The 109490-nt window shown below is 39.8% G+C and overlaps 6 protein-coding genes across 7 annotated transcripts; 2 read left to right on the forward strand and 4 right to left on the reverse strand.

Annotated features, from left to right (window-relative positions):
* Window positions 1-5179: 5179 nt before the first annotated feature.
* LOC134677676 (uncharacterized) lies at window positions 5180-5887 on the reverse strand. Its single transcript, XM_063536137.1, has one exon. The coding sequence runs from the start codon at window positions 5753-5755 to the stop codon at window positions 5225-5227; it is 531 nt and encodes a 176-aa protein (XP_063392207.1). The 5' UTR covers window positions 5756-5887; the 3' UTR covers window positions 5180-5224.
* Window positions 5888-19851: 13964 nt separating this feature from the next.
* Window positions 19852-21764, reverse strand: LOC134677659 (uncharacterized). Its single transcript, XM_063536119.1, has 2 exons — window positions 21042-21764; window positions 19852-20991 (listed from the first exon to the last, which is right to left on the reverse strand). The coding sequence occupies exons 1-2, from the start codon at window positions 21762-21764 to the stop codon at window positions 19852-19854; spliced, it is 1863 nt and encodes a 620-aa protein (XP_063392189.1).
* A 3553-nt stretch (window positions 21765-25317) lies between these two features.
* LOC134677660 (uncharacterized) lies at window positions 25318-28409 on the forward strand. Its single transcript, XM_063536120.1, has 2 exons — window positions 25318-25562; window positions 27142-28409. The coding sequence occupies exons 1-2, from the start codon at window positions 25388-25390 to the stop codon at window positions 28407-28409; spliced, it is 1443 nt and encodes a 480-aa protein (XP_063392190.1). The 5' UTR covers window positions 25318-25387.
* An 8782-nt stretch (window positions 28410-37191) lies between these two features.
* Window positions 37192-51551, reverse strand: LOC134677661 (uncharacterized). The gene is made up of 10 exons (XM_063536121.1): window positions 51359-51551; window positions 49073-49207; window positions 48110-48202; window positions 46326-46418; window positions 43461-43700; window positions 42895-43029; window positions 40841-41506; window positions 40567-40676; window positions 39057-39155; window positions 37192-37288 (listed from the first exon to the last, which is right to left on the reverse strand). The coding sequence occupies exons 1-10, from the start codon at window positions 51464-51466 to the stop codon at window positions 37192-37194; spliced, it is 1776 nt and encodes a 591-aa protein (XP_063392191.1). The 5' UTR covers window positions 51467-51551.
* Window positions 51552-52161: 610 nt separating this feature from the next.
* LOC134677662 (zinc finger protein 345-like) lies at window positions 52162-73600 on the forward strand. Its single transcript, XM_063536123.1, has 9 exons — window positions 52162-52347; window positions 52425-52535; window positions 53344-53988; window positions 54707-54921; window positions 55984-56088; window positions 70302-70508; window positions 71404-71515; window positions 71703-71804; window positions 73451-73600. Exons 1-9 carry the CDS (start codon window positions 52237-52239, stop codon window positions 73598-73600), a joined length of 1758 nt encoding a protein of 585 aa, XP_063392193.1. The 5' UTR covers window positions 52162-52236.
* Window positions 73601-75944: 2344 nt separating this feature from the next.
* On the reverse strand, window positions 75945-83186 carry LOC134677628 (zinc finger protein 479-like). Of its 2 annotated transcripts, none has more exons than XM_063536089.1 (7): window positions 83016-83186; window positions 81735-81839; window positions 80649-80795; window positions 79374-79492; window positions 78777-78875; window positions 77646-77802; window positions 75945-76399 (listed from the first exon to the last, which is right to left on the reverse strand). In XM_063536089.1, exons 1-7 carry the CDS (start codon window positions 83136-83138, stop codon window positions 76226-76228), a joined length of 924 nt encoding a protein of 307 aa, XP_063392159.1. In that variant the 5' UTR covers window positions 83139-83186; the 3' UTR covers window positions 75945-76225. The 2 variants fall into 2 exon arrangements, with proteins under 2 accessions (XP_063392159.1, XP_063392160.1); XM_063536090.1 differs by having other exon boundaries at window positions 80649-80779; window positions 81728-81839.
* Window positions 83187-109490: the final 26304 nt, after the last annotated feature.

Raw genomic sequence — 109490 nt, forward strand, 5'->3', positions numbered from 1 at the left:
AAATGCTTTTTAAAAATCAGTAACTATTACTTATGAAAGCAGTAGGAATAAAAATGATCGTATTAGATTCATATTTGTTACATATTTGCCGTAATTTATTTTTAAAATGTGTTTTTCAATTAAAAGACACATCAACATTGTTTACCTTATTTCTAATGCTAAAAAAAAGAACTATTGTAATAATATTAGTTCAATGGTAACCTGCCGAGTGCGTGTCGAACCACGCGCAATGAAGGGTTCCTTACCTTCACATAATTAAGTGTCAAGTCCATTTATGTAACTTGTCAAAATGATAGTGCATCTTCTGGATAGGCGTACAGATGTAGGTGCATAATTGTTTTCCATCGTATTTTCTCGGAAACGTTCGTATTTGTCATGCTACGTCAGTCAACCTCAGTTTTGTACCGAAACTGACTGAAATAGCATGACACGTTCGTACGTTTCCGTGAAAATACGATGGAAAATAATTATGCACTACATCTGTAATTATATCTTCGATCAGAGGAACAAATCGTCGGGTGACAAGCAAAAGTCACTAAGTACTATCAAAAAATTAAAGTAACAATGCACTTTATTACACTTGTAACGCGGTTTATTGTCCAATAATTTCAATGGTGTTAGTTAGGGACTTTTGCTTGTCACCCGACGAAATATGGAAATCATTATGTAACTGGCCGCCCTATACTAAAAATGTATTCCATTCACCTATAAATAGAATTCATTTTAGTATATTGAAATCTTATACTAAAATGAATTCTGTTTATAGGTGAATAGAATTCATTTTTGGTATGGGGTGGCCAGTTACTGGCGAATTACCGTCCGCTAGGCGTAATAAATAAATAAAAATCATTTATTTCAGACTAAAGGTCCATACATGGTTAGAAATACATGTATTCAAAATATTTTTCCATTACTAGTGGTTCACTCTTTGCCCCAAGACTCACGGCCTAAGTCGGGTCTGGCCTTTATCCCATCCGGGAACTATGGCGTTTATTTATTTTTGATGCAGGGAACTAGGCTCGTATTACAAATACCTTATAAACTAACACGCACACAAATCTAAACGCTATTTATGCTCCAGGACGGCGTCTCGATCGGAGTATTAAATCGTCTGATTTTGATAACCCCTTTTTTGGATAGAAATCTAAGCCTTTGGTTTCCTAGATTCTTTTCCGTGGTCTAAGTTGCAGGTTGCATCTGGTCTGCGGGCTATAGCTTGAAAACCCTTGTACTAGTTCATCTTGATACTAGGGGCTACTATCAGCCTTGCCAGCGGCAGGCATCGTGTCATTTCGTTCGTGTTTTCCCTGGACATGTCTAACATGTCCAGACATGTCCTAGCCGGGCATGCATTTCCGTTATCCTGTCCTTTCCAAATATTCTTCTTAGTGAAGTATGTGGAATGAGATACCTCCTGGGGTATTTCCTTCACACTACAACATGGGGTTTTTCAAGAAGCGGGTATTTTACCCCAGTGTTGTACCTTAAAAATAGGGTTCTTAAGTCGGCAACGCTTAAGTGGCTCTTTCGCTTATGTCCATGGGTGGCGATGACCGCTTTCCTTCAGGCGGCACGTCGGCTCGATTGCTGACTATTATTATTATTATGAGCCTGTTGTGTCCCACTGCTGGGCAAAGGCCTCCCCCCTCTTCCACTCGTCCCGGTTTTGAGCTACATCTGGCCAGTCTCTCAAAGGAGTCCAAGTTATCCCACTACTATCACATAAAAAAACTCCTTTCTTATTATTTTCCTTAGTGCTTTTCGCACGCAAAGATTTAAGGGTGACCTGTTCAGAATCTTTACTCAGTCGGTCCAACGCATCGTGGGGCGAAATCTCGGTGGTGGGTACCATCCACTATGCCCTGAACAAGCCTCCCCATGGCGTCGTATTCCTTGCGCGTAACGTGGCCGGGTATTGCGAATATTATAGTATAGTCTTTGGACATCACCCATTATTGGATTTCAGATATTTTTCCCGTCTGATCTTTAATTTGTTCAGACTATGATCCTGATTTAGACTGTTAAGTACTTATATTTTTTCCTGTACTATCCGTTTGTTCAGGAAAGTCAGGCTTTAAGGCCAAAAATAATTCTTTCCTCCTGACTTCTTTGATCCTTTAGAAGTAAGAGTCAGATCTTTGTCGGTCCCTCATTACTGAGGATTATGATTTGGGGTTTTGTCTCCATCGGCCTCGATCTCCCGGTGCCTTCCGCTTGATGGAGTTTGCCTAAGGTGGCCTTGGGCCTCAGACAGTCAAAAGTCACGCGATTTTTGAAGAAGTCTTTACGGTGATGATGGTTTAATATCGAACTATTCCTTGTTCGGAGCTAGATAGATTTTCTGCTCTGGATAGAGCGCGATGAGAATACGTCATGTATTTTACAGGTGATATTTCCTGGATTGCTGGATGTTTCACTTGGTGTAAACAAAGTTTTCAATAGAAGACTGACTCCGGGTACGGTTATTTCTTATTCCGTGATTTATCACATTAATTTCAAAATCAGTTTTAAAATACTGATAAGAAAGCGTTTTCGGCCTAAGGCCAAGGCCTACGACTTTTACTATTGGGTCGTGTTTAAGTTCTAACATCCCTCAGGTGACTCTTCGGCCCTACGCTGAGCTCTGCCTTCGGCCTTTACCAGCCTTCGGCCCCCCGGCTTCGTTTAACAAGACAGTTGACGAGCTGCGTCGGCCTTACAAATTACGATATTAAGACTCTGGCTGTACATTTTTCTCTAATTGTTATGGGAAAAACTTCGTTGAGAAGAGTACAGTGTTATTGTCGATTCCCTTCCTTATGGTAGGTTAATTGAAACTAAAATATTACTTTGCTAATCCACGTAAAGATAACGTGCTAGTCAATCAGCACTCTCCGCGGATTAGCAAAGTAATATTTTGGTTTTAATAAATATGGATTTTCGCAACGAACGCCTGATTCTATTCATTATTATGGAAGGTTCCCAGGATGTTTGTCGTTAGATCTTGGGTCGTCCCATTCGTTTTTCGTCAAGTTCTTAAATTAGTCCTTTTCTGCTTTCGTCACTCATTCTATATTGAAAGCCACCGACGATTGTGACGAATGTAGAATGAGTGACGAAAGCAGAATAGGACTAATTTAAGAACTTGACGAAAAACGAATGGGACGTCCCAAGACGATACCGCGATCCTGCATTTTTCCGTTGACCGCTGGCGTCAACATACTAAGTTAGCATTCTTATTGAATGCAAGCGTCCATTGGCTATGGACAATGTTCGCTTTCATTTCGGCGGACCATACGCTTATTTACCACCGTCGTGGTATATAAAAAAACTTCGGCATTTCGGCACTTTAGATCAAGATTAACTAAATTGCGTCTAAGTTAATTGTGCACTGGGTTTGATAGAATGGTATCGTCTTGAGTCGTCCCATTCGTTTTTCGTCTAGTTCTTAAATTAGTCCTATTCTGCTTTCGTCACTAATTCTACATTCATCACAATCGTCGGTGGCTTTCAATGTAGAATGAATGACGAAAGCAGAATAGGACTAATTTAAGAACTTGACGAAAAACGAATGGGACGACCCAAGACGATACCGATAGAATTAGGTTTCACCGGAACTTAAAGCTCTTGGTGGGACATGATGATTCCTTTTTTGAATACAGGTGACTGTACTTGATGGTTAGTGAAGGTAGGTCTAAGTTATATCATTATTATCCAGAGATGCACTATCACATCATAATTTGCCAAAGTGGCAATCTATATCGGTATTAGTGTCCGACCGAAGGTTCGGTTTCGGTTTCGGCCAGTTTCGGCCAAAGTCATGTTTCGGCTGTAGTTTCGGTTTCGGCCAAAAAACGGCCGAACCTTTCGGCCGGGCCGAAACTTACGAAATGGTACTTCGGAATAAGACCAAAAGTTGGAGAATGAGTACGAGTAGGACAACAATATTAACACCTATGACATATTATACTGATTCATGTATAGGTACAGAAATTATTTGCTTTATTATAAAACACAATTCCACTAATGAGGGCGCCACTGGACGCTCGACGCAGTCTTAAGAGACTGTCAATACCTATAACGCGCACACTGTCTAATTGTTTCGGAGTGAATGAGTGATTTTACCTCAATTTACTATTGGTTTGTGTTCCACATGTCCTCTACTTCAGCTTAGCCTTTGGCCTCGCTGCGCCATGCTCGGCCTGCGGTCTCGCTTTTTAATATATACAATGGACATTGGTTGGAGTCTGTGCTCAACTACTAGTCCTGAAGCCTGAAGCACGGCTTTGACTTCGCATGAAAGTTCGCCTCACTGGGGCACTTCGGACTTTTAGGCCCAGGTGAAGATTGGCACCCGGCCTTGCGATATTGTCAACAAAAAATTTCGCGCTTGCGTTTTTGGTTGGTTTTTTGGTTGACCCTGTATCTACATGTTAATAACTTGACTGGTGAATGAATAGAGTTAGACCAAGAAAATTCTGCAATGATTTTGATCGCATACGCAGTGCAACTAGTGCAAATGTTATTTATACGTCATAATTTCATAGAAGTTTTGACGTTTAAAATAACACTTGAGCGTGGGTTATCAAAATCGTTGCAGAATTATCTTGGTTTAACTCTAGTAATTTTCTTAACAAACTGCTTAAGTAACATCAATTTCAAGGATATTGGGTGTTGACAGCCCCATAATATGTGTATAAAAGGGGTTTTATGACATTTTTTCAACGATTTTAACAAGTCTACAAAAGTTTCGGTTTCGGTTTCGGCCGAAACTAGAGCCAAAGCCGAACATTCGGTTTCGGCAAAAAAACATGTTTCGGTCAGACACTAATCGGTATACATAGAACTATACATGTATTCTTTTCGCATTGTCAAAGTCAAATATAACGTGTATTTTGAGGTAATATTAAAAATACACGCTGTATACTTTATTGATGTAAGTCTAGCAACAAGCACTTATGAACGTTGTACATAATATATCTTATGCTAATTATTCGAGCAATTGAAGGGATGTTTACAAAAACAACATAACTGCTTAGAGCGGTTGACACTTTTTTAAAAACATTGTTAATCGTTTCAGGTGTCAACCAGTGTTGTCAGTTATGTTGTTTTTGTAAACATCCCTTCAATTTATTGATGTTAATATTATTCCATAGTAATAAACTATTGACGAGATTGCTGATAAATAAAAAACTGAATGATAAAAACGTCTCTTATATCCACAAAACAGCACAATGACAGGACATCACTTTACCCTCCGCTTTACCCGTATCCTCCCCGCATACTCTTCTTCCGCAAACTTTCTATACCGAAGCTCGGGTGACCTCTTTATCTCCAATTCTAACCTTCGAAGAAGTTTGGTCTCGTCTAGATTTGCTTCCTTTAACATCTTCATAGAGGCTGTGGCAGTCTTGGTCACCCAAGCGTCGTAATAAGGCCTCGTATGTGGATCAACCGACTCCGGTACCCACTTCGCTATCTCTGTAGGCATCGATTCCGCGCTTTTAAAAATCGGCGAAGGATACCGCACTGTCTTACGAAACCGCTTTGTGCTTTGAGGCGTTTTACTATTTTTTACAATCATAGGTATTTTGGACTTCGGTTTAGGGTACTTTGGTATTTTTGCGTCCAGCGGTTTTCGAGCGTGCAGATCGACGAAGTTGACCGCTTTGTGTACGCGCGTGTCCAATTTCGACGTAAGAGTTTTTATCGACGGCTTAGATTTTCTAGTGTAATTTTTCTCTGTTTCTGTATGCGATTTCCTGCGCTCCGACATATTGTCGAGTTTGGGCGAGCGTTTCAATTTTATAGCGCTCACGGCTCTATGCACTGAAGTTCTGTCTAACTTTTTGGCATCTCGAGAATCTTTGGATTTTTGTTTTTCGACATACTGAAAATGATGCTTCGACGGATCTGTAAAAAACACCAAATAAGATAAACACTATTTCATCACACCAACACGAAGAAAATATTAACTGTAAGATATCAAACCAAACCAAATTGAAATGAATGTGTGAGTAATTTCACTAGATTCAAGTGACTTCTCTGAGGAAGTTAACTCATTAAGGCCCCCCCACATCTGGCGTCTTTCGAGCGTCGGCGTCTGTCGGCGTCGGTCCAGCGCTATGGAAAATGACGTCGCTGCGCAGTTGCGTCGACGCTGCGTCGACGTCGGCCATAGAATTGTAGACGCCGACGCTCGAAAGACGCCAGATGTGGGGGGGCCTTACCCTAATATACAGAGCCATAGGTATATGCAACTCTATTGATAGCTATTTAACCTCCTGGGGTTCAAAGTGATAATACTAGGACAAAATCAGTTTGCAGTGAAAGCCCAAGTATTTAAACAGAGACTTGGAGCAATGACCCACTGTGATAGTACTAGAACAAAATATTTACTGGCACCTGGTATTTTTATATTACGCGCCATGTCATCTCTACGTTGTCGGTTAGTCTGTGGATATATTTGGCATTGAGGCAGCACTGCTTAAAGTGAGCAGGGAGGGGTATCTTCGGTTTTCTGTCACGATACGTCGCACCAATGACACGTGAAACGAGAAGAGGTTAGTTCAACTTATAGCAAGGTAGGGCTATGAGTGGATCAGAAGGTTTTAGGTAGAAGAGAAACGCTCGTTGTTATGTACAAGAATGGAAAATAGTCGGTGCGCGGGCGCGGGCGCAAGCGAGAGGGCGCGCGCGTGCCACTGCGCAGGCGCGGCGCGTGCCGCGCTGTAATAAAACTGAGTTCGCCGGCGGCGCGTGTCCTTTCGCTCGCCGGCCGCCGTGGAGTCAACATCGTGTCGTCGGATCGCCGTGCCTCGCTCCGCTGCTACGTGCTCGCTGGTTGAAGACACGACGAGATCGACGAGGATGCTGCGGGCTCCGGATATTACACTGTCCTTCTCAGGACAATATAAAAGTGCTCTTTTCTGAGCACGCAACTGCCCTTATCAGGGCAACGTAAAATGCTCTTCTCTGTCGTGTATAAAAAATGATGTTGTGTATAGGAAATAATAAGGTTTTTAAAATGTTTAAATAATTAATGGAAATAGTGCCTCGGATAAGATCCGCAGTGAAACATTGGACTATTGGAGTGCAAGGGTCCTCTTGTTACTCTAACCTGGTTAATGGGAACTTGATAGGATATTGAAAAGATAATAGCAGAAGTTCTAAGGTCCTGTTTTCTAAGGGGACCTTGCATTTTGGAGACAAAGCAAACCGCTTGGAACAGGTGTTTCTGGGGGTGATCTGAGCCGATTAAGCCCGGTTGCCAAGAGGTTCCACCCAGCAGGTGGGCAGGGGAGGGGGGGCAAATGTGGCTCCGGCGCGCCTCACTCTAAGCTATATATCTGCATACATCTAGCAACTATATCAAGTTTGGTGTCTTTTTCGTGTAATTCGAGGATGAAGAATTCATTTCTGTGACTAAATTTTCACTCTTCCATACAAAAAAATCGAGAAATAAAAAATTCCAAAAAAATCTTTTCACTTCTTTTTTCGAAAATCTTCTACAAAATTAAAACTATAAGGATTTGCTCTAGAAAAAAAAATACCTGTGAATAGCCCAGTTATCCTACTATATAGAATAGTAAACTTGTTAAACATTTTTTTTTTCATAACTCTGATAAAAAAAAAGTTTTGTGTCGCGCGGCGTACCTGCATTGTAAGAGCGGTATGCAGCGTTTAGGATTTTTAAGTATGTTTCGATGGTTTCTGATAAGTTGTTATTCTTCTGGTTGTAGAAAATTACTTCTGGACGTGATATATATACAAATATAAATTAAACGTATAAATATAGATGTTGGGAAAACTTTCGCCAATAGAGTTATTATAAATGTGATAAAATTAACAAAGCAGATGTTTGATTAAAATGCGGGTTAAAATACGAGTAAGATATATATTGTTCGCAATTGCCACTACATGCCCATGGGTCCGTGCATTTTAGTTTTTTCTTAACGCAGTTGCACCTCCCTGCCCATTTTGTTTTGCAGCGGCAACGAATAAGCTCTAAACAAGCAGCAGCCGCCGCAGGTAGGCTTGTACATATGGGCTCCCAATAACCATTTTGTTTGGACCAGCTCCAGTCAGCAGGACATGGAAGCTGTTGCTGAGGGGCTATAATCTGTCCCCAAACATAGCCTCCTTGGTAAACTGCACGGAGAAATATGTTTACGTGGGTAGGGCATCTTCCATTGGATGCAGATTCTCTAACTGAAGATTTTTTTTTGTAAAAAGTACTTTTCGGCACTCTTTTGCACTCGTACTTGTACCTGATGTACTCGTAAAATCAGTAACAAAATACTATGCATTTTGTTAAAATAACGTCTAGGGGCCAATTCACACCTCGTAATTCAAATCTGTCCATACTTACTATTGTAAGACTCTTACTTGCCATACAAGACAATAACAATTTTTATCAATATTGGCAATGCCTGCTCAATATTGCCTTGTTTGCCGTATTTAAACCCCTCCGTTACGGCAGGATATGCGCTCCAAGCTTGAAATACGCTTTTTTCCCTGTCCATACAAAAAAGAAACAGTGTCGCAACCTGAAAAGGTGTGGAAGAATGACAAGACTTCTGACCTTTCTGGTCCTGTAAAATAAATTATATATCTATGCGTTACAAATAAAATCATATATTTAAAGAAAGTTTGCAGCACTTGACCAATTGCCCTGGTGAGCTGTCTCGTATACTGCGGTGACATATTTATTTTATTTACAATTAATGGAGGGTTGGCACAGGAAAGAATCACCTGTTCCTCTCGTGCCATGCTATTGCATTTTCTTAAGCTAACGTTTGTAGTTCTTCCATTAATTGTAAATAAAATAAATAAATATGTCACCGCAATAAGAGACAGGTCAACTGGGCTAATAATGGTCACGTGCTGCTAACTTTCTTTAAATATATGATTTTATTTTTAACTCATAGATATATGATTTATTTTACAGGACCAGAAAGGATAGTAGTCTTGCCATTCTTCCACGCCTTTTCAGGTTACAACACAGTTTCTTTTGTGTGTGGAAAGGGAAAAAAAAGCGTATTTCAAGCTTAAAGCGCATATCCTGCTGTAACGGAGGGCCTTCTTCTTCGTTACACTCTTGATAGAGTGGTCGTGGCCATTATGAAAACTTTTGAGCGACTCATTTAACGACACGTCGCCATTCCTCCCGTAGAGCTGCTTTCCGTAAGCATTCGCTTACTGTGACCGACACACTGATTTGGTTTGGTCAGTACATCTCATTAGAGATCTTCCCCTAGCCCTGTCACTTCCTACTCTTTCTTGCACAACTAGACGTTCTGTAGAGGTTCCGTCTCGACGAGACACGTATCGAAAGAAGTTGAGTACCGAGTTTTGCCCGTAGAAAGCAACCGCTCTTTAATGCCAAGCTCCTCAATAATTGATGCTCAGTCCATGATATGCCCAGCATTCGTCTCCAGCACCACATCTCTAGTGCATTCACTTTCTGTTTTTCGGATGCCCTTAGTGTCCATGTGAGACATACAGCATACAGAAAAGTGGGAAATATGAGGGATCTGACAATCCTGGTTTTAGTGGTCCTTGTAATGTTCCGGAGGGATTTAAATACGGTAAACAAAACAACATTGAGCAGCCAATTTTGGAAAAAAATGTTATTGTCTTGTATGACAAGTAAGAGTCTTACAATATTAAATCTGAACAGATTTGAATTACGAGATGTGAATTGGTCCTTAGACATTATTTTGATACTATGCATTGTGTTACAGTGTTCGGATCAGGTACAAGTACAAGTGTAAAAGAGTGCCGAAAAGTACTTTTTACAAAAAATAATCTTCAGTTAGAGAATCTGCCTCCAATGGAAGATGCGCTACCTACGTAAACATATTCTCCGTGCAGTTTACCAAGGAGGCTATGTTTGGGGACAGATTATAGCCCCTCAGCAACAGCTTCCATGTCCTGCTGACTGGAGCTGGTCCAAACAAAATGGTTATTGGGAGCCCATATGTACAAGCCTACATACCTGCGGCGGCTGCTGCTTGTTTAGAGCTTATTCGTTGCCGCTGCAAAACAAAATGCGCAGGGAGGTGCAACTGCGTTAAGAAAAAACTAAAATGCACGGACCCATGGGCATATAGTGGCAATTGCGAACAATATATATCTTACTCGTATTTTAACCCGCATTTTAATCAAATATCTGCTTTGTTAATTTTATCACATTTATAATAACTCTATTGGCGAAAGTTTTCCCAACATCTATATTTATACATTTAATTTATATTTGTATATATATCACGTCCAGAAGTAATTTTCTACAACCAGAAGAATAACAACTTATCAGAAACCATCGAAACATACTTAAAAATCCTAAACGCTGCATACCGCTCTTACAATGCAGGTACGCCGCGCGACACAAAACATTTTTTTATCAGAGTTATGAAAAAAAAATGTTTAACAAGTTTACTATTCTATATAGTAGGATAACTGGGCTATTCACAGGTATTTTTTTTCTAGAGCAAATCCTCATAGTTTTAATTTTGTAGAGGATTTTCGAAAAAAAAAGTGAAAAGATTTTTTTGGAATTTTTAATTTCTCGATTTTTTTGTATGGAAGAGTGAAAATTTAGTCACAGAAATGAATTTTTCATCCTCGAATTACACGAAAAAGACACCAAACTTGATATACTTGCTAGATGTATGCAGATATATAGCTTAGAGTGAGGCGCGCCGGAGCCACTTTTGCCCCCCCTCCCCTGCCCACCTGCTGGGTGGAACCTCTTGGCAACCGGGCTTAATCGGCTCAGATCATCCCCAGGAACACCTGTTCCAAGCGGTTTGCTTTGTCTCCAAAATGCAAGGTGGTGGACCTTAGAACCCCAGCTATAAAACCAAATATATGACATGCAATTTAATATAATTCGCTAACTACTACAATGCACTCCGCTTTAGGGCGGGCGCTGCTCAGAATACAATCGGTTTCTCTAAACTGTCGGCGGTTATGGGATGACACTATAGTAAACCTTAATCTACGATCGCGAGATGAACGAGACGCGGGGTTTTGGCCAAAACCTGGGATAAAAGTCTAGTGCACTCACGGGTACCGAACGTAGCTATCATCCACAGGCCCGCTGGTATTTAACGCAGCAGGCGGATCGCTGACGGTGGGCGGCGGGCGTTCCTCAAGCTCCGGCTTTGGCAAGCCCGAGCGAGAACAACCCGCGGCGCTCAGGAGTTCCACAAGGAGGACCCGCGCGATGAGACCTTGGGGTCGTCGGACCGCGGCAAGGCTGTCCGACACACGGCTCGCGGGTCAAGGCCGTGCCCTACAGCTTGATGGTGGCGCCAACGTGATGCGCCTCGGAGCCGATAGGCCACGCAAGTGAAGGGGAAGCCTGTGTGAAGCACCTCGGGATCGCCAGGCGGCACGCAGTCCACAGGCCTTGGAAACTGCGCCCTGCGGTGAAAACCAGCGTCCCCACGACGCTCAGCACATCAGGGAGCGCGCAACGGCGCTCGGAGCAACACGACCGTCGGCCATGCTTGCGCTCGCCGGCGGCACGGAAAGCACTCGGTGGGCTACGCCCTTTTCGCGCACAACACATACACACACGGCGCACTTTACATATATCCCAATCTTCCACCGGCCAGGGCAGGCGGCGGAAGGGGGCGAGGCGGTTTATTTCGATGTTCAATTAGGAACTGTATAAATGCTAGCGTGCCCCAGTACCAACTACCCATCCATTGTCGATTCTAGCAAAATCCCCAGCCCTCCGTTTCGATCCATATCGACGCATCAAACGTCAAACCAACTTAAACCTTTTCCAAATCATATGACTCTCGAAAAAATATCAATGCTCATTAATACTTGTAATATTTTAAGTGGTTAATAATAATTACTAATAATTATATTTCTATCGTACGTTTCCTACCTTGTTTCATTCAGAATACCTTCTTTCCGATGCGGTAACTAAACGCATAGTCTACTCTCTGACAGTTCTCCTGTCAAAATTTCAACCTTTTCACACCTTCATATTCACTATTTATGTTTCATAAAAATTCCGAAAATGATTCTAAAATACTAATTAAATTAGGAAGTGACCTATTTGAGCAGTTGGGGTAGACCAGGGGGATCATTTTGATATGCATGAAGCCAGGTTTGGTTCACCAATCTCCGCGCAATCTGGGTGACAAGTTCCGTTCAAGTGGCATACTCTTTAGCCTTGTTTCTTCGAAACCAGTTAACCAGGAGGCAGGATATGCCAACCAACCTACAGCTGAGAAGGTACATTATAGTTTTACATAAGTGTCATACTCTGGTGTATGTTATTTTGTTGGAAATGCGACAGTCATGTTGTACCGGTTATCTTGTATGGAAAAGCATGTATTTACCCTAGGCAAATACGTAGCATCGCTACAATATCCCCTCTCTCGGCAAAGAGGTTAAGCGCCGCTTAACCGAGGCAGCCGGGGTAACCGGAGAAAAAAAAATCTTTTCCCAAAAAATCATCTGGTCCAGTAGGACGTTAACTATACATGCGGACATATACATGCGCTCCATATTTATTATCGTTTGACACTAAACCTATATTTATTTGTTTCGTATGCTACTTAATATTTATCTTTAATTTACCTATATTATGTTCTAGAACTATAACGTAGACGTATACCTCTTAACACTATGCTGTGGTCAGATCATGACTATCACATGTTTCACATTAGAAATCACAGCGTGTGGCCACCACACTGTGGTTTCTGCTACTCAACTAAAAAATATAACCTAGATTTCCTTTGAAATAGTCTTAAGTTGTATAATGTAGTCGCTATAGTTAATAATGAGCTAACTCTCATTTTGAGGCTAATTGATATCTTTTAATGCTAACAAAAATATTAGTTATCTTTGATTAGGCTAATTTATTCTAATTAATTAGTATATTACATGTATTTCTATTCCTAATGTAATGCTACCTATTGATATACTAATAGTTATGTTTTACTATAGCATGCTCTGCTATGCCTATATTCCTACAAATACAAAGCCACTAGTACCCTAATATAATGTGGTTACTAGTTGGTAGTTTTTATTTGTTACTTATACTAGTGATAGTGGAAGTTACTTGTAACCCGCACTTAAATCAAACTCCAATATGCAGCCAATGGGCTTGCATTAATTGAAAAAGAAAAAACTTGGTTTCCTTTTCCATGTCCTACTTAGTGTATTATATCCACCATAATTGAGTCACCCTGGGCCCTTAGGGTATGTAGTTACTTATAAAATTTGATTTCCTAGGAAATGTTTGGAACAAATGTTGACCAGTTGGGTCAAAGAAGCATGTATGCTTGAAAAAAAAATAATGGGCTAAATCTTAGTATGCCCTAATAATATAAAATAAATTGTTACGTGTGACATACACCTTGTGGGACTTTAATTATGTCCTTGACATGATACTTTCCAATTTTACCCGTGTCTATCTCCTGAAGATCATATACGACATCCGAATGCTTCTTAATGACTTTGCATTTCAGGAAGCGCGGTGCCAATTTTGCGGAGAAGAAGTGTGCTGCATTTGACTGTACAAAATTACGCCTCCATACGATATCGCCTACGCTTAGCCGCAGTTCCTTACGGCGCAGGTTATATCGTACCGCGTTTTGTTTGTACGCTTTGGTCAAAGCATCAGTGACGCGCTGGAAGATATCTGCCATCTCGTTGAGAGCAGTTGCTCTGTCGGACCGGTTGGAAATTTGGAGGTCGTCTAACGAATTTGGAATACCGCCCCTAATGGAATGCAGCATGCCATCCGTCATCATCTCTCGCCCCTTTGCCAACAAGAATGGTGTATGCCCCGTTACAATATTAATAGTGCTATTCAAAGATAGCTGGATTTGCGGTAGGTACTTGGACCAGTTCCTTTGGTCTTGTCCTACTAAAATAGCTAGGCAGGTCTCAATAGTTTGATTAAAGCGTTCTACTGTATTAGATTGAGGTGCGTAATATGCGTTATAAAATATCCTTGGTATTGAGTGTGTGGCACAAAAATCTTTAAATTGTTTACTTTGGAATATTGTTGCGTTGTCGCAGATTAAAACACATGGGATTCCCTCTTTATTTAAAATTTCTGATTCTATAAATGTAGTTACTGTTTTAGTTGTTGCAGTTCTAAGTGGGTGAATCCAACAATATTTTGTAAATACATCAACTATAGATAGTATGTAGACGTGACCAGAATATGATTGTACTAAAGGACCTATTAGGTCGATAGATAGAGTGTGTATAGGTTTATTAACCTTTTTCTGGTTTGTCATGTGCCCATGTGGAGGCTGATTTGAGTGTTTGTATGCTTTACACTTCTCACACGTGGCCACATAATTTTTCACGTCTGCATACATGCCTTTCCAAAAATAGTTTTCTTTAATTTTTGAGAAAGTTTTAAATGTGCCAGGATGTACTGTTAGTTTTTCATGATTTTCTTTAATGCATTCTGGTATTAATTCTCTAGGCAAAACTATTTTCCAATTATTTTCGGTCTGTAAATTTGATATTGGTTTTGAATATCTAAATAGTACTTTATTTTTTATTTGATAGTTTTTATGAAATACTGGGTTTGTTTCTACATTTTTAAATAATTTATTATACCAATTATCTTTAGAACTGCAACCTCCTTCGAATATTACTGCCTCAATACGTGACAAAACGTCTGGTACTACGTGCATGGAGCCTTTTTTATGTCTAATTTCAAAGTCAAAACAAGATAACTGCATTGCCCATCGCGCCAAACGACCTGAAGGGTTGTTTAGCGTTTTGAGCCATTTTAGCGACATATGGTCGGTGACCACCACAAAGCGGCTACCTTCTATGTACGGTCTAAAATGGTTTATTGAGTCCACTAATGCTAGGAGTTCACGTTCGGTTGTGCTGTAATTTCGTTCGGTTTTCGTAAGCAACCTAGAATAAAAAGCTACAGGGTGTTCTATACCGCTCAATTCCTGAATAAGTACGCTCCCGATGCCGACGCTTGATGCATCTGAATGGATCTGGAATGGTTTGGAAAAATCAGGGCAGGCGAGCACCGGAGCCTGGGTGAGGGCTTCTTTAAGCGCTAGGAATGACCTCTCTGCTTCCACTGTCCAGTCTACGGTGTCTCTACCCTTCTTCTTGCCAATTAAAGCTGTCATCGGGGCTATGATAGTTGAAAAATTTGCCACGAATCGTCGGTAATAAGAACAGAGCCCTATAAATGCGCGTAGTTGCTTAGCGGTTGTTGGGCGCGGGAAGTTTTTAATGCTATCTAGCTTTTGTGGATCTGTTAGTAGACCTTGTGAACCGACTATGTATCCAAGGTACCTAAGCTCTGATTTACAAAATTCGCACTTACTAAAATTTATAGTTAGACCTGCCTTGCTTAAAGCTTGAAAAACGTCATTTAAAATAACGATATGCTCTTCAAACGAATTGGTGGCTATGAGAAGGTCGTCACAATATGCGAATATCTTCTCGCCGTATTTATGGTGAAAAAGAGAGTCTACCAAACGTTGTAATTCACAGCCCGCGTTCGAGATACCGAACGGGACGCGTTTAAATTCAAATAGTCCGCGGTTTGGTACCACAAATGCACATTTTTGACATGACGTGCCGGAGCCGTCGACGTTGTCGGAGTCACATAAAGAAATTTGCCAGTAAGCCGCCGACAAGTCGATTGAGCTTAAATAACGTGTGCCACGTAAATTATCTAAAATTGAATTAATGTATGGTACAGGATATGAGTCCTTGACTGTGACGTCGTTAAGTTTCCTGGCGTCTAAACAAAATCTCCAGGAACCGTCTTTTTTTGGGGTCATAACAACGGGGTTAGACCATGGTGATTTAGATGGTGCTATCACGCCCAGCTGAAGCATCCGGTCTACTTCGTCATTTAAAGCCTTCAGTTTAACCGGTGAAAGCGGATAATATCGTTGTTTTATTGGTGGCCCCGTTGTTGTGATCTTGTGCTCTACTAGAGATGTTTTACCCAGACCTCGCTCCTCTGTACTGATTGACTTAAATTCATTTATTACTTTGTCCAATTGAATTGATTCGAGAGGGGAGAGATCATGTTTTGGCACTATGGCACATAATGTTTTTAGTGACTCCGGCCTAAGTGATGTTTTCCTTTTTAGAAGGTGAATATCTTTTAATTTAAAAATATCTATTAATTCTAGTGTTAATATAGAATCCATGCCAAAAATGAAGTCATCAGATACTTCTGGGATTACCATAAACATGATATTATAAAGCATCCCTCTGAAATTGATTGGTAATAGGATTTTACCTATGACCTCAACGACAGAGCGGTTTGCACAAGTCGCAGTTGTAGTGTAATTTATTAAATTAAATCCTAAGTTTAAGAAATGTTTATGGTAATTGTTCCCTATTATACTTAAATTTGCTCCTGAGTCCATTAGACCTGTATATACTCGTTCTCGTACCTCAAAATCAATGTAAATTCGGTTATCTCCTTCAACCGCCTTTACACCAGGAGTCACCGCACCTAAATATAGTGTGTTTGATATTGTTTTGATGGCTCCTGGTCTATCTAGTTTTTTTGGACATTGTCTGCTTCCGGCGCTGGTCTGCCCTTAGCAGAGTTGCATTTGTGGCAGGTGCTTGTAAGCACATTTTTCTGACCGCACTGAAAACAAACAATGCCTGGAATAGTGCGGCATTGTTGGTATGAATGTCCCGATTTTTTACATTTTTTACAAGTAAGTTGGTTGTTTTTATTATTTACCTGTCTTTGTGTATTATTGCTCTTGAAATTTCTCTGATTATAAGTTTTAATTTCGTTAATTTGTTTTATTTGTTTTGTTGTTTTGGGATTATTTGTAGACCCAGGTAAGCCTGAATAAGCTTCAAAACGTTTGCCTATAGCAATAAGATTTTGGATGCTATTCGAGTCGTCGACAGCCAACAGGTGCCCATATGATGGCAAAATGTTATGTTTAATTATCTGCAGTAAGGTTGTTTCTGATAATTTTGTTGTCAGCCGCGCATTCATAGTTTGCATCTCCAATATGTAAAAATGTAATGATTGGCCTGGTGATTGTCGGTGTTCTCGAATAGTTTTTTCTAAAGTATAATCATTGTCTATTGATGTAAAAAACGATCTGAAAAGATCTTGCAATTCCGACAACGAGGAGACTCCGTCGCGTATGTGCCTATAGTAATCTAAGGCTTTACCGCTTAGTAAATCTGCAAAACATTTAAGCACTTTGTGCTCCGGGGTGTCTCGGCTACGTCTGTAGTCATCAATCCTAAGGAAGAAGTCGGTGACATCTGAGTCACCTGAAAATTTCAAATTCCACGACCGCAAATGGTCCTCGCGCAATACATGCACGATGCGTTCTGTACTGCCTGTAGTCCCCGTCGTAGGGGTTGTAGTGACTGCCCCTGTTAAGGTTGAGTTGGTTTGACGGACAAGGCCCGGAGCCCCCAAATATGGTAAAATAGACTCTAGTGGTTTTGGCGTGGATGGGCCGGGTGGGTGGGCGTCTGCAGCAGCACCCCGCGGTCGTGTATTGACATACGAAGGATTGAATCCTGTTAATTCACGAGTAGTGGTGGGGGGTTTGCCTTCCCTCTCACCTGTGTCATGGAATTCGTCCCCTTCCTCCTCCGACATGTCGGTAAGATTGCTGCTTTACTTGTGTCAGGGTGTGCACCTAAGTATTATAAGCTAATAACACTTCGGTAGATATATGAAGTATTGAAGTAAACTACCACTATGCTCTCGACTGGAGCGTGGTAGAAAAAATAATTTGTGGCTAAGCGCTATGCTAACTATTCATAGTGTAGCCTAATAATAATTACAATAAATAATAAATTTGCTACTCTGTCACAAGTAAAGTTACAAATTAAATGATATTGTATTTTTTAAGACCTATAATTGCATTTAATTCTTTTTTTAACTGATACTAGTTTTATACATTTATCTTATCGCTCTCCCAAGCTCACAGCAACCAGGTTGATATTTAAAACTTTTTTTCGGGCGCCATTGTCGTATATAAAAAATGATGTTGTGTATAGGAAATAATAAGGTTTTTAAAATGTTTAAATAATTAATGGAAATAGTGCCTCGGATAAGATCCGCAGTGAAACATTGGACTATTGGAGTGCAAGGGTCCTCTTGTTACTCTAACCTGGTTAATGGGAACTTGATAGGATATTGAAAAGATAAAACCAAATATATGACATGCAATTTAATATAATTCGCTAACTACTACAATGCACTCCGCTTTAGGGCGGGCGCTGCTCAGAATACAATCGGTTTCTCTAAACTGTCGGCGGTTATGGGATGACACTATAGTAAACCTTAATCTACGATCGCGAGATGAACGAGACGCGGGGTTTTGGCCAAAACCTGGGATAAAAGTCTAGTGCACTCACGGGTACCGAACGTAGCTATCATCCACAGGCCCGCTGGTATTTAACGCAGCAGGCGGATCGCTGACGGTGGGCGGCGGGCGTTCCTCAAGCTCCGGCTTTGGCAAGCCCGAGCGAGAACAACCCGCGGCGCTCAGGAGTTCCACAAGGAGGACCCGCGCGATGAGACCTTGGGGTCGTCGGACCGCGGCAAGGCTGTCCGACACACGGCTCGCGGGTCAAGGCCGTGCCCTACAGCTTGATGGTGGCGCCAACGTGATGCGCCTCGGAGCCGATAGGCCACGCAAGTGAAGGGGAAGCCTGTGTGAAGCACCTCGGGATCGCCAGGCGGCACGCAGTCCACAGGCCTTGGAAACTGCGCCCTGCGGTGAAAACCAGCGTCCCCACGACGCTCAGCACATCAGGGAGCGCGCAACGGCGCTCGGAGCAACACGACCGTCGGCCATGCTTGCGCTCGCCGGCGGCACGGAAAGCACTCGGTGGGCTACGCCCTTTTCGCGCACAACACATACACACACGGCGCACTTTACATATATCCCAATCTTCCACCGGCCAGGGCAGGCGGCGGAAGGGGGCGAGGCGGTTTATTTCGATGTTCAATTAGGAACTGTATAAATGCTAGCGTGCCCCAGTACCAACTACCCATCCATTGTCGATTCTAGCAAAATCCCCAGCCCTCCGTTTCGATCCATATCGACGCATCAAACGTCAAACCAACTTAAACCTTTTCCAAATCATATGACTCTCGAAAAAATATCAATGCTCATTAATACTTGTAATATTTTAAGTGGTTAATAATAATTACTAATAATTATATTTCTATCGTACGTTTCCTACCTTGTTTCATTCAGAATACCTTCTTTCCGATGCGGTAACTAAACGCATAGTCTACTCTCTGACAGTTCTCCTGTCAAAATTTCAACCTTTTCACACCTTCATATTCACTATTTATGTTTCATAAAAATTCCGAAAATGATTCTAAAATACTAATTAAATTAGGAAGTGACCTATTTGAGCAGTTGGGGTAGACCAGGGGGATCATTTTGATATGCATGAAGCCAGGTTTGGTTCACCAATCTCCGCGCAATCTGGGTGACAAGTTCCGTTCAAGTGGCATACTCTTTAGCCTTGTTTCTTCGAAACCAGTTAACCAGGAGGCAGGATATGCCAACCAACCTACAGCTGAGAAGGTACATTATAGTTTTACATAAGTGTCATACTCTGGTGTATGTTATTTTGTTGGAAATGCGACAGTCATGTTGTACCGGTTATCTTGTATGGAAAAGCATGTATTTACCCTAGGCAAATACGTAGCATCGCTACATCTCAGAGCAACATAAAACTGCCCTTGTCAGGGCACGTCATGTTTCTCTGTTTAATCGCAGAGTGTCAGTCGATCGCAAACTGTTCTTTTCAGAACAATTCCGTGTTTCTGCCAAAACACATGATGTCAGTCGAGTGTTCCCACAGGGTTCCCCCTCAAGCGAAGCGTACCGGCAGGCGAATAGTGCGGCCTCGGCGTGTCGTGCTCGCGCTTGTAGGAACTTGCGTGGTTGTGGTTGTGTCTGGTTCATTTCTTCGTTTCAGGATGCCTTTTTTCTGTTGTTGGTAGGCGCGGTTGAGGTCCAAGGTGGAGAATATTTGTTTGCCCTCGAGTTGGTAGGTAAAATCACGTATGCGTGGGATTGGGTAGCGGTCGGGCTTAGTGATTGCGTTAAGCCGTCGGTAATCGCCACACACACGTAATTCGCCATTCTTCTTCGGTACGACGTGAAGAGGTGATGCCCAAGGGCTTTTGCTTGGTCTGCATAGGCCCTGTTCCATCATGTTGGCGAATTCCTTCTTCACGAGTTCGTAGCGGTGCGGTGCAATCGGACGTGGTCTGCAGTGAAGTGGTGGTCCGGTTGTTTCGATGAAATGTTCGACGTTGTGTTTCGGGCTGAGCTTCATGGAGGTGAGGCGAGTTGTACCAGGGTAGTCGGCAAGTATGTTGTGGTACGACTGTTGCACGTCTATACTGCGCACGGTAGGTATGTTTGCAGTACAGAGTTGTGCGTTCGTGTATAGTAGGGTTTTGCCGTCGATCAGTCGCCTTTTGGTGATGTCGACTATGATGTGGTGGTAGTCCAGGAAGTCTGCACCGATGATTGGCTTCGACACTGCAGCGATGATGAACTTCCACCGGAATGGTCTGCGTAGGTTGAGATCGAGCTCCAGCGTCTTCTCGCCGTAGGTGGGAATGACGGTATTGTTGGCGGCGTACAGTTGAAAGGGTAGGGGTTGCGCCTTCGTGCCGGGTGTTCTTGGCAGGACGGAGATGTTGGCTCCCGTGTCAACCAAGAAAACGAGTTTGCTGGTTCGGTCACGTACGAAGAGGCGGTGTGATCTTGTTGTAACGCCGGTTTCCGCCGCAGCCAGCGTTACGTCTAGTTTTCCGCTGGTGATGGAGTTGCCGGTATTGGTTTGAAACTGCACGGCTGTGCACATTTCTGGGCGTCCATACCGAATCGACGATGGTAATGACAATACGGCATCGGCGAGCTTCTGCGGCTGCGTGGGCTTCGGTCTTGCGATTGCGAATGGTTTCGCGATCGCGATGGGAAACGGCGGTGAGAGCGGCTGTAGCGTTGATTATAGCTTTCGCGTGGTCTCGAACGGAGCTCGGCGACTTCGAGTGATAATCTTCTAATTTCGCCGATGAGGTACTGGGTGTCGAGAGCTGACGTGGACGGTGGAGGTGTTGGAAGCGAAGCTGGTAAGACTGATGCGGGAGTGGAAACTGCGGCGATTTGGTGCGACGCTGATGTTGGCGTGTGCTCCAACATTTTGTCGGCGAGCAGCGCGAGGTCCTCTAGCGTCGTTTTAATTTTAAACGCTTCGCTGACGGTGAGCACGGAGCGTACGTGTGGCGGGAGATGGTCAAGCCACATCATCTGTATCGTAGACTCAGGAAACTTCTCCTTGTTCAGCGTCTTCATCCGTCGTAGCAGCTGACTGGGTTTCTGCTCCCCGAGCTCGACTTGGGACAACAGCTTCTTGGTCTGCGCGCTGTTGCTCTCCTCGTACACCGAGATGAGTCTGTTTTTGATGACGGTGTAGTAATTTTCTTCAGGCGGGGAGTAGATGAGGTCGCTGATATTTTGAATATCTTGTTTTTCTAGCTGCGCGATAACCATCTGAGCGAGCTGCGCCTGGCTTCTCTTCAGCTCTGCCGTTGCCGCCTCGAAACTGCAGAACCAGAGTATTGGCTGGTCTCGCCAGAACGGTGGGACGCGCAGTGAGAGGGATATTGCCGCCACGTCGTGAGATAGGAGTGCTGCTGCCGGAGATGGGCTGGTGACGCTACTGGTTTCTTCCGGGGCATCGTTTTTCTTCTCATCTTCAGGAAGCATCTTCTTGATTGTGAGTCTTCTTGTCTTGTCCAGAGTCGGTGGTCACCACTATAGCAAGGTAGGGCTATGAGTGGATCAGAAGGTTTTAGGTAGAAGAGAAACGCTCGTTGTTATGTACAAGAATGGAAAATAGTCGGTGCGCGGGCGCGGGCGCAAGCGAGAGGGCGCGCGCGTGCCACTGCGCAGGCGCGGCGCGTGCCGCGCTGTAATAAAACTGAGTTCGCCGGCGGCGCGTGTCCTTTCGCTCGCCGGCCGCCGTGGAGTCAACATCGTGTCGTCGGATCGCCGTGCCTCGCTCCGCTGCTACGTGCTCGCTGGTTGAAGACACGACGAGATCGACGAGGATGCTGCGGGCTCCGGATATTACACTGTCCTTCTCAGGACAATATAAAAGTGCTCTTTTCTGAGCACGCAACTGCCCTTATCAGGGCAACGTAAAATGCTCTTCTCAGAGCAACATAAAACTGCCCTTGTCAGGGCACGTCATGTTTCTCTGTTTAATCGCAGAGTGTCAGTCGATCGCAAACTGTTCTTTTCAGAACAATTCCGTGTTTCTGCCAAAACACATGATGTCAGTCGAGTGTTCCCACAAACTTATTAATATCTTTGAAATCTTTATTTGTAACTTACTGTGTTTTGTATTGTTTTTGAGAAAAACTAATAACGTTTGTGTAAATATGGTTATTTCACCGTAATGTCGTCATTTTCGATATGTATTTTTGACGATAATTTATTTGTACTAGTATGCTGGGCGGGTATACTATAAGTTGCTTTTTATTAATGGTTTGGCATCTTGCTCATTCAAATCTGTTTTTGCATGCGTGTGATAGAGAAACAAAGAATACGATATTTACAATATAATTTGTCATAGTTTTAGGCCGTTCGGCTCATACGTTTTCTTTTTTTTTTACAGCTTTGAAAGATAGTCAAGTTCTTGACCTTCTTCAACAGTCCGATTTCGAGGACGACGACGACGATCCCTTCGGAGAAGGTGATATAGAAGATGAGTATCTTCCACCCAGAACCAGAGCTGGCGAAATTGACAGCGACAGCAGTACTAGTTCAGAATCGGAGCCTGCGAACCCAACACCAGTCTCGCGACGTGGTCGAGGACGAGGTCGATTGAGTGCAGTATCCCGTGGTCGATCATAATAGATAAAGCTGAAAGCTATTTTTGTTGATCTCTACTAGTATTAAGTTTTTAAACACAACCTTTTTATAAGATTTTGAAGACTGTTCGATTCCGTGTAGATTATATGTGACAGCCCAATGTGCTGAATAAAGAACAAAAGATATTGGTGTTTTTTCTTTTTGTCTGTCAAGCCTAAATCAATATTATAACACCCCTAAAATATGACAGCTGTATATGTTGCGGTTAAATAGATAAGATCAATTTTTGGTCTGGGCGTTCAGTACTTTATTAATTAGTTCTAATATTAGGACGTTGGGTCTTCCTCGGAAGTACCCTCTTCGAAACTGGGTCGTAGGAGGTTAAAGTTCAAATTAAAACAAATATTTTTATTATATGCAGTAAGGTGTTAAAAATAGGGCTCTCTTTCTAGTAAATTCATACTGATTGATATACCTACCTACTCTGGGAAGTACGTTAGTCTCTTCTATACCAAGTAGCACCACAGAATAAGTAATAGTACTACAGTACAGAAAGTACACTTCCTACAAAACCGAAGTTTGACAGCGATTCAGGGTCGAATCATGATAATATCCCTTTCTAATTGATCGCACTAACCCTTTTGGCTATTTAGGGTCACCAAAATTCATGTCATTATCTGTGGACGTGCACGTAAAGGGACGTCAAGTTGTGTCAACTGTAATAATTGCTCGGAGCAATGCTGACCCGAACGGAGCCAAGTTTGCCCGAAGTCAGGAGTGTCTCCACTGCCACATTTAGACTTACCATATTTGTCCACTCGTATTCCACAATTAGATTGACTAGTATCTTCGTTCTTCAACACCTGATGGCGCTTAAACGTGTAACGGTCCTTAACTCTCTTCCGAAAATTCAAAGTTTCCTCCACACTCACATTTTCGCTTATCGTTCGCTTCTCAGTAATAAGGGGCAGAGACTCCGCAAACGTGTTCGTCGAACGAGACACAAGATCCGTTTGCATACTCTCTGCTTTCGTTGGTTTAAACCGTTGTTTAGATACTTTCTTGGGACATTTCTTGACGTCGCCCCGATCGCGAGGTGCGGTCGAGTGAAGCTCCTTTCTGTTTCGTCGCATCATGTCACCTCGGTCTTTGTGTTGGATTTTTCTGTGATTTTTTTGCGTATTCATAGTTTAGCATTTGTTCACTGTAATTTTAATAAGGGCTAGGTTTTTACTTGAAATTTTCATTGTGTTTAACTGTCTTACTGACGTTGTGAACTGATCCATCTAGATTTATGGTGTTATTTAAAAAAATAGTTATATTAACTTTTTTCTGCACAACATAATTGTGGAGAGGGTCAAAAAAGCTCCAGTCTGGCAAACATAACTTGTCAATCAGTAAGAACCAGGATAATTTTATTATACTCATCCCTTTCTGTTGGGTGCTAGTACTATAGCGTAAGACAAAGACGGTATGATTATCTCTGTCTGTTTGAAATGAGACAGTCCTGGGCCAAACTATAGGTACTAACCTCTTTCCTCATAAAATATTCGCTTAGTCACAGATTATATAATAGTTCTTACGAACAGATACTTATCTCTCAAACAAACCGCAAATACCTACCGTTTTGATACCTACACAAAAATACAATGGAGTGGCCTTCAGCGCGCCGCTCCCCGCACCGCGCGCACCGGCACAACGCTAGGGTTGCTGACGCTTAGAAATGATAAATAAATACCTACGTAAACAGCGGAGTGAAATAAAAGGAAAGCTAAATCATAAATTATACCTAATATTCCAATTATGCGTTAGTGTTTGCGAAATAGTCTTTTTAAAAGGTCATATGTCCCTGTAGTAACCGCAGTGTTTACGCCGTTTTATAAGCCGCGCAATAATCCCAGTAAGAATTAGTTTTAAAACTTCGTGTAATATAAAACCAGATAGAGATTAATGTTATACTATAAAGAAAAATAATAGAAACCCCATCAATACAGGTAATTAATTATAAGTTAACCAGAGCAAAAATGAGTAGGCACTTTCCGGTGTAAAGTTAACTTACTGTCGTTAAAATAAACATTTACCAAAAGAAATTAAAAAAAATCTACCTATTTCAAATAGATAGATATCTAAAACTATACATTTGTCATACATAATAAACACTACATGTTTAATTAGAGAAATTCAATAGTAGGTAGGCACCTACTACGTAGCTTGTAACTATCGTAAAAATTGACAGTGACGTGCGTACGTGAGCGCGTGTGGCAACCAACTGGCTTGGCTTGCCTATCTACCGTGAACGGGAGCCGATTCGTAGGTATTAATCCGAGCTCGCGCGGAGAGTTCCATAGGCCTGGCTTAGTTTAAAATTACAAACCTTTTTAAAAATATTCTATGTAATTTTTTGACACTTACTCATTGTCTCTCTCGTGTCATTGACATAACAAAAAAATCAAAATGCGAGTGAAAAAATGATAAAAAAATATATAATTACGCCGTAAAGATTCATCGAAACTATGGAAGTATCAGAAGGGGCGTTGTTGAGATCTAAGTCTTCGAACAGAGCCATACCAAGTGCCGCCACGAAAGCTAAAAATTTGAGTACCGGTGACGTGGGGCACAAAATGGAAAATAAAAAGAGGCGCGGGGTCTACGTTGAGAAGTGGGCGAACCGGGAATTGCCCGCTGAAGGTACATATTTTGAATATACAATTTTTCCCCGGGTATGTCCTTAAACTACGTCCAAGACCACCGGTGGACGGGCAGCAGCGTCCCTCAAATTCGGTGTACTCGACTGCGATCGCCAACCCGCCTGCCAAGCGTGGCGATTATGGCATTCACCCCCCATAACAAGGGGGAGGCCTATGTTCAGCAGTGGACGTCTTATTTATTTATTAGTCAAATAAGTAACACAGCATTACAGTAAAACCAAAGGCACTGTGAAACTACAAAATAAAATACAATAAGTACAAAGAAACTACAAATAAAAACCAAAGACAAATTAAACATTAGATTTGGGCGACGACGTAACAGCGTGGCTCCGTTGCGTCGTCTGACTTGGTATAGGATTCGGCAGGTTGCCTCGGTACCGCCTTATGGCTGAGCTGATGATGATGATGAATTTTTTTACATACATACCTTACCTACATAATCACGCCTGTTTCCCGGAGGGGTAGGCAGAGACCACGGATTTTCACATGCTACGATCCTGACTTATAGTTCGTTTTTTTTAGCATTAGAAAGAACTTGCAAGAAGGTAAGCGATCTTGACATGTCTTTTAATTGAATAACGCTTTTTAAAAACAAAAAACTATTATGAAAGCAGAAGAATATAAATGGTCGTATTAGATTCATAATTGTTACATATTTGCCGTAACTTATTTTTAAAATGTGTTTTTCAACTAAAAGACACATCAAGATTGTTTACCTTTTATCTAATGCTAAAAAAAGAGGTATGGTACCTCTTTCGCTTCCTTCACTTTAATAACATTCCTGATACACGCTCGTCGGTTTTAGGATTTTTTTTAAGATTAAAGATTAACATTAATCCTAAACGTAGCCATAGGTACAGTCACGTACCACCACAGAATAAATAATAGTACTAGGTACAGCTAGAAGACTCACTCTCTAACATAACGTGTCTGTTACGATCAGTACAGATATGGCCGCTAGGTGGCGACAGCGCCACGCGCGGCTTATGGCAAACCCCAAAATCGGGGTCGAACGGATGTACTTTTAGCTACCTGTAGCAAAGCGACGAAATCGCGGAGTGAGCCTGGTACCACACGGGGTTGTTATGCCATTTAGGGTTCTTGCTAAATTGGAAATTGTAGCGTAAGTAATGAACATCCAATTAGCTAAGACCCTAAATGGCGCAACAATCGCGGACGTGATAGTACCATCAAAGGTACTTACGTTTTCTATGTTAACTTCAATGCAGTTTATCCTGTCCACAGGAAAAACGCCCGTTTTCCGATAGGTTTTTGACCCAGATTATAAGACAATACCTATAATTTTCCTGACACCAAAACATATATTATTATATATATAAATTAGAGTTGATATTTAGTAGACGCCACTTAAACAAATCATTGTAGGTATTTTAATACCTACTGCCTACTGCGTTCATCTGCTGCACAGAAAAGTAGTACCTACCTAACAAGTCGGAATTTTCCAGAATTACTTTAATGAACATAATTATTCATTCTGTAAGTGTAGGTTACATATATATAGATTCACATAGATAGTACAAAATTCTAACTATTTCCAGAAAACAAAAGATATAAATCGAAAGCACAGCAAATACCTCGGCCACAAACAAACAAATTGCTTACAACTGCCCCGAGGGAATCCAAAATCTCAACCTACACTCGCCTCCTGGGCACCCGAGACCCCTCGGTCCAGTTTATAAAACGTAAAAAGAAGACCCTTCCCGAAGACCTAACAGAACAGAGCTCTAAAACATCAAAACTGTCAAAACACGAGAATACACAAAGGAATATTGTGGAAGAGAATAAAACTATGGACAAGTTCAGACACAATCACGCCAAAGATGCGAAATTTATCACGAGAAAGGATCGAAGAGAAAGGGTGGAAGGAGGGAGGGATCTACAAACGCCATCCACATCTTCGAAAATAAACCGAGTCATGTCTTTCGATACTAACTGGTCAACCATCTTCCCCAACAGAGAGAACAGAGATAAAACTAATAAATTACAACAGTATATCTACAATGACTGTAAACCAAAGGAGAAAAATAAATTAAAAACTACAGAGAGTAAAGACGAAAAGATCTATACATTTTTCAAAGAACTCATCGAGTCAGTTTACGAAGAAGAGAAAAACAAACAGGATATACAGAGCGGCAAATCTTCTGATATCAAACTTGAGATAGACGACCCCGTAGCGCAGAAACTGCAAGAATATAATTCCAAGCAATACACTATCGAAGACAATAATCTATTGTACGAACAAAGTCGTGAGTTGGCGGATTATTACAACAATAATTCACGGATAACACCGCAGAAAAAAGTGAAGCGAAGAAAGAAAAACGTAAAATACAATTTTACAGATAAGTCTGCATACTCAAAAGGAGACAGGTATAGAAAGTCTAATCTTCTAACCATTTTGAAACAAGAACTGGCAATAGATTTGTACCAGCAGGAGCCAGAAAGCATGTTCGAAGCGCTTATGAACATAGCGAAAAATAAACGGAAGCGTAAACAAATACATTTCGAGATAACCAAAGAACCTAGCGATCTAGAGAGGGTATGCAGATTTAAACGGCTTAATTTGATTTCACCAAGCACGAGAATGCCGAAAAGGGTGAAACAGACGAGCAGGCGTGATAAAATTATGGGTGGAAAGCGAAGCGAGTCGTCTACTTCGACAGAGTTTGAATCTCACCATTCCTTGGAAGTGCAGGGGTTTGATTATGTTACGGAACCGTTGGAAGTCGGTACAAGGATCAGTAGTATCAGGCCAATCACGAAATTGAATGAAGGCATAGTAACTGTCACGCATCATTGGAAACATTGAAAATATGTTGCCAGGTAATTGCCCGTAATTATGTAGGTACAGCTTGGCAAAATAAGAGTAGAAATTAAAAAGTGGCAACACTGTAGTGTCGTCCCCTTTCAAATCAATTTATATAAAGCCCCACATTCACACTCCTACCTTGTAGGCCGCCTCGTTGGGTAGGATTGTGTATGGGGGTTGCGGACTACGAGCCGTCCTACAAACCGTCCGCCGACTCGTCTGCCGTCGTATGCTGAGCCCGTTCCTTTTGCCGCACAATTTTCATTTTTAGTTATTATATTTGTAACCTGTATGCTTTGTGTGTTGCAATAAATGGTTTCTTATTCTTATTCTACAAACGGCTAAACGGTAGGACGGCTCGTAGTCCGCAACCCCATGCATCCTACCCAACGAGGCGGACTACGAGGCGGCCTACAAGGTAGGAGTGTGAATGCGGGGCTTAAGACGAGACGACAATATAGTGTTGCCACTTTTTAATTTCTACTCTTTTTTACCAAACTGTAAGTCAGACAGAACAAAGCGAAAAAGAGTTAAATGCCGCAAAATACCCAACTAAAGTCTGTCAAGCCATTTCCGTCAGTAGAAAAAAGCGCCAAATTTAAACAATATCTTATTAACAAATCTTTTCTACTGACAAAGTTGTTTGACCGGCTACTTATAGAGTTAGACCAAAGTCTGCAACGATTTTGATAGCAAACGCAGTACAGGGCTATAACCGCGAAAATCGAAGTTCGCAAATTGCGGGGATTTTTCTCCGTCACTCTAATTACGCCTTCATTGGAGTAAAAGAGAAAGATCCCCGCAATTTGCGAATTTCGGTTTTCGTGGTAGCCGCTCAGGTGTGATTTATTCGTAGAAGTTGATAGAAGTTTGACGTTTACAATAACACTTGCACTGCGATTGCTATCAAAATCGTTGCAGACTTTTCTTGGTCTCTTTATTTTTTTGGTGTTGCAAGAGCTATTTATACATTCCATGAAAACTTTGTTGCTTCAGAACTGCGACTTCAAATAAAATTCACACCTTATCGAAGACATTCGACTTAGTTTTGTACCATCTATAGTCTGTATCTTTAGGTATTTAAATAAGGTAAACAAACAATTTGTACGTTTTCGGGTAGTTATAACATGTATTGGTTAACCGACCAATTACAAACCACCTGGATCAGTCACTGGACGACCTGACTTTACCCTACATTATTTGGTCGTGTAATGTTTTAACCTTTTAACCGCCAGCAATTTTTGATCGAGCGTGCTCTTGTCGCCACCGACAGTAATTGTACCACGCAGAGTAAGGTTGGCATAGTTACGCGAGTTATAAATGTGCTGTAAAAACCAAATCAGATCTTTGTCTTATTTATCAGACTGTGGCGAAATGAGCTGGATATGTAATGTCTTATATATCAGACTCTGGCGGTTAAAGGGTTAATCTACCGTCAACTGGCATGAGGAGCTATTTGAGGGTAGATTTTGTTGACTTTTATTTAAATACCTAAAGATACACCTTTTGGTCTATAGTTAGGTGGTTCGTGGTATCGAATTTTGATCAGCAGAAATGTATGAAACAGTTTTTTTTCCACGACGTCGCTTTTGTAGTTCCATAGTAAATTTTCTGTATGACTTTAGCTTTGTAATGTATGGCCAAAAGTAAAAAAAAAGTATCAAAGTGATTTCACAATTTTTTTATAAATAAAACTACAGTGCAACTTTGTAACACTTTTATTCACAGTTAATGTGAAACTCTCCTTATATGCTAGCACAACTTGACTTACAACTAAGGGCCAAACCGACTGCAATTTGTTATTCAAGTTGCAGTCCGTCTATACCGGCCTTAAAACATTGACTTTTCACCTCTTTTGGTCATGGCGCGAACCTTAGCTCACTTCGATTTAAGGTTCAATTTAGGATTCCTAGTGAGCGAAAGAGAAGAGTCGTAGAACGTATTGGTTCCCATATAAACCACAAATCTTCTGTCCGCACAGACTCTAGAAAATAATCTTTTATTAAAGTTAGCTGACATACTCCGAGGCTGACATTATACTTCGTTTTTTTAGGGTTCCGTACCCAAAGGGTAAAACGGGACCCTATTACTAAGACTTCGCTGTCCGTCCGTCCGTCCGTCCGTCCGTCTGTCACCAAGCTGTATCTCACGAACCGTGATAGCTAGACAGTTGAAATTTTCACAGATGATGTATTTCTGTTGCCGCTATAACAACAAATACTAAAAACATTATAAAATAAAGATTTAAGTGGGACTCCCATACAACAGTGATTTTTGACCAAAGTTAAGCAGCGTCGGGCGCGGTCAGTACTTGGATGGGTGATCGTTTTTTTTTTGCATTTTTTCCGTTTTTTTTTTGCATTATGGTACGGAACCCTTCGTGCGCGAGTCCGACTTGCCCGGTTTTTTAGCATTAGAAAAATGGTAATCAATTTTGTCGTCTTTGAAATGAAAACTTCTCATATTTTAATAAGAATCGAAATTTTCAATAATATGGGGCATTATCTATGAAAAGGGACCTTATTGTCGATGGCGCTTACGCCGCACAGCGTCGCGCGGCATTGTATTTATATCGGAGCATCGTTAATAATGGCGTAAGCGCCATCGACAATAAGGTCCCTTTTCATAGATAACGTCTCATATGAATAAAAATTCGACAAGAGCGGTAAGATGTAGGTATAAAAAAATTCTTACATTATAACGGACAGTTACAAACAATCTACACTTAGATACTAAATTATGCACTTAGTCTATATTTACATTTAATGAAAAGCCCAAAATTTGCTGCTCTGAAATTTCAACCCACAGTTTATAGAATAGGGTTGATTTTTTGTTGTTTGAAAAATGAATGCAACTCTATTGTAATGGAATAAGATTCAAATTTCAACTTGACAAGTACTTATAGCTGGGACGGAGAATTCTGATCCTTGGGAGGGTAAGTGAGTGTACTTAACCCCCCGCCGGCTTCGAAGCTAGTAAATTTATTTAGATAGAAATTCACCACTCTCTCATTTTCCACTTGCGTTCGCTCTTTTATCATCTGCATCTTGCGTAGGTCACCGACAGTTTGCGTTCGCCTGCGTGGCCCTTGCGTTTGTGTTTGTGTTCTTGGGACGCCGTTCGTGTGCGTGTCAGGTGCAACTTGCGTGCGCGATTGTGTCCCTTGCGTTTCTTCGTGTGTTCCTAGCGTGTGCGTGTCCGAGTCGGGCGCAAGTTGCTTGCGTGGCCCTTGCGTTCGCTTGCGTGTCCCTTGCACGCCGTTCGGGTGCGTGTCGGTTTTGCGTGCTAGTTGCACGCGCGATTGTGTCCCTTGCGTTTCTTCTTGTGTTCCTAGCACGTTCGTGTGCGTGTCCGAGTCAGTCGCAAGTTGCTTGCGTCGTTGTGTCCAATGCATTCGCTTGCGTGTTCTTTGCACGCCGTTCGTGTGCGTGTCGGAATTGCGTGCTAGTTGCACGTGCGATTGTTCTTGTGTTCCTTGCACGTTTGTGTGCGCTCCTGAATCGATCGCAAGTTGCTTGCGCGGCTGTGACACTTGTGTTCTCTTTCGTATCCATTGGACGCTCGTGTGCGTGTCCGAGTCCGCAAGCTGCTCGCGTGGCCGTGTCCCTTGCGTTCGCTTGAGTGTCCCTTGTGTTTGCTTGCGTGTCCATTGCAAGTTCGTCTGTGTGTCCGAGTTGCGTGCAAGTCGCTTGCGTCGTTTTGTCCAAGGATGTCTCTTTCTCTTTCTTTTTACGCGTCTATTACTGAGCGCGGCTGTGTCTGGAGTAGCCGTGTCTAAAGCGTTCCGAGATACCGGCGTCTTTTCTGTGGACAACACAACAGTTAATCCCAAAAACGTAATTTCAAATTGAAATACATATACGATACGTCATATCTTAGTGAGACAAAAAACTTACTTAAAAACAAGTGCGAGTCGGACTCGCGCACGTGGGTTCCGTACCATAAAGCAAAAAATAACGGAAAAAAATGCAAAAAGAAAACGGTCACCCATCCAAGTACTGACCACGCCCGACGTTGCTTAACTTTGGTCAAAAATCATGTTTGCTGTATGGAAGCCCCACTTAAATCTTTATTTTATTCTGTTTTTAGTATTTGCTGTTATAGTGGCAACAGAAATACATCATCTGTGAAAATTTCAACTGTCTAGCTATCACGGTTCGTGAGATACAGCCTGGTGACAGACAGACGGACGGACGGACGGACAGCGAAGTCTTAGTAATAGGGTCCCGTTTTACCCTTTGGGTACGGAACCCTAAAAAAATATATAATAATGTGATTTGTACCCTATGTGTGTAGGTGTACGAAATTTCATGATTTTTTAAGAATTAGTTATATGGACCTACCTTTGATTACCTTATTTTTTATACAAATCAATAAATATTATGGCGACGAAACAAAACAGAAATATCAAAATAACGGATGAAAACTTTGAACGTGGAAGTTTTTCACCTACCTGTATCGGTTTGCTTGCGTGCGCGCTTGCGTGTCCCTTGCGCTTGCGCGTGCGCGTGCTCCTGACTGTGCGCCTGTGCGTGCGCGTGCGCGAGCACGTGCGCGGCGGCGTGCCGGCGCATCGCGCGCTCGCTGTGGAAGGTGGCCGCGCATATTGGACACGCTGCCTGGGCATAAAATAAATAAATATTTGGGGTTAATCTTCCACAGATCGACCTATACTCTGTATCTTTAGGTTAAACCCTTTAACCGCCAGAGTCTAATATATAAGACAACATATCCAGCTCATTTCGCCACGGTCTGATAAATAAGACAAAGCTCTGATTTGGTTTTCACAGTACATTTATAACTCCCGTAACTATGCCAACCTTACTCTGCGTGGTACAATTACTGTTGGTGGCGACACGAGCACGCTCGATCAAAAATTGCTGGCGGTTAAAAGGTTAAATAAAAGTAAACAGAATCTACCCTCAAATGGCTCCTGAAGCCAGTTGAGGGTAGACGAAAACATTACATGATCAAATAATGTAGGTTAAAGTCAGGTCGTTCAGTGACTGATCCAGGCGGTCTTGTATTTGGTTGGTTAATCAATAAACACAAATAAATGCGCTTACCGGGATTCGAACCCAAGATCAACGCCTTCATAGACAGGCATTACCCACTAGGCCAGACCTTACAAAATAATATCTCCCGTCGCGTCTGTCTGTTTGTGTGTATGTATGTTAGCGATAAACTCAAATACTACTGAACGGATTTTCATGCGGTTTTCACCTTTTTTTTTTAAATTATAGATAGACTGATTCTTGAGGAAGGTTTACGTGTATTTGTTAAGGTTTTGTGTAACCCGTGCGAAGCCGCGGCGGGTCGCTAGTTTATAATAAAATATACCTTTGCTAAGTGTTCTCTCTCGATGTGCTCGGCTACCTGCGTCTTGTCTAAGAATTTTCTCTTGCAAGTGTCACATTGGAACCTGAAAAAAAATTCTGAACTAAGATGCGTTTTTATATTCTTAATCTAATACTGTCCTAAGGATAACCCATACCACAGAATAAATAATAGTACTAGGTACAGAAGACTCACTCTCTAACAAAACGCGTCTGTTACGATCAGCACAGATATGGCCGCTAGGTGGCGACAGCGCCACGCGCGGCTTATGGCAAACCCCAAAATTGGGAGCGGATGGACTTTTAGCTACCTGTAGCAAAGCGACGAAATCGCGGAGTGAGCCACGCCTGCCCATACAAGAAAAAAGATGACGGTGGAATTTGAACATAAACTTATTGTTAGTATAAGAAATAGAATTGTATTTCTTGGTTTGAAAAATTTACTATACAAAAGAAATGGAACTTAAGTATATGTACTTATAAGTTCAAATTATATAATACGTAAGCCCGCGAACCTTATGAGGATGTATAGTTCGTTTTTTTTAGCATTAGAAAGAACTCCACAGAAGCAAGCGTGCAGTTTTTATCAGGCTCTTTAATTGTTAATAATTATTGAATTATCTAATGTAGCATGGTCAATACATATAATTTACTTCAAATTATTACCGCTAAAAGTGCCGGATTTGGAACCACAAGCTTACTTCTGCGAAGTTCATTCTAATGCTAAAAAAACGGACTATAGGTATATCTTAAAACCTAAATTACATCCACTTCCTAGCATTTTGCTAACGAATATGCTCAAACTAGATGTAAAGGCCAGTAAAAAGTGTACTTGTAGGTCAGTCGTAGTCGAGACCCCGTACCTTGAGTCACTGACATACACGCTAACGTCTATGTCATTTACTTTCTATACATCTCGCTCGCTAATATGCGAGTACGAGCGAGATGCATAGAAAGTAATTTACGTTCTTGATAGCGTTTATATGAGTGCCGTTCAATTCTTTCGTGGCAGCCTACCTAATCCAGTAACTTTGTCGAATTTTGTAACCTGGCTATTTTGCGTCAAATCCGGTAGTTCTGATTTTTTGCAGGCTTGTTTATGATGTCGGCCCAATGAATAATCCAAGTTTGTGACCTCGAGCGCCGAACGCAACTTTGTCAAAAATCGAATAAACCGCAATTTTTTTTAGATTTGGGCGATTATAACTTCCTAGGGCGTTTTTAAAGTAGACTAAATTTGCTACAATAAGACACTATGCTACAATAAAAAAAAAATTTTCAAAATAGGCACTCATACATTTTTTATGGAATATAAATATTTTGTAGAACGTGGCGGCGATGAATTCCATATAAATTACCTACCTAACCCTTATATTATAGTTAAGAACGGATGTAAAATTATAAAATTATGAAAGGCTTTATCTCGGAAAATATTAAATGTACAGAGACAATTCTAGTGTCTTATTGTAGCAAATTTAGTCTACTTTAAAAACGCCCTTTAAAGGAAGTTACTATCAAAAACTAGTACTTTAGGGTTATAATCGCCCAAATCTAAAAAAAATTGCGGTTTATTCGATTTTTGACAAAGTTGCGTTCGGCGCTCGAGGTCACAAACTTGGATTATTCATTGGGCCAACATCATAAACAAGCCTGCAAATAATCAGAACTACCGGATTTGACGCAAACGCAAAATGTATAATTTTACTGTATTAACCGTGCTCGGCGCGAACCTTGTCGGACGGAATTCACGAAGGTGGCAGGTTGAAGGTAGTAGTCGCACGCGTCACTTGACGTCTTTGGTGATAAAGGCCTGTGCACACCGACTGCGTCTGCGTGACGTGCATCTGTGCGTGCGGCGTTGTAGTACACAGATCCTTACGAGAGACGGCACACCGCTTGCGTGACGTGTGCGTGTGGCTCCAACATTTTAGCGCACGCACGCGCACGTCACGCACACGCAAGCCGGTGTGCACAGGCCTTAAAAGGGGATAGAAATTGGATAATAATATGTGACCTCCACTGGCTCCGCAGCTTGTGCCTGAGCGTGGCGACGTGCAGCGCCATCTGGGTCTTGTTGCGGCAGTCTATGCCGCACTCCGCGCAGTTGTACTGCGACTTCTGTGGCTCTGGTACATCTGGAACCTGTACGGACATACATACGGACACTGTCATTGACATATATGATTGCTTATACTGAAAATTGTAATTCAAGACCAAAAAGTAAGACAGTGTTGCCACTTTTTACTAGCGCGTCTTGTATTTATGTAAAAATAAGTAAATAAAAGTACTTTTTTAAATCGTAGGAGTAATATTACCAATAAATAAATTATCTTAGCGTGTTTATTTATAAAAAGGAATTTACTATCTTACAAACAAATTATTGCAGTGGCAACATTGTCTTACTTTTTTGGTCTTGAATTACGATTTTCAGTTTAGATATATGTCAAGGTCGCTATGCATTATGAAATTTGTACGAAATCAGCGTCGGTCTGAAAGAGAACTTATAACTAACTAAAGTAGTACGATTTATTTTGTTATATTACAATATACAGAGTGTCCCAGAATTCGAAGTCAAGCCGTAAACGGATGATAGACCAAGTCATAACAGTTATCATAAAAATACAAAAAAAAATCCAACTCATGTTCTTTAAAAATTATGGTCACTTTAAAAATTCACTAAAAAACCCACACCCTGTAATTATTCAAGATTACACAATGATAAAAAAATTAGAATAAATTATGGAATTTGTAGTAACAAGAGTTAAAGAACCATTACAGGGTGTGGATTTTTTAGTGAATTTTTAAAGTGACCATAATTTTTAAAGAACATGAGTTGGATTTTTTTTTGTATTTTTATGATAACTGTTATGACTTGGTCTATCATCCGTTTACGGCTTGACGTCGAATTCTGGGACACCCTGTATTTACATACACAGCATTACAGTTCGCACGAAAGCGCTGGCAAATGTATACATGCAAATAGCAAAAATAGTACATAATTATTGATATATAATTTATAGTTAAATTGTTTATACGACAACGGTTTCACTCGAATTTTGTGTGCCCGACGGGCCCGAAACATGTCGCCAATAGCGACTAATAATTCAAGTGAGTGAAACCGTTGTCGTATAAACAATTTAAAATATGTCTCACGAAAGTTTAATATCGATAATTTATAGTTCGTTTTTTTTAGTATTAGAAAGAACTTGAAAGAAGCGATATTGACATGTTTATTAATTGAAAAACGCTTTTCAGAAAATCATTAACTATTACTTATGAAAGCAAAAAATATAAATGATCGTATTAGATTCATAACTGTTTCATATTTACCGTAACTTATTTTAATGTGTTTTTTAATTAAAAGACACATCAAGATTGTTTACCTTATTTCTAATGCACGCACTTTAGTCATGCAAATCGAAAATACGATAGGATAAAGCGGCCATTCAAGATGTAAGTTTAACCTGTAATAGTCGCCTGGTGTTGCCATTTTTCATCATTGTACCATTACAGCACTCCTTGCGGCATATATCCACGTGCTCTCTGAAATATACGACAATTATAAGTTAACACATTCAGGGCCGAGAACCCGACTGTCGGGTACACTGTTCGTAGCGACTACGCGCTGCATACGGCGAAACCGTGGCCACGCGTTACGAGCGTAACCCGTAGCACTTAGTAGCAATGAATGTGTTAATAAAGCTGTAATCTGAGCGTATCTTTTATTTTTTGCCATTTTTATTATATGTATATTGTGACCTTTTTTGCCACTTTTGTGTTATTTCTATTCAGAATCACAAAATCACGAGCTGTCTCGATCCTAATGGGATCAAAAAAATGTGTTTTTTTCCTATTGTGTTACCAATTTACCATTTTCCCATATACTTTCTATGGCGGTCTTCTGTCTGTTACCTCTTCACGCTTAAGCCACTGAACCGATTTAGTTGAAATTTGATATACTTCGAGATAGTTTGAGCCCCGGGCAAGGACATAGGATAGTATTTATGCCGGAAATCATCCCTGAAGAGAGTTGAATTGAAAGAGTTAATGAATTGCCTAATAATTGAAGTAAGCAATGCGCGAATTGAATGATTGCTATTAGCATTATCCAGGCCAAGCCAAATCTAACCTACTTTAAGATCTCACATTTTTTAAAAATAACAGCAATTGTTATAGGTATCGAATAAAGCAAAGAAATAGAGTTTAATACTTGTTGATAATGTTATTTTGTTCCTATAAATACATATTTGGATTTTGCATAGAACTTGGCACTCATTTAGATCTCCATTCTTTTTGCGGCGAACCCCACAGCCAAGCATAATTTTTGTATTGAACTTGGCTCTCCTTTTTTACATTTATGTTTTTGATGGGATATCAATACTTTTTGTAAAGAAAACTAGGCAGGTATTGAGATTTAATGTTTTTTCTTGTGTTTCCGCTGCATGTTTTTTACATCTGTTCTTTGTATTAATTATGTGGTGCCGCGCGCCGCCAACGACACACCGTTGGCCGGTTGTTTAGCGCGTATTACAGGTTTTTTGTATGGGGACCCCCCCTATTTTTTAATTTTTTTAATTTTGAGATTTTTTCCTACGCTTACACACAATTACCGAGCTGGATTCCAAATTTCATCCTTCTAGGTCATCTGGAAGTAGGTTAGGTTTAGGTACTATATGTCAGTCACAATAAAAAAGAAATTTGTATGGGGACCCCCCCTATTTATAAACTTTTTTTTGTTTTTAGATTTTTTCTTACGCTTACACACAATAACCGAGCTGGATTCCAAATTTCATCCTTCTAGGTCATCTGGAAGTAGGTTAGGTTTAGGTACTTATATGTCAGTCACAATAAAAAATGTTTTTTTTGTATGGGGACCCCCCCTATTTTATAACTTTTTTATATTTTTAGATTTTTTCCTACGCTTTCACACAATAACTGAGCTGGATTCCAAATTTCATCCTTCTAGGTCATCTGGAAGTAGGTTAGGTTAGGTACTATAAGTCTGTCAGTCAGTCTTAAAATTTACGACTTTTTGACCTTCATATCTTTATAACCGTTTGAGGTAGCTTCATGAAATTTGGGCTTCTAGATGTCCTTATGGATATAATTGAACACACGTAGTTTTATGTGTTTACGCTAAAGATGTTTTGAGTTATAGAAGGGTCAAAAGTGGCACCAAGTGGTTCGTGTAATATTACACTTGGCGCTGGCTAGCCAGTTCCTTTGCTTGAACTTGGCTTGACACGCTGCCGCGTGTCTAGATACCATGGTCGCGGGCAAAAGCTAGTATGCATATAGATTGGCAACTTACCTTTCATAGTGTTCCCATAGAGCGTAGAGTGAGACGAACGTCTTTTCACACAGCTTACACTCCTTTCGGCGCCGCTTGCCGCTCCGCTTCACATTTGACCTATAACAAAAACGTTTTCATATAATAAACTACAGTAGCGATTCGGTTCGGTAGGGGTTCGTATCCAAAGTAAAATAAATTTAAGAATTATTATTTTTTGTTTATGGTCTATTTGTGAAATCCTTAGTATTAAATTCGGCGTTCTTTAACCGATACCGATAACCGATACCGATAGGACGCCGCCCGGTTGGTCGACCTAGGTATCGATGGGCGGATGTGGTGGACGCTGATCTGCGCGAGCTCCGGGTTGAGAACTGGCGAGACACGGCACAGGACCGGGATCAGTGGCGAGCAGTCGTGTTGGAGGCCAAGACACACTTTGGGTCGCTGCGCCAGAGGAGTAAGTAAGTTAGTATTAAATTAATAAATAAATGATTTTTATTTATTTAAATTTGATCTGTATAATAAGTTGTAGTATACAGACTCTTATGAGAGACGGCACACCGCTTGCGTGACGTGTGCGTGTGCGGCTCCAACATTTTAGTGCACGCGCACATGAACGTCACGCACACGCAGCCGGTGTAAGGCCTTTATTGTTGGTGATCCATTTAGGATACTAACTAACCCGGTGTCTTCATACGCAATTACATCAGAGTCGCTGCTGTGACCCTCGCTGTGTGTGTGGCCGTGACAGCTGTCCCCTGTACACGGCCACTCGCTAGGCGGGTTCAAAACCTGTACAGAACGGATCCATTTAGGATACTAACCCGGTGTCTCCATCCGCAATTACATCAGAGTCGCTGCTGTGACCCTCGCTGTGTGTGTGGCCGTGACAGCTGTCTGTACACGGCCACTCGCTAGGCGGGTTCAAAACCTGTACAGAACGGATCCATTTAGGATACTAACCCGGTGTCTTCATCCGCAATTACATCAGAGTCGCTGCTGTGACCCTCGCTGTGTGTGTGGCCGTGACAGCTGTCCCCTGTACACGGCCACTCGCTAGGCGGGTTCAAAACCTGTACAGGACGGATCCATTTAGGATACTAACCCGGTGTCTCCATCCGCAATTACATCAGAGTCGCTGCTGTGACCCTCGCTGTGTGTGTGGCCGTGACAGCTGTCCCCTGTACACGGCCACTCGCTAGGCGGGTTCTAAACCTGTACAGAACGGATCCATTTAGGATACTAACCCGGTGTCTCCATCCGCAATTACATCAGAGTCGCTGCTGTGACCCTCGCTGTGTGTGTGGCCGTGACAGCTGTCTGTACACGGCCACTCGCTAGGCGGGTTCAAAACCTGTACAGAACGGATCCATTTAGGATACTAACCCGGTGTCTTCATCCGCAATTACATCAGAGTCGCTGCTGTGACCCTCGCTGTGTGTGTGGCCGTGACAGCTGTCCCCTGTACACGGCCACTCGCTAGGCGGGTTCAAAACCTGTACAGAACGGATCCATTTAGGATACTAACCCGGTGTCTTCATCCGCAATTACATCAGAGTCGCTGCTGTGACCCTCGCTGTGTGTGTGGCCGTGACAGCTGTCCCCTGTACACGGCCACTCGCTGGGCGGGTTCAAAACCTGTACAGAATCACAGAATAAATAAATCTATTAGTAGAATTTAAACGCCTAGTAGTGGAGATGTTATTTAAAGAAATACACGAAATCTAGTGGTCGAAATTCAATGAAATTTTAATTTTAATATAAATGAAAATTAGTCATCGAGCCTATTGTAAGTTACTTACGAGGTGGGCTTTTTTCTGTACGCCCTCCGACACCGCACTACCCTCCGACACCCCACTGCCCTCCGCGACCCCTCTGCCATCCGCAACTCCACTGAACGCCTTGGCCAGCATGATGTTGGGGAAGTGTTCTGCGTCCTCGTAATCCGACTCGCAGCTGACGGTCGACTCCGAGTCGGGATCCGACGACTCTAAGACGTGATGTGACGACGAGTCGAGATCTGGCGACTTTGTGTCATGGTGTGCCGACTTTGAGTGGTGATAGATCGAGTTTGTTTTGAGATCTGGCGACTTTGGGTCGTGATGGAGCGAGTTTATTTCGAGATACGACGCCGACTTTGAGTGGTGATGGAGCGAGTTTGTTTCGAGATCTGGCGAGTTTGTTTCGAGATCTGGCGACTTTGGGTCGTGATGAAGCGAGTTTGTTTCTTGTGCCGACTTTAAATCGTGATGGAGCGAGTTTTTTTCGAGATATGACGACTTTGAGTCGTGGTTTGGTGAGTCGTGAAGCGATTTTGCGTTGTGTTGTGGCGACTTTAAGTCGTGTTGTGGCGACTTTAAGTCGTCATGTGGCGAAGTTAAGTCGTGATGAGACTCGATATTGTGGTCAAAGTCGGACTCGGATTCGGGCTCGTATTGGGCGATGTCGAAGTCTGATATGGAGCGTGACTGAAATAGGAAATATATTTAATACGTCAAAAGATTATATTAGACTGTCATTTAAAAAAGTTCCATTTCTGTTTAATTTGTAGTCTTAGTATATAAGATAGTTTATAGGTATTTATTGTAATGTGACTTGAGATGTATTTTGATGTGTTTCGATATGAATAAAAGTTATATTGTTTTGTTTAAAAAATAAGTCTTAGAGGATATAACCAAACGAAGTAGGTAGCCATTAACAGGAGTTCCCCTCTGTCGAAAATAGCTGGCCAATGGCCAGTGTATGGATTAACGGATATCTGGCTATTTTTACGTTACGTATACAATTGACGTGCCCCTCCCTCAAAAAAATCGGCAGACTGTTTTGTACCGAAAATTATAGACATGGCGTCTCCATTTGGTTATATCCTCTAAGATAAAAGTACATAAACGCATTAAAGGCCTGAGCACACCGGCTTGCGTGTGCGTGACGTGCACGCGCGCGTGCGCTAAAATGTTGGAGCCGCACACGCATACGTCACGCAAGCGGTGGGATCTGTATTAGGGATGTACCGACTAGTCGCCTACACTATCCGGCCACATTTGTAGTCGGCGATTAGTCGGCGACTAGTCGGCAAAAATGGCCGATTAGTCGGCACTTTATTAGTGAAAGAAAAACAGAAAAAAATCAATATTTACCATATGTTTTATGTTTATTTTACTAATTTTAGTAAAATTTACCTATTCAGGGTGCATACCTACGAAAACTTTTGTTCATAATTGACCGTTTGATCGTTACCGTATGTTGGTGGACTGATGTTTTCCTCTACAGGTCGATCTCAACTGATTCTCGTGTAACTTCATGTGCCAGTTCGATAGTAAAAATTTTTTAATTCAGTTTTTGTTTTTTTAATGGTGGAGCCATGAGGAACTATTAATGTTATTGCAAAATTTAGAGACTTAGTCAGGGCACGTTGCTCGTAAAGAAGCTGACCACAGGGGATACGTTCTTAACTGACGACTGCGTACGGGGAATAGAGCCTTGGAAATACCTCCTACAAATTGTACTGACCGTATGCTCAGGATCGCAAAGTAAAAGAACTAAAGACAGAAATTGAACGAAGATTCTTGTGATAGGTCTTTGAACCTTTTAGAGAAGTAGAACACCTTTCAGCCAAACTAAATTATGATGAATAACGCAACCAAAGCAGCAAAACTATTGTTTTTCACCTGAACTTATACGAAACTAATGATCTGGCCGACTAGCCGACTAGTCGGCCGACTAATCGGCCATTCGAGCGCCGATTAGTCGGCTAGTCGGCCAAATCAATAGTCGGTACATCACTAATCTGTATACTACAACGCTGCACGCGCACGTCACGCACACGCAGCCGGTGTGCACAGGCCTTAAATCTCACCTCCAGCGCAAGTTTGATCGCTTGATATAATTGTCGGTTAAGTTTCGTTTTTTTAACTTCACTCGATTCATTCGTGTTGGTGGAATCTATTTTGTCTCTGGTATTGTTTATAGGGACTAGTACTGCCATATCATTCTGAAAAAAAAAAGTGTAGTTTTCTTGAGAATGTGGAGCGGGCTTTATGAGCCCATCAACGTGCACACTAGCGCCACTGCTAAATAATCGTGATAATTTAAATTTAATGAAAGATTATCAAACTGCACAACGGGACTTAATCGCGTATTTGCGTATGATACGTTGTGCGAGGTAGCCGCCAGCTCTTCTCTTCGGTCACCAGTTACATCAACCAGACGCTTCGCGATTTCTGCGAACAACTTATGCGCGCTGGGACCCCATGGACCTAGAGTTTCAACCCCAAAGGGTACAAAATGGTACTCTCTACCGAGGCTAGCTAGATACTACTAGGCTAGGCTACACTATACTCCTGAGATATTGTTTGTCTTTACGTCCCACCTCACATGCGACCTTGCCATGATGTGTGAAGTGTCATTATATTTGAAACATACCTTATTATTAAAGTAATCATGGTCCATCTGCGACTTAGCCACCAGCCGCTCATACCCCGGCTCGGTGTCCAGATTTCCCGAAAAATAGCAATCCGAGTCACCGGACAGCGTCGTGTCCAAATCTTCCACACTCTCGGCATTCTCGGCTTTCCTTTGCCTTTTTCTTTTTATAGGTGTTTTTTTGGTCTCAGACCGGCGCTTCCTAAGTTTCGAGGGCGGAGGCGATAGTTTTTTGGGTAACTGGAAATATTTTTTTCAATTTTCATTTATTTAAGGACCAACTCAGATCATTTTAAGGGTTCTGTGCCCAAAGGGTAAAAACGGGACCCTATTACTAAGACTCCGCTATCCGTTGGTCTGTCACCAGGGTGTAACTCATAAACCATGATAGCTAGACAGTTGAAATTTTCAAAGATGATGTATTTCTGTTGTTGCTATAACAACAAATACTAAAAACAAAACAAAATAAATATTTAAGTGGGGCTCCCATACAATAAACGGGATTTTTACCGTTTTTTGCGTAATGGTACGGAACCCTTCGTGCGCGAGTCCCACTCGCACTTGGCCGGTTTTTGTTACTACTTACGAGTATGACATAAAATATGGTTAGTATTACACTCAATACACTATACAATGTAATTCTGTGTTATAAATGTTATAATCATTTATAAAAAAAATTAATTGAAATTAAATCAAAATAACATATAGTAATAACAATTTGATTGAATGAAAATAAATATTACAACATAAAATAAAATTAATAATGTTAATTAATAAAAAAAATCATATTTTTTTATAAAATATCATAATTCATAATGTCATAGGCTTTGAGTTCGTCTAAGCTAAGTGTAGTGTGCACCATATATGACACGCACAGTCGCACACTCTCTTATTTGCATATATACCCTAGCATAAGTATCATATTATATCAGAATAAACCTATACTCCTGAGATAGTGTTTGTCTTTACGTCCGACCTCACATGGCGACCTTGCCATGATGTGTAATGGCTCCTCTACACCAGTGTTTTTCAAACTGTGGGTCGCGACCCCCAGGGGGGTCGCGGCACTTGTCCAGGGGGGTCGCGAAGCTCGGCTTTGAAAGCAGACTTCATTTTATTTAACTTAGAAATAATCCAATCCTTTAAACTTCATACACACATATCAATAAAACAAAACATTATTAGGTAGATAGGTAAACTGTATTTATTAAACAGTTAAATAAATTAAGATCTGTTAGGCCAGTCAAATTAGATTTTTTCCAGGAATTAATTCCCAGCAAGCTGGAAATCGTCTTAATACCTTCATTTAGTTCTAATAAATTAGTAATTAGTGTAATCCGAGTTTGCTCCATTCCAGGAGTACCTAGTAGAAAATTTTTTGCTCTTTTTCAGTTTTTTGTTTGTAGTTCAAAAACGGTACATCCGACGGATCATTTGCACTAATCGTGATGAAAATTGCTATCTGAAGATTCGAAAAGTACCTTAATATGAATTAGTAGTCAGACATTGTAAAAAATGGCCGCCACATGAATGTTTTTTTTTTGGTAAAATCGCGTTAAAATCCGATTTTTTTCCCAGTGTCTGATCTACAACCTTGCTGGTACTGTGACATTAAATTTGACGGTGGGTTCCTTCTACATCGAGTGGTTTGTCAATCCAAGGCAAAACGTATCTCCCAAGGCTTCCAAAATTTATCCACACCTCCTGGGAGAGAGCAAACTCAGATTATTCGCATTTAGGATCAAATGAAGGTATTAAAATGATTTCCAGCTTGCTGGGAATTAATTCCTCAAAACGCTTTTTTGGACCTCACCGTGACAGTTGAAATTTTCACAGATGATGAATTTTCAAAACATTTTCCATCACCAACCAGTGTTTCATTTGAGAAATAATTTAAAAGTTTTTTTTAACTTTGCTAGCTCTCCACTATAGCAGGAATATGAATTTCCACGTTCACGGAGTTATCTGATGATAACTATACCTTGAATTATTTTAACCATACAAAGGACAGAATCAAACTGCATAGGTACTGTGTAAAGCTGATGTTGTCCACAACTCAATTTTTGCTAAGAATCCATTACTTTTATTTACTTAATAATATGTCAGTAAATATAAATGTTGCGAGAATCAGAGATGAAAGATGGACTGAGAGAGTATTGCACTGGCACCCTCGCGAGGTGACAAGACCAAGACGCCGCCCAAAACGAAGATGGGTAGATGATATAGCGAAGATAGCTGGAAACACATGGACTCGACAAGCAAAAGACAGAGACCATTGGAAGGGCTTGGAGGAGGCCTTTGCCCAAAAATGGGTACCTCACCTTTAATAATATGTGTATTGTGTAAAACCACCCAAAATTTGTAATATTTGTGAGAATAAAAGGCTTAAATAAATAAATAAAGTAAATATAGAGTGCGTTCCAAAATGCTTATGTAACTGAGTGAATGATAGAAAGGTGCGTTCCAAACACTGACCTGCGGTTCCAAATTTGTTAAGAGTCTGTGCGGAAAGAGAGGAGCCGTAGAATGTATAGGATCCCATACATTTCACGACTCTTCTCTTTCCGCACAGACTCTATATACATAGATAGAAAAGCGTAGAGACGGGGTAGGGGGGTCGCGAAAAATATTTAGTGGTCATAAAGGGCCGTGACCCCATAAAGTTTGAAAAACACTGCTCTACACGATGGACCAGCGCCGGCCACTCCAAGGGACGCAGTCATGCGGTAGAATGAGATAGCAATATCACTTGCTCCCTCTAACGCATGGCTGCGTCCCTTGTAGTGGCCGGCGCTGGCCCATCGTGTAGAGGAGCCATAAAGTGTCATTATAAACGTCAACCGAAAATTCGATGAATATACTCACATTACGTTTTGAAGGTTTTGATAATTCACTCACACGGACAACTGTCTTTTTGTTTTTATAATTTCCTCCTGACGAGTCTTCGGCTTCCACCGGCTGATCAATGTGAAAGTGAAGAGAAATATTAAAATCACAATAACAGATTAACCCCCTTATTCATAAAACTTTACTGGCGTGATTTAGTTAAATTATGCTTTATCCCTTTCTTACTAATACATAAGTCAAAATGACAGATAAGGACAAACGATTATTAGCTAATTGAGGTTAGTAGTGCGTTTATGAATAAGGGGGTAAGTACATATGTGTCGCTTAACTTCAAACTCGGGTAAATCCATTGGACCCTCTCAGCAAATATCTACCCTATTACGTTTTCTTACTACCAAAATCGCATAATCTGACAGATGGATTTACCCGAGTTTGAAGTTAAGCGACTCATATAGTCTGTATCTTTAGGGGTTTAAATAAAAGTAAAAAAAATGAAAATTTTCGGGTAGTTATAACATTTATTGGTTAACGAACCAAATACAAAACCGCCTGGATGAGTCACTGAACGACCTGGCCCCTGTTTCACCAACGTGACAGGTGCGACGAATTGTAAAATCACTGTTGCTGACGTCACAGGCATCCATGGGCTACGTTTACCGCTTACCATCAGGCAGGCCGTATTCCTGTTTGCCACCATCATTGTATTATTAAAAAAAACTTTATGATATCGGAAAAAAACAGATATTTCTCTTGCTAAGTTTATGACAATTGTCACAAGAAACACTACAATTGTCACGAAATTCCGACATATAACTCATTACCTGTCAAGAATTACCTACAATTCTTCTAAATCTTTGACAATTGTCAGAAACTTCGCAGGAAAAATATCTGTTTTTTTCCGATATAATAAAGTTTTTTAAAATAATACAATGATGGTGGCAAACAGGAATACGGCCCGCCCGATGGTAAGTGGTAATCGTAGCCCATGGATGCCTGTGACGTCAGCAACAGTGATTTTACAATTCGCCGCACCTGTCACCGATGTGAAATTGGGGCCTGACTTTAACCTACATTCATTGATCATGTAATGTTTTCACCTACCCTCAACTGGATTAAGGAGCCATTTGAAGGTAGATTTTGTTTACTTTTATTTAAATACCTAAAGATATTACAGAGTAAAGATATAGGATTTTCTGTAGATGGGCCATACGCATGGGACGTTAGGGTCTGTCTGTACATTAATATGCAATGCGACGAAATTAAAAACACAGTTTAATGTTCCTGATAACATACAGTCATATCAGAGCGGCCGAAGTGCTCAAAAATATCTGAACGCGCACACTAACACCTTGACTTTAGAGGTGTGTACAGATATTTGTGAGCACCTTGACCGCTCCGCGATATCTGATGGCAATTGTACAAAAATGGATCCAATGTGATTGGCCTAGAAGGACATAGTTTATATAGTATGGACTATGACGGGCAAAGTTGAGGGCCAGAGGACTCTCGGCAGACCACCCGCTAGATGGAGCGCACAAGTCACTACACCGTTGCATCTACATCTGCAGGAAGCCGTACATATGGCGGGTGACAGAAGCCTATGGAAGAGACTGGTCAGCAACATTAGGGCATGATGTCACGATCCTCAGCATTGAGGGAACGACTGATGATGATAGTATGGAAATCATCAAAGTCTTAGGCAGGGCAGACCATCGCCCACACTCTTAACTGCCCATTGGTGGACCTTAAGCCCTTAGTAATAAGGTCCACCGATGGACAGTCGTGTTGTTGTTTGTACTTACAATACTATTTGTAGTGAGGACGTACTCCTCATTGACCACTGGTAACAGAAGGTCGGTGTGCGCGCTGATGACTTCTGGCAGGTTGTGGTATATCTGCGAAAATATTTTTTTTTTATTTAAACTTTATTGCCAATCCAGGTAGAGAGGAGGAAAGGAGGAGGCCTCTGTACAAGTGCGGGACACTAAACTAGGCTATAAAAAAAATTTATTGCACTAAATACAAAAAAAGTACAAATGTAAAAATTATTATTAACTGATGTAAGCAATTATGCTTATTAAATTGATTGCTATTACACTTTATCCAGGCGCTATACATTAGCTATTGTTACTGATTCAAACAAAGTCGCGGGCAAATGCTAGTTTTAAATAAATAGAACTTACCATCTTGGAACGCTTGTGGAGAGCGACCAGATTCATGACTCTCTTGACCAATCTGCTGGAGCAGCTGGTTTCCCAGCATAGCTGCACACGGCAGGATCTTAAACCAAGCTTGGGGCTCCTGTGAATGGAGTCACTGCACTTACCATCTTGGAACGTTTGTGGCGCTCTCTACAAACGTTCATGACTCCCTTGACCAGTCTGCTGGAGCAGCTGGTTCCCCGGCATAGCTGCACACGGCAGGATCTTAAACCAAGCTTGGGGCTCCTATGAATGGAGTCACTGCACTTACCATCTTGGAACGTTTGTGGCGCTCTCCACAAACGTTCATGACTCCCTTGACCAGTCTGCTGGAGCAGCTGGTTCCCCGGCATAGCTGCACACGGCAGGATCTTAAACCAAGCTTGGGGCTCCTATGAATGGAGTCACTGCACTTACCATCTTGGAACGTTTGTGGCGCTCTCCACAAACGTTCATGACTCCCTTGACCAGTCTGCTGGAGCAGCTGGTTTCCCGGCATACGGCAGGATCTTAAACAAGCTTAGGGCTCCTATCGCAAACAGGCTGTGGTGCCATAGAACTTACCATCTTGGAACGTTTTTGGAGTGCGACCAGATTCATGACTCCCTTGACCACGGTCTGCTGGAACTTCAGCATGGTGCCGAGCACCTGGTTGCAGTCCCGGCATAGCAGGATACGGCAGGATTTTAGACCCTCCTTCTGCAGGATGTCATAGCAACATAGGATTATCATTAAATTATTTTTATTTCTATTAAATATGATACTTAATAACAAAACTTCCGCTAGGGATAGACATAATTATATGTATTAAAACAGGGTCACTCATTTTAAGTCAAAATTACTCAACATGTCTAAAATATCGCGTGATCCGTTTTAAATTTTGATATAATATTCGTAGTAAGTATTTTTATTTTTACACATGCCTTATTTTGTTGGTACATACTTAAATGATACCATTTACGACATCTGTATTGACTTTTGTAAAACCAGGATTCATTTATAATTATAGTTACTACCACTATCAACAATGCTAAACAGGACCAGGACAAAGACAAAAGGTGGACTATCCAAACAACCAAATGGAAAGGCACACTGGGCAAAGAAACTTAGGAAAACAAAGAAAACGTTGGGTTGACGACATCATAGCAATTGCAGGAAAGACTTGGGAGAATAATGCTACAGACAAAGAGAAATGGAAAAAGATGGAGGAGGCTTTTACGCTTAAGGGATCACACATCGTGAAAACATAAAAGAACAGTCAAATTTTTTTTAGAACAGATGTGCGAGAAATAAAGCTGTAATAATAATTGTTTTCTTAAATTTTATTTTATGTCCTATAACTAAATTAGGAGTTAGAAGGCTGATTGTTCCAAATTGTCAGACAAATCTGTCATTTTAGTACAAAACTGGTACAAAAGCAGAATGTTTGGCTAGTATCAAAGTTCATAGTCTCAAAGAATATTTGACTCAAATATTCTTCGATGCTGAACATGTTTATAAGTTATAAATATAGATAATTGTAATTGGTAAGCTAATTGTATACTTGTATAGTAATAATGTCGCAATAATTGATGAATTTATGAATTATTGTTATATTTATGTATCTTTTTGTTATATTTAACCTTGAACCTTAAATTGATATTCGTCATGTAAGCCTAACCTGTAATTTATATTATCAGTATGTGTCTGAGATATAAAAAAACAAATGTAAACAAACAAATCCATGTGACTACATATGTGGTCTATCTGTGTTTTATATCTCAGATACTTACTCATACTCATGGTTTATTAATTAAAGGTAAATATACAATATTCATCATAAGTTTAATGTTGACTGTTTACTTTCTGTGCATATTGATTGTTTACCTTTTCTTAATACCAAAAAGCACAACATTCAGTAAAATTAAATGTGATCATCAACTTATGTTTTGCACAATAATTCAGTCTAATGCGAGGCGTAGATTGGCAACAACTTGCTTGATTTTACTTTACATTGCCGACTTCTACGGCAAACTGTATTCAAATGTTTGATCAAATACTGCAATGTAACGGAAATTCTACGTCTAAACCTCGCTTTAGAAGGAAGCCTGTGTTGATGTACAGTTTTTCAATCACATATATAAAGTAAACAAATATGACCGATTCTGTTAGCATTTCATTCATATTTTTTTAAACATGCAGATTATTGCAGATACTGCAAGTGATATTCCAAATTTTATATTAAAGGAAAAATGGAAGTAAACAAATTAAATAGCAATGGTTTTAATCCTGCAGAGCAAAGATGTGGATTACAACTGATGCCATTTCTTGACTTCCGCATGTCTCCTCTAAACTCTGCCCACCTCCGTCTCATTGGTAGGTTACCAACTTATTGTAAATGTAACAAAAGTATATCCCGACTGATGCAATTACTCTTCTGCTTAGGATGCTGATCATTTATCTAAGTAGAGCCACTTACCAGCTTGCATAGTATTGAATCAAACGGGCTAAATAAGCCAGTACAGTTGAGCTACAAAGGTACAGTTTAAATGAAGGCATAGACCCTCTTTGACTGGAGTACATTTAGCTTTCAAGGTATTCATACCCTACATATAGCAATTGTTGTAACCGATGTCAGAACACGCCTTAAAATAACAAGATAGTGTGCATATTCAGATATTTTTGAACACTGTGTACAATATACCTAGACATGACACTGTACTATATACTATAGGTGAAATTTATGATGACGATGTATCTTATGACATAAAGTAACATCTATTTACGATAATCTACAATATATACAAAAATACCAATGCTACAACATAAATAATAACAAGAGTAGGTGTATAAATACAAAAATATACTTACAAATTCTATATATGGAGATACCATCGCCTCGAAAAGACGACGGCATTTGGGGTTTAAATCCAATAGAGTTTCGGTATTGATCATACATATTGCGCAAAAGTAATACATCTCGAAAAACTTAAAGCATTGCAATATTTTGTTTAACGACAAACATCACAAACAGCTTTTCTAAAAGTGACATTAGTGTCAGTGTTACCACAGATTAATAAGCAGCGTACGGTACGTTCTGAATGCTATTTTTTTCTACAAAAAAAAGAATGTATAATATTGTTCATTTTGTTCAAAAATAGAAAAGTTCTTTTTTTTCTACTATGATGTTACAGTATTTTCACTTTTGCATAGGATTGATGTAGCTCGCTCATGTTGAGGCGTGGCCAACAACTTTACATCTTCACTTGCGTGGCGTACTTTCACAAGCTGCATGAACATGATATTTGTTTACTTAGTTTGTTTTAGTAGCAAGTTTTAGTGTGCACCTTTTCTTGCTACGGCAAAATAAACTATGGTTTTGGAATTGGAACGTACCTCTGGGAAAATCCTCAGATAAGGCGTTCTGAAACAACAAATCACAATGATCTTAGGTATCAATCGTTTCAAGTTTTAAGTAAAAAATTTAGCACAATAAATAATTTTTAAAACTTAATTAAACATCAAACTTTTAAATTACTAAATATTTTATCGACACATGTTTACAAGTTTTTAATTTACCTGACTAACATCCCTGAGGTGTTAAAATGTGTATAATATATTATGATCTCTGAACAACATACTTTGGAACTGTCAAAATATAATTTGTAATCAAATCAATGTTTTAACATAGCTAATTCTTATTTATTTATAAATCTGCGAATTTGGTGATAGTTTTAATGATTTGAAACATGAGCAACAAATTAATTATATGCCACGCATGTCTAAGCACAGAGAGAACACTGTTCCCCATTAAAAAATTACAAGATTTACTAACAAATGTGGACTTGTTTGACTTGAATGTTTGTATACAAACTAATAAGAGTGTTTTTTCTAACTAAATTAAATGTACTAAACAAAACTTTTAAAATGATTTCAGCTGAGTAATGAAGGGGGCGTATGCTGGGAATGTAAAAGAATTTTCTTGAAGTTTTCGAGGTTCAAAAGGCAAATTGAATTAGCTCAAGAATCTTTACAGCAAGTGGAAAGGGTATGTCATTTCATTAACATACTTAACGATATTACTTAGTCCCACTTGCATCATCCCACTAACCCAGGGTTAAGCGGTTAAACCGTTAACCCAGTATCAAACTGTACTGGTAACCATGGTAACTCCAGGTTTAACCGGGTAACTACGGGTTACTGGGATGGTGCAAGTGGCGCTTAAAGTAATATCTACTCTAAATACTAGAGTTAGCCTAAGTTAAGTTGGCAGAGATTTTGAAAGCCCAGACCCAGCCAGACTGTGCAAGTGTTATTTTAAATGTCATACTTACTATGAAAATATCATACTTACTATATAAAATCACTGCCAACTTAGCTTGGTCTAAATTTAAACACTTGGAGTTTAATGCTAAGTGGTTATATAGTTTTGTAGTGTACTATAAAGTATTATTTTATAGTGTTTAAATTACTCATTATCTATAAAAAAATAGTATCGGAATCTGGGATTCCCAGTTCTCGCCATAAAAACTTTGGTGTTAGCCAAAGCCATAAAATTTTGTGTCATTGTGTAAATAACTTGGACTTAGAAATACTTATTAAATATTTCCAGCATAATAATAATATTATGAGCAGGTAAGGGTGGTATTTCATCTGTCCAATAACTTGATCCAATGTGATTGCGTCTCACTCTGGCATTAAGCAAAATGTGAGACAAAATTCACATTGGACAAAGAAATTTGACGGTGGAATATCACCCTAACCAATACACTCTTTGTGAAATTGCAATTCAATTTCAGACTTTAAATTAAAGCACTTGAATACTAACCTAAATCATTCTCTTGAAAAATTTTCAGCTCCAGGGCCTGCAATGCCTGAGTACATTATCATGCACAGTTTCTACTACCCCCAGTTATTCTATATCACACAATGAACCAGTAAACCCTGAAACCATAGACAACCAACCTAAAATAAAACTAGAAGTTGATGATGCATACAACATTTCAGATCATAATGATGATGTGCAAAACTTACTTGAATCTGATATTGAAATAGAAATTAAAAAAGAAGTTAACCCGACAGAACACACACGAGACAAAGAAACAAGGAAAGAAAGAAAAGAAATTAACCAACACATGCAAGGGACAGAAGTAAGAAATGGAAGAAAAAAAATTAAAGAACATATACAAGGGAAAGAAATAAAAGAAAGAAATAGAGTTAAAAAGAAAGTTAAAACCCTACCAACTACTAAAAAGAAAGTTAAAAAACTAACAATTGCAAAGAAGAAAAAGAAAATAATAGCAGATGATAAAGTTGATTTTGATGATATTAAGGATAAGTTCATAGAAGTAGAGTTCACAGAAGAGGAGATGGTAAAGAGCAGAGAAGAGAAGAGAAGCCACCCGAACTTTAAGAAACTTCCATACAATTGCTATACATGTGTGCTGGGGTTTACAAGGAAGGAGAATCATGAAATGCATATGGAAAAGAAACATAATGCGGTAAAGGCTTTTATTCTAAAAACATATGAAACAAACAAAAATTTAAAACAAAAATATTTGAATTAGGCATTTTAGGACAAGTTATATACAAAAAAAATGCCATAAAATAAATCACATTTTGGATTGTTGCGCTTTTAAAGCCAGTCCAGACGGAACAATTTTTTAGCCAATTTGTTTAAATTGTCTGTTCAAATCAGGTGGTGCGAACGGTCTATATTGTTTCCCATAAAATTTTAAGTCATAATGTATTGTTTGTCTGCATTTTCGTTAGTCATAATTTGTTTTCCTGAGAAACGCGTAACTTTTCAGATTTGCCATAAAACAAATGTAACCTATCTATAGGATAACCTTACGAAAGCCCTGAAAAGTTAACGGTTGCAGAATTATGATTAATGACCATGCTGACAATCATTACATTATGAAGTTTAATAATTATGTCAAACAAAGGGTGTCAAAAAATCTGGTGTGCACTGCCTACATAAACTTAGAGACAAATCACTGGCCCAATATTGCAGGGTTCTATGTTTTAACTTTTATTGAATTGAAATTTGAACATATGTCACAGTGACATTAAGTCGAATTTCAACTATCTTGAAAATGTAACATAGAACCCTGTAATATTGGACCAGCGAAATAATGGTTTATAATTATACATTTAGTATAGTTACTTAAAAATTAAAGCTACAGAGTAAATGTTTTATTTACTTTTTTCATTCAGAGTATCGGTCCTCATATCTGCCCAGTATGCCAAGTGTGCTTTTCCAGCGCTGCAACTCTAACCAAACACGTCCGGAAGCACTACCACAGCTACCGCTGCAAACTGTGCTCGTACGAGACCACGGAGCTCTGGTCAGCGCTCAGCCACAGTCAGGCCAAGCACAGCGGGGACGAGGAGGGCAGTATACATTGCAAGAAGTGTAGCTATGTTGCCAAGTAAGTGAAGACTTAAAAAATTATGTTTATAGCCCAAACACGTCCGGAAGCAGTACCACAGCTACCGCTGCAAACTGTGCTCGTATGAGACCACGGAGCTCTGGTCAGCGCTCAGCCACAGTCAGGCCAAACACAGCAAGGACGAGGAGGGCAGTATACATTGCAAGAAGTGTAGCTATGTTGCCAAGTAAGTGAAGACTTAAACAATTATGATTATAGCCCAAACACGTTCGGAAGCACTACCACAGCTACCGCTGCAAACTGTGCTCGTACGAGACCAGGGAGCTCTGGTCAGCGCTCAGCCACAGTCAGGCCAAACACAGCAAGGACGAGGAGGGCAGTATACATTGCAAGAAGTGTAGCTATGTTGCCAAGTAAGTGAAGACTTAAACAATTATGATTATAGCCCAAACACGTTCGGAAGCACTACCACAGCTACCGCTGCAAACTGTGCTCGTACGAGACCAGGGAGCTCTGGTCAGCGCTCAGCCACAGTCAGGGCAAGCACAGCAAGGACGAGGAGGGCAGTATACATTGCAAGAAGTGTAGCTATGTTGCCAAGTAAGTGAACTTAAACTATAGTACAAGGTACAAGTGTCTAAATAGGAAGGCCGAAAGCTGAGCTCCGTGTAGGGCCGAATGCCCGAAGCGTCCTAGAAAGGTCTGGGACGTCCGATACGTGCACGCTTCCTGCAACTTACACAACTATTTTAATAGCGAAGGCAGAGCTCCGCGTAGGGCCGAAGGCTCAAAGCTCCGGGAGAGGAGCATTTACGCGAGGCCAAAGGCTGAGCTGGAGGTTAGTGCCTGAGGTATGGAAACCCTAAAGGCGTTTACGAAATACGTCATTTTCTTTTGATCTATGACTTCCATGACGCATTTCCTGGTTGTATGTGAGGTTTTCCAATAATCTTTGAATAGTATTTTATTTCTAAAATCGGCTACTAAAATTTTTTTTTGAGAGTTGAACTAAGATAGGAGATTCCTCCTGTGTCTATTGCAATGACGCCCCGGGGGAAAGGCTACTAAACTCTTTTCTTTATGTTATTTTTTATTGAACAGGTGTCGCGAGGAGCTGGAGGCTCACACGAACTCCCAACATTACCTCATTTGCAAAGAGTGCGGGGAGAAGTTTAAAGGGTCCCACACGCTCAAAACGCATAAACGGTAACTATTGTTTATTTCTATCCATATTTAATAGGGTATTTTCCCACTAGTCAAATCAGTTACTTTTTTAGAACTGTCAAAACGATTTGTTAATATAGAATTTATATGAAACATTACATCGTGACGTCACGGTCAACTCGCCTACTATTTATACTTCTATCCGATTTATTAAATAGAACTTGTGTTTAAAAATAACTACTATCTGTGTTTTTCTAATAACAATCTGGTGCTTTATTTCATGCATAGTGTAAAATAATTTATTTTAAATACAGTATAATACCCTATTGTTCTATTAGATTACAAAAGTTGTCTCATCTCTGGTATCCAAATAATAAATATGAATAATAAGTTTTTGGCAAAAAATTCATTATGGTACAAGCTTTTGTCGTAGACTGTACTTTTTTCCACAGATAACTAATACTCATCGAGACAATTCTAAAAACCCTATTGGATCGCGTTCTCGCGTTGTTTTATTACAATGTTCCTATCTGTCTCCATGATATAAATTCTTCTGAAATATAGATTTTAAAAGTATATGATAGACTTGGTTTCATATTTGTCTATTGCAAAACTTATCTAGCGACGTATGTACAATCAACTGTAAAAATATGGGTGTAGCCAAGTTATTCAAAAATATGTCCCATAGTTCTTAATTCACTGACATAAGAGCTATGGGACATATTTTTGAGATGATATGTGCACCCATATTTTTACAGTTGACTGTACCACCACCACAGAATAAATAATAGTACTAGGTACAGAAGACTCACTCTCTAACAAAACGCGTCTGTCACGATCAGCACAGATATGGCCGCTAGGTGGCGACAGCGCCACGCGCGGCTTATGGCAAACCCCAAAATTGGGGTCGAACGGATGTACTTTTAGCTACCTGTAGCAAAGCGACGAGATCGCGGAGTGAGCCACGCCTGCCACCACGCTCCGCGATTGTTGCGCCATTTAGGGTCCTCGCTAAATTGGTTGTTCAATACTTACAACAGAATTTTCAATTGTTTTATTAGAACCCTAAATGGCACAACAATCCCGTTACTGGAATCAGTTACGTATCGCTGCCATACATGACCCAAAAATTTTTATTAAGCTATGAGCTTTATCACATCTGATATTTGAGTAATTCTAAGCATTTCTAGCCTGGGGTGGGGGGAGGGTGGGGTACAAAGACGCCCGCCACCCGTCATCTTTAAAAAAAAATCTATTCTGATCCTGGTGGGTACTAGGGCAAGTTTGGTATCATTTTCGTATAAACCAAAGACGTAGAATTCATTGCTGATATTTGTTTTTTTCAGTTTCATAGTAATTTTACAAGAAAAACGTAAAAAGGTGAAAAATTTGGTTGGATATTTTTGCTACGCGGAGCCGAAACTACAAAAGATAGAAAGTTGAAATTTGCACACTAGATTACATTTATAAAGTGTACAAGAGATACAAATACAAATACAAATACTTTATTAATAACGCCAAGTTACATGTCAGGTAAGAAGCGATTTTGAGAAATTCAACCCCTAAGGGGGTTAAAAAGGGGATGAAAGTTTGTATGGGGTTCAAGTTTTATTTTAAGCTAGGAATTTGAAACTTCGTAAAACGATATATTGTTAAGATACAAGAAAACTAATTTCAGCGTTTTTGAAAATTCATCCCCTAAGGTGGTGAAAAAGGGGTTGAAAGTTTGTATGGATATCAAAAAAATTTTCGAACGCGGGACTTGAATCTTTGTATATTATTAAAAGACAGGAAAAGTAATTTCAGCGTTTTGTAAAATTCATCCCTTAACAGGGTTAAAAAGGGGTTGAAAGTTTGAATCCATTACAAATCCGATCAGACACACATTTATTATTGCCTCCCAGGCTTGAAATGCTTAGAATTACTCAAGGAACATATGTGATGAAGCTCATAGCTTAATAAAAAAAATTTGGGTCAACTTTATAACTGCTTCCGCTACGTGTAGTGACTGTATGTGTACATACATTACTATCAAGTGACTGTATGTGTTCATACATTACTGTCAAGTGACTGTATGTGTACATACATTACTATCAAGTGACTGTGTGTGTTCATACATTACTGTCAAGTGACTGTATGTGTTCATACATTACTGTCAAGTGACTGTATGTGTACATACATTACTGTCAAGTGACTGTATGTGTTCATACATTACTGTCAAGTGACTGTATGTGTACATACATTACTGTCAAGTGACTGTATGTGTACATACATTACTGTCAAGTGACTGTATGTGTACATACATTACTATCAAGTGACTGTATGTGTACGTACATTACTATCAAGTGACTGTATGTGTTCATACATTACTATCAAGTGACTGTATGTGTACATACATTACTATCAAGTGACTGTATGTGTTCATACATTACTGTCAAGTGACTGTATGTGTACATACATTACTATCAAGTGACTGTGTGTGTACATACATTACTATCAAGTGACTGTGTGTGTTCATACATTACTGTCAAGTGACTGTATGTGTTCATACATTACTATCAAGTGACTGTATGTGTACGTACATACATTACTATCAAGTGACTGTATGTGTACATACATTACTATCAAGTGACTGTATGTGTTCATACATTACTGTCAAGTGACTGTATGTGTACGTACATACATTACTATCAAGTGACTGTGTGTGTTCATACATTACTATCAAGTGACTGTATGTGTACATACATTACTATCAAGTGACTGTATGTGTACATACATTACTATCAAGTGACTGTATGTGTTCATACATTACTGTCAAGTGACTGTATGTGTACGTACATACATTACTATCAAGTGACTGTATGTGTACATACATTACTATCAAGTGACTGTGTGTGTACATACATTACTATCAAGTGACTGTATGTGTACATACATTACTATCAAGTGACTGTGTGTGTACATACATTACTATCAAGTGACTGTATGTGTACATACATTACTATCAAGTGACTGTGTGTGTACATACATTACTATCAAGTGACTGTATGTGTTCATACATTACTATCAAGTGACTGTATGTGTACATACATTACTATCAAGTGACTGTATGTGTTCATACATTACTGTCAAGTGACTGTATGTGTACATACATTACTATCAAGTGACTGTGTGTGTTCATACATTACTGTCAAGTGACTGTATGTGTTCATACATTACTATCAAGTGACTGTATGTGTACATACATTACTATCAAGTGACTGTGTGTGTTCATACATTACTGTCAAGTGACTGTATGTGTTCATACATTACTATCAAGTGACTGTATGTGTACGTACATACATTACTATCAAGTGACTGTGTGTGTTCATACATTACTGTCAAGTGACTGTATGTGTTCATACATTACTGTCAAGTGACTGTATGTGTACATACATTACTATCAAGTGACTGTATGTGTTCATACATTACTGTCAAGTGACTGTATGTGTTCATACATTACTATCAAGTGACTGTATGTGTTCATACATTACTATCAAGTGACTGTATGTGTACATACATTACTATCAAGTGACTGTATGTGTTCATACATTACTGTCAAGTGACTGTGTGTGTACATACATTACTATCAAGTGACTGTATGTGTTCATACATTACTATCAAGTGACTGTATGTGTACATACATTACTATCAAGTGACTGTATGTGTTCATACATTACTGTCAAGTGACTGTATGTGTACATACATTACTATCAAGTGACTGTGTGTGTACATACATTACTATCAAGTGACTGTGTGTGTTCATACATTACTGTCAAGTGACTGTATGTGTTCATACATTACTATCAAGTGACTGTATGTGTACGTACATACATTACTATCAAGTGACTGTGTGTGTTCATACATTACTGTCAAGTGACTGTATGTGTTCATACATTACTGTCAAGTGACTGTATGTGTACATACATTACTATCAAGTGACTGTGTGTGTTCATACTAAACGGCGAGATCCATCGATCGAGGCGTCATCCATCGGTGTTTGACATCACTACGATAACCGACAATGTCACATCACTAGAGGTGGTCGTCCATCTTAGATTGGTTTTACGCGAGAGCGTCTTGGCATATTATTTTCAGATCTATACTCTCATATATGTGATTCCCTAATAAATCTTGTTATAAAGTGGTGCCTGGTGTTTTTACTCTTACAGCTTCAGAAGTGCGATAGTGATTCCTCGCCTACTATGATATGATTTGTCGGAAAAGTCATTCCTTGTTTCATTGTTGTGAACGTTATCGTTATATAAAATAATTACTCTGATTGTAATGAGTAAACGCATCAACACCACTCATCAGTTAGGGATTAAAATATACAAGGTCTTACCGTCTAAGACCTACAAGGATAAACTTACAAAACTAACCTAACTAAACGAACCTACTAAACTACTGCCGCCTATCTTTTCCTTGTGTTGTGTTTGTGTTTACTTTCAGATACCCATTGCAGTTATGTTGCAGTGTATGTGTTTACGTTGCATCATGACTGTCTAAAAAAAAAACACATATGGACAGTGTAATACAGCTCCAAGATGATGATGAATGATGATGATGGAGATTACAATATTCACAGCAGAAGGTTACAAGACATAGACTGACAGTATGGTGTAATGTATAATAAAATAAATCCTTGGGATTACAAAGTAAGAATTAAAGTTGACTCAGGTAAGCAGTCGTTGATCCAACACCTAAGAATGCTCCGGGGCCAAAGTGGTAAATATTCACTGCCTCTCTTATATGTTGTGTTATTTTTGTGATTCATGTGCTTTCAGATACATAACATAATGTGATTATATACACCTGACACATTAACACAATGCTATAATCATTTTCTAAGATTTGTATTCCGGTGTGAGAAGTAAATTCAAGTAAAAGTCATACAAAACAATTTTGGTAATATAAATTTAGCCTTGATTGATACTATGTGTATGGTGATGTTATGCTTTCACAATTAACAATAAGCGCTACTTAATACTTTCCCTTTACAGTCAAATTAAAATAGATTCCAAGTTTTCAAAAACACAAACCGATAAGGAAAGTGAATTGTTGTTTCACATATGTGTGTGTGTGTGTGCTTATTGCAACTGAAATAATGCTTTGTTAGTATGTTTTTGAGTTGTGTAATTTCCAGAAATTTGACAGCAATGATTCTTGAAGTGAATTACCATACCGTTGAAGGCACTAGAGCGGTTATCAGCTCAGACCTCTATAATGAACCCGGACATGGATAATATTTCAAAGTTAGTTGGTTATGGATGCCAGTTATATTATGTTCAAGTAATTCATTATATGCAGAAAATGTTGATAAGTGACTAATCTCTGATGCCATGGAAAATGAGGTATTTATTTGAAAAAAAAATGATTGTTCATGTTTTACATGCATACTAATGGTTAGTATGTGTTACATGGACTGTGGGTTGGTAAAATGCGCTTTGTGAATAAGCAAAAGGAATGATTGGCATCTATTTTATAGCTGGTTAGTATTGTCTGTGACAGGTTTATTCGCTCCATGTTTCCGGAGCCTCCTCGGGCTGAATATTTAAAAAGATGTTCCATATCTCATATAACCTCATACATCCTTACAATTCATATTAAGTTGGAGACAAACTGATATATATTATAAGGTAGTATCTCAGTAGAAGTGTCAAAAAAAATTAACAAGGATAATTTCTGTCTGTACATAATAAATATAGATTATGAATTTATGAATAAAAGGTCTATCCAACCATTGCATACAACATATAGTGTGTTGACATGTTGTGATTGTTGTTTTGTTCATGGGGATGTTGGTTTAAGTTGAAATTGCAAATATTTTTCACAAAATGTCATGTTATAAAATTAACCAAAGACATATATTTAAACAGACTTACCAAACTAATGAAAATTATATTGGCATGATATTGTCAAGTGTTTGAGTTATTGACAATGATAATCATTTGTGTTCTAACAGTATTTTTCAGATGCATTTCCTTATAACAAAACTTGATTGCTGGTGAAGTTTTGACCATAATTGTTTTGTTCATATGGGGATGTTGGTTTAAGTTGAAATTGCAAATATTTTTCACAAAATGTCATGTTATAAAATTAACCAAAGACATATATTTAAACAGACTTACCAAACTAATGAAAATTTTATTGGCATGATATTGTCAAGTGTTTGAGTTATTGACAATGATAATCATTTGTGTTCTAACAGTATTTTTCAGATGCATTTCCTTATAACAAAACTTGATTGCTGGTGAAGTTTTGACCATAATTGTTTTGTTCATATGGGGATGTTGGTTTAAGTTGAAATTGCAAATATTTTTCACAAAATGTCATGTTATAAAATTAACCAAAGACATATATTTAAACAGACTTACCAAACTAATGAAAATTTTATTGGCATGATATTGTCAAGTGTTTGAGTTATTGACAATGAAATCATTTGTGTTCTAACAGTATTTTTCAGATGCATTTCCTTATAACAAAACTTGATTGCTGGTGAAGTTTTGACCATAAGGTGTAATCATATACTTGCACTGATGAATTATGATTACAGGAGATTCCAATGTTTAAATCTTGTCAAAAAAAATGGACATATTGTATTAGATATTAATTGCGCTGATTGGTAAAGCAGGTTGCTGCTAATGGTAAGCAAGGTGAATTCTTTCAGGAGTCAATATAGACTTTGACGGTCTACATGATGTACATGTCTTTTACATACAATTGCTACTGGACTCTAAACGTACCGGTCAGTTAAATGTTAAATGGATGAATATTAAACGAAGGTAAATAGCTTGGTTAAAGCTTTCTAAGTAACTATTTTAACCCGTTCACTGCTGCTGAACATTGACCGAAGGATATCATGTCATCATGAGTTACTGTTTGAAGTTATTAATGGTTTTCGTCTGAACTTGTAGTGTGTTATGGTACTGTTTGCATTATAAAACAGTACACTTATTGCTTCTGGGTTTCATAAATCAGAAGTAAAAAAAAAAAAAAAAATAAACAATAATAATTATAATGTTTCTTGTTTTGCAAACTGCATAAACTGTGGTTTATTATGTTATGAACTCATTTACCTTTAAATGTGTGCTTGCATGGCATTTAACAAAATTATTTAGTTTTGTGCAGGTATAAGATGATGTGATGAGTTACCTACACATAAAATGCACATATACAGCTGAAGAAAATCAACCATGTGTCTTGGGATTGAAAGCTTTATGGTTTAAGCATATGTGCCATTGATTCAGCTGATTGATCATTATCAATATACACTTTCATGATGGTTGAAAATACAAATTTGTGAAACCTCGGTAAGGCGAACCTGGGTAACAGAGGAACCTCGATAACATGAACTTCTCGCCGTGTGCCTGCTACACTGCCACATCTCAAAAAACCGTTTTTTCGAGAAATCGCGTCTCAAAGTTTTGAGAGTATAGTTCAGGGTGTTTAATAGGATCTTACTCCTTTAGTTTTAGGTCTATGAATTTAAAATTTAGCTTTTTTTACTCGGAATGATATAACCTTCCTTATGACCACGCTACTTTTTTAAAGAAATGTATATTTTTTAAGACACAAGGCCCGAAAGACAGGTATTTAGAGTTGTGGCCGTATTGCAGAAAGGTTTTTTAAAGATTTTGAGATGCGGCCAAATTTAAACACAAAATTATTGGATAAAGGTTACCATGCAAATATAAATAAAAACACCAAAATAGTTAAAATCCCTTTATTTTTACCCGACTACGGCAACGCAAAAGGAGGGTTATGATTTTGACCGGTATGTATGTGGGTATGTATGTATGTATGTATGTATGTTCATTTGTTCCCTCATAACTTCTAAAGTACACATTATAATTTGACAAACGATATGTCATTCGAATTATCTTAATCGTCCGCTGGTTATAGGCTTTATGAAGTCACAAAAAAATGAACAAGGCGTCCTCTAGAGGTCATAAAGTCACGAACGAAAAAAATAAAAATAAGTAATGATTACGTGATGTATATCATTTGAAAGAGCTCAGTTAGCACATTTCAAATATATAAATATTGTTAGCTTTTGCGACCGGCTTTGCTTGCATGCACCCGATGAAACATTAATTTATCGGGTAGGTAATTCGAACTACGAATCTACAAGCGCTCTGGATTCTATCCGCGTATTACCCGACTACGGCGATACAAGAAGGTATTTGCAAAATAAATTTGTTTGGCCGCTATAAACATAGTGTTATTTTTAATGACCTGCAATATTTTATAACGTGAATAGGTATAGAAGTCCAGATCAGCCAAAATGTATGAAACAGCCGTACAAGAGACGTAGGAAGCTCGCTGTACGCGTTCCAAAGCCGGGCGCCTTCGGCGCCCTCATACTAGAGGAGTCGGGCGTAGCCTGACGTACGTGGCGCGCTGCAAGCAGTCCAAAGCCAGGCGACTTCGACTTTCTCATACTAAAAGTGTCGACATACGTGACACGCTGGACGCTTACCAAATCCGGGCAAATGCATGAAACAGCCGTACAAAAGACGTGCGGGCACGCTGTACGTGTTCCAAATCCGGGCGCCTTCGGCGCCCTCATACTCAACGCGTCGGGTGTAGCCCGTCGTCGTCGTCACTGTATGCGTTCAAAGCCGGGCGCCTTGGGCGCTCTTATACTAAAAGAGTCGGGCGTAGCCCGACGTACGAAGCTCGCTCTACGCGTTCCAAAGCCGGGCGCCTTTGGCGCCCTCATACTAAAAGAGTCGGGCGTAGCCCGACGTACGAAGCTCGCTCTACGCGTTCCAAAGCCGGGCGCCTTTGGCGCCCTTATACTAAAGGAGTCAGGCGTAGCCCGACGTACAAGACACGCTCTACGCGTTCCAAAGCCGGGCGCCTTCGGCGCCCTCATAGTAATAGAGTCGGGCGTAGCCCGACGTAGGAGGCGCACTGTACACGTTCCAAAGCTGGGCGCCGAAAGCGCCTCCATGCCAAAGGATAGCGCAGCCCGATATATGTGGCGCTCTGCGTGTATTTCTGTACTGGGGATGCCCTCGAAAAAGTAATATAAAGTGACTTCGAATAGGTAGTTAGTAACGAAGTCATGACCCCAAAATTAATTAAATAAAAAATAAGTTCAAAAACTAAAACCCGACTACTGCAAATCGCGCTCTAAAAGTATGAAACAAGACAGAATTCTTATCTGAAGTTATCAAACAGGAAATATTATAAATGTTATAATTTTTTTAATAAAAAAATACAACATAATATGTATAATTTACTACATTATTTATATTTTTACAGAGATTCAGAGGATAGCTTTGGTCGTATGCCACTTTACCTTAAAGTTTATAATCGTGGCATACGACCATGCACGGCGATCCTTTGAATATCTCTGTAAATATATCAAAAATGTAATACATTTTATTACGTTGTATTTTTTTATTAAAAAAATTATAACATTTATAATATTTCCTGTTTGATAACTTCAGATAAGAATTCTATCTTGTTTCATACTTTTTAGAGCGCGATTTGCAGTAGTCGGGTTTTAGTTTTTGAACTTATATCAACTTTGATAGGAACAAGATCACTGTACGCGATAATAATAATATGTGTAACTCAGCTAATTATTATTTTCTAGGACGCAACTCAAAAGCTTCATTTAAAACGTGTGCTTTATAGCCACAACTCAAAAGTGGCTGTATTGCAGGGAATTGTCTGACAATTTATGGTCAAATGCATAAGGCCACTTGTGAGAAAAAGGCTCTTAAAGACCTTTTTTGCTATGGCTCTCGAAATAAGGTCGTAAATTGAACAATTTTGAATACGAATCTGCAATAATCCAGAAAATCAAAATTTTTGAATTGTGGCAGTATAGCAGGCACACGGCGTTCTGTTCAGGCTCTACTGTAGTTCAACCGTGGTATAGTAAGAGTGTTGCCTTTATTTAGGGGCACGGAAGAGGCACGCCAAGTTGCACATGATCATTTACATTGGTTGCATAGTAGCAACTGCTTATTATCTTATATTTTCCATATTAACGCCAAATGCTGCTATTTCAGGTACCGTTTTCAGATTAAGAACTGACGACAAGTATATTCTCAGATTAAGAACTGAGATATAATTTTATTAGACACTCGGATTGAGAACTGAGTTATTATTTTATTTATATTACTTACTCTCGGATTAGGAACCGAGTTGTGACTTTGTTTTATTTCAGATTTAGAACTGGGTTACTGTTGTCATATTAATGTATTTTGTTAGCGGGTTTGCCGACTAATGAAGGCAAATGCTGTTATTTGAGGTACCGTTTACAGATTAAGAACTGACTATATTTTCAGACTAAGACTGAGTTATACTTTTATTAAAAACTCGGATTGAGAACTGAGTTTTGATTTTATTTATATTACTTACTCTCGGATTAGGAACCGAGTTGTGATTTTGTTTTATTCCAGATTTAGAACTGGGTTACTGTTATCATACTAATGTGTTTTGTTAACGGGTTTGCCGACTAAACCTAGAAAATAAACACATTGTGCTTGATTAAATATTGTAGTAACCATGGTAATGCTTGCGGTATGTTATTTATGCCACCCCACTGTTAGCCATTTTACTCTAAAGGCTGGTTCATAATTCTACCGGTTGCTTCAATGTCTGCTATAGAGCTTTAATTATTGTGTGCTCTTTAAGAAGTGCTATTACTTTTGTCTTGGCAAGGGATGCTATCCTCAAGAGGCTAGTTCCTGGCGCCGGTAATCGCAACAAAGGCTTAAAGGAGCGGTCTGTTGCTTGTCACTATCCTTAAGAGGTTAGTTTGTTCCTGGTATCTGCAGTGCAGGCCTAAAGGGGCGGACCGCTGTATGTGATATAATACTATCCTTAAGAGGCTAGTTTGTCCCTGGTATCTGCAGTGCAGGCCTCAAGGGGCGGACCGCTGTATGTGATATAATACTATCCTTAAGAGGCTAGTTTGTTCCTGGTATCTGCAGTGCAGGCCTAAAGGGGCGGACCGCTGTATGTGATATAATACTATCCTTAAGAGGCTAGTTTGTTCCGGGTATCTGCAGTGCAGGTCTTAAGGGGCGGACCACTGTATGTGATATAATACTACCCTTAAGGGGTTAGTTTGTTCCTGGTATCTGCAGTGCAGGCCTAAAGGGGCGGACCACTGTATGTGATATAATACTATCCTTAAGAGGCTAGTTTGTTCCTGGTATCTGCAGTGCAGGCCTAAAGGGGCGGACCGCTGTATGTGATATAATACTATCCTTAAGAGGCTAGTTTGTTCCGGGTATCTGCAGTGCAGGTCTTAAGGGGCGGACCACTGTATGTGATATAATACTATCCTTAAGAGGCTAGTTTGTTCCTGGTATCTGCAGTGCAGGCCTTAAGGGGCGGACCGCTGTATGTGATATAATACTATCCTTAAGAGGCGGTCCATTGTATATGATATGAGATTATCCTTAAGAGGACCATTATTTCTACTACCGATAACTGTTTTATCTATATCGTACTATTTGTTGTTGACCTTGAGAGGTTGGCTTGAGACTTTGTTTACAAAAGGATATTTAAATGACCTTAAGACTGATGATCTCAAGGTTACCTTGAAAGGGTTGCTTGCACTAATACCTTCTAGAGATCGCTGGCGCAGTTCCGGATCCAGTAGACGTTGAGGTAGTGCCAGTTCAAGATGCCCAGTAGAACGAGTGCGTGCAATGGGCTCCGTGACAGCCTTATCGTGAAGGGCTGACTTCTACGGTCGTTGCCTCTACAATGGCAGTGATATTCTAGCCTGCATGTGGTATTTTAACAGGGTAATGTTTTCTTTTTGTCCAATAATCAAATCTGTGGTTATATGCCATTAGTCACGATGCTAGAAAGCGGTGACATGAAGTACCTACTTGATTACGTCGCCATTAAGGGTGATTATGTAATTTATTAACAATGTTGCTAAAGAGCGCTCATGAGTTCTGTCCAATTATAACTGCATCTTTCTCATGTATTTCCAGAAGTAGACCTTTTGACTGTGATGGTTATTACGGTATAATTTTAGGGCTATCAAGCCGGACCTGTGATCAAAGGGTCTAACTGTGCCATTTGCGCATTAATATATCATCGAAACCTTATCATGATTATTTGAACAACATTGTGGTATGCTAATGTCACAGCCTGTCGATGGCGCTAGGGTGAATTATAACGCCTTGTTATATTAAGGAACTGAGGCTTTTCACATGTATGTTACAAAGTTTTGTGAATAAGAGTTTGTACTGTTTACATGTGCTGTATCGGAGGGCACCTATGCACATGCATGAGACGTGTCCCACATTAGCCTCCCACCAGTTGAGGAGCCAACTCAACGGAGGAGCCAACCAGTAATGAACTGGTGGAGGCTACCGCCACCTGGTGAAGGCCCAGCTTGCTGCGACTGCGTTGGCTGCGGCAGTCTTCAGTGGTGGCCTTGATAACAGTGACCTGACGGGACGTAGGTCGGGTCAGAAGATGGCCGAGCTAAACGGCGAGATCCATCGATCGAGGCGTCATCCATCGGTGTTTGACATCACTACGATAACCGACAATGTCACATCACTAGAGGTGGTCGTCCATCTTAGATTGGTTTTACGCGAGAGCGTCTTGGCATATTATTTTCAGATCTATACTCTCATATATGTGATTCCCTAATAAATCTTGTTATAAAGTGGTGCCTGGTGTTTTTACTCTTACAATACATTACTGTCAAGTGACTGTATGTGTTCATACATTACTATCAAGTGACTGTATGTGTACGTACATACATTACTATCAAGTGACTGTGTGTGTTCATACATTACTGTCAAGTGACTGTATGTGTTCATACATTACTATCAAGTGACTGTATGTGTACATACATTACTATCAAGTGACTGTATGTGTTCATACATTACTGTCAAGTGACTGTATGTGTCCATACATTACTATCAAGTGACTGTATGTGTACATACATTACTATCAAGTGACTGTATGTGTTCATACATTACTGTCAAGTGACTGTATGTGTCCATACATTACTATCAAGTGACTGTATGTGTACATACATTACTATCAAGTGACTGTATGTGTTCATACATTACTATCAAGTGACTGTATGTGTTCATACATTACTATCAAGTGACTGTATGTGTACATACATTACTATCAAGTGACTGTATGTGTACATACATAACTATCAAGTGACTGTATGTGTACATACATTACTATCAAGTGACTGTATGTGTTCATACATTACTGTCAAGTGACTGTATGTGTACATACATTACTGTCAAGTGACTGTATGTGTTCATACATTACTATCAAGTGACTGTATGTGTACATACATTACTATCAAGTGACTGTATGTGTTCATACATTACTGTCAAGTGACTGTATGTGTACATACATTACTGTCAAGTGACTGTATGTGTTCATACATTACTGTCAAGTGACTGTATGTGTACATACATTACTGTCAAGTGACTGTATGTGTACATACATTACTGTCAAGTGACTGTATGTGTACATACATTACTATCAAGTGACTGTATGTGTACATACATTACTGTCAAGTGACTGTATGTGTACATACATTACTGTCAAGTGACTGTATGTGTACATACATTACTATCAATCAAGTGACTGTGTGTACATACATTACTGTCAAGTGACTGTATGTGTACATACATTACTGTCAAGTGACTGTATGTGTTCATACATTACTGTCAAGTGACTGTATGTGTACATACATTACTATCAAGTGACTGTATGTGTACATACATTACTGTCAAGTGACTGTATGTGTACATACATTACTGTCAAGTGACTGTATGTGTACATACATTACTGTCAAGTGACTGTATGTGTACATACATTACTATCAAGTGACTGTATGTGTACATACATTACTATCAAGTGACTGTATGTGTACATACATTACTGTCAAGTGACTGTATGTGTTCATACATTACTGTCAAGTGACTGTATGTGTACATACATTACTGTCAAGTGACTGTATGTGTACATACATTACTGTCAAGTGACTGTATGTGTACATACATTACTGTCAAGTGACTGTATGTGTACATACATTACTATCAATCAAGTGACTGTGTGTACATACATTACTATCAAAGCCGCATCCACGTGTCCCCGCGCGTTTCGCTCCCGCGGCCACCTGGATACATGACCACACACTGTGTCATGGGCAGTACAGCTACATACATTACAAACTCTTATAGCCGCATCCACTCGTCCGTGCGCTCGCACGCATGCGAGTCGTGCCCTTGCACGTTCCGGTCGCTCGGGCGCCTGGAGGCGCACGCCGCCGCGCACGGGCCCGCCGCCGCCGCGCGCCGCGCCTACTGCGCCGAGTGCCGAGTGCAGTACAAGAACGTCTACGTCTATAGGAACCATCTGGTGAATAGCGCCAATCACAGCGAGAGGAGGTTAGTGCATTCAATATTATAGGTTATAGGTTATCGCGGGCTTGTTTTCCGCAACTCGACGTCTATTATTGCGCCTATTTTGCGTGATGGGATGGCGGCACTATTCCTGCCAACCCGACTCCACCAAGAAGCCTAGCAGACCCTTAATGTTGCCGACGACTTCTGGGAGAGACCCCGGTGAGCCGAGGTGTTGCATTCAATATTAAAAAGCGGCCAAGTGCGAGTCGTACTCGCGTTCCAAGGGTCCCGTACATTAAGTCCGACTCACACTTGACTGCACATTTCTAATAAGTTACTTATTTTCTTGAATTACTTCTAAACTATTTATCCTAAACTTATAAAAATATCAAGATTCTTACAATGAGCTCTTTCATTTGATATGTAACACGCTAACACGATATAATTTGAAAAACTTAATTTTTTATATTTCTCATTTACAAGTGGCCTCCATATTTAAAATTCATTTGTTTACGTTACATGAACGTCTTTGGGTCACAGACTTACATATTTTAAGTAAAAAAACACTCGATATGTTTCACTACTACGATTAGAATAACTTTAAAAGTGGAAAAATTACTGTCTTTGGTAAGACTTGAACTCACGCGATACTCCAGTGCTCTGCCATCTGAGTCACCAAAACCTCATCCATAGCAAATCTTTCCACCATATTATGGGTCGAGGGGATCCTAGCGACATCTACCGTAAGATTGTTACACTTCTTAAACCAATTTGTTTTCCAGAAGTCGTGAGTTCAAGTCTCACCCAAGACAGTAACTTTTCCACTTTGATAAAAATTAAAATTATGTTTCACTACGTACCGAGGAGTGTCGTTTGTCTGTTGGCTTTTTATTAAATAAATGTTAAGTTCATTAAATTACATTTTTTTTTAATCCAGGTATCACTGCGAAGAGTGTGGCAAGAACTTCGCGTCTAAAGTCTACTACAAGAGGCACTACTCGTTTTACCACCAGAAAGAGTCTAAACACAAATGCGAGCTCTGCGACCGGGTGAGTCCCTACTTCGTTTTCTTAAGTGCCGTATAACGGGGTGAGTAGGTTTCGCGGGGAGAGTTGGGTTATGAATGGGGAGAGAAGGTTTGAGAGGGGGGTGAGTAGGGATTTATGTTAAATCTTATGAGTATAGGGGACAATAATAATAATTTCAAAATTAGTCATCAAGCCTATTTTGTTTCAGTTGTTCATATCCGATTTCCGGCTGCGCCACCACCGGCAGATGCGGCACGGCGCGGAGCGGCCCCGGAACCACGCGTGCGACCAGTGCGGGAAGAAGTTCTATGTAAGGGCCACCCGACATTTAGCGTCTTTCGAGCGTCGGCGTCTGGTCAGCGCTATGGAAAATGACGTCGCTGCACAGTTGCGTCGACGTTGCGTCGAGCAGCGGCCATAGAGTTGTAGACGCTGACGCTCGAAAGACGCTAAATGTGGGGTCGCCCTAAGTATGATTTAATATTATGTAATTTATTTAATCCCACCAAAAACATTCTGTAAAAAACTAGCCAAGTCTCGATGGAGCTGCTTGTTTATCTCTAAAAAGTAATGAAATCTAGACAAAGTCGTGCCAAGTCTAAGGTTCCTTACTGCGATTTCTTTATTATTATAGTTAATGTTGTGTGACTTGGCCGTTGAAGGGTACACAAGGGTACAAAACCAGGTGCTCCATGACACCATTGCACCAATCTGCCATTGCACCAAAAAGAAGTGTTTGTTTCAGGCTCGCCCATACATAAGTATTATTGAAATACGCAGCTTTATCAAGCCTACAATTGACTGGTTATTGAATCAACGTTTTCCAAGTGGCAATTTTCCATCGTCAATGGGTAGCGGTTCTGGCGACAGATTGGTGCAATGGTGTCATGGAGCACCTGGTTTTGTACCCTTGTGTACCCTTCAACGGCCAAGTCACACAACATTAACTATAATAATAAAGAAATCGCAGTAAGGAACCTTAGACTTGGCACGACTTTGTCTAGATTTCATTACTTTTTAGAGATAAACAAGCAGCTCCATCGAGACTTGGCTAGTTTTTTACAGAATGTTTTTGGTGGGATTTCACTTCTTTTTGTAGAAACCCCCTGGCACTGATTAAAATAACCGACTTGGTTTCACATTACATCTCAAAACTTATTTGTAGTAAAAGCGTTGCGAGACTTGCACCTTTTTACATGTAATGTTTTTGATGGGATCTCATCTCTTTTTGTAGGCAGTCCTTCTTTTCGGGTACTCATACCCATACTATGTATACACATATCATAACTAAACATATCTTCATTCATACTCACATCGTACATCGTAGTGTACCTTTACTTTACTTTACCTACTATTTGTAGGAACTGCAACAGTAACTTTGTAATATCATATATTTATATGGGATTACAAACTTACTTATGCAGTTCTTAGATCTTTAAAACGTGACTGATATTGCAATATTTTTAGGTTTTCCCTTTATGTGGCCATTAAACCCTAACTCTGTACCAAATTTCAGCTCTCTGAGTTTATGGGAAGTACTAGTTCTATTCTGATGATCATGAGTGAGTTTCATAAATGCGAAACTTTGCTTTCGCTTAACTTCGGAACTAAATGACCTACAGACTTGAAATTTTGGATTTTAAGTATGTGATTATAGCTTACTGGATGACCAAAATTTCTGCGTTCTGGTCTTATCCAGAGGTTCTCAAATAGGGGCCTGAAAATGCGGCGAAATGGTTCCTGTAAAGGATGGTACGGCAGTGTTTGCTTCGCGCTCGACTTGGCGGGGGCACTGCCGTGCCCCCCGATTACCAGAGCCCGGAATTCTCGTAGCATTTTTGAGCTGTCATAGGGATTTCTCGTTTATCGACTTCCGATTATACATATGTATATCGATAAGCATGCGAGTTCTCGCATCGTCTAAATGGGTTCTGATTGTAATAATTATTATTCCAGACGGCGACGACCCTGCGCGCACACGTGCTGACGCACTCGTCGGCGCGCACGTTCATGTGCGCGCGCTGCGGCGACACGTTCAAGCAGCGCCCCGCGCTCTACACGCACACGCGGCTCGTGCACCAGGGGCTCAAGAGACACGCTACGTAGTGCACCAGGGGCTCAAGAGACACGCTACGTAGTGCACCAGGGGCTCAAGAGACACGCTACGTAGTGCACCAGGGGCTCAAGAGACACGCTACGTAGTGCACCAGGGGCTCAAGAGACACGCTACGTAGTGCACCAGGGGCTCAAGAGACACGCTACGTAGTGCACCCGGGGCTCAAGAGACACGCTACGTAGTGCACCAGGGGCTCAAGAAACACGCTACGTAGTGCACCAGGGGCTCAAGAGACACGCTACGTAGTGCACCCGGGGCTCAAGAGACACGCTACGTAGTGCACCAGGGGCTCAAGAGACACGCTACGTAGTGCACCAGGGGCTCAAGAGACACGCTACGTAGTGCACCAGGGGCTCAAGAGACACGCTACGTAGTGCACCAGGGGCTCAAGAGACACGCTACGTAGTGCACCAGGGGCTCAAGAGACACGCTACGTAGTGCACCAGGGGCTCAAGAGACACGCTACGTAGTGCACCAGGGGCTCAAGAGACACGCTACGTAGTGCACCAGGGGCTCAAGAGACACGCTACGTAGTGCACCCGGGGCTCAAGAGACACGCTACGTAGTGCACCAGGGGCTCAAGAGACACGCTACGTAGTGCACCAGGGGCTCAAGAGACACGCTACGTAGTGCACCAGGGGCTCAAGAAACACGTTACGTAGTGCACCAGGGGCTCAAGAGACACGCTACGTAGTGCACCAGGGGCTCAAGAGACACGCTACGTAGTGCACCAGGGGCTCAAGAGACACGCTACGTAGAGCACCAGGGGCTCAAGAGACACGCTACGTAGTGCACCAGGGGCTCAAGAGACACGCTACGTAGTGCACCAGCTCAAGAGACACGCTACGTAGTGCACCAGGGGCTCAAGAGACACGCTACGTAGTGCATCGGGGGCTCAAGAGACACGCTACGTAGTGCACCAGGGGCTCAAGAAACTAGCTACGTAGTGCACCAGGGGCTCAAGAGACACGCTACGTAGTGCACCAGGGGCTCAAGAGACACGCTACGTAGTGCATCGGGGGCTCAAGAGACACGCTACGTAGTGCATCGGGGGCTCAAGAGACACGCTACGTAGTGCACCAGGGGCTCAAGAAACTAGCTACGTAGTGCACCAGGGGCTCAAGAGACACGCTACTTAAAACACGCTCACCTGTTGCTCCGACTAGCCCCTATCACATACGCTACAAATGAGAATAGAATGTATAGAGGCGGATTGTCAAAGTAAATTTACTGCCATCTTTCGACAGAAGATTGAAACTGTTAGAACGCCATTTGACTTTGATCCTTATTCTTTCACTGATGATCCTTATTGATATGTGTTCATTAGTTAAATAATTGTATAATACTCAACTGTAGGCCAAAGGTTATGGCGCCATCGCTCGAAAAGATTGCACCATACCTTTGGCCTACTCTCGATTCAAAATTAATATTTAACAAGTTAACACGAATCAGTGAAAGAATAATGATCAAAGTCAAATTCTAACAGGTTTAATCTTTTGTCGAAAGATGGCAGTAAATGTATGCTACATAATTTACCAAGACAGTAACTCTCTTTTTCAAATAGTAGAAATTAGAGCACTTTCTACGTAACTGTCACATTTTTGACGTAAAATGCTTAAACATGGCAACAATTTAGATGGATTTTTTTTGTTCCATTTTATTTTATTTCTATTATTTTATGTTGTTCTATAAACCTGCGTGGCGCATCGTGGCACGCGACCCGAAATCTTATTTTTAAATCAGATCGTATTTATTCATTGTAAATAATGTTTTATTATATACTTATATCCATAATTATGTTTTATTTCTTATATTCCCCTAAGGCTCATCAAGTCATCATGTAAAAAACATGGAATTTGAAATTTGTGAGAAATGAAGTTGAATTTCTTTTCTTCTGCAACCGAACGAAACAAGCGAAATGCATCTCTGTTCCAATTGATAATACTTGAAATTACATTGAAGTAATTAGTACTACGAGTAGGACCGTGGGCCTCGCGAGACTGCACACACGTTCTTTAATTCAGAGGCTAAGGCCCACTTGCACCATTCACTAACCCGGGGTTAACCGGTTAAACCTGGAGTTACTATGGTTACCAGTACAATTTGACACTGGATAAACGGTTTAACCGGTTAACTCCGGGTTAATGGGATGGTGCAAGTGGCCCTTAATGGCTATTACTAGGTTTATTTAGGAACTTAATTGTTAAAATTTCACTAAAAATCGTCACATGCGAGGTTTGGTTTCGATTTCTGGACACATTTTGTAAGCATTTTGGTCATGAAAACAAATATACAGTCAAAACATGTTTTTTTTTATTACATAAACCGATTTATTAATATTCTTGTATTGTATAACTGCTTTTTCCTGATACTGGCCAAGGCCCTGTGTGTTAGTAACTTGCTATCCTTGTGTTTTGCTTTTGCATACTTCGCAGTAGTATGGTTTCTCTCCCGTGTTACAGCGTCTATATTTTGATATACTTTTTTCGTTAAACTGTCGATGATAATCGCCACAGACGACACGTGGCTTGGTTTTGCTACCCCATTACACGTTCTGGAAGCATTCCTAGTTATTTTCAAGGTCTTTTTAAAACTATACGATTGAAATATTTATTTTAATTTTCTTGTGCGTCAGTTTCTTTTTTGGCCTGTTTCCTCTTCTTGTGGTGTTTGGTGTTGGCGTGGTTACAGAGGGCGCTGTTGTAGGAAAAGGTGGCGGGACATAGCTCGCACTTGTACGGTCGGACGCCCTGGTGTGTCAGTAAGTGCTCGGTCAGACTTTTTTTGACCTGTTGACAAACATTAGCATTAATAGTAATTGTGACGTTTTTAACTAAAAGGTACCATACTTGTTGTCGATTGTTGATAAGGTTGGTTTCAAATTGAAGTTATATGGAAATAGCACCTTATTGACAACCGACAATAAGTACCTACATTAAGTACCCTTATGGTTGAAAATAACATATTATATCAATTATATGTTGACGTTACCAACTGTATATGTCAGGTAAGCAAATGTATTATAGCTCGCCCTGCGAGCTTAAGTCAGGCGCTAGCAGTATAAGTTGGGGACGAAAAGTGTAACACGGGTAACCAACTGTATATGTCGAGTAACCAATCATATAAGTAAAGTCAGCAATGGTATATTTCGGATAACCAACGCGATAAGTCGAGTAACTACCACTATTATAGTGGTCTTATAATAAGTCGGGTAACCTATAGTGTAAGTCCTATAATCCACCATATAAAACGAATAACCAACAGTATAGTCGTGTAACCAACAGCATAACTCGAGTTAACCAACAGTAATAAGCATACCCCGGCCGGCGAGAGCAAAAATGCGTTGACAGCTTAATAGTGCGAGGACACACACTTTGGTCGATGTCGATAAAAACAACACGATGTACTGGACCACCGTTATGATATGCAGAAGTATTAATTATTGTTGTAAACAAAATTAAAACCAAGTGTTTGTATTTATTTAGTATTTTATGTAATTTTTGTAATATACAATTAGAATTTTTTCTAAATTTTCTGATTTTAAACTCCTTCGCCTTGCCGATAAAATCCATTTCATCCAACTAAAGGACCGTTCTAAATCTACTGTAGTAATCGGAGCAAAACGAAATAATTCATAGTGATTATGAATTTGTTCTGTATTAGGTAGTTCCACTTCTCTGCCAGATATCAATTTATTTAAATTGTTTAAAGTTAAAATGCCAACGTTCTTCTTCAACACATTCTGATACTTATTGTGAATAACTTTATAATAATAATAATTTTATGTTGATAGAAAATTGTTTTAGGGTTATTCTTAGAAACGCGTGGAGGTATCAAGTTGAAATAAATAACAAATACTAATGGCTCAGTTTAAAAAAAAAATTGTGCTTAGTAAAAGTCGACTATTCTATCGACATCCATATGTCGATAGAATAGTCGATATTTAATTAAGCACTAGGAGCAGACGCATTTTTGCTCTCGCCGGCCGGGGTATGGTAATAAGTCAAGTAACCGACAGTATAAGCCAGGTATTACCTTGAAGGCCTTCCCGCACAGGTCACACGCGTGAGTGACCCGCGTGGCACGCTTCTCGTGCGCGCCGCCCGCGTGTCGCACGCCAGTACGCGCGTACACTTTGCCAACACACGCCGCACCACGCTCGTCGCATTTTGACGGTTCCGCATTGTGTTTCCTGAAATGTTTCGTTTTATTGAACGAGCGAAGCGAAGATCTCAGATTTAGCTTCGGCAAAAATGCACTCGTAACTTCGCCCACTGACGAAATGCAACATCAAAATAGCCCATACTTTTAGAACTAACACGGGACTTAATCGCGTAAAACGTTACGTGTTTATTTAGTGAATAATCAAGATCAAGTGCGGGTAGTTCGCAAAAACCGCGCAGCAAGAAGATGTTGATACAATTCCTCGCCAGTCTGCCTGTGACCACTAACGTAATTTAACGTCACGCTCGAAACATCAAGCCATAAATAAAAGTAAGTTTTACGTGTTAGTTATAAAAGTGCGAGTCGGACTCGCCCACCGAGGGTTCCGTACGTTGTAGTATTTTTTGTTATAGCGGTAACAGAAACACATCATTTGTGAAAAGTTCAACTGTACTATCACGGTTCATGATTTTTTACACCAGACAGATGTCACTAGAGAGACGAACTGCCAGGGGAGTCTGAGTCATAGGGTCCCGTTTGCTTTATTTATACCCTTTGCGTACGGAACTCTAAAAATATTTAACACGCTAAAATATCATGCAATGTTTCAAGTTCAATGATACTATTTTTTAGGGTTCCGTACCCAAAGGGCAAAACGGGACCCTATTACTAAATCTTCGCTGTCCGTCCGTCCGTCCGTCTGTCACCAGGCTGTATCTCACGAACCGTGATAGCTAGACAGTTGAAATTTTCACAGATGATGTATTTCTGTTGCCGCTATAACAACAAATACTAAAAACAGAATAAAATAAAGATTTAAATGGGGCTCCCATACAGCAACGTGATGTTTGACCAAAGTTAAGCAACGTCGGGAGTGGTCAGTACTTGGATGGGTGACCGTTTTCTTTTTGCATTTTTTTCCGTTTTTTTTTTTTTGCTTTATGGTACGGAACCCTTCGTGCGCTAGTCCGACTCGCACTTGCCCGGTTTTTAAGAACTTACTTAACATGTGCTCGCAGGCTGCCAGTGTGACTTAACTTTTGGTCGCATTGCGGGCACGGCAGGGGCTTCTTACGGAGCTTGATTTTGTACGAGTAATTTCTGGAACACAAGTGTTATTTCATCATCATCATCATATCAGTCTTATCGCCCTGTGCTGAGCATAGGCCTCTCTTCTATACTCTGTATCTTTAGGTATTTAAATAAAAAAAAAACAAATTCCTCCATCAAATGGATTTTTAAAATTTAACTGTAGGCTGTACTCCTCATAGTAACCAACATTTGTTCAGCAACTTTTAAAAATAACTTGTGGTTTGATTTTTAATACACTTTAAAGTTTATTCTAAGACGCAATGTATTGCGAATTTTGTCATGTTTAAGGCGTGACAAGCAACGTCAATCACAATGATATGGCGTGGCAATGGCGTCCATTGAAGATAATATTTATTTTGTATGAAAGATAGCAAGTATAAATACTTCATAATTTTTAAAAGTTGTTGAACAAAAGTGTCACCGTTTGAGGAGTACAATCCATGTTTTAATTATTTGCTCGTGTTACAGGCCACACCCGGTATAATTCTCTTTTCTAATCTAGTTTACCGCGCGTTGCTCCTCAAAATCCTGGTGGCGTATTTCCTGCTGTTCCCTGATTTGGCAGTGTTTGTGGGATTCCTTGATAATGTTCTCGTCTTCACAGTTGTTTGGGTTGCTTTAGTTGTCTGAAAAACAATGTTATTGAAAACCCATAGAAGGTATAGCATCCTATATACTGCAAAACGTAATTCAAGACCAAAAAAAGTGAGGCAATAATTTGTTTGTAAAATTGTAAATTCCTTTTGATAAATAATCACGCTAAGATATTTTATTCATTAGTAATTTTACTCCTAATATTTAAAAAAGTACTTTTATTTATTTATTTGTACATCAATACAAGACGCGCTAGTAAAAAAGTGGCAACATTTCTTACTTTTTTTGGTCTTGAATTACGTTTTGCAGTATAGAAGTGATATACGCGTGCCTCCGTGAGGGACAAGACATACGCAATGCGACAATATTAAAAACACGTACTAACATTCCTGACAACATACCAAAAACAATCTAACGTAATTCGGTCGGGTTATTTGTTGCCCACCATAAACCATACTACATTTATGGTGGGGAACAAACAAAAAATTAGACTGACAAGGACAAGCAATAATACCGCTTTCTCTGCTACTCCTACTGAAAGTTCTATAAGTGTATCTCGTTCGGTCATTTGGCTTCTAACTTTTCAAGAATCATGTTTAGTTTTTGTAAACATTCCTGTACAAACAGCAACACTCCTAACTGTATAAGTAGTCAACTGTAAAAATATGGGTGTAGCCAACTTATTCAAAAATATGTCCCATAGTTCTTAATTCACTGACATAAGAGTTATGGGACATATTTTTGAGATGATTTGTGCACCCATATTTTTACAGCGGACTGTACATCAGTGGAACTTATTATAAAAGGCATAAGGTCTACTGATGGACAGTTAACAGTCTGGGCGATGGTACGAGTAGAAATATTCGATCTAATGTTAGTTGCAGGCGTCCATAGCCTACGGTGACTACTTATCATCAGGCGGGCCGAATCCTTGTTTGCCATCAATATGGTATAAAAAACGTAAGCGATGTTGATGGCGCTCTACAGCTCTATATACTGGGTGATTTGTTCTGGGGCTCATGTACAGTCGCCATCAGATATATCGGAGCGGCCAAGGTGTTCACAATATCTGAACACGCACTCTAACGCCTTGACAATAGAGGCGTGCTCAGATATTTGTGCCCTTCTTCAGACTGATTCAGACAGTTCATGAATCAACAACTTTTTGCTAAAAAGTAGCTGACTTACCGAGGTACTTGTGGTGGGCTGTTCACTGCTCGGTTCACGACTGACAGACTCACAATTAACTGCTGGACCTGAATCGCCCCCGGTCTGAGGCGAAGGCACTGTCTCAGGTGGCTCGATTTTGAGATTCTTGTCTTCCAGTGCCTTTGACTGAAATTATAGGTACAGATGTAGTGCATAATTATTTTCCATCGTATTTTCACGGAAAGTTCGTTAGGCATAAAAGGTCATGTTTTTTTTTAATGTGTTTACTTAAAAGTTTTACTTTTTCACAGCTCTAAGGGGCCGTGGTTTTAATTTCAACTCAATATCTCCACGCGTTCCCGAGATAAAGTCCTGACAGACAGATGGATGGACGTACGGACAACCAATAAAACCGATTGATGCAAACAAAAGTAACTCTGTTTCACATAATTTCATTGGAGGTAATTTGTGCTAGATGTTTTAAAAAGATGTGTCCCGCCGAGTTTCTTGATGGCCCCATAATAATATTATGATACCCGATACCCTCCTCTCGATCGGATAAATCTTCTCGAGGCAGAGGTGTAGGGTTGGAGCCGGTGTAGCTTTATTTGACGTTCATAAGCGCAGTGTAATATGCCTACTTGAATAATAAACTACCTTTTTCTTTATCTTAGAATTAGAACCGTGGGACGCTGGAGGTTGAATAATATCAACTAGAGATGCAACGGATAGTTGTTTGGCCGGATACCGGATATTCGGCCTGACCATCGGCCGAGTATCCGGTATTCGGCCAGCGGAACTATAGTTTGGTTTGACCTGACCTGTACCTATAGTGCAGGTTTGACCTGTTTCCTAGTGAACGTTCGTGCGGACACATTGCTAAGTTCGAAATGAGTGCGCGTGCAAGTCAGTGGAATGTTTAAATTGTTTTAAAATAATAAACAAGTACGATTATGATCAAGACTGTTTCTTAAATCCAATTAGTTTACTCCAAAATCAAGCAATGTTACTATCCGGATCCGGCCGGATAGTAGGTCACTATCCGGTATCCGGCCGGATAGTTAAATAATGGCCCGATAGGCCGGATACCGGATATCCGGTGCATCTCTAATATCAACAACTCACATCTTGCGGTGTCGGAGCACTATGTGCCTCATTGACAGCGGGTGGTGGTGTTCCTGGTTCTAGTTTAATAGTTATTATCTCTGGTTTGACATCTTCATGCTCAATCTGAAACAAGTTTTATATTACAAGCTTTTATTTAGTTTCACCTGACCGTTGTCTATGTGTAATCAAATCTTGCAAGTTAAATTTGATCCACTTCCCGGTTTCCAATTGAGCTGAAATTTTGCATGCATGTATAAATCGGATGACAATGCAATATTATGGTACCATCGAGCTGATCTGATGATGGAGACAGGAGGTGGCCATAGGAACTTTGTGATGAAACAACGCAACCTAATTGTGTTAGGGGTTTTTAGAATTGTCTTGATGAGTATTAGTTGTCTGTCTTAAGAAAAGTACAGTCAGCGATAAAAGCTTGCGCCAAAAATATTTTTTTTTGCCAAAAACTTATAAAAAAACATAGAGAAATATGAGTAAGGAAAGAGTGGTAACTGTCAATTCTATGGAACTTGCTAACTAAAGTGTCATTCTATGGAACTTGTAACTCTGTAAAGGAAAGTCACTAGTAAATTCATCATTCTTCGACAATGTCAATATGGCGGTTTGTTTACATGGTTAGCAAGTTCCATAGAATGACAATAAACAAACATTTAAACATTTATTACTCAAATAAGTGACACAGCATTACAGTAAAAACTAAGGCACTGTGAAACTACAAAAAATAAAATAAAAGAAAACAACAAAAAAACTACAAATAAAAACCAAAGACAAATTAAACATTACATTTGGGCACTTTATATATAATTTTCTTATTTCAAAACGCGATTATTTCGTAGTCAACTTCTAGCGTCAACTAGCGGAATTTATTAGTACTGCTAGTCGACAATAGATGTCGCGACGAACTAAAACTCTAATACTCAACCGTTTTCACCTAATATTATAACCGGATTAACTCTATTTTCAATTTATTCTTGTATAAGTATATAAATCTAATTGTAAGTTGTCCTTTAACAGTTAGAAAGGAATGTATTATTTGTGAGGTGAAAATAAACATATTAAATTTAACCTCGTACCGCCCACCATACAAAATTATACCCAAGGAAGTTAGAATCTTGCTGTATTTTCAATTGGGTTGAATTTAATTTGTTCGAAAATTTTACGAGATAAATGAAATGCTACCTAGACTACCTACTTTATTTTTAATTAAGGTTGACATTCCATCGAATCTGAGTGTACATCCTAATGTACATTGGGCGGCACGAGGTTAAAAAAATAACTTACTACAATTGGTTGGAAAGACGGTGCAATATTGACTTTGCTGAGCAGATATTTGAGGTTCCTGATGCCCTGGAGTGCCGTCTTCTGGAACTGGTGGACGGACAGCATCTTGACTTGGCAATCCATGCACAGCAGGAGGTGGCAGGCTTTCAGGTCAGACTGAAAAAATACTAGTTTTTATTACATTAACATAGAATAAGTAATAGTACTACCGTACAAATAAGGTTTGACAGCGATTCAGGGTCGAATCATGGTATCCCTTTCTAACTTATAGCACTATCCCTTTCAGCTATTTAGAGTTGTCCAAATTTAAGTAACTAGAAAATAGAATAGAAGAATAGAAAATAATTTATTTGAAACAACACATCTTAAAATTAATACAGACAAACATGTAACATAGGTTAGTGTAATTGGTTGTTTCAAAGAGGATACCACTCAGCATGTGTCGGAGCACTTAGTGCAACGACGCTGATTTTCAGTGGACCCTTGAACTTATAAAAATAATAAATTAAACAATACCAAAAAGAAATGCATAAAATAAAATAATAATGGCTGGATGCATAAAACAGAATTACAATTCTTTCATAAACAGGAACTTGTGGGAACAGAGATGATTATATAGCCACATTTTTACAGCATTACCTTTACTGAAGCGCTGGACAAACTATCACACCGTCGTTAAGAATAGCAAAAACAATTTTACAATTTTTTTTTAAAAAAGTACTACAATGATAATAACTAAGAATCTTATCCATGGTTGTGTACGCTAAGGGGTGTCAAGTTGTGTCAACCCTAATAATTCCTCTGAGCAATGCTGAGCTGAACGGAGCTGAGTTTGCCCGAAGTCAGGAGTATCTCCCCACTAGGTTACAAATTTGAATAAAGTCTTAGTTCAGGGGTCACCAAATGGCGGACCGTACTGTATCCGGACTGCTGACCTATGTTATGTTTATGCCTCTTTAATATACTCAAGTAGAAACGGACCACGATAGTCATTTTAAGAACTGGACCCCTGAAGAACTTGACAGCATCTAACCCGACTAATCACCTCTAGCCTAGTCTGGACACTCTGGACCCGACTAATTGGTGACCCCTGTTCTCAAAATATTGGTTTTTTTTAAATATTTTGTTTACAGTATTCTGGGTAGTATAATTATGTGTGCGGGACTTTAGATATGGCCTGAAGGTAGGGTTGCCATCTCTAAAATTTAGCAACCAGGACAAGACGTGTAAAAACCCCGGATTTTGGAGCCCAGAACCCGGACATTTCAACAGTTTTTTTTAAAACTTAATCAATATAATAAAAAATGGTTTAAAATGTCATAAATCAACTTTTTATTTATTTTTAAAGGCATTAAAATTAAGTCTAATCATCTTTTATCATCATTTTAAAAGTAACATAATAAAATCTTCTTACAGTTTGTCACAAATTGTTTTAATAGTCAGTTTGGTTTTTTATACTTAAATAACACAAATTATTATAGTTACTTACTCTGTTATAAAAACCAAACCTTATTAAAATATTTACCCACTTTCTACTTATTTTTTTTTACAAAAAAATCTTAAAAATACTGAGATCATTTTAGTATTAAAAAATCTTACAAATCTTGAAGTTTTAACTCAATAATAATTCTCTAAAGTTTTCATCAGCAGCCATAAGTTAACAACAAAAAAGTCCCTTAACATATTTGAAATTTTAGTTTAGTGTTCTTAAATCTTACGCAAACAAAACCTAAACCTTTTAAAAGTTTTAAGGTTATTTATTTCTTAAAACAACATATAAAATAACCAAACATAAAAAAATCTTCTTAGACTTAAACAGAGACTCAGTGTTGTTTTCAGTCTTGCATTTTTTATTTTTCTAAATAACTCTTGTAATATACTAATATCACCTTAAAACTTTAATCAACAGCCATATTTTAAATTTCTTTTACGTAACTAATAATCTCTAACAACGTAAATGTAAAAGAAATTATTGCACGTATATATTTTTAATTAAATACTTTAAAGCGTTTTCCTCAGCCTCTTGACTTTTTTTTACTTTTCAGGTTTTTTGATTTGTCACTTTTTCCGATAGCTTTTAGTAGGTATATCTTCCCTTTTTAAAAGGAATTTGTAAAAATCAATGCAGCTGTAATCTTGGAAATTGAATTTAATTTTAGTTACAGTCGAGATTGTTTCTACGCTTAGTAAATTTCTTTCTTTCGTCCATTGTTGTGTAATTAATGAGAATACTCTCTCCACGTTGGCATTATGAGCCGGAATACAAAAAAAATACTGTGCGATTTTCAACAATTCCGAATATAAATTCGAATTAGGCGTTTTAAAAAATTGTACCCAAAGTTGATTTGAGTTTAAAAGCCTATCTTTTTCAGTTAGGTTTTGGCTAAAAGCCTTTAAATTCGCCCACTCATCAATTAATTTTGTGTCGTCAATATCGATGTTTTTGTCTTTTAAATAAAGAACAGTGTCTTCGATAAGAGTCCATTCAGTGTTGTTATTCATTTTCGCCAAACACATCCAGTCAAACTTCTCAAATTGTTTTAACGGTTTCATCCATTCTTCGATGTACGATTTCATTTCCTTGTAGAAATCCAGCGAACATTTTTTAAACTCTTTTTTCGTGTTTTCATCTTCTCTATTTATTATACTCTGAACATTCAACGGCACGAAACTTTCCTTAATTCGGTCATCTAAGCTTTTTGTGATTGATGCAAGTATGCTTCTGGTTTCAAGGACTGAATTATCACTTTTCTCTAATTCCTCTATTTTTGAGTGAACGGTGTGCATAATTGAGTGTATGAGAAACAAGTATGCCTCCGAGAGTGGATTTTCAAAAAACTGTTTTATTAAAACAGGTGGCCTTTCTAGGCCTTCAAAATAATCCTTTAATGGGCGGTAGAGCTTCAGAAGTCGCTCGATGGCTGGAAACAGGCTTAGCCATCGCGTCTTGGAATGATATAGAAGCTGTTTATATTCCACCTCAGCTGTGTCACAGAATTCTTTAAGAGCTTCGGTTCGTACTGTGTAAGTGGCAAAAAAATTATAAATTTTTAAGATGATGGATTCAATGTCAATCGGCAGTAAATCACATCCGTGGTGCACTGCGTTGTTAATGACATGTGCAGAGCATCCCACACCGACCATGTTTGGGTTCACATTTTCTCTCAGCTTGTGGAAAACATTGTTGGTTCCATGTCGTTCCATTCCACCGAAATTTGTATTACAATTATCTCCAGAAAAAGCGATACATTTAGGCAAGAGATCATGCTGGCGAAGTTGTGTTATTATCAGTTCAGTAATTGTGTCAGATGTTTCGTTTTTCGTGTTTTCAATTTCGAGCACCTTTGTTGTGATTCCGTTTTTTTTTACGTCAAAATATTGAATAATCAACGGGAATAATTTTGTGCTTCCGTGATTACTAGCATCAGTAGCCACGCTGATGAATGGTACATCTTGTAAATCTCTCTTAAGTTCATCAACCGACAACGGGCTAAGCACTCCGGTGGCTATTGCAGTTGCTTTTGTTCGATTACATGTAACTTTTTTCGCTGTGTCTGACCCCGAAAATATTTCGCGGTTCAGAGCACAAGTGCAGTCCAATGAGTTGAAAGACATATGATGGCTTACAGTATGGTAAACCAGCGCGCCTTCTGCTGCCGGAATTAGTAGGTCCTCCGCTGTCGATCTCACAAAATATGTTGCTATATTTGAAGTACCTGCTTGATTTTTCAAATTTGTGTTGTGTTTTTGAGTTCTTAAATGCTCATTTATGTCTGTAACGCCCTTGTTTCCGATTGAAATACTCGTGGAACAAACGGTACAAAACACTTCCCAATCATATTTTCCTTTTTTTAACATCGGAAACTGGGTTTGTAAATCGTTGTTAAATATGCATTTACGCTTTGGCATTTTAGTATCCAGTCTGAAAAAGGATAAAGGAAACTTGCAGTAAAAATGTAAAATAAGAACTAAGTATAATAATAATTATAGCATTTACAATATTCAGATAAGCAGGGGGCAGGGCCGGCGGGGGTCACTCAACTGTACAGAATCATAACTGCGAGATATAATTAAATGCATATTGTAAAACAGAATACACACAAGCTCAAGTTTACTTACCATACGAACGCGCTTTAATGTAACGACGTCTGCACTCTTAACCGTCTTGCGACTCACTGCGGCGCGGCGAAGTCGAAGTGCGAATCGTGGCAACTGCGACGTGAGGGGTGGGGTGGGGGTAAGGGACGGTAGCGAGTCGGTTCGTCGGTTGATCGCGACGCGACGCGGCACGGCGCGGCGGCCTTGTTGCGTCGCCCGGCGGCGGTCGAAGACTTGAAATTTTTAAACCCGGACTACAAATGAAACCCCGCCCGGACGCTCCCCGGACGCCCTCTAAACTAGGACAAATCCGGGGAAACCCGGACGGATGGCAACCCTACCTGAAGGTCACAGAGAGAAAGAATTTTGATGCTCAGAAAACACAAAACCCGTAGCGCAACAACAATATAACTAAAACCCACATTGTTTTTATAATTATAATATGTACAGAAAAACAAAAAATATACATGCCATGTTTATCGTTGGAAATACAAGGGCCTCAAGTAACCTTCTGTGCTCGATCGCGAGAGGTAACAGAGGCGGACGGTTGAGAGTGCAGATCATGCAAATGTACGACATTTTGTCCGCACGATGTTGTAGGTAAAATATTAAACTAGGTGCTTCTCGGAGAGAATTATTGGAATAAAATAATATTCACAATAACAACAAACAATCACAGCAGCTGACAACTGACAACAATGTGACTGACTGACGTGACATCAGTGTTGCCAGGGCTCTGGAGTCATAAGTTACGTTTCGTTTCCCTAAAAGTCACGTTTTTGCTGCTTAAGTCACATTTTTATATTATTGTATTGTATGGGTAGGTAAATCGATATTGTTAGAAGAAATTCAGAAAATAATATACAGGGCCTTTTTTGGACAACTAGCCACATTGTGCGAGGTGATTACTTGATTAGGTAAGTAGGTCATACTGAACAACTTTTTCTATGAAACTAACCCCGAAATCCCAATAAAAAAAATGGTTGTCTGTACAGTCGGTTTACGTCATAAGAAAACGTGGCCGTAACGTTACCATGGAGATCTGTCCACCACGTGACATTTTTTCGTGCATGCTACCGGTGTTCATCGGTTTATAAGACGTTATCACGTCAAAAAATTGGCTTTCGCATAGAAATTTCGACATCCACTCGACTAAAATGTATGAAATGGCCAAAAAATTTTTTGCGATTTCGGTGTTGGTCCCATAGAAAAAGTTGTTCAGTATGGCCTACCTAATCACCTCGCAAAATATGGCTAGTTGTTTAAAAAACGCCCTGTATTTCACAAAAAATCTACTAACTTTACATGAGTTTTAGGGTTCCGTTCCTCAAAAGAAAAAAATGGAACCCTTAAAGGATCACTCGTGCGTCTGTCTGTCTGTCTGGTCGTCGGTCACAGCCTATTTTCACGGAAACTACTGGACCAATTAAGTTGAAATTTGGTACACATATGTAAATTAGTGACCCCAAGACGGGCATGCAACGTAAACAAATGAATTTTAAGCATGGGGGTAAGCACTTTTGGGGGATAAATGAGAAAGTTACAAATTAAGTTCCAAGGGTTCCGTACATTACCCAATTTTTAACAATGTACTTTTAAAAGTGAAACGCGAGTGAATTGCCTTTAAAAAAACCCGTAGGTGTCGGATCAAAAACGAAGTAATTAGTCCGACTCACGCTTGACTGCATATTTCTAATAGGTTTTCCTGTCGTTTATAGGTAAAGAACTATTTTGTATATTTTTTTCAAAATTTTAGACCCAGTAGTTTCGGAGATAAAGGGGGGAATGGTATTTTTTTTGGATATTTTCTTAAATAACTTCTGAACTATTTCTATTAAAATTACAAAAAGTTATATATTTGAGATTCTCAAAATGAGTTCTTTCATTTGATATGTAACACGATATAGTTTAAAAAACATTATTTTTTAATTTTCTCCTTTACCCCCCAAAATTTTAAACATAGAGGCCACTATGTTTAAAATTCATTTGTTTACGTAAGATGTCCGTCACATGGGTCACAAATTTACATAATGTGTACCAAATTTCAAGTTGATTGGTTCAGTACTTTTGGAGAAAATGGGGTATGACAGACGGACAGACAGACGCACGAGTAATCCTATAAGGGTTTCGTTTTTTCTTTTGAGGTACGGAACCCTAAAAGTATAGGTATGCGTAAATAACTTACCCCCGGATAAAAATAACACAGTAATGGTTTTTGAGCGCTCAAAAATCTCAAAATAACTGATGCAGTGCAATGTGTAGTAGAGACTAAAAGTAAAAGAAATGAATCATTTCACTAAAAAAAATAACTACTATCAAACAAAATAACACCGTCATGTCAAGGTAACAAGTCTCATTTTGCCACGACTATTATAATAAACATGATGGTGGATGTCAGCCCAAGTGTCAACTTGGGTGCGTTCACTGCGTTCCTAAATAGGTAATACGAATTGCAGAACTAAACTTGTCCAAAATTCGACTAGCTTCAAAAGTCACAAAAATTGCCTCAAGATCGTAAGTCACACACATGTCACACGAGAAGGCGAAAATTCACGAAAAATGTGACTTTTGTGACCATCTGGCAACACTGCGTGACATGACGTGACCAATGTTGCCAACTCGGATTTTGAAAAAATGCTAGACTAACGCTACGTCTTACGTAGGCGAACAACGCGCGAACGCCGCGCCGCGCCGCCTGACATTCGCGTGCAAATCGCGCCGCACCGCGTTCGCAACGAGATCGCTTACGTAGGACACTTCTATGGGCATCAAAGGATTGATTTCGCCGCGCCGCGCCGCGCCGCGTTCGCGCGTTGTTCGCCTACGTAAGACGTAGCGTAATATCTAAATTATGCCAAAATTATGCCAAAGTTTTTTTGAAATAAGCTGAAAAAAATGCTAAATTGAAACTTGAAATTAGACACTTAAAACACATAAATTTTGCAATTTTTCCGCCACTTTTCTACTAACAAGATCTGCTTGACCAGCTTTATATAGTCCGTCGACGTCCATCCGTCCACAAAAGTCAAAATTCTTATGAAAATATGAACCACATAAGGCGATGGCGCATATTGTTGCTGCCAATATGGTGCAAACTTGGCTTAGACTAAATTATGCTAAAAAATATGCCAGATGCTAAATGGAAAATTTTGGTGCCAAAGCAAGTGAAAATATGCCAGATCTGGCATCAATTATGCCAAGTTGGCAACACTGGTGACGTGACGTGACATATGACCATAGCCTTATAATATATAAAGACGGTGTCTCAGCGAGCTGTCACTGTTGCCACTTTTATTTAGTGTACGATTAACAATGAGGCCCACGTTGCTGTAGCCATGTCGATAAAGTCATATCGATAAACTATCGACATTTCTTGCAATTTTAATTTTACTTCAAAGGCTTAACGATACCTAAAATGACCAAAAACGCTTTTATTCTTTATTGTGGTTATCAGATCACAATTTTATAGTCACGCCCCAGCAGGGAACCAAGGGAAAGTTCAGATATTTAATTAAAATACATAAATACCTCCTAAAATAGGTGTTCCGCAATAATTGAATTATATTATTATATTATAATATATTCATTATCCATTAGCATTTCAATTATGTTTATGTTTAACGAAGATATTGAAGCTTCACTTAATCGCTATTTCGTTCCGCTGTGTAGCGTTTATCGATATATAACATGATTAAAATCGACTTTTCACATCCCTAAAAGAGCACACATATACGCTTTTACGCACACATACACAGCCTGGGCGCATCAAGAAAGGCAACACTTGATTTGAAGTCCACCTTGTCAACAGTATGGTTGTCCTTTTTTGACAAACGGCATTTTAAAAGAGCGAGGAGAGAGAAATGATACTAGTTGCTGCGTCGTGAAAGAGAACAGAAAAGGTTGGGCCCTTGCATATGACATCAATAGCATGTCTGAAGTGCATTCCGATATTAACCCATAAAGTAAACTTTTCAGTCCTAAAAAATAAACATTTTAAACATGTAGAAGAACACGAGTTAAATACTAGGTTTAGATATTTTAATCCCCTTTTTACCCGACTACGGCAACGCAAAAGGAGGGTTATGATTTTGACCGGTATGTATGTGGGTATGTATGTATGTATGTATGTATGTATGTATGTTCATCTGTTCCCTCATAACTTCTAAAGTACTTATTATAATTTAACAAACGATGTGTCATTCCAATCGTCTTAATCGTCCGCTGGTTATAGGCTATATGGCGTCCCAAAAAAATGAGCACTGCGCCCTCTAGAGGTCATAAAGTCACGAACCAAAAAACTAAAATTAAGTAATGATGATGTGTTATACATCATTGGAAAGAGCTCAATTAGCACATTTCAAATATATAAATATTGTTAGCGTTTGCACCCGGCTTTGCTTGCATGCGCCAGATAAAACATTAAATTTTCGGTTAGCTACAAGCGCTCTGGTTTCTATCCGCGTGTTACGCGACTACGGCGATACAAGAAGGTTTTTGCAAAATAAATTTGTTTGGCCGCTATACATGGTGTTTTTTTAATGTCCTGCAACATTTTATAACGTGAATAGGTATAGAAGTTCTGATGAGCCAAAATGTATGAAACAGTCAATTTTTGTAAAAGATACGTACGCGTTCCGAAGCCGGGCGCCTTCGGCGCCCTCATACTAAAAGAGTCGGGCGGAGCCCGACGTACGCGTTGCAAAGCCGGGCGCCTTCGGCGCCCTCATACTAAAAGTGTCGGGCGTAGCCCGACGTACGCGTTCCGAAGCCGGGCGCCTTAGGCGCCTTCATACTAAAAGAGTCGGGCGTAGCCCGACATACGCGTTTCAAAGCCGGGCGCCTTCGGCGCCCTCATACTAATAGAGTCGGGCGGAGCCCGACGTACGCGTTGCAAAGCCGGGCGCCGTCTACTAAAAGAGTCGGGCGTAGCTCGACATACGCGTTCCAAAGCCGGGCGCCTTGGGCGCCCTCATACTAAATGTGTCGGGCGGAGCCCGACGTACGCGTTGCAAAGCCGGGCGCCTTCGGCGCCCTCATACTAAAAGTGTCGGGCGTAGCCCGACGTACGCGTTCCAAAGCCGGGCGCCTTCGGCGCCCTCATACTAAAAGAGTCGGGCGTAACCCGACATACGCGTTCCAAAGCCGGGCGCCGAAGGCGCCCTCATACTAAAAGAGTCGGGCGTAGCCCGACGTACGCGTTCCAAAGCCGGGCACCTTCTTCGCCCCCAGACTAAAAGAGTCGGGCGTAGCCCGACATACACGTTCCAAAGCCGGGCGCCTTCGGCGCCCTCATACTAAATGTGTCGGGCGTAGCTCGACGTACGCGTTCCAAAGCCGAGCGCCTTCGGCGCCCTGATACTAAAAGAGTCGGGCGGAGCCCGACGTACGCGTTCCAAAGCCCCCTCATACTAAAAGAGTCGGGCGTAGCCCGACGTACGCGTTCCAAAGCCCCCTCATACTAAAAGAGTCGGGCGTAGCCCGACGTACGCGTTCCAAAACCGGGGGCCTTCGGCGCCCTCATATTAAAAGAGTCGGGCGTAGCCCGACGTACGCGTTCCAAAGACGGCCGCCATCGGCGCCCTCATAGGCACTAAAGGAGTCGGGCGTAGCCCGATATAGGCGGCGCTCTGCGTGCATTTCTGTACTGAGGACGCCCTCGCAAAAGTAATAAAGAGTCGGACGTAGCCCGACGTACGCGTTCCAAAACCGGGCACCTTCTTCGCCCCCAGACTAAAAGAGTCGGGCGTAGCCCGACATACGCGTTCCAAAGCCGGACGCCTTCGGCGCCCTCATACTAAATGTGTCGGGCGTAGCTCGACGTACGCGTTCCAAAGCCGGGCGCCTTCGGCGCCCTCATACTAAAAGAGTCGGGCGGAGCCCGACGTACGCGTTCCAAAACCGGGCGCTGAAGGCGCCCTCATACTAAAAGAGTCGGACGTAGCCCGACGTACGCGTTCCAAAACCGGGCACCTTCTTCGCCCCCAGACTAAAAGAGTCGGGCGTAGCCCGACATACGCGTTCCAAAGACGGGCGCCTTCGGCGCCCTCATACTAAAAGAGTCGGGCGTAGCCCGACATACGCGTTCCAAAGCCGGGCGCCTTCGGCGCCCTCATACTAAATGTGTCGGGCGTAGCTCGACGTACGCGTTCCAAAGCCGGGCGCCTTCGGCGCCCTCATACTAAAAGAGTCGGGCGGAGCCCGACGTACGCGTTCCAAACCCCCTCATACTAAAAGAGTCGGGCGTAGCCCGACGTACGCGTTCCAAATCCGGGCGCCTTCGGCGCCCTCATACTAAAAGAGTCGGGCGTAGCCCGACGTACGCGTTCCAAAACCGGGGGCCTTCGGCGCCCTCATATTAAAAGAGTCGGGCGTAGCCCGACGTACGTGTTCCAAAGACGGCCGCCATCGGCGCCCTCATAGGCACTAAAGGAGTCGGGCGTAGCCCGATATAGGCGGCGCTCTGAGGACGCCCTCGCAAAAGTAATATAAAGTGACTTCAAAAAGTTAGTAACGAAATCATGACCCCAAACTTAATTAAATAAAAAATAAAGTTTAAAAAAAATAAGTTCAAAAACTAAAACCCGACTACTGCAAATCGCGCTCTAAAAAGTATGAAACAAGTTAGAATTCTTATCTAAAATTATCAAGCAGAAAATATTATATATGTTACCATTTTTTTTATATAAAAATACAACGTAATATAATTTACTGAATTTTTTATATATTTACAGAGATTCAGAGGATCGCCGTGGTCGTATGCCACGATTATAAACTTAAAAGTAATGTGGCATACGACCACGGCTATCCTCTGAATCTCTGTAAATATATAAAAAATTCAGTAAATTATATTACGTTGTATTTTTATATAAAAAAAATGGTAACATATATAATATTTTCTGCTTGATAATTTTAGATAAGAATTCTAACTTGTTTCATACTTTTTAGAGCGCGATTTGCAGTAGTCGGGTTTTAGTTTTTGAACTTATTTTTTTTATTCATGCAATGCATGCGAAAATACGTACAATCTTACTGAGTTTATCTTTGAGTATAGCCCGCTCCACACTCGTGCGCGAATCGCGGCGCGAAGCCGCGAACGCGAGTCTGGAGTCGATTTCGCATATCAGCGAACTAGACTCCACACTCGCGTTCGCGGCTTCGCCCGCGATTCACGCGCATAGTCTGGAGGGCGCTTTTGACTTAGCTGTCACCCCTCCTTACATCCGTCACGTATCCGAACGGCCGTCGAGACATTTTTCTTGAATCTATAGATAAGATAATGACTTGAATTTTGACAACCCTAATTAGCCGAAAGGGGTAGTGCCGTACCCAAGAAAGGGACGGCTTGATTCGTCCTTGAACCGCTGTCAAACTTCGGTTTTATAGGAAGTGTCCTTTCTGTACAGTCACCTGCAATAATATGTTACTCTTCGAAGGCCGCAAAAATATCTGACACGATCTTATTTATAGAGCATTAAGAGTGTGTCACATATTTTTGCGGCCTTCGAAGAGTAACATATTAGTGCAGGTGACTGTACATGCGGTAGTACTATTACTTATTCTGTGCCCGGGTTAGTAGGATGGTTAGTTAGTCTCATCTCAGTCGTCTCAGACCAATTTTTGCCATCATTCCATTATAGTTCATAATTCGATTTTATACGATACGTTATAAGTTTGTAAAAGCCACTAGAGTTATGTTAGAGATGTATTAAGTACCTGTAACTTAATTGAATTATGTATGTACTTATGTTTGCTACACCCTATTCAGGGTCCATGTGATACCATAAGAAATGTAAATACCACCTAAAAATATGCCATGGAAGCAAGAAATAAATGAATACTGAATACTGAATACTACAATATATTTTACAATACATATGCTGCTACTTTCCGTGCGTATGTCGATAGTTTAAAGGGCCGTATGTAGTGTAAAACGTTGTACGATACACGTGCGAATAGGTTATTCGCAACTCGTATCGGTGTAAGTAAACCACTCCCTTCGGTCGTGTTTTAATTTATCTAGGTCGTGTTTCGTATTTCCTCTTTTTCGCACTTGTATCGTAAATAACTATTCTGCCATTGTTATCAGGTCTCACAGTCTCTGAAAGAGCACCTGCTGTCCCACCAAGGAATCCGGCCGTTCCAGTGCAAACTCTGCCCGGCTACATTCTCCTACTCCGCCGCGTTTTATATCCACAACAGACTCAAACACCTCAAGATGAAGGGGGAAAAGAAAAAAACGGAAAAGGAGGAAGGAAAAGTGGAAAAAGGAGTGGAGAAGGAAAATGAAGTGGAGGAGGAAAACGAAGTGAAGGAGAAAAATGAAGCGGAAAAAGGAGGAGAGTCTATAGATATTAATCAGTTTTTCAATAAAACAGTGTAATGAAGTGTGCTTATGGCGTATATTTTAATGTCGGACTCAAATGGGTCTAAATTCTTTTCGTTCTTGTTTCTGACCACTCGCGCTTGTCTTTCTGTCTTCTATCAATAAATAAAAAAATTCAATTGCTATCGCATGTCTTTCTATATATAGTATGTATCTTTGGGTAGTTATAACTTGGTTATAACATTTATTTGTTAACCAACCAAATACAAAACCGCCTAGATCAGTCACTGAACGATCTGACTTTAACATTATTTTGACCATGTAATGTAGGTAAAGTCACAAAGACTTTGAAAGAGCACCTGCTGTCCCCCTTTGGTCCGTTTTCATAACTATGGTTTTCGTAACTGGCTGCCAAAGAAGATTTATTTTTCCTGTTTCATAATTAATTATCAAACAAGAATTCACTTTCTGCTTTCGTAATCGAGTATTTTTTCTTCATTCGTAATTAATTATCAAAACTTATTACTTTTTCTTTTTTCATAATTGGACATTTTCGTGTGATACACTTAGTACCTTTTTCGTGTAAAACAATACACACCTTTTTTTAAGAAAGACAAATTTAATGTTATTTATATACTCAGAATCATGAGCTGATTCCATCCTCCTACGAAAAAGTAGGCATATTTCTAAAAATTTTAAATAAATATGTGGGAAGAAAGAATCCCAATATAGCACAAATATTAGATGTGTTAGAAATGGAAACTAAACTTCGCAATTATAAGCGATCAATGAAGGTAAATAAAAACTATCAATCAAGAGATTGAAAGGGCAGTAGCAGAGTTAGTTGGAAACAAAATAACTACCGGGCACTGCGTTGAGATTATTGGTCCATTTATGTATTAGATTAGACTAAGAAGAATTATTACGAAGTGAAAATTATATTTTTTGTTAAAGGAAGTTAGGTTATATTTTTCTTTTATTTTACTGTTACTAAGGGTACTCTATTTTAACAAGCTTTTGTATCTATACAAATGTAGAAAATTAAAGTAGATGATTTACAATATTCGTATTTTTATTTTCTCTTATTTACTGTAGGGATATCTATGTAGGTACTTTTATTGTATCTAAGTTTTTTTAAAATCAAAATTGGTACAGAAAGAGCCTGGATGTTGCTCTCTTCTCTTTTGTAGTCAATTTACCCAGTCAGTCACTCACAGGGTAAATTGGCAACAAAAGGGGAACTTAACTTCCAAACAATATATCGAAGTTAATAACGAAACTCGATTACTAGAAGAGTAATAAATTCTTGTTTGATAACTAATTACGAAGCAGCGAAAAATAATTCATATTTCGTAGCCAATCCAGGCGAAAACAGAAAAAAATATCTTATTTCATAACCAGTTACGAAACTCGATTACGAAACCAGAAAGTGAATTCTTGTTTGATAATTAATTATGAAATAGGAAAAATTAATCTTCTTTGGCAGCCAGTTACGAAAACCATAGTTATGAAAACGGACCAAAGGGCTGTCCCACCAAGGAATCCGGCTATTCCAGAGCAAGCTCTGCCCGGCTACATTCCCGTACCCGTACACCGCGGCGCTTTATACCCACAACAGACTCGAACACCTCAAGACTAAGGGAAAAAAGAAAAAAGCGGGAAAGGAGGAAGGAAAAGTGGAAAAAGGAGAGGAGGAAAAAGGAGCAGATTTTATAGATATTGATCCGTTTTTCAATGAAATGGTGTAATGGAGTGTTTGTATTAAGTACCTAGGTATTATTATCACGTATTTTATGGATAGGTTTTATATTATTTCAATAAAAATAAAATCATTTGAAATTAATTTATTTTATTTTGCATACAATTTCGAATTTAGTAAAACAACGGGTTATCGACATAAAACTAAAATTATGAAATGTCGAGTAATCTCGACATAGATGTTTCTCTCTGGATCTTGCATATGTTGTAGTGTGTCTCCATCACCTGTAATGGGAAATGGTGGTATCAATGAAAAAAAAAAACGTTTATTGTATAAAATTAGACAAACAGTCACGTCCCTGTGTCCTGATCTAGGAAACCCTGTATTACAGGACCCAGTTTAGTTCAGTGTTCGTTTCAAACAGTTTATATATTTACTAGCGATCCGCCCCGGCTTCGCACGGGAAGTTCAACCAATTTACTGAATTTACACAAAACCTTTACAAAATTACACACCTAAATCTTCCTTAAGAATCACTCTATTGATAGGTGAAATGCATGAAAATCCGTTCAGTAGTTTTTGAGTTTATCGCGAACATACAAATAGGGGACTTTGTTTTATAATATCTGTTGAAATTCTCTGATCAAATGTTGGTCAGTTTTAGGCCCCCCCCACATCTGGCGTCTTTCGAGCGTCGGCGTCTACAATTCTATGGCCGACGTCGACGCAGCGTCGACGCAACTGCGCAGCGACGTCATTTTCCATAGCGCTGGACCGACGCCGACAGACGCCAGATGTGGGGGGGCCCTTAAGAGTAGGTATAGTCTACGTAGTCGAAGGCCGCTAGGCTAGACTCCGATGGCTCGGGCACTTAGTCCGGATGGGGGTAGATCGCGCAGTCTGGAGGGCGTACTCTGGAGTACCAAGTGGCCGAAGGCCGTCTGGACGCCCTAGGTACCGCTGGAGAGACGAAGTGCAGAAAGACCTTAGCGACTGGACAGAAACGCCGTTGGACAGAGTAGCATGGCGGTCTTTGGTGTCGGAGGCCAAGATCCACTTCGGGTCGTTGCGTCACAGCAGTAAGTAAGTATAGTCTACCTACAGCACAGAATAACTAATCATCATCATCATCTCAGCCATAAGACGTCCACTGCTGAACATAGGCCTCCCCCTTGATGGGGGGTGAATGCCATAATCGCCACGCTTGGCAGGCGGGTTGGCGATCGCAGTCGAGTACACCGAATCTAAAACTGCAAAATTAGTGTACCATTTGTTTGATAACTACTAGTATAACATTTATTGAAACTAGATAATGTAATGTAATGTGTGTGTGATGTAGGTAATGTAGAGGCCCAACGGAGCCGACATGTCCCGTTTGATAAAGGTTCCTTTTAAAATACGTAGATTTAAAAAAAACGGACGCTGCTGCCCGTCCACCGGTGGTCTTGGACGTAGTTTAAGGACATACCCGGGTCTGAATAACTAATAGTCATACAGTTACAGGACACCTTAGAGCATTTAGTATTAGTAACGCCTAGGCTGTCATTTTCTATACAAAACAGTCTACCCATTTTTGCGGGGGAGGGGATGTCAAATGTATTTCTTTTTAGGGTTCCGTACCCAAAGGGTAAAACGGGACCCTATTACTAAGACTTCGCTGTCCGTCCGTCCGTCCGTCCGTCTGTCCGTCCGTCCGTCCGTCTGTCACCAGGCTGTATCTCACGAACCGTGATAGCTAGACAGTTGAAATTTTCACAGATGATGTATTTCTGTTGCCGCTATAACAACAAATACTAAAAACAGAATAAAATAAAGATTTAAATGGGGCTCCCATACAACAAACGTGATTTTTGACCAAAGTTAAGCAACTTCGGGAGTGGTCAGTACTTGGATGGGTGACCGTTTTTTTTTGCTTTTTTTTTGTTTTTTTTTGCATTATGGTACGGAACCCTTCGTGCGCGAGTCCGACTCGCACTTGCCCGGTTTTTCTACATTGATTTGTACGTAACGTACAAATAGCCATGTCAGATAAACGTTAGTCCATACAAAAGTCTGCACAATTGTGCAAGGTTTTCGGCAGAGGGGTAAACTCTTAATGGAGACTCCGGTTATTAAATACTTTCGGCGACCGTGAACCCTGCCTGCGATGCCAATGGTCCTGGGTTCGAATCCTGGTAAGGGCATTTATTTGTGTGATGAACACAGATATTTGTTCCTGAGTCATGGGTGTTTTCTATGTATATAAGTATGTATTTATCTATATAAGTATGTTTATATCGTCGCCTAGTAGGTACCCATAGTACAGTCACCTGCAATAATATCTTACACAACGAAGGCCGCAAAAATATCTGACACAATCTTATTTGTAGCGCCTTAAGAGCGTGTCACATATTTTTGCGGCCATCGAAGTGTAACATGATATTGCAGGTAACTGTACAAGCTATGCTTAGTTTGGGGCTAGGTCGATCTGTGTAAGATGTCCCCAAGCAGGACACACCCTGTATAAATAAACAACGAACCACTTTCATAGGATAATATTATCAGATTATTACTTACATTAGATGTTGTGACAGATTCTGTCATTATTATTGGTTAACTTTGTTGCCTTGGTCGTCTCCCACCGCTGTAATATGAAACATTTATTAATATCATATCTTATCATACCATATCATATCATATCATATCTTATCATATCATATATCATATAATGTCATATCATATCATATTTATTCATCAACAATACAAGATTGTGTTTGAAATGCACATAAAATACAATTACAATAAAAAACATACAATAGAAAACAACATTTGAAAGTAATATAACAATAATCAACTTCCTCGCGTTATCCTTAGGAGTTATTTTGGACTTATTATATTAGGAGTCTGGGGTCCGCTTGGCAACTTATCCCAAGAATTGACATGGGCAGTTTTTACGAAAGCGACTGCCATCTGACCTTCCAAAGTGGAAACTAGTCGTTTTTAGGATTAGTCCGGGTTCCTCACGATGTTTTCCTTCACCGAAAAGCGTTAAATATGAAATACTAGCTGTTGCCCGCGACTTCGTCCGCGTGGAATCTTATCTTCAACATTTTACATCTTTAGTACCTATAATTTTCATATCCAAGCAATGTTGAAATTAAGTACTTTTCTTTTTTAGCAAGTTGTATGAAGTTTTAAGTCAAGTGGATTTTGATGTTGGTTGCTGAAATTACTTTTCTTGTATTCTCATAATAGGTAGGTAACCTATGCCCTTATACAAAGATTCAAGTACCGCATTCCGCACTCACAAAATATCTGATCTCCATACAAAATTTTAAACCCCTTTCTTACCACCTTGGGGGATGATTTTCAAAAATGAATGAATGAATTAGTTTTCATGTTTTTTTAATTTATTACCCTTTTTCCAAAAAGTTAAAGTTCCTAACTTAAAATTAAATTTACACACCAAGACGAATTTTCATCCCCTTTTTGGGAATGAAGGGATTGAATTTCCAAAAACGTTGCAATCACTTTTTTTTTGTAATCGGCTATTATGTCTTTCTAAGAAGTTTCAAAGCATTTGTAATGGATTCAAACTTTGAACCCCATTTTAACCCTGTTAGGGGATGAATTTTACAAATCGCTGAAATCACTTTTATTGTCTTCTTATAATATAGATACCCAAATAACCCAAATACAAAGATTCAAATCCCGCGCTCGAAAAAATGCATGATATCCATATAAACATTCAACCCTGTTTTCACCACCATAGAGGACGAACTTTCAAAAACGCTGAAATTAGTTTTCTTGTATTTTAATATAATACCTTTTTACAACGTTTCAAGTTCCTAGCTTCAAATAAAATTTGCACCCGAAGACGAACTTTCATCCCCTTTTTAACCCCCTTAGGGGTTGAATTTCCAAGAACGTTGCAATTACTTTTTTTGTAATCGGCTATTATGCCTTTCTAAGAATTTTCAAAGCATTTGTAATGGATTTAAACTTTGAAACCCATTTTAACCCTATTAGGGGATGAATTTTACAAAACGCTGAAATTACTTTTATTGTCTTCTAATAGTATCCCCAAATACAAAGATTCAAGTCCCGCGCTCGAAAAAATGCATGATATCCATACAAACTTTCAACTCCTTTTTCACCACCTTAGGGGATGAATTTTCAAAAACGCTGTAATGAGTTTTCTTGTATTTTAATTTAAAACGTTTTTACAAAGTTTCAAGTTCCTTGCTTAAAATAAAATTTGCACCCGCAGACGAACTTCCACCCCCTTTTTAACCCCCTTAGGGGTTGAAATTCCAAAAAACGTTGCAATCACTTTTTTTTGTAATCGGCTATTATGCCTTTCTAAGAAGTTTCAAAACCATTTGTAATGGATTCAAACTTTCAACCCCTTTTTAACCCTGTTAGGGGATGAATTTTACAAAACGCTGAAATTACTTTTCCTGTCTTCTAATAATATTCCTAAATACAAAGATTCAAGTCCCACACTCGAAAAAATGTTTGATATCCATACAAACTTTCAACCCCTTTTTCGCCATCTTAGGGGTTGAATTTTCAATAACGCTGAAATGAGTTTTCTTGTATTTTAATAATATATCTTTTAACGAAGTTTCAAATTCGTAGCTCAAAAGAAAACTTTAACCCCATACAAACTTTTATCCCCTTTTTAACCCTGTTAGGGGATGAATTTTACAAAACGCTGAAATTACTTTTATTGTCTTCTAATAATATCCCCAAATACAAAGATTCAAGTCCCGCGCTCGAAAAAATGCATGATATCCATACAAACTTTCAACTCCTTTTTCACCACCTTAGGGGATGAATTTTCAAAAACGCTGTAATGAGTTTTCTTGTATTTTAATTTAAAACGTTTTTACAAAGTTTCAAGTTCCTTGCTTAAAATAAAATTTGCACCCGCAGACGAACTTCCACCCCCTTTTTAACCCCCTTAGGGGTTGAAATTCCAAAAAACGTTGCAATCACTTTTTTTTGTAATCGGCTATTATGCCTTTCTAAGAAGTTTCAAAACCATTTGTAATGGATTCAAACTTTCAACCCCTTTTTAACCCTGTTAGGGGATGAATTTTACAAAACGCTGAAATTACTTTTCCTGTCTTCTAATAATATTCCTAAATACAAAGATTCAAGTCCCACACTCGAAAAAATGTTTGATATCCATACAAACTTTCAACCCCTTTTTCGCCATCTTAGGGGTTGAATTTTCAATAACGCTGAAATGAGTTTTCTTGTATTTTAATAATATATCTTTTAACGAAGTTTCAAATTCGTAGCTCAAAAGAAAACTTTAACCCCATACAAACTTTTATCCCCTTTTTAACCCTGTTAGGGGATGAATTTTACAAAACGCTGAAATTACTTTTATTGTCTTCTAATAATATCCCCAAATACAAAGATTCAAGTCCCGCGCTCGAAAATTTTTTTGATATCCATACAAACTTTCAACCCCTTTTTCACCACCTTGGGGGATGATTTTTCTAAAACGCTGAAATTAGTTTCCTTGTCTTTGAATTTGATACTTTTTTACAAAGTTTCAAGTTCCTAACTTAAAATAAAATTTGCACCCGAAGACGAACTTTCATCCCCTTTTTAACCCCCTTAGGGGTTGAATTTCCAAAAACGTTGCAATCACTTTTTTTTGTAATCGGCTATTATGCCTTTCTACGAAGTTTCAAAGCATTTGTAATGGATTAAAATTTTCAACCCCTTTTTAACCCTGTTAGGGGATGAATTTTACAAAACGCTGAAATTACTTTTCCTGTCTTCTAATAATATCCCTAAATACAAAGATTCAAGTCCACCACTTGAAATTTTTTTTGATATCCATACAAACTTCCAACCCCTTTTTCACCACCTTAAGGGATGAATTTTCAAAAACGCTGAAATCAGTTTTCTTGTATTTTAATAATATATCTTTTTACGAAGTTTCAAATTCCTAGCTTAAAAGAAAACTTTAACCCCATACAAACTTGCATCCTCTTTTTAACCCCCTTAGGGGTTGAATTTCTCAAAATCGCTTCTTATCTCTTGTACACTTTATAAATGCAATCTGGTGTGCAAATTTCAACATTCTGGCTTTTGTAGTTTCGGCTCTGCGTTGATGAATCAGTCAGTCAGTCAGTCAGTCAGTCAGGATACTTGCATTTATATATATAGATAGATAGATAGATTCGTAGGTAAGTTCCGAAAAACGCATCAGTAAGTACGAGCCGGGATATGAACCCGCGACCTCCGGATTGAAAGTCACCCGCTCTTACCGCTAGGCGTTGACGTATATCTCAGAGGGGCTACCGCGAAAACCAAAATTCGCAAATTGCGGGGATCTTTTACTCCAATGAAGGCGTAATTAGAGTGACAGAGAAAAATGCCCGCAATTTGCGAACTTCGATTTTCGCGGTTATAGCCCAGGAGTCAGAACTGGACCCCTATTCGACAAGCGACGTTTGACGTATCGTGTTGATCTCCCGTTGATGTGGGAAAAATCATAAGTTTTCGAATACGCGTAGAATGTCAAAATTTGACATTAACAATCCACAGTTAGGGTGACAAGCAAACCAAACCGAACCACCCTTAGTTTAGAGTTGAGTTTTGGTTGTACTAAATGATATTATCCACCGTTGATGGAATCATCACTCAGTATGCAATAAAATCAACTGTTGATTTGACGTGGATGCGAAATCTGACAGTTGTACGTGTCGAATTTGGCCCCTGGCCTTACGGGCAATAATTGTATGTGTCATGAATGGGGCCACTGACAGGCGATTTCGTCGCTTTGCAACAGGTAGCTACAAGTACATCCGTTCCACACCAATTTTGGTGGCTAAGCCATAAGCCGCGCGTAGCGCTGTTGCCTCCTAGCGGCCATATCTGTCCTGATCGTAATAGATGCGTTTTGTTAGAGAGTGAGTCTTCTGTACCTAGTACTATAATTATTCAGTGACTTAAAAAACAAATGGATAACTATATGTACTTACATCCAGCAGCTTTTTGGATTCCAAGGGCTGTGAAAATAGATTTAATTATTTAGATTAAATTGGTTCTTAATTTCTACATGTTTCATACAAATTACACTTTATATTTGCATCAAAATCAAAGTGCTTTTCTTATGATCAACCAAACATTCGCATAAAAATATTTAATAATAATTTCAGCCTTGCTGGGCAAAAAAATATAAGTAACATACATAAGAAATCTAAGAAACATTAAATAATAAAATTAAATAACAATAAAACATCAATTTGCGAACTTCGATTTTCGCGGTTATAGCCCAGGGCCCGACTTATCTTTCTACACTGTATACCTACACAAACCATTAAATATTTATTTATTTATTTTATTTATTTATTTAGAAATTTCATTCAGGCAACAAGGCCCATATTACAAATACCTTATAGACTAACATACATATGTATTTTATAAACTTAAAACTAAACACGATTTAGTCGACAAAACGGCGTGGCTCCGTTGCATCGGCTGCTCTTGTGTCGGATTCGGCAGTTTGCCAATAAAAAAAAAAAAATATAAATATAAAATATAAAAATAAGGACTATCGCCGGTAATTAAATTTAAGATATTGGCGAAAAAAGAAAATATATATCTTTTTTTTTTCGCCTTTTTTGTCTATAACTTAAAAAAATTGTCACGTCTTTTTAGGAGTAATATTTCTATTTGTCACCATTTTGAACTTGTCGATTAGACTAAATAACGATTGTCTTACTGTATTATGAATTATGAATAAGTTTTAGGCAAAAATTTAATTTTTGGTACAAGCTTTTATCGCTGACTGTATTTTTCTTTCCACATGCAATTAATACTCATCGAGACAATTCTAAAAACCCCAAACACATTTAGGTTTCGTTGTTTTATCACAGAGTTCCTATGGCCACCTCCTGTCTCCGTCATCAGATCAGGTCGATGACACCATAATATTGCATTGTCACCCGACTTACGTATTGTATGCAAAATTTCAGCTCAATCGGAAACCGGAAAGTGGATCAAATTTAATTTGCAAGATTTGATTACAGACAACGGTCGTGAAACTAAATAAAAGCTTGTAATTGTAATAATAGTGTAGGTATGTGTGTGTGTGTGTACTGTGTGCGCGCCTGCGTGTGCATGTGTGTGTGTGTGTGTGTGTGCATGTGTATGTGTGTGTGTGTGCGTGTGTTATGAATACATGTATGACACTTACCATTTATTGGGACGGCTGCGCCTATATTAGGGTTACCCACAACATCTAAGACTGAAAAAAAAAAAGTTTTTAATAGTATCTAAGCGGAATAAGTATATCGAGGGTATACTCCAAAAACTGTAAAAAAGAATTTTATGATTTAAGTATCAATATATGTAATTATTTTTAGTTTTATAGTTTGTCAAAGACTGTCTCATTTTAATCATTCCAAAATTAACCCAAATGCTTCATTCATGCTGCCACAAGCAGGGGTGCAAAACTCCTGCCTTCGGGCAAACTCGGCTCCGTTCGGCTCAGTGCTCCGAGCAATATTAGGGTTGGCACAACGTCGGTTTTGTAGGAAGTGTCCTTTCCGTACGGTATTACTAAATATTACTATTACTTATTCTGTAGTATTGGACTATAGTTCGTTTTTCTTAGCATTAGCTTTTTCTTTAATATATATTTGGTGGTTTTTAGGGTACTTGCTTACCTGATCCTCCGCCGCCGCAGTTTCCATCAGTGCATGGATGGCTGGCTGCGAAGGCGATCTGAAATAATCGCATTTTGTTTTATTCTTTATTCAGGCAACCACTAAGTGCCACTTGCACCATCCCCCTAATCCGGAGTTAAGCGGTTAAACCGTTAACCCAGTGTCAAATTGTACTGGTAACCATGGTAACTCCAGGTTTAACCGGTTAATCCCGGGATAGTGAAATGGTGCAAGTGGGTCTATAGTTCGTTTTTTTAGCATTAGAAAGAACTTTGAAGAAGGTAAGCGATTTTGGCATGTCTTTTAATTGAAAAACGCTTACTAAAAATCAGGAACTATCATTTATGAAAGCAGAAGAATATAAATGATCGTATTAGATTCATAATTGTTACATATTTGCCGTAACTTATTTTTAAAATGTGTGTTTTCAATTAAAAGACACATCAAGATTGTTTACCTAATTTCTAATGCTAAAAAAACGAAGTATAAGTATAAGTTTACAGCTCAAGGCAAGACACTTAAACTGTTAATAGGTACATGTTGTCACTATCATAAAATAAGTACACTTTTATTACACAAATACACACTTTATACATTTTCGAACTACCTCTTTAAAAACATTCCAATGTTGTATGTGTGAGTGATCGCTAACGCTACGTCTTACGTAGGCGAACAACGCGCGAACGCGGCGCGGCGCGGCGCCGCCTGACATTCGCGTGCAAATCGCGCCGCACCGCGTTCGCAACGAGATCGCTTACGTAGGACACTTCTATGGGCATCAAAGGATTGATTTCGCCGCGCCGCGCCGCGCCGCGTTCGCGCGTTGTTCGCCTACGTAAGACGTAGCGTAAGGGCGGCGCCTGGCGGCTTGACTATGCGCGCGGGCCCGATTTGAATTTCGATAGCTCGATTTCGTCACTCGAAAATCGGTGGAAAACGGTGAAATGCTGATTTTTGAAATACGAGCGATCGGAATTTGGAATCTATTGGTATTGACCACTCGATTTCAATTCTATTAGTAGAACTTTTAAATGCCTAGTAGTGGAGATATTATTTAACGAAATACACGAAATAGAGTGGTCGAATTTCATAAATCGGCCCCTCGGGGCGTATTGTGCGCCCTATTGGCCAGGGCGTTTGTCCGCCCCAGAAGTCGAGGAAGAAAAACACAACGCGGCATATGCCACCCCTATGTCATATCGGATCGGACAATGTAAAAACCGGGCAAGTGCTAGTCGGACTCGCGCACGAAGGGTTCCGTACCATAATGCAAAAAAAGGCAAAAAAAAAACCGGGCAAGTGCGAGTCGGACTCGCGCACGAAGGGTTCCGTACCATAATGCAAAAAACAAAAACAAAAAAAAGCAAAAAAAAAACGGTCACCAATCCAAGTACTGACCACTCCCGACGTTGCTTAACTTTGGACAAAAATCACGTTTGATGTATGGGAGCCCCATTTAAATCTTTATTTTGTTCTGTTTTTAGTATTTGTTGTTATAGCGGCAACAGAAATACATCATCTGTGAAAATTTCAACTGTCTAGCTATCACGGTTCGTGAGATACAGCCTGGTGACAGACGGACGGACGGACGGACGGACGGACAGCGCAGTCTTAGTAATAGGGTCCCGTTTTACCCTTTGGGTACGGAACCCTAAAAACGGTCACCCATCCAAGTACTGACCCCGCCCGACGTTGCTTAACTTCGATCAAAAATCACGTTTGTTGTATGGGAGCCCCACTTAAATCTTTATTTTATTCTGTTTTTAGTATTTGTTGTTATAGCGGCAACAGAAATACATCATCTGTGAAAATTTCAACTGTCTAGCTATCACGGTTCGTGAGATACAGCCTGGTGACAGACGGACGGACGGACGGACAGACGGACGGACGGACGGACGGACGGACGGACGGACGGACGGCCGGACGGACAGCAGAGTCTTAGTAATAGGGTCCCGTTTTACCCTTCGGGTACGGAACCCTAAAAACGCTCTAAGTAGTAAGAAAATAATAATTAAAATAATTATTTGTTTTACAAGGGGGCAAAGTTGTTGTTTAACCGCTCGTGCTAATATTGATACCCGAGCAGAAAGAATCCAAAATCGTAAAATAGAATTTGAGCGTTGCGAGGGTTTCAAAGCACGAGGGTTAAACAAAATTTGCCCCCGAGTTAAATACCTACTAAAAAGTATTTTGAAAATAGAAAATATGTCCTTAAAACTATTTCAAATAAAATACGAAATAGTTTTCTTCAAAAGGTATTCAAATATAAAATACAAAATAGGTATATATTTGCATTTGTGCATATCTGATCATTTAAAAGTCAATTCTACCAGCAAACCTAAGAAAACAACTCAAAATTTGCATTTGATTACTTTGCCTCACATGTGAATAAAATGCAACTTTGCTATCTGAAGTGCAAAGTAAGCCTTTCCGAGCTGGTATGGTGAAAACCAATATTTCACTTACCAAGGCGAGAAAGAAAAGGCAGAAAAGTTTCATTATGTCGGAGTTTCGTCGATTACTCTGAATCCCTGAGAATATGAATAATATGATATAAACAGGTAGTAAGCCTTTTATACTAAAATCTTAGAGGGCATATGTGTGTACTATATGCATGACATGCATCTGAATAAATAATACTTATTATTTGCTTATAGTTAATAATTAATGTTGTGACAATAATGAATACGCAAATGCAACACAATAAGTACAGAATAGTAGTAAGTCAACCGGGATAAATGCGTCTCTTGTGGTATATGCGTCTTTTGAAGATATCTTTCAAACCCAACATATTACAACTATTGTAGGCGTGTACACCAAAATTTCAGTGACCACACTCCGAACAGGGGAGGGTTGCAATAGTTCTAAAATCTTCCGTTTAGACGAAAAGTTTAAAAGACGCATTTACCTCAAGAGACGCATTTACCCCGGTTGACCTTATTTAGTGACGGGTAATAGTAGTAGTTTTCCCAGTGTTGCTTTACGGTGCTGAAACGTGGACAGTGAGAGAGAGTGAACGAAAACGCATTGATGCTTTGGAAATGTGGTGCTGGAGAAGGATGCTGCGGATATCATGGACTCAGCGTCGCACTAATATATCCATTCTCCAGGAGCTATTATAGCCAGGATATATTAGTGCGACGCTGAGTCCATGATATCCGCAGCATCCTTCTCCAGCACCACATTTCCAAAGCATCAATGCGTTTTCGTTCACTCTCTCTCACTGTCCACATTTCAGCACCGTAAAGTAACACTCCTCCTCAGGAGGAAAGTTACACAAAGACTTTCGGCAATCGTTCACTCTCGTATCCTTAGCTACTTCGGTCACGTTACGCGCAGGGAAGACGACGCCATGGAGAGGCTGGTAGTTCAAGGCAGAGTGGATGGCACAAGACCCAGATTGCGGCCTTCAATGCGATGGACCGACCAAATTAAAACTCTCACCGGGTCACCTTTAAATCTGTGCGTGCTGAATGCAATAAATAGAGAAGCATGGCGGGAAACAACAAAAAAGGCCGTACAACGACCTCAATGACCACGACTGCTCTGACAAGAGTATCCGACTAAGAAGAATAGTAGTAGTTACTAAATAGTAGTACCTAGTAGTAATATAATTAGTAGTAATCTAGTAACATTATACATACTTAAGGCATATATAATTATCTACTGATAGTCCG

This window comes from Cydia fagiglandana, chromosome 26 (genome assembly GCF_963556715.1).
Source record: "Cydia fagiglandana chromosome 26, ilCydFagi1.1, whole genome shotgun sequence".
Classification (NCBI taxonomy): Eukaryota; Metazoa; Arthropoda; class Insecta; order Lepidoptera; family Tortricidae; genus Cydia; species Cydia fagiglandana.

Bases quoted from the DNA above. Each gene is read 5' to 3' on its own strand.
- LOC134677662 (XM_063536123.1), top strand. From the start codon at position 52,237: ATGAGCAACAAATTAATTATATGCCACGCATGTCTAAGCACAGAGAGA. The intron at 56,089-70,301 runs GTAACTATTGTT...AAACTCTTATAG, and splicing joins ACGCTCAAAACGCATAAACG to CCGCATCCACTCGTCCGTGC. The intron at 70,509-71,403 runs GTTAGTGCATTC...TTTTTAATCCAG, and splicing joins GCCAATCACAGCGAGAGGAG to GTATCACTGCGAAGAGTGTG.
- LOC134677661 (XM_063536121.1), bottom strand. From the start codon at position 51,466: ATGTATTACTTTTGCGCAATATGTATGATCAATACCGAAACTCTATTG. The intron at 49,208-51,358 runs GTAAGTATATTT...GACATCCTGCAG, and splicing joins TATCTCCATATATAGAATTT to AAGGAGGGTCTAAAATCCTG. The intron at 37,289-39,056 runs GTAAGTTGCCAA...CGTATATTTCAG, and splicing joins CTATGGGAACACTATGAAAG to AGAGCACGTGGATATATGCC.
- LOC134677660 (XM_063536120.1), top strand. From the start codon at position 25,388: ATGGAAGTATCAGAAGGGGCGTTGTTGAGATCTAAGTCTTCGAACAGA. The intron at 25,563-27,141 runs GTACATATTTTG...AACTATTTCCAG, and splicing joins CCGGGAATTGCCCGCTGAAG to AAAACAAAAGATATAAATCG.
- LOC134677628 (XM_063536089.1), bottom strand. From the start codon at position 83,138: ATGGATTGCCAAGTCAAGATGCTGTCCGTCCACCAGTTCCAGAAGACG. The intron at 81,840-83,015 runs GTAAGTTATTTT...AACTTGTTTCAG, and splicing joins CGTCTTTCCAACCAATTGTA to ATTGAGCATGAAGATGTCAA. The intron at 80,796-81,734 runs GTGAGTTGTTGA...CTATAATTTCAG, and splicing joins GTGCTCCGACACCGCAAGAT to TCAAAGGCACTGGAAGACAA.
- LOC134677659 (XM_063536119.1), bottom strand. From the start codon at position 21,764: ATGCTTCCTGAAGATGAGAAGAAAAACGATGCCCCGGAAGAAACCAGT. The intron at 20,992-21,041 runs GTCGCCGAGCTC...TCAACGCTACAG, and splicing joins TTAGAAGATTATCACTCGAA to CCGCTCTCACCGCCGTTTCC.
- LOC134677676 (XM_063536137.1), bottom strand. From the start codon at position 5,755: ATGTCGGAGCGCAGGAAATCGCATACAGAAACAGAGAAAAATTACACT.